The 108389-nt window shown below is 45.9% G+C and overlaps 5 protein-coding genes and 1 long non-coding RNA gene across 19 annotated transcripts; 4 read left to right on the forward strand and 2 right to left on the reverse strand.

Annotated features, from left to right (window-relative positions):
* Nucleotides 1-23871: 23871 nt before the first annotated feature.
* On the forward strand, nucleotides 23872-41264 carry exoc3l4 (exocyst complex component 3-like 4). 5 transcript variants are annotated; one of them, XM_061695823.1, is made up of 16 exons: nucleotides 23873-24249; nucleotides 26152-26259; nucleotides 26745-26971; nucleotides 28782-28880; nucleotides 29079-29285; nucleotides 30335-30722; nucleotides 31517-31753; nucleotides 33031-33148; nucleotides 33287-33415; nucleotides 33516-33616; nucleotides 34140-34244; nucleotides 35001-35127; nucleotides 37383-37505; nucleotides 37569-37721; nucleotides 37873-37994; nucleotides 40068-41264. In XM_061695823.1, the coding sequence occupies exons 3-16, from the start codon at nucleotides 26779-26781 to the stop codon at nucleotides 40342-40344; spliced, it is 2379 nt and encodes a 792-aa protein (XP_061551807.1). In that variant the 5' UTR covers nucleotides 23873-24249; nucleotides 26152-26259; nucleotides 26745-26778; the 3' UTR covers nucleotides 40345-41264. The 5 variants fall into 5 exon arrangements, with proteins under 5 accessions (XP_061551804.1, XP_061551809.1, XP_061551805.1 ...); XM_061695820.1 differs by having other exon boundaries at nucleotides 23872-24249; nucleotides 33287-33616; XM_061695825.1 differs by lacking the exon at nucleotides 35001-35127 and having other exon boundaries at nucleotides 23872-24249; nucleotides 33287-33616.
* Nucleotides 24886-42730, reverse strand: LOC133412522 (uncharacterized). Of its 2 annotated transcripts, none has more exons than XR_009769780.1 (3): nucleotides 42435-42730; nucleotides 37389-40375; nucleotides 24886-26968 (listed from the first exon to the last, which is right to left on the reverse strand). It is a non-coding gene; the product is annotated as an uncharacterized LOC133412522 (long non-coding RNA). The 2 variants fall into 2 exon arrangements; XR_009769779.1 differs by lacking the exon at nucleotides 24886-26968 and adding an exon at nucleotides 33664-35097.
* Nucleotides 42081-51825, forward strand: LOC133412520 (tumor necrosis factor alpha-induced protein 2-like). Of its 3 annotated transcripts, none has more exons than XM_061695828.1 (13): nucleotides 42081-42197; nucleotides 43403-43597; nucleotides 43729-44089; nucleotides 46611-46934; nucleotides 47891-48002; nucleotides 48085-48207; nucleotides 48878-48972; nucleotides 49079-49171; nucleotides 49454-49580; nucleotides 49671-49790; nucleotides 49860-50015; nucleotides 50433-50554; nucleotides 51310-51825. In XM_061695828.1, exons 2-13 carry the CDS (start codon nucleotides 43504-43506, stop codon nucleotides 51449-51451), a joined length of 1869 nt encoding a protein of 622 aa, XP_061551812.1. In that variant the 5' UTR covers nucleotides 42081-42197; nucleotides 43403-43503; the 3' UTR covers nucleotides 51452-51825. The 3 variants fall into 3 exon arrangements, with proteins under 3 accessions (XP_061551812.1, XP_061551811.1, XP_061551810.1); XM_061695827.1 differs by lacking the exon at nucleotides 42081-42197 and adding an exon at nucleotides 42204-42774 and having other exon boundaries at nucleotides 43448-43597; nucleotides 51310-51819; XM_061695826.1 differs by lacking the exon at nucleotides 42081-42197 and adding an exon at nucleotides 42204-42774 and having other exon boundaries at nucleotides 51310-51818.
* A 2084-nt stretch (nucleotides 51826-53909) lies between these two features.
* Nucleotides 53910-73134, forward strand: LOC133412521 (acetylserotonin O-methyltransferase-like). 4 transcript variants are annotated; one of them, XM_061695829.1, is made up of 9 exons: nucleotides 53919-53999; nucleotides 56651-56831; nucleotides 57088-57217; nucleotides 57293-57361; nucleotides 57429-57547; nucleotides 59071-59208; nucleotides 59953-60075; nucleotides 71835-72037; nucleotides 72115-73134. In XM_061695829.1, the coding sequence occupies exons 1-9, from the start codon at nucleotides 53919-53921 to the stop codon at nucleotides 72259-72261; spliced, it is 1191 nt and encodes a 396-aa protein (XP_061551813.1). In that variant the 3' UTR covers nucleotides 72262-73134. The 4 variants fall into 4 exon arrangements, with proteins under 4 accessions (XP_061551816.1, XP_061551813.1, XP_061551815.1 ...); XM_061695832.1 differs by lacking the exon at nucleotides 56651-56831 and having other exon boundaries at nucleotides 53910-53999; XM_061695831.1 differs by lacking the exon at nucleotides 59071-59208.
* An 869-nt stretch (nucleotides 73135-74003) lies between these two features.
* Nucleotides 74004-86197, forward strand: jade1 (jade family PHD finger 1). Of its 2 annotated transcripts, none has more exons than XM_061696367.1 (10): nucleotides 74004-74095; nucleotides 77140-77222; nucleotides 77330-77397; nucleotides 78603-78945; nucleotides 79566-79777; nucleotides 80085-80252; nucleotides 80334-80450; nucleotides 80920-81504; nucleotides 82834-82951; nucleotides 83183-86197. In XM_061696367.1, the coding sequence occupies exons 2-10, from the start codon at nucleotides 77174-77176 to the stop codon at nucleotides 84088-84090; spliced, it is 2568 nt and encodes an 855-aa protein (XP_061552351.1). In that variant the 5' UTR covers nucleotides 74004-74095; nucleotides 77140-77173; the 3' UTR covers nucleotides 84091-86197. The 2 variants fall into 2 exon arrangements, with proteins under 2 accessions (XP_061552351.1, XP_061552350.1); XM_061696366.1 differs by lacking the exon at nucleotides 74004-74095 and adding an exon at nucleotides 74102-75722.
* Nucleotides 86198-88230: 2033 nt separating this feature from the next.
* Nucleotides 88231-107134, reverse strand: nsd2 (nuclear receptor binding SET domain protein 2). 3 transcript variants are annotated; one of them, XM_061696057.1, is made up of 22 exons: nucleotides 107025-107134; nucleotides 104650-105246; nucleotides 101657-101819; nucleotides 101363-101526; nucleotides 100265-100573; nucleotides 99126-99282; nucleotides 98919-98992; nucleotides 98722-98839; nucleotides 98522-98637; nucleotides 97350-97439; nucleotides 97137-97263; nucleotides 96863-97063; nucleotides 95172-95351; nucleotides 94690-94846; nucleotides 94398-94600; nucleotides 94216-94319; nucleotides 92872-93141; nucleotides 92237-92353; nucleotides 91829-91970; nucleotides 90886-90992; nucleotides 89892-90087; nucleotides 88231-88533 (listed from the first exon to the last, which is right to left on the reverse strand). In XM_061696057.1, the coding sequence occupies exons 2-22, from the start codon at nucleotides 105220-105222 to the stop codon at nucleotides 88274-88276; spliced, it is 3828 nt and encodes a 1275-aa protein (XP_061552041.1). In that variant the 5' UTR covers nucleotides 105223-105246; nucleotides 107025-107134; the 3' UTR covers nucleotides 88231-88273. The 3 variants fall into 3 exon arrangements, with proteins under 3 accessions (XP_061552041.1, XP_061552043.1, XP_061552042.1); XM_061696059.1 differs by lacking the exon at nucleotides 107025-107134 and adding an exon at nucleotides 106396-106431; XM_061696058.1 differs by lacking the exon at nucleotides 107025-107134 and adding an exon at nucleotides 106022-106059.
* Nucleotides 107135-108389: the final 1255 nt, after the last annotated feature.

The raw sequence follows: 108389 nt of genomic DNA on the forward strand, positions 1-108389 counted from the left end.
CCCATCTGATTTCGGGCGAAAGGCGGACTACACCCTGAACTGGTCGCCAATCAGTCGCAGGACACATATATACACGGCCAACCGTTCGCACTCACATTCACACCGTCACTGAGTGGGAACTGAACCCACGCTGCCCGCGCCAAAGTCAGGCGAGTGTACCACAACACCATCAGTGACTCACATGTGAAATGTGAATTACAACGGTCCCCGTATTTCCGAGTTTGGGATGTTTTTCTGCCGAGAGGCCTGAAATTCGCCCAATGGAATTTCTCAAGCTTGTTTACGTCACTAGAGAAGATCTCCGCCGACCTCTCCGCTCCCGAGCCAGCGCTGTCAACATAACAACCACGTGTGCGCTAACAAGCAGGTCTTCTACACAGAGGCAACAAATAAGAGGAAAGGGAGCTGTCTTAGCCAAATATGGACAAGGCGGATAGAAAACTGGCTCAAACAGAAGTAGTTATCAGAGGGGCCTTTTATGGACACGCGTATGACAAAACCAACGTGTTTTTGGAAATGAAATTGACACTTTTATACTAAGTCCATATTAGAAAGTCACTCTAAATAGCCAAAATATGGGACCGTTAATGGCAAAGGTTCATCGTCCAAGCCCCTCCTAAAACCGATCTCAAGCCCCCCAAAAACAAATGTTTTTTTCCACAAAATGCCCCCAGCCAACCCCGCCTACCCCACCAGTTTTGACAAAGTATACCTTGCCACAATAGGCTTGTTACTATTTTTAAATATAGAGTAAAACGTACAGTTATATGTTTTCAAATGCAGGGGATAAAAGTAAAATTCCACCAGAAAAATAAATACTCAAGCAGAGATAGTTACCTGACAAATCTACTTAAGTAGCCCCCACTAATGTGCCTTATTCCTGATCAATTAAATAAGGGGTCTCAAAACTTCTGTCACTCCAAGTACAACGCGACGGTTGATACTGAATTTATACCCTAGAGGGAGACACACCTCACCTTAAAGGTTTGATTTTTTTCACATAAGAGCCACAATGGCTCTTATGTGAAACAGACAACAACAAAAAGTGACTTTTGTAAGATTTTGAAAAATATCTAAATATATTCGCGACGGTAGCTAGCTAACCGAGACATTATTTCCCAAGCTAGCTACCGTCGAGGTAACGTTACGGTCGTACAGGTCGACTGAATACAACCAGAACCGCTTATTAACTTCATTGAAAACATGGAGCGTACTTGTATGTTTTGGGGGGAGAGTTATTTTACATTTACCTGACAAACGATTCGGCTAACGGCTATTTAAAAAAACTAAGAAAACGTTAAAACCCTCGAGGGACAGTCTCGCACCTGAACATGTGCTGCTTTCAGGTGCATTTCGTCAACTGATAACTTTTGAAATAGTTCGCCTGGAAAACCGGGTACACACATTCAAATTTGAACATCTTACGTCGATTCTGTCATTTATCCCAAATTAAAATCGTTGCGGTGCAAAGTTTAATGGGTTCAAACTAAGGTCGAATGATAGATGACCCAGTCCATTTTTGTACTGTACACAGTCAGTCCCGCGTTGGTATGGAAGTGGCCATTTTTCCGACAGCAGTGTAAGGGACCTCGACACTCCTAACTGCGCATGCGCGCAGTATTTTGCTGGGCAGCTTGACCGCCTATCGCCCACATCTTCATCAGAATCCGCATCATCATCAGCAGCAGCAGCATCAGTGTGATGAAGAGCTTCCTAATCTAAACCAACAGACAGGTATGGAATCTTTTTATTTATAAAACAAAACAAATAAACATTTTATTCTATAGTCTATCTATAGTATTTATCTTTAATAAAGAAAGTAAATTAAATATGCCAAGGTAAATTGTTGAAACTTTTCCATTGGAGGTGTTGGACATTTGACACATTTGGTGTTGTGGGTGTCTTTTTATATACCGTATAACTCGACAGTATTCTCAATCTATTCATAGTGTCAGTAAGCAACTAGGCGACCTGTTGTGAAGAAGCTCAATTATTCATCATTCAGCACACACAGTGCGAACATTTATGCAGTGCAGTAACAAAAAGGGAACAGGAAATGACATTAAAACACCACAAAGCTGCATAGTGTGTGTGGTGCATCAGTTTCACACAGTTGTTTTTTTCTGTTTTGTTCATTTGAGCTGATTTGCAGCTAACTGAATTTTGGTGGTCGAGTCTGCGGCTCTCATGGCAACACGCAAAGCGACCGCCTCAGGAAAGAATACCTTTGCTCGTTATAACTTTGCATGTTATGTTATTTTTATATTAGCTACTGTTCCGCACAAGTAGGTTCTTACATGGTAACTAGGATGCATTGACATTTTTCTGTGCAGAACAGTGACCATGACTTTATTTGGACGGCGGTCAAATTTGGGACGTTTGTAAATGTAATTGAGATGTCAAAAATCGTATCCGTTAGTTCCATTTTGCTAAAGTTATGACAAAGATGGTACAGTTAGTCACCAAAAGTTCATAGAAGGCACATCATCGTACGCCAGTAATCACGGTGGCAGTTCAGTTCACGTTCGAAAATGACAGCAAAAACTGTAAACTGCTAGCCATAAGTGCGCCAGCAAATAAAAGATTACAAAATCATATTCAATCATAGTTTTTCTTCTTTTTAGGAAACAATGGGCATAGAAAAATGCATCAGTTTGAACAGTCTGATTTTCTTATGCAACACAATCACAAATGGCCTTAAAAACAATATGATGTACCCCACGGCATAAATCTGGTCTGTTTTGGAAAGCAGTGGCTCGTCTTCTTTTTAGGAAATAAATGACACAGGCCCATGCAACAGTGACAGTTTGAACAATCTGATTTATCAAGCTATATACAAGCACCCATGGCCTTAGTAGTAATCAATGTATTTATTTTCTTTTTAGGTAAGTGCAACATCGGTAGCTCCTCTTCTTTTGAGGAAACCAAACCTGTAAACAAGTGGAACAATCTCCACAAGTGATGTTTGTGTAGCAATGTAGCATGGTTTAATTCATTGATAGTGTTTTTTTTTCATGTTTTTGAGATGTCCTGATTTGTTTACTGTCCTTCCTTGATTGTACCTCATGCGCCGTCCAAAGTGAACCTGGAAGTATGGGTAGGGTTCCGCAGGCAGGCGGGTGGACAGTCGAGGAAGCAGGCGCGGAGGCTCTGGGTGACAAGGGCAAGTGCTGACCGGGACCGATATGTTTAGTTCGAACGACTTTGTGAGCTAGATGCGCCTGACAGCGCGGCTGCTCAAGACGACCTAGCGACGAGGTGGAGTTCGGGACCGGCTTAAGTACGCCGCTGATAATGACTCGCTCTCCAACTTGTCTCTCCGCTCCTGCGCATAGACAAACCTAGGAACACACACACACACACACACACACAATGCCTCACTGTTCTGAGGACCGGGGTTCAAATCCCGGCCGCGCCTGTGTGGAGTTGGCACGTTCTCCCTGTGGCTGCGTGGCTTTTCTCCGGGCACTCCGGTTTCCTCCCACATCCCAAAAACATGCATGCGAAGTTAATTGACAACTCTAAATTGCCCGTAGGTGTGAATGTGAGTGCGAACGGTTGTTTGTTTGTATGTGCCCTGCGATTGGCTGGAACTGGCAACCAGTTGAGGGCGTACCCCGCCTCCTGCCCGATGATAGCTGGGATAGGCTCCGGCACGCCCGCGACCCGCGTGAGGAGAAGCTGCTCAGATAACGGATGGATGGATATTCTATATAGACCACATAATTAAATGAATAAAATATGAATACAAATCAAATAAAACACAAATATCCTGTGGCCAAATGGATACCATTCCAAATATATATCTGGTAGTATTTCCACCTTTCAAAGAATGCAGTAAAGTGGAAGGGATGAAGGAGGAAAGTAAATAAGACACAGTGCAACAGTGACAGTTTGGCCAATCGGATTTATTATGCTATAAAAGCACAATGGCCTGAATAGTAATATCTACAACAGTGTATTTGTTTTCGTTCAACTCTATTGTTATATCACACAGCTCTGAGTGCACATACAGGATGAAGACCGAAGCAATGATATTATAATACCGTGTCTGACTGTGACACGTCGCGGCGTGAATGCACTTCTGTGACTCGGGTGTCACGTGCGGACCCCTATCCCAGCTCAGTACCGCCGCAGCCGCCCACTCTCAAGAGCGCACGGTCCCTCTGAAGAAACAATACTGGCCTGCGATGAGGGATAACAGCGGCATTGTGCCACGGAGGGGAATTTAGAAGGAGAAGCATCGGCAGGTTTGGCACAACATCGCGTCCTCTGGTGATTGACGCCGGCCACGCACGAATACCTCCCAAATCAGCTGTGGGCCACGCGCGCTCAAGCAAAGTGCTTCACTCGCTCGACTCATCACAGGACTCTCATCCCTCGGTAGCCATGGCGACAGCAGCTGCCGTCTGATTGTATGAAAAGTGACATAACTCGTTAAGGCAGCTGAACGGGCGTCGGACGGCACGTCCAGGTGACCGGGGGAGCAGGGCCGAGCGCACCCATATTGGGCAGGGTCCCTCGTCGATGACGTAAAACAACAACAAAAAAGTTCAACGCGAATGTAAAATATTGAAAATGGTTCCTTTGAATGATAAAAGAATACTACATTCCCGTTCCTATTTTGCTATGTATAATCCATCCATCCATTTTCTGTACCGCTTCTCCTCGCAAGCGCCGCGGGCGAGCCGGAGCCTATCGCAGCCGTCTTCGGGCGGGAGGCGGGGTACACCCAGAACTGGTCGCCAGCCAATCGCAGGGTTTCATTATGTATCGTGAATTAGCCAATTATTGAATAGAAGAATGCAAATGTAAAATGTTCATTTGACGAATATTGTTGTATTTTTCTGGATGTGAAGTTGTTTCATTTAATAATAAAATAACAATAATCCGTGCACATTTTTATTTTAGGGTCCCGGGGGTTCTGGTAGAAAATGTTCTATTTTATACTTTAAATTGTGTGGCATGTTGTCTTATAAATTAAAGGCAATGTTAAAAACTATTGGTATTTGACTTCTTTGAAAGTTTTTTAAATCATTGATGGAGGGGGGGGCGCCGTATAAAATCTCGCCTCGGGCACCACGTCGGCTCGGGCCGGCCGGCCCTGACGCGACCACAGGTGTAGGCTCAGAAAATGTAATTTACTTGATAAGAACACTGAGTTGTCCATTCGCTGCATGACTTATATTTGAGTGTTTTGAAGCCTTCCTCGGTGGCCTCTTATTCCGACACGCCGGTGCCTGAATGCAGCCTTTATCCTTTTCTTAGTTACACAACACGCCCGTCTTCAAACAACCTTCTGTGGGTCTTAAACCCAGCTGCTCGTATCTTTACGGTTAGCTTTGGCACGATAAAGCGGCGGTGGGGACTTTCCTCGTTGTTCCGGAAAGCTCCGAAACAAACAAACGTCTCTTTTCTTCCCGGCCTCGTCGGCAGCTGTCGGCCATTTAGTGGCGGCTGGCGCGCTCAAAAATAGCTGAGCGCCGATCAGCAGCTCGCTTTGCGGACGTCATCGCCATAGAGATGCCAGTTGGGACGGTCGCCGACCACGCGGTTCCAACCGGGCAGGGCTGGGCAAACTAATGGCCTGGGGGACATACAACCCCAATTCCAATGAAGTTGGGACGTTGTATTAAACATCAATAAAAACGATATTTAGATAGATATTTCATGTTCAAACTGATAAACGTGATTATTTTTCGCAAATAATCATGAACTTAGAATTTGATGGCTGCAACACGTTCCCAAAAAGCTGGGACAGGCTCATGTTTACCGCTGTGTTACGTCACCTTTTCTTTTAACAACATTCAATAAAGGTTTGGGAACTGAGGACACTCATTGTTGACGCTTTGTAGGTGGATTCTTTCCCATTCTTGCTCGATGTACAGCTTCAGCCGTTCAACAGTCCGGGGTCGGCGTTGTCGTATTTTACGCTTCATAACGCGCCACACATTTTCAATGGGAGACAGGTCTGGACTGCAGGCAGGCCAGTGTAGTACCCGCAATCTTTTACTACCAAGCCACGCTGTTGTGGTTTGGCATCGTCTTACTGAAATAAGCAGCGTCCATGAAAAAGACGTCGCTTGGATGGCAGCGTATGTTTCTCCAAAACCTGCATGTACCTTTCAGCATGAATGGTGCCATCACAGATGTGGAAGTTACCCATGCCATTGGCACTAACACAGCCCCATACCATCACAGATGCTGGCTTTTGAACTTTGCGTCCATAACAGTCCGGATGGTTCTTTTCCTCTTTGGCACGGAGGACACGGCGTCCACAATTTCTAAAAACAATTTAAAATGCGGACTCGTCGGACCGCAGAACACTTGGGCCCAGAGAAGCCGGCGGCGTTTCTGGGTGTTGTCGATAAATGGCTTTTGCTTTGCATAGTAGAGTTTCAAGTTGCACTTACGGATATAACGCCAAACTGTATTTACTGACATTGGTTTTCTGAAGTGTTCCTGAGCCAATGTGACGATATCCTTTACACGTCAATGTCGGTTTTTGATGCAGCGCCGCCCGAGGGATCGAAGGTCACGGGCATTCAATGTCGGTTTACGGCCTCGCCGCTTACATGCAATGATTTCTCCAGATTCTCTGAACCTTTCGATGATATTATGGACCGTAGATGAGGAAATCCCTAAATTCCTTAAAATTATATGTTGAGGAACATTGTCCTTAAACTATTGGAGTATTTTCTCACGCAGTTGTTCACAAAGAGGTGAACCTCGCCCCATCTTTGTTGTGAATGACTGAGCAATTCAGGGAAGCAATCCTGGCACCCACCTGTTCCCAATGAGCCTGTTCACCTGTGGGATGTTCCAAACACGTGTTTCATGAGCATTCCTCAACCCTAACCCTAACTCTAACAAATTAAAAAAAAAACTAAACGTGACAGCAAATAAAAAAAAACACAACAACAAATAACTAAACACAACAGAAAATCAAAAATCACGACAGCAAATCAAACACACAACAACAAATAACTTAACACAACAACAAGTACCTCAACACAAGATCAAATGAAAAATCACAGCAAATGAAAAACAAAATGAAATGAAGCTACCGGTCGGGGATAAGACTCATTGCTGATTGGACGAGAGGGACGACTTGATTGGACGACGCTGTCTGTGCAGCCCACACTCTTTGAAATGCGTTGTCAGCGTGCGCGTACTTATTTGAACGTAGTGATTTAGTCCTGTCTACTATCACCTCGTCTGTATGTGGAACGGGAGCAAGCTGGGCTGTGCGGATGTACGTTAAGAAACCCAACTCCCCGATCCTCAAAAGAGGGCGCCGGCCACTGAGTTAGCGTCCCGGGCACTCGACTCCCAATACGTGACACGGTGGAAGCGCGGGTTTGAACCCCCGGTGCGGTCGACCGTGCAGCAAGTGTCGCCGTAAGTACGTGACCCAGACCTCAACGCAGAGGCACAAAATCAGATGGGTTCCATATGTCTTTGATATTGATATTGGCAGGTACGTTTGAATCACCGGTAACTGTCATTTCAAAAACCATGAAGGACTAATGATCCTGAGGTGGTGGCTTTGTGCAGGATGACCGAGGTGATGAACTCTCTGGAGTCTGGCGCAGTGGGAGGTGACCAAGATGCCGTATCCTTCCAGAAGGGGACGTGAGCGGAGATGTTTATGTGCTTTTTCCGCCAGCTTTGGTGGTGAGTAAGTGAGTCACCGGAGCCATGAGTAAAACGTGACGCTCATTGTGAAGCGCTGGTGTCTTTTCCAGCAGACACCATGTCCGATTATTAAGTTAAGGCAGTGGCGATATGGCCTTCCAATCAAATCTCAAGATTTGTTTTCACAAAAATCTGATTTCTTTTAATCGATTTCCCCCCGTTGCTCATATAAAAGGCAAATACCAATGACATTCTTCAATACAAGGTCTTTTCCTCCGGGTTTTTTTTTTTTTCCTCCTGTTACCAAACAAGATATTCGTTTTTTTACTAGCAAGTTCTTCCCCACTAATAACTTGCATCAACTCCGCAATGACTTTTTGAGCTCGAAGTCAACAATTCACTCATCACCGGTTTTTGGGTCAGCGACATAGTGTTGTACCAACTCGCCCGTCTGCTGCCGTCGCTGCCGAAAGATAATCCGCCGGACTCTAATTTGCTGGCCGCGAAATGTCCGGCCAGCAAGGAGACGGTCAGTCTTTATACATCTGCGAGGGTCAGAGGAGAGTACGAAAAAAGCCACGGGCCTCGCTGCCCAGATTGAGGATGAGCATAGCTGCTAGCCTCGCGTCGCTAGCTCCGGCTTGTCCGATCGCCGCTAGTCTTAAAGGATTCATACCAGCGGGACCACGGGACTGGCAAGGACCGAGGCGCTTAGTGAAGGCCCATTTTGGTGCCAACGAGAACTTTACTTTTTTATATCACACGCACCGACATTGTGGCAGCACCTAACGTACAGTACCTGTACAGTTGTGCTCATAAGTTGACATACCCTGGGTACGTACATTTATGAGCACAACTGTATGTAAAATGTGACAGCTGAGTTGCTGCGTGTTGTTGATGCACTTTGTTTTTTGGCGTGGTTACAGCTGACAGTAACAGTTCATCGTCACAATAATGACAACTCGACTTTCATCCCAATAGCGCAATCAATCGCGCAACCCGCAGCTGTTCGTGTAAGCAGTGCACATCAGCGAGGACGCGCTTTGAAGTACAGAAAGCACGCAAACTAATTTTTAAAACTAAATTAAAACTAAATCGTCTTGGCAAATAAACTCAAATCACCCAGCCCTAGTTATGTTCAAACATAGCCGAGCTGAATACAAGTCAGCTTCTTATAAGATGCTACACGCTGTTAGAGGCTTTGCTAATCCAATTTTGACTGCATTGTTGTTCTCTCACGAGCTGTCACATGTTGTCGACCCCCCCTTAGCAATTTACCACCGCACCACCCTGCAGTCAACCTTACATAACCTTGCAGATATTCCCAGATTCCCATGAAAGGCATCCAAAGTTATCCAAGAGGCTTCCCTCCATCGTGGTGGAGCCGACGGATGGGCCGGAAGTGGAGAGCGGCGAGCTGCGGTGGCCACCGGAACCCAGCTCACCGGATGCTCAAACCAAACCAGCCGGTGAGGAAGACTGCATCCTAACCTCATGGCGTTCCTCGGGGAAGGAGCAATGATCAAAATGCAATTGAAAGTCTTTTAAGGATGAGTGAAGACCAATACTTTAAGAAATTGAGACCAAATTGAGACAGAGACTTTAAGGGGTTGAGACTGCGTGAAGACCAAGCTTTTGTAGAGTTGAACCTGACTTAGCGTTTGACTGAAGACTTAATGACTAATGCCCGGGTCAGACTACGCGGCTTCTGAGAAAGCACGGCCTGCCACAGGAGCCGCTGAGGCAGTTCTACACAGCGGTCATCGAATCGGTCCTGTGTTCTTCCATCGCGGTCTGGTTCGGTGCTGCTACAAAAAAGGACAAACTCGGACTGCGACGGACAATCAAAACTGCTGAAAGGATTGTCGGTACCACCCTATCCACCCTTGAGGACTCGCACGCTGCCAGAACTAAGACAAGAGCGTGCAAAATCCTCTCGGACCCTCCGCGTCCCGGTCGCCGGCTCTTCCGGGTCCTTCCCTCAGGTAGGCGCTACCGATCAATGCAAACTAGAACTAGCGGACATTCCAACAGCTTCTTCCCTCTTGCAATCAACTTCTTAAACACCTAACCTACAATTCCATTGCAACATGCTGGCAATTTGTTGTCTTTTTGTCTTGAGTTCGTTGTCACATTTCTGTCGGGCCGATTATACATTACTCGTGCAGTCACTGTCATAGACTCGCCACGCTGCACTATTTGCATATCTGTTGTTGACCAATACTGGCCACTCATGCCAGAGTGGCATCTGCTCCATTTGCACACTGACTGAGGAGTATCTGCAACATTCGCACAATCGACATTGTCCCAGATGATCGCACTACTCGCTTGAAGTCTCGGCGCCCTTTGCACAATGGTCATTGCACCGGACTATTGCAATATTAGTCATTCGAACTGCTCTAAGTGCTAGAGGACTCTGCATCTTTTTGCACAATTGTCAAAAAATAAAAAAATAATAATAATCATGTACCGGCATTACCAGATAACTAGCAACCCTTTATTGCGACCGGATGCACCCGTTACAACAATGGCTCGTGCCAATGTATTGAAAAAGAACAAAAAGAGGAAAAGCGTGGTGTCATCACCGATGCTTGGGAGTGGGCTGGCCATTCAAGAAGAGTTTGAGGTATGTTCACATACTTTTAATAGAATACGGCTAGCAAGCAGGTAACATAATGTTATGTAGCCTAGCGACCTAGTGCTAGCACTAACGTTTATATGTAAACAAGCCGGCGTTCTGTCGAATCATGCTCTAAAGCTTCAGTAAACATTGGTTCGTGCGCGTGTATAAATGTTGACAACGGCGACCAAGTATGTTAACAACGGAAAGCATGGGAGGCGAAGCGCCGGTCACAATACACAGTCCTATTGGTCGACATCGAGGTGCGCTGTCGGAGCGTTGTCGTTGATATGTCATACTACAAGGAAGATGTCGAAACAAATCTAACATGCTAGACTTTCATTTTGGCGTCGTAGGGCTATCGTTAGGCCAATTAGTTGGTCGTGGAAGTTTTGTCGTACCCAACAAAAAATGTCGGGCCCGATCTGGGGAATCGCCCACAATAGCTAATCGGCCCAATATCGGGGCTAAAATCCTGTTGTCTGATCGAGGCAAAAGACTGAGTGGTTTAGACTGAGTCAAGACCAAGACCCAGGCAGATTGAGTCCACGTCAAAACCAAGACTTTGATGAATTCAGACCAAGTCAATACCTAGATTCTGAGGTGTTGAGACCAATTCAAGACTTTTTAAGAGTTCAGACCGAGTCAAGACCACTTGATTGAGTCCGAGCCGAGACCAAGAATTAGAGACTTTGATAGCTTGAGACCAAGTGAAGACCAAGAATTTCATGGGTTGAGACCAAGTCCACCCTAAGATGTGGAGGGTTGAGACCTAGACTTGGACAGATAGAGGCGGAGATGCGACCAAGACTTTAAAGAGTGTTGGGAGACCCAGTCATGACCAAGACTTGGTGGAAACTAACCGGGTTCACAAACCCAACCGCTTTAGGGGACTGAAAAACGCACAATAACCTAGTGTGTTGTGCTTCCAGATGGGGTTCGAGCTAGACCTGGTGAAGGAGCTTCAGGGGCAAAGGCGCTGACCTCCGACTGATGTCCCCCTACAGAAAAACTAAACCTCCACGGTAACAGTGACTTATTAGTCAACGTGGAGACGCGGGAGATGTCCAATAGAAGAGTACTTAGACACGACACACACTCACACACACACAAATAGCTTGTAGTGCCAACTAGAGTCGCTGAGGTGTGGAGATTTTCCGATAAATTTCCAGAATTTTGGAAAGATTCCAAATTGAAAACTTTCCATGGTAATTTGGGGAAATTAACTGTGAATTGGGGGCATAAATGTAAAGATTTAGTTCATGCAATAGATACAGAAGCTCCCGTTGCCCGCTCGCGAGGGAAATGACAGTCCCGTAATCGCTTCATTTTATTTTCGGCATATTGGAAGCTCGCGCTGATATCTGATTTTGGCTCTCATCACAAAGCAAGTGACGGCTCGTAACTGGAAAAGCTTGTAAATAGGGGTACGTACTTGTAAGTAAGGTACCACTTGTATGAACTGTGGTTGTTTTAGTTAGGATTATGCTAAATCCCCTATCAGGAGCCGTTCTTCAATTTTGCAGATTCCTGCTTCGTTCCCATAAATTCCAGTTCATCCGGTAGATGCGCAACCTACTTCAGCCGAACGGATCGGATCCAAACCAGTTCCGGTGAACGGTGAAGGGGGCCGGATCAAAGCAACCGTAGGAACTTTGCACGTCTACAATGTCTTTCTTTCACACAAGATGTCAGTCACCACAGCGCCAGCAAAGATGACAATATTCAATGTTTAGGCTTCCTTCGTGCATAACATCTTTGTCTTTTTTTCGACAAATTTGTATGTATTTCACTTCAGTTTGATGACACCGGCCATAAAGAAAACAACATTTTAGCAAGTTCAGCTCGGCTTAAAAAAAACACGTACTCAAACTGTATAGCGGATTCCCTTGGAAAGTTTCCAACTTTGAAAATTCCTCAAATTTCGCAATTCTTGTGCCAAGGAGGGAAAAGTAGGAGTGACACATTAAGACCACCTTCAGGGCTTGGGGCCACCGTGTTGGTATCGAGAAATTGTCATATTGGTGGAAAACATTTTTATGTGACACTCCTCGCTAAGATACCACAAATAAATGAAAGGCTAGATAACAAATGATGATTGTCATTCTATGGTTCATGACACTCCAAACCAGCAGGTGGCAGCGCATTACCTTTAGCGTGCTTGTGTACCGCTTTTGTGCAACAGAGAAGGAGATGCTAACTTCCTCAGCGCCACTTGAGCATTAGCCCCTCATTTGACATTTGTGTTCCACGTACGTTGGTAAGTTGAGTATATTCGAAGTTGTAAGTACTACAAACTTGTTGTCACTTTGTTTACCTTTGAAAAATAAACAAAAGCAAATGAAGTTGTTATTTTCTTGTGGCTCACACCTGCCACACTACTACTACAAGTGCAAGTACTACATGATGTAACTGATGTGAGGTGCTGATTGTTTTGCTGGTTTTGATATTTAATAGCTGCCATGTTTTAAAGTATTTGGTATATGAAGTATTTTGCTTAGAAAGAAGTGAAGTAAAATGATTGTACAAGAAATGTTGATTTTGTGACCTGAGACTAAGTTAGTACAGCATATATCCTGCAGTGTGTGTTTTTTGTTGTTGTTGTTGTTGTTGTTGTTTTTTTTTTTTGTAAATTAAATTATGAATTAAAATATTGTTGTTTTCCCTACACATGGACTGTACGTACATGGTGTTATTTTAAGATCCGGAGTCATCAAGAGCCAAAATATACACAATCACAGTCTTTCATGATACATAATAACAATCATTTTTGGAGATCTATTCAAGTGAAAGTTGTTTCATGACACAGAATAAAATAATCGCTTTTGTTCAAGTGAAATGTCTTTTATGATATACTCTATATTAATACAACATTCGGTAGGCGTTTTGGAGCATTATACTTTTGCATTTGCTTTGTCATATATACTATAAAACTTATTTGCATAGTTTCCCCACTTTGTTTAAGATCATCAAACAAATCTAAATATAAGACAATATAACCCAAGTGAACTTAAAATGCTGTTTTTGAATGGAGATTTCATTTATCAAGGAAAAAAAAAATGTTAAAAGTAAAAAAGTACTGGCCCGCTAAACCTAATAACTGGCTGGGCCATCCTCAGCAGCAACAACTGAAATATATATATATTTTTTCCTTAATTGATGGAATCACCATTTTAAAACCGCATTCTAAGTTCACCTGGGTTATATTCGTATTTGAGAAAGGCGCCAATACTTTTTCACGGCACTGTGCGTGCGTGTAAACTGTTGCAGCATTTAGCTGCTTTTTTTTTTTTACATTTAAATCCTGAGAAGTTTTCCCCCCGTTGTGTTTGCGCGTGTACTCAAACGCGGTGCCGCGTTGACAACAACAGCAAGCGTCCGCATCCTCATGCCCTCGTGCACTTTGGCCACTTGTCGAGGCTGATGAAAGGTCACAATGCTGTCTTGCAATCCAGAGATGGATACTTCAGATTGGTTTTTCCTCTCCCATTCACGTCTGCTTCTCTCTCTCTCTCTGGACGTGACCTTTCCCAACGACAAGTCGGCGGAGAGCGCTTGGCCGGAGCAAGCGAGGGTCACCCCTGGGAAGATGGCGGGGGGCTGCGGGCACTGTCAATTACCTAGCAAATGTCACGTTGGTTTTTTTGGGTGTGTTGGAGAAAGAAGAAGGACGTGTCAAAAAGTTGGAAGGAAACAGGAAAAATGTGTGCCGTACAAAGGGCTGGCTGAGATTTTCGACTTGAAGCCATTTTTCCTCTTATAGAAATATTTCAAAATGCAGCCCTATGGGGGGCACAAGTCAGTGCAAACCGTAGGCCGGTCCCAAGCCCGGATAAATGCAGAGGGTTGCGTCAGGAAGGGCGTCCGGCTTAAAACCTTGCCAAACTAATATGAGCGTTCATCCGAAGAATTCCATACCGGATCGGTCGTGGCCCGGGTTAACAACGTCCGCCGCCGGCGCCGTCAACCTGCGGGGCGCCGTTGGAAATTCAGCTACTGTGGGTCGAAGTCAAAGAAGAAGAGGAAGAGGTGGAAAGCGGGTTCTTCGGCAGAAAGAGAAGAGGAAAACACAGAGCCTAGAACTGAATGTGGGGACTTTGAATGTTGGGACTATGACAGGAAAATCTCGGGAGTTGGTTGACATGATGATTAGGAGAAAGGTTGATATATTGCGTGTCCAGGAGAGCAGGTGGAAAGCCAGTAAGGTAAGAAGTTTAGGGGCAGGGTTTAAATGATTTGACCATGGTGTAGATGGGAAGAGAAATGGAGTCAGGGTTATTTTAAAAGAAGAGTTGGCCAAGAATGTCTTGGAGGTGAAAAGAGTACCAGATGGAGTGATGAGGCTGAAACTTGAACTTGAGGGTGTTATGTATAATGTGATGAGTGGCTATGCCCCACAGGGAGGATGTGACCTAGAGGTGAAAGAGAAATTCTGGAAGGAGCTCGACGAAGTCGTTCTGAGCATCCCAGACAGAGAGAGAGTCGTGATTGGTGCAGATTGTAATGGACATGTTGGTGAAGGAAAGTGATTGGTAAGTACGGCATCCAGGAAAGGAACTTGGAGGGACAGATGGTGGTAGACTTTGCAACAAGGATGCAAAGGGCTGTAGTGGACACTTTTTTCCAGAAGAGGCAGGAACATAGGGTGAACAACAAGAGCGGAGGTAGAAGCACGCAGGTGGATTACATCTTGGGCAGACGATGTCATCTGAAGGAGGTTACCGACTGTAAGGTTGTGGTAGGGGAGAGTGTGGCTAGACAGCAAAGACGATGACTCTGGTGGTGGTGGGGAGGAAGATTAGGCAGACAAAGGCAGAGGAGAGAACCATGTGGTGGAAGCTGAGACAGGACGAGTGTTGTGCAGCTTTTCGGGAAGAGGTGAGACAGACCCTCGGTGGACGGGAGGAGCTTCCAGAACACTGGACCGCTGCAGCCAAGGTGATCAGAGAGGCAGGCAGGAGAGTACTTGGTGTATCTTCTGGCAGGAAAGGAGAGAAGGAGACTTGGTGGTGGAACCTCACAGTACAGGAAACCATACAAGGAAAAAGGTTAGCTAAGAAGAAGTGGGACACGGAGAGGACCGAGGAGGAGAGGCGAAAGGAATACATTGAGATGCGACACATGGCAAAGGCCAAACAAGAGGCAAATGATGACATGTATGCCAGGTTGGACACTAAAGAAGGAGAAAAGGATCTATACAGGTTGGCCAGACAAAAGGATGGAGATGGGAAGGATGTGCAGCAGGTTAGGGTGATTAAGGATAGAGATGGAAATATGTTGACGGGTGCCAGCAGTGTGCTAGCTAGATGGAAAGAATACTTCAAGGAGTTGATGAATGAGGAAAATGATAGAGAAGGGAGAGTAGAAGAGGCAAGTGTGGCGGACCAGGAAGTGGCAATGATTAGTAAGGGGGAAGTTAGAAAGGCATTAAAGAGGATGAAAAATGGAAAGGCAGTTGGTCCTGATGACATTCCTGTGGAGGTATGGAAGCATCGAGGCATCGAGCATCGCTGTGGAGTTTTTGACCAGCTTGTTCAATAGAATTCTAGCGGATGAGAAGATGCCTGAGGAATGGAGGAAAAGTGTACCGGTGCCCATTTTTAAGAACAAAGGTGATGTGCAGGGATGTGGCAACTATCGAGGAATAAAGTGGATGAGCCACACAATGAAGTTATGGGAAAGAGTCGTGGAGGCTCGACTCAGGAGAGAAGTGAGGATTTGCGAGCAACAGTATGGTTTCATGCCTCGAAAAAGTGCCACAGGTGCATTATTTGCCTTGAGGATGTTGATGGAAAAGTACAGAGAAGGTCAGAAGGAGCTACATTGTGTCTTTGTAGATCTAAAGAAAGCCGATGACAAGAGTACCCAGAGAGGAACTGCGGTACTGCGTGCGGAAGTCTGGAGTGTGTTAGAATAATACAGGACATGTACGAGGGCAGCAGAACAGCGGTGAGGTGTGCTGTAGGTGTGACAGACGAATTGAAGGTGGAGGTGGGACTGCATCAGGGATCGGCCCTGAGCCCCTTCCTGTTTGCAGTGGTGATGGATAGGCTGACAGATGAGGTTAGACTGGAATCCCCGTGGACCGCGATGTTTGCAGATGACATTGTGATCTGCAGTGAAAGCAGGGAGCAGGTGGAGGAACAGTTAGAAAGATGGAGGCATGCACTGAAAAGAAGAGGAATGAAGATTAGCCGAAGTAAGACAGAATATAAGTGCATGAATGAGGCGACAGGGAGAAGAGATAGCGAGGGCGGAGGACTTGAAATACTTGGGGTCAACCGTCCAGAGCAATGGGGAGTGTGGTCAGGAAGTGAAGAAACGGGTCCGAGCAGGTTGGAACGGGTGGAGGAAGGTGTCGGATGTGTTATGGGACAGAAGAGTCTCTGCTAGGATGAAGGGCAAAGTTTATAACGTCCAGAGGAGAAATAGTGAGTATATTGGTAGAAGGATGATGAGGACGGAGCTGCCAGGCAAGAAGCGGCTCAGAAAATGGACGGATGGATGGATGATGTGTGCAAAAGGAGCTCGAGACAGTTTTACAAAAAACCCAGTGAAAGCATTATATTTATATTAGCAAAAGCAGGATCGTGACACAACAGTTGCGTCAATATGCCGCTTTTGCTGGGTTCTGCGTGAAAAGGCACAGGTGGCTAAATTTGGCCTCTCCTGCTCCGACGGTTCTGATATATCCAGAAATGTAGCTGGTCTGTGTGTGAAAGAGGCAAATGATGTCATGTCCCGTTGAAGCATCAAAGACGGGAAACAAATGCAACGTCTGCCCTTTTAGTTTCGTTGCGTCCCATTCGTTGCTGTTCAATCGGGGCCACTTGTCAAGCGGCGTATTTAAAAGTAGCTTTTAAGCTCGCACGGCCGCGGTTTGATTAAGATGTCAAAGAGTGACGATGACGATGATGCCAAAGTGCGCCACGCCGCCACTTTCATCTCCCCTCGCCGCCGGCTTCAAACGACTCGTTCAAGTGTTTTGTGTGCTCCGCTCGCCTCCATTGGCAGCCTTCGCAGGACTGCAAACTGGATGGCACGCTCTTGTTACGCTTCAATTCGTGACAAAGACAGTTTCTGGGTCAGTTTGACCCGGGCCGTGTTTCAGCATCCATAAGTGTCAGAAATGAAGAAAAATACTCACACGCGTTGTTTACATCGCATTCTTAACCCTTCTGTTTTGTTCGGTTCTCACGAACAGCAACAATAATCCTGGCTCAAATGAATGAAACGGCAGCAACATCTCAATAGGAAATTGTTGAAGCTTGACGCTGAAAAACTTTCTGGAACTTTTGAGCGGGTCAATGTGACCCGCTATGTTCGTTTCTCAGAAACAGCAAAGTTCAGGGTCAGATTGACCCGGGGGGCATCTTTGGTTACTCGAAAGTGTCAGAAACTGCGAAGAAAATCCCAATACAGGTTCGACACTGAAAAACTTTTTTTTTTCCCCCCCGTTCAATTTCTTAAACTTTTAAATGGGTCAATTGGACCCGCAGCAAGACATGAGGGTTAATGCCATTACTATTTCAATATATTTACTGTGATATATGAATGGTATAATAACTATATGTAGCCTCTGCGAGAGGTAACACATTGTTTATTTCTCGTTCTTAACTGCACAACGACAAATGTTTTACACAAGAAACGTTTTCAAAAACTTGCACATTTATGAAACCCAAAAGCCACTGAGCGCATCTGACCCACGATGTGGGCCTAAATTGCATTCGGTATCGGTGTCGAAGCGGAATTCCCATTCCAAGGCTCCTTCGAATGCACACTTTTTGTCCTGTTTTCGTGGAGGGCGGACGATAAGTGATGTTTTGCTGCTGATGTCGGCGGCGGTGTGAACGCTGATGTTTGCGCGGGCGCTGGTTGTCGGGATGTCGATGATGCAGAAGAGGCCGAAATGATGAAAATGATGTCGCCGCGATGATGCGAATTGCGTTCTCCATGTTGCTCGTGACGGCGTTGATGAGGAAGAATGTAAATTGCGATACAGATGGTGCCTGGATGAGGATTTTCTGCTGATACTGACGTTGTTATTGATATGAATGAGATGGCGTCGATGTTGCTATTTTACGTAGCTGTTGAAAGTTACGACGATGGTTACGATGCAATTGACGACGTACGAGGTGATACCGATGTTGATGTCAATTCGTGCGAATGCAAATGGTGATACGGTGAGATGGTGTTGATATTTACGTGGTGTTCACGGTGATGCCGATGGCTTCGATGTTGACATTTCTGTCTATGGTTAATATGACGCGAAGACTACGATACGGCTGCTGATGTTGACATTTACGCCGATGCAAACGATGATACAGCGCTACGGTGTCGATGCGTGAATGGCACTGACGGTGATCTCGACATACGCGCTGAGGCAAATAGTGATATGGATGTCGATGTGTGTAATCATACAGATATTGACGTCACCGCAAATGGTGATTAGCGACGTTGGACACGTCGATCTTTCTTCGATGCTGACGCAAGTCGTGATTGTGATTGTGATTTCCCGCTGAGCAAACGGCCTCAAATGACTTTTTTCCCAGAAGATGAAGGGGCGCCGGTGTGCGGCAGGCTTGAGGTGACAAGCAGCTTTGTTGCCGTTGATGTTCATGTTCGTGCCTAGGGTGATATTTATGTTTTTGTCGATATAAGCGTTGCTGTCATGGTGACTTTGTTGTCGATGGTCATGTGCATTATGAAACTTACGTTGATTGGCGGTACGGAAGACACTTACGTTGACGCAAGTGCTGGTTTTGAAGGCGAGGAGCGCGTTGCTCCGCGTGAAGTGCAGACCAGATTCCTCCAAGTGCCGCCGCGTTTTAAAACTGCGAGGAGCCGGTGAGGAGGGTGAGGAGGATGAAGAGCACTTAGCGTATGGACACCGGCCAGCCGGGCGGGAGCTCCGCCTCCTCTCCGCTTTTGAGTCGGACGCCCACGCCGAAGCGAAACCAGCAAGCAGGGAGCCCATCGCAGTATGAATGCATTGTTCATCTTGTCTGTATTGTTGCTCCTGCACGAGGACACAAATGCAGCTAATGGCCCCGCTAATAATTGTACATGAAACCTTCCCTGTTCATTGTTAAAGATACTTCTCTTCTACTTTACTAGTAATTTGTCACAGCAGCAATATTTCCACATACCGTGTATATTCCTCATTCACTGCCATTAACGTCTTCAGAAGTCAAATATCCACGTTAACTGTGACGGCTGGAAGTGAATTGAGTTTTAATAATGTAGCACAACCGGCAAAGTACAAGCAAAAAAGAGCAGCAGTGAGGAGGGATCAAAGGCCCTGTAAAGGGAAAATACTGCAAATGTCTTCTTAATGTGACAGACTGTGCACAGTGAAGAGTGATGTGAGCAAGCCTGCCAAATTTCAACGACAAAGAAAAGGTGTACACGGCACGCGGCAGTGAATATGCAAAAATCGGTCAATAATTGACACCCATTACAATTGCATTTCAAAAAATACAATTATTATTATTTCAGAAGCAGGGATAGAGAGGGGGATATTTTCAGGGTTGGACCCCCTTTTTTTTTTTTTTTTTTTTTTTAAATTGGGGGGGGGAAAAATGCTACATTCAATTCTACACAGGTGCGGCCGGATTTGAACCCACAACCTCAGAACTGTGAGGCGGATGTGCTAACCAGTCGACCTCTGTGCCGCCCTATATAATAATAATAATAATAATAATAATGACGTATATTCTCATTTTTGTGAATTAATTTGCTTTTTTCCTGGCCACAGATGCTAACATTGTATTGAGGTGGCACCGTAAAAATAACATGTTATACCATATCACGATTCATTCATAATATTGAATGAATCCATTTTACAATGTTTGACTTTTCATGAATAAATTTGACCATCGAACTCTGCCACGGTGTTGGTCATTCCGGGCCGACGTAGGAATACTAAATATGTCATATTTAAATACGATAACATAGGTTTTACGATAATTTGCGTTTTCATGATTGAATTTGAGCATTTAACATCGTACTGACTAGTCAGTCTTGGTCTTCGTGAGTTGTGGTCTCGGGGAAGTCTAGTATTGAGCCTTCCGGGCCACCGTCGATGTGTGTAGAAATATAGATGATGCGTGGCATACAAATACATACGTAACAACCACTACAGCATTTGTGTGAATCATTTCTAACACTCAAGGTACATTTTGGCTCTTTTGGGTACTCAGACACTTTACGGAAAATGTTTACAATTGAATAAGGTAAATAAAAGACGATTGCGCTGCGTCCATATTTGCCATCATGAGTATGATGTCAAAAAGTTGAACGATGAAAGCAATGTTTCACAGAGGAGGAGAGAGTGACAATGTTTTGCTGAAGAGGAGGTGTGTGCGTGTGTCTAGAAGTGTGTATACCGGTGTGTGTATGTGTGTGCATCTCTGACAGGCCGTCTCTCATCTGGGATACTCGCTCAGTCATGAGTGGGGCGATCGAGGCGGAGCCTGTGCGTGTGTGTGTGTGTGTGTGCGTGTCTCTGTGTGTGTGTGTTTATGAGGGTTATTTTGGGAAACACAGAGGAGGAAGCACTTCCATCCAGGCCCCAGCTCAACCAATCACAGCCTCCGCTGGCTTGCCCCCGCCTGACAGCCCCCCCACAAAACCCTCAAAATCCTCAAACTGGCCTTTTCATTTATACAACCTCAATTAGCCTCAGTGGGGAGAAGAAAGACCAAATCCTTTGAAAGGACCTATTCACTCCTTTATGTATGTGTGTGTGTGTGTGGGGAGGGGGGGAGGGGGGGCTCTATATATTACACCTTAGACTGTCTTTAATGTCTCATCCACTATCAAGCTTGTGAAAGAAGTCGCCCGTGACTGGTCGCATTTGATCTCTGTTGCTAACCGAAACAGCAGCACCCACCGATTAAACCCACCCAAACAATAGAAGTGCAAGTAATGTGCATGTTCTAAACTTGTCTATCTACACATCGTAAGATGGATGTTATTTATCCTTTTCATCTCAAAATAGATGTATTATAATCCGTCATTTTCATGATTGAATTATTCAAGGTGGCCCTACCGCACTCTATTGAAAATGCAGTTCTTTTTCTGCTAATTTGCACACCTATCGTTAGTTTCACTCACCAAACGTTACATGGAGACCAGGTTCTCAGCTAACTATTTCGGCTAATGTTAGCCCTGTTCAATGAACTAATGGAGCTATAGCGAGTAAAACACAAAACGGAGCCGCTGTGAGTGTAAGTAGCTGAAAGTAAGATAAAGGTAATGTTTTCAGCTAGCGAGTTGACCTAATGTTTTTGAGCTAATTAACCAAATAGAGTCGCTATGCTACCTTTTGCAGCTTTTTAAAGTTTAAGTCGTGAAAAGTAATAAGGAGACCATCTTTTCAGCCATTGTGAGCAGCCTTATGCTATTTCAATAGCCAAAGTAAAACGGCAAGATGATGTGACGTCTTATTGTGCTACAGTTAGTTCAATTAACCAAAGAAAGCCCGTCTTTTCAGCTAATGTTAGCACCTTTATGTTCTTTGTTCTAGCCAATGTTGCTGTAGTTAGCCTCATTTTGGTGTTTCTCGGCTCGGCTATTACCTTACCCTTACCTCGTTGACTTCTGATTACTTTTCATGCTAATTGTTTTTTGTCAATGTCTTGATGTCCCCAAAGTGTTCTGTAAATTGACTGTCTGTTGTCGTACTAGAGCGGCTCCAACTACCGGAGACAAATTCCTTGTGTGTTTTGGACATACTTGGCAAATAAAGATGATTCTGATTCTGATTCTGATTCTGATTATTAGCTTAATTAGCCAAAAGTAAGACCATCTTTTCAGCTAACGTTGGTGACTTTGTGTAACTTTCAGGAAGCTAATGTTGCTATGTTAGCCTAATTAGGCGTTTTTCAGCTAATAGCGTAACAAGCTCATCATGCCGTCGTTAACTTAATTAACAACATATAAACGAAGATTCCATTTTGCGGTCGTTGTACTGAATAAACTGCCGTGTAGAAGAAAACGTCCGCCGCCGTTGTGCCCGCGACGGACTGAATAACGAGCTGCAGCATCTGAGCGAGCGTGACAAATCATAATCAAATAAATAACAAATAATTTGGAGTGACAGCTCGCCTGTACCTGAGGCGAGACCCAATGCGGATATTTTAGTCATAGAACACACCCACACATTAAAATACTCAAGCGTGTATAATATCATCCCGGCGGTCTGTGAGCACGATGTGGATGTGGATGATTATGATTATGATTATGAAGAGGACAATGGCTTGTTATCTTGTCTCTCATCTTCTTTCATTTCCCGTCTGCGGCGTGATTGACACTTGGCGGGCCGAGGGTCACTCGAGCGAGACCTCCTCTTTGTCGCCTCCTCGGCTCATCTTCGCACTTCATGATGATGATGATGATGATGATGTTGATGATGATGATGATGATGATGATGATGATGATGATGATGATGATGATGATGATGATGATGATGATGTCTTCTTCTTCTACAGCGGAACGTCCAAAAATATAATTTCCCCCACTGGGAAGTAATGGAGGCGACAAGTGTTTTTTTTTTTTTTTGTTGTTGAAGTTTACTGTCAAACTAAACAGAAAGATAATTACATGTTGCGTTTTTGAAAAAAAAAAAACACATAGCTCTGCTTTCGATAAGTCTGTTTAGCTTAATGCTAACAAAGAATGTAAAAGGCCATAGATGGGCTAATAAATAGCATCTGTTTCGCAGTGTGGTAACCCTATAAGAGACGGATATTTCAACACAAACTGTGGTGGAACAAATTTAGACAGATAATATAACAATACTCACAGGCATATTAAATTATTATATAAAACATATTTTAAACTTTATCAATATAAATTTCAGCACAAACAAGGTACCAGGGGTTAAAAGATGACAACCAATTAACAGGAATTACATTACAAAGTTAGAGTAATTGAAAATATATCAATATAAGTGAAGAAACAAACAAATGTCAACAATAACAGAGGTGGAAAAGGTCTAGAAAATAAAAAAGTAACTAGAAATAAAACATTTTAAATATGGCAGTCTGTATTATAATTATTAGAATTGCTCAATATTTAGTAAATAATTGTAATATTATAAAATACTGAAGTATCTTGGGCTAGACGAGTTCGTTTTAATTAAATATTGTATTATACTTTGTGGGGGGGAAAAGAACTTTCACATTGTAAAACTTTTTTTGCATGTGAGAATTCTTATTGTTATATAATTGTGAAAATAGTGTATTCTACCGCATTAGTTCGATTTTTTTAAGTGTCTTGCTTTTGGGGTTTTTTTGTTTTTGTTTCGTCTGGGACGTCATCGTAGACCTGTACAGTGCACACAGTTCCCTCTAGTGGACACAATAGATACGACAGCTCGTCAATGACGCTTTGCCCTGACTCAAGTGACGTTCAAAAGCAAGAGTTCCTTTGGAAGTCTGCGTGACCTGAATCACCTCTGCCCTGAAAACAATTATATGTTACTGTATTGTACTATATTATCTCTATTAACGCTTGCTCTAAACAGAGTAAGCGGTTGTATTTGATTATCGAACTCCCTAAAACGCTTCAGTGAGTTATGACCTTGAGATTTCCGAGGGTACGTGATGGCAGCACAGCCGCTCGCTTTTTAACGCTACATTCCAGCTGAGGGGAAAAGGGCAGGAAAAAAAGTCTCGAAACGCCAATTGGATATAAATCAAAGTACTTTAGAGTGACTTTTACACGGCGTGTGTGCGTGCGTGCGTGGGTGCGTGCGAGTGCGCGTGCGCGTGTAATAATTAACAGGAGGCACGAAGGTGTCCGTTGGCAGTTCTTTGGCACTCTTTCCATTGTCATTCCTGGGTTTTTTTCCCCTTCCTTCCTTTCTTTCTTTCTTCCTTTCTTTCTTTCTTTCTTTCTTTTCAACTGTTGGATGCATTGTGATTCGACACGTTGACAAATGAAAGCAAGCAAGAAAGCGAGTTGTTGTCCTACCTGACGAGCAGGTAAGCACTTTCGCCAAGGTCAGAAATGTCGTTCGAATTGTTGAAACCAACATTTGCTTCGTTTTCAGTTATTTAGCGTCACTTTATGACCGTTAAAGCTCTTGTGATCAGGTGGTGGTTACACTGCCTTATTTTAAACCATTACTTTGTGTTTGTAGAGGAAATAAAAGACATTTTGTACAAATCATAAACTTGAATACTGAAATTATGTTTCGGAAAAGGCTCCTATGTTGTGTTTTTTATTATTATTATCATCATTATTGTTTGCAGAGTAAAGTTGTTGGTTTTTTTTTTTGTACCTTAAACTCCCAACAAAATAGTTTACTCATTTAATTGAATTGACGTGAAAAAAAATGTCTTTGTTCCCTGTAATGTCTTTTTGCTTTCTAAAAAAAAAAACAATATACAAGTATTTTTAAAAATGTATGCATAAAATAGTATATAATACTTAACAAATGTCAAATAATGTAGTAATGTCTCTCTCTCTCTCTCTCTCTCTCTATATATATATATATGTGTGTGCTATGTGCTATACCAAATTTAACAAAAATATATAGAAAAGGGTAAATAAATCATAATACTACTCAAAAATTCTGAAAAAATAAAAACATCACTTGTCATAAACATAATAAAATCAATGTATTAATTATTCATCTAAATCGTTTTATATTGAATACAATACATATGTATAAGAATTTAATAAAATCCAACTGTTGTATATAATATCACCGCCATCTATGATTCAATATATTATTATTAACCATGCAAGACTGAGACTTCTGTCGCATTCGTTTTAATGGAAGAAACTTGATGGATGAAAATGACGAAATCTATTTTTCATTCGTTGAATGAAACTTTCACATTGATGACATTGACATTTTTCAATGGACTCGCCCTGATGATGTGCCCTCACCGACGTTTCCGTGGCAACCGTACAAATGCGTCAGCCATGTTGTGTGTAAGCACACACACAAAAAGACGACCTTTACCAGTGTTTGGAAAATGCTAATAGTGAGTTGAGCTTCAGGTAATTCCACACGAAATGAAGCTTGAGTACACTGAAGCTAGCCACCAGCAAAATGTAGCAAGCTAACCTCCAAGAAAATGACGCAATTCATCTTCAAATTTGTTTAGGGCTCACGGCTGCTCGCGGTTTTAAAGTGCGCCGGCACCTGACTGCGCGTTTGCAGACTTCGTTTATTCGGAAGGAAGGTAGCGAGACAAACTCGTTGGCGCGTTATGAGGAAAAGGTGGCAGAGTTTTCCCACTGGAGTGGAGAAGAGAAGACACGGGTGGTTAGTAACACGTTACAATCACTGCGATACATTTATTTAGAGGGCCTACTAATTTCGACCTCCATAGAATGACTCTCTAACGTGGACTTAGTGGAAAAGTGTCAAGTTCATAAAAAACTACACAAAAAAAAACAACAACACATTTGTCACATTTGAGTGTCCAGAAAAGGCCCCTCTGACAGCTACTTGCGTTTGACCCAGTTTAGTGTCCATATTTGGATAAGAGCGCCCCCTTCCCTCTGACCGGTGTTTGGTATGTCGACAGCGCTGGCTCAGGAGCGCAGAGGTAGGCGGAGATCTTGGCTCGTGGCGGGGATAAGCTGGAGAAGTTCCAGCGAGCTGAGTTTGGGCCTCTCGGCACAAAAACGTCTGCAACTCAGGAATGCGTGGACCGTTTGAATTCATATTTCACATGTTTACTGAGGAACCATAAGAGGAAAGAAAGACATAAGGTAGATGTCTAAGAAAGAGGTAGATCTACATAAAGAGGTAGATCTACATAAGGTAGATGTCTAAGAAAGACATCTACCTTAGGCTCTGTCAAAGGACTGGGTTCCACCAATCCAACATAAGCCCGATTGACCTTTGACTCCATTTCACCAATCAGATGGAGCCAGGCAGTCACGTGACCTTAGCGCGAGTCTCGACCGCACAGCCTAAAAGTGTCCACATTTCAGCCTACGAGAACTCCGCTTCAAACTTGAAGAAAGTTCATGTAAGACCATTCTGTGTGGCTGAGTTTGCCGTCATTTCTGGGATTTCATGTCTTTTTTTTTTTTAGCTAAAGCCATATTGTTGGACAATATCTAAATTTGCACATTTCTATGAATATTTTTGTCTATTTTACGTTCATGCTCTGGTTCAAAAAAAGAATCAGAAATGACTTAGGAGTTACCCAATACCTGAGTTGTCTCCTTCCTCTTATTCAAGTAAGAATTGCAGGACGACTTTTTACTTGAACTCGAGTCTTATTTTTCTAACGTATAAGCGCTCTTACATGCGTACAATTTTTGACATCTCCACCCACCCGCCCGCCGCACCTCACCAGTTACTCAGTACTCGAGTAGTTACTTCACTAACTACTTACTCATGGTCACGCAAGTAATTGTTTGGAGGACCCTGTTTTACTTTTAGTTGAGTCATTATATTCTAAGGTAATAATACTCTTCCTTAAATACAATTTTTGGCTCCTCTACTCAGCGTGCTCGCAGCTCACTGTTGACGCGACGCGCACATGCCCCAAGTAATGGATACCAGCTCACAAATCCAGCACGAGGACGAGGACACCACCAAGAAGACTTCGGGGGTGCTGGAGACTTTCCGAAACGGTATCCGGCCGGTGGCCCAGAAAAGTCCGCTCACGCCGGGGTCCAGAGGGTCCAAGAACCAGTCACCGTCGACGCCATCCAAAGCTCCACATTCTCCTGGTGAGTACAAAGATACGAGTCATCGCGGTTGCATTTGCACAAAAACACCATACTCCCGAAGCACCCCCCACAGGACTCCCCGAGGGACACGGTCGAACGCCTACTCCAAGTCCACAAAACACACGTAGACCGGTTGGGCGAACCCCCACGCACTGTCGAGGACCCCGCCGAGGGCGCAGAGCCGGTCCACTGTTCCACGGCCAGGACGAAAACCACACCGCTCCTCCTGAATCTGAGATTCGACTTCCCGACGGACCCTCCTCTCCAGCGCCCCTGAATAGACCTTACCAGGGAGGCTGAGGAGTGGGATCCCCCTGTAGTCGGAACACACCACCCCAGTCTGCCAATCCAGAGGCACTGTGCCCGATGTCCACGCGATGTTGCAGAGGCGTGTCAACCAGGCCAGCCCCGCAACATCCAGGGCCTTGAGGAACTCCGGGCGAATCTCACCCCCCCCCCTGCCACCGAGGAGCTTTTGTCACCACCTCGTGACCTCAGAGAACCCAGATCTGCTCCCTCATGGGAAGGCGAGTCGGTGGAATTGAGGAGGTCTTCGAAGTATTCTCCCCACCGGCTCACAACGTCCCGAGTCGAGGTCAGCAGCGCCCCATCCCCGCTATACACAGTGTTGGTAGTGCACCGCTTTCCTCTCCTGAGACGCCGGATGGTAGACCAGAATTTCTTCGAAGCCGTCCAGAAGTCGTTCTCCGTGGCCTCACCGAACTCCTCCCGTGCCCGAGTTTTTGGTTCAGCGACCACCAAAGCCGAATTTCGCTCGGCCGGCCGGTACCCGTCGGCTGCCTCGGGAGTCCCGCAGGCCAAAAAGGCCCGATAGGACTCCTTCTTCAGCTTGACGGCGTCCCTCACCGTTGGTGTCCGCCAACGGGTTCGGGGATTGCCGCCACGACAGGCACCGACCACCTTACGGCCACAGCTCCGGTCAGCAACGGAGGCGCGGAACACGGTCCACTCTGACTCGATGTCCCCCGCCCTCCCCCGGAACGTGAGCAAAGTTCTGTCGGAGGTGGGAGTTGAAACTCCTTCTGACAGGGGATTCCGCCAGACGTTCCCAGCAGACCCTCACAATACGTTTGGGCCCGCCACGTCGGACCGGCATCTTCCGTCGGAGCCGACTCACCACCAGGTGGTGATCGGTCGACAGCTCCGCCCCTCTCTTCACCCGAGCGTCCGAGACATGCGGCCGCGAGTCCGACGACACGACCGCAAAGTCGATCGTCGAACTGCGACCTAGGGAGTCCTAGTGCCAAGTGCACGTGTGGACACCCTTATGCTTGAACATGATGTTCGTTATGGACAATTCGTGACGAGCACAGAAGTCCAATAACAGAACACCGCTCGGGTTCTGATCGGGGGGGCCGTTCCTCCCAATCGCGCCCTTCCAGGTCTCACTGTCATGGCCCACGTGAGCATTGAAGTCCCCCAGCAGAACGACGGAGTCCCCAGCGGGAGCGCTCTCCGGCACCGCCTCCGAGGACTCCGAAAAGGGTGAACTGCTGTTTGGCGCATAGGCGCGAACAACAGTCAGGACCCGTCCCCCCGCCCGAAGGCGGAGGGAGGCTACCCTCTCGTCCACCGGGACTCCACTGATATCTTTCTTTGCTTTCTTCTTGAGTTGGACTTTTTATTTGTCAGAAAGTGTTCCCATATCGTAAGATTTGCTCCCCTGCCTTTTTGGTTTCCTGCTTTTCTTTGTCACTGAAGGCAATCTGAGCCTTTTTCATCCACGCATTCCCGAGCGGGTCGCCTGACGGACGTGCGCCAACCGGTCGCTTTCTCGTTGTCTCGTCAGGCGTCACGTCGCCGCTGAGGAGCGTGGCGGTGCTCTTCCACACCGAAGACCACGACGACGAGTCGCAGAAAGGCCGACCCGTGATGCGTTCGAGGACAGGTGATGAAAAAAACCAAATGGGGCAATATTATAGAAAATTGACTTTTTAATACGGCAGCACGATGTGCTAGTGGCCTCGCAGTTCTGAGGTTCTGTGTTCGAGGCGCAAGCCTTCCTGTGTGGAGGTTTGAATTAGCTTAACGCAAGACTCCAAAACCAGTCCGTTTTTTTCTCTTTCCGTCTTCCTCCTCCCCTCAGAACCAAACGTGGCTCGACTGGACTCTCTCCTGAAGAAAGGCGCGTCCATTCGTCGCAGCCTGAGGTTCGGCTCCAAGAAGGACAAACCGCAGGACGCCTTCCTCGCCGTCCGGGATGAGGCCGAGGAGGAGGGGGAGGAGGGGGAAGCCTGGGAGGAGATGGAGGAAACGTACACGCTGCCGGAATTGCCGCGCATCCCTCTGTCGGGTAAGATTGCGACACAACGCCGTGTTCGAGGCCAATGGGACATATCGCTATCGCAAGAATCCTCGAAGAATCACAAGGAGGTCAAGAGGCCAAAGTTGTTTTTCACACACAACGCCGTGAACATCTGGCATTGAGTCACACGTGCCTGTCACGTAAAAACCATGAAAAAGGTCGGGCATTTCTTTGCCTGTCTTTCACACGCAACCCAGCAACCGTCGCGCATTTATTTCACACAGAGGTTCCAACATTTATATGTCTGCGTCTTTCTCACGGCACCCAGCTAGGTCACGTCTGTGTGTGTGTGTTTTTTTGTTTTGTTTTTTTTTCTTTCGGAAAGACGTCGAAAGGCACGCGTTCCGTCCTCCGTCCTGCATGTCTGCGTTCTCTGTGTTTTGAAAACATTCGTCCCGATTGCCGTCTCCAAAATGCGCCGACGACGGCGCTTCCGGCGATGTGCTTTAACGTTTGAAGGTTATTGCATCAGCCTGCATTCTGATCCACGGTGATGTCGTAAATTGCTGTAATGTGCAATCCGGATTAATCTGCATCTGATCCGGATGACACATTTGGAATCACTTCAAATCAAATCAAAGCAACACACACACAGTATGTTTCTGTCAAATGTCTTGGGATTGGTTCAGTCGTTCGTTTATGTCAAATCTTATTGCATCCGCAAATCTGGATCAGATCCAGATGAAAGCTTTAGTTGGACATGACAGCATGTGATCCTGCGAAGATACTTCACATTCGTTTACGTAGGATCTTGTTACGTCGGCTAATCTGGATCGGATGCCGATTTGATTTTTGACATCTTGTGGCCCCGCATGCACACTGCACATTTGGTCCGAATCACAATCAGAACGGTTTTTCGCGGGTCATAACCCCCAACGATGCGGATAGGTGAACCTTCAACTCCTTGGTGGAGCTAACAGAGTTTTTGTTTGTAGTGATGCAGCTCAACAAACTGACGGAGCCGATCTTGTAATATACAACCAAAGTCACAGCCTTCAAGTCGTCGGAGGAGGTAACCGGCCTGTGCCCGTTCGCAGTGATGCAGATCAACAAGCTGATCGAGATGGAGGTCCTGGAGGAGGCGCACCTCCACCTTCTGGCTCTGCGGGCGGAGTTCCAGCGGGAGCGTCTGCGCCTCGCCCAGGAGGACTCGCCCGTGGAGCTGGCCAAGAAGGAGAAGGACCTGAGTCTCCTCTACGCCGACCTGCGCCTGAAGATGGCTTCCATCGTGCGCACCTCCGTCTCTTTACCCGCCAGGAACGAGGGCCTCCTGGTGCACGTGGCCCGCATCGTCCAGGAGGAGGACAAGCGGGCCCGGGAACCCGGCGGTCTCCAGGGGAGCTGGATGGACGCGTGGAGGGAGGCCGTGGATCGGGGCGCCCGGGACAAGGTGGAGGGCGTCCACCTGGAGCCCAGCAACGACGGGTAGGAATACATTTGCCCGTTTCAGAGGCGATCCTGATGCGCTCACGCTAATGATCAGAGTTGACGGGAAGCTAAGGTTAGCCCGTACTCCAGCCGGGAATTGTTTTTCGTCTCCCTTCTAACCGGACTCCTTTTTGCCTAAAAACATCCAGATCCTTTGATCTTGAGGCGACAAAATGCCGCGCGTCTCCCGCAGAGTGAGGAGAGAGGCGGAGTTTGACCACACTTGTCCGACGGTTTCACAGATTAATATATACAAAATCATTGGATTTGTGAAAAAATGTCAAATTGAGCATATTTGGACGTACCGAGATACAGTGGGCGGGGGGGAAATGGGGGAGTGGGGAAAATCCGCAAATAATAGACGCCCGCTATAATCCGATTGGGGGGGGGGAAATAATATTCTTTTATTTTTATTTGTTTTAAACTAAAAACATTCTTGAATAAACTGGGTGAAACCACCAATAAGCGTTTTTGGGGTTGGTTACCCCCCAAAAAAAGAAGCAAAAAAAATGAAGAAATAAAAAAAAAAAAAAAAAAAAAACCACTGGCAAAGTCTGACAAAAAATGCAAACTAGCTAACAACCAAAAACCTTTGACCGGTGAGTCCGCGGGTGCTGAAGCGCGAGTATGCGGGGGTCGGCTATACACAGTGTATGTAAGCGCGTCATTATTTCATTGGCTGTTGTCGTTCATTGAACTTTTCCAGGCGTAAATATTCTTTGCGTGCGAGTGACCGAGACCGTACGAATGTTTGTTGATTTTCGTCTGACGGCGATGTGACCTCCCGCCAGTAACGCCTCGTGGCTGGCGGTCCACCTGGGCCTCCTGGGCAAGGCGTTGCTGGAGGATCTGGAGAAGGCGAAGAACGAGCTGCGGCGCTCCTACCCGCCCAGCTTCCGGGTCTTCGCCACTTACGTGCGCGCCTACCACGCCGCCGTCGGTCGGCACCTGCGCACCCTGGAGGGCCGCGCCACGCGGCTCAAGGACCTCTACGCCCTGCTGGACTGGACCGTACGCCGCTACCGCGGGTCAGTGAACGCGCCGTCGTCCCGCCGCACGATCGCGTTTGCCATTGGCCCCCGTGTGGTGAAGTCCGCCGCCGCCCTCCGGTGGAAAATATTAGCTTGTATCTCAGTGCTTTGCTGCCGTCTTGTGGCATCCTGGTGCCAAGAAACTATGTTGAAGTGAATTTGGGAGCCATTTAGACAAAAGTTGTGCTATACTACCATCTTGTGGCCTCTTAGCGCAAAAGAACTATGTTGAAATGAGTTGCTTTGTTCTTTCAGACAAAAGTAGCGCATTTATCGGCCATTCTAACACTTTTAGGATGGGCACTCTCAATTTTGGCTATCGGCGGCACGTTCGCTAGTCTAGTCCTAATAGAATCGGACTCTTCTTCAAACCTTTTTCATCACTTAGAAGAAGGGCCTATTTGGGTAGGTATTATTACAATTGCATCAAAGGGTCAAATGAAGACATATTTAATGGATTACGCTTGATTTGATGTATTTCTACTGTTCAATCTGAGTTTCCTGTCACAGTCTTCATGTGCATCGTTAGGATTGGATGCAGCTACTCTTGGGTGTTTTGTTGGGTTTTCAAATGATGGCAAAGATCAAACCCAAATGACCGGGGATTTCCACAAATAAGTGTGGGATCAGGTCCCCCGAAAGACGAGTACAAAATGGGAATGTGCGGGGGGTCCCCACCGTGTTACGTGAAATGCAGCTTCCAAGCCAGCGTTCTGTTTATGGGAGATTTTCGGAAATCAACTCAAGTGAAAATTGTGCTCTGACATCTTGCGACCTTGCGTACAAGCGGCGCTGTTTTTTATTACGATGAATTTTTCATTTTCGTTACGCTATTTGACGACATGAGAAGCTCAAAATAGCTTGCGTATATGTATATTACACGCACGTGATATTCAGCGTCAAAAGGTGTCAAAAGCGAGCATTATTTGGATCTTTTATCGCGTGTCGTACCTAATGAAGCGGCCTGCGAGTGCGGACAATATTCCGTTGCCTTCGGTAACGTGAAACATTTCTACATTCCTAAAAGAAGCAGACAGACAAATTTATGGAACGGGAGTTGATGTCAGAGAGCAGGAATGTTGGGAAATGTTTCCCGACGAAGAAGAAGAAGAAGAAGAAGAAGAAGAGGAATCCGGAGCGCCGAGTCCGCTCGGAACGCCGTTTGCAAAAAAGGCGGAAAATAAACCGACGCCATCTCAGAACTTGTTCGACATTCCCGACATCTGCTTGTAAAGTCATTGTGCGCGCTCGATTGCCAATTGTGTGCTCGCCAGCGAGAGGATCATGGGCAGCGCCGCCCTCGAGCCCGACATGAGCGCGGCCGACGCCGACCTGCGCGTGGACGACGACTTCCTGCGGAGGCTCAGAACCAAGTTCTGCGACACTGTCAAGGTCAACCGCCGCGCGCTGCGGCCAAGTGATGGAATTCACGGATCGTCGAGCTGATCCGCAAATCTCAAATGAGTTTGACGCCCCTGCTTTTTTTTTTTTTTGTTCTGCTTTTCTTTTCCTTTTTTCCAACCGTCCCAGGAGGACCTGAGAGCGTCTCTGGACCGCCTGCTGGAGCTGGAGAACGAGGAGATGTGGAGCGTCGGGAAGCGTCCCGACACGGACGCCGACCGCTTGTTCACCTCCGTCTTCCACGTGGACATCTGCACGGTCAGACACCGACGAGCGACTCTTGGGCGTCGACGGTTGCGGCGACAGACTCTGGCGCGCGTGTGTGTGTGTGTGTGTTGGCGCGCGTGTGTGCGAACAGAAAGTGAGAGGGAACGCGGTCAACGCCGCGCACGTCGACGGCGAGCTGGAACGAGACGTGATCGCTTCGTGCCTGGGAGAGCTGAAGGGTTTCCCCAAGAGGTTGAGTTCTCGAGTCTTCTTCTTCTTGAATCGAAGCGCGATTCGATTTCTCGGGAGAAAATCTGCCAAAAGCAGAAGACGCCGCGGCAACTGCTGCGGAAAGGGTCGCCGCGGCAACGTCACGCCAACGATACCGAAGAGCGCAAATCTGTGTTTCATCCGTCAGAATATTTCATTTGAAATTGGATTGCTTCGAAACATCTTTGAGTTCATTTCAACGAATGCGTTATTATTTCTTCTTTTCCGCGTGATATTTTCGTCTTTCTTTTCTTCTTATATTTCTTTGGGGATTTGCGCGAGCGATGCATTTTCAATGCATTGTATTGTATTCTATTTTTCATTCATAGATTTTCACTTGTTTTCAATCCTCGATTGTAGTTTTCGTTTTTTTACCGTGATTCCTTTTTGCAGTTCAAGAGCTCCTGAGCTCTCCCTTGAGTGTTGTGCGATCGTTTTTACGCAATGTTTGAATTGTTTCATTGATGTTGTTAATTGTTTTACTTACGGAAACGATGTTGCGCAGGTTCGAAGACGAGTTCCGCCGCCGCCGCCGCTCGTCCGCGCGAGCCGACGATCCGCTGTGGAGCGAGTACCGCGTCGCCTACGTCAACTGCTTCAGCGCCTTACGGTGCGTCATTTTTCCGTCAATGTGTCTTCGAAGTTCATTGTACGGCAAATGTCCTTCGCAGTACCTTTCAGTTTGAGTTGCATTTTCTTTGAGTTGAAGGAGGAGGAGGAGGTGAAGGTGCAATATGCGACGGATTGATTGATTCGTTTGAATGAATTTCCGATCATAGAGTCGGTCGAGATGCGAATTGTTGTCCTTTTTTATATTGGAGTTCCAGCAGGAGGCACGCTGCTGATGTTTTCCTTGATTTGAAAGAGGGGCTCTCGGTGGCCAACGCTCGTTATTTGGATTTTGTTTGAACCCTTTAACCCTCGCATGCACGACCTTCCAATCAAAAATGAGCCCAATTAAAGTCAACGCGTTTTTTGCAAAGTTTTTTGCAATTTGGTTGTTAGTCTTCAAAACGTTTCAAATGGAAAGTTGTAATATTTTCATATTCCTCCGAAAACATGTTTGTGACATGAGGCCATTTTCATTTGTGTGTATTGATTCATGACTTTTAAGGAATTGCAGTTTTGGTCACTCTTCCACAAGCGGGGTCACTTTTGCTTGACCTTTCTGTCATTTTGGTGAAACAAAAGAGTCGATTCATTTTTGACGCGTACATGTTTGACTTTTCCTTGCCATTTGAGCACTTAATCCGTCAGGGTTTTTTTTGCCCACCTTGCCCACCTTGCGCCCCCCTTTCATGTCTTGTTTGAGCGGTGAACAGCACGCACGGCGACGAAAAGTGTTTGTGCGTGTCGCCTCCGCCAGCGTCCACACCGAGGAGTCGTACCGGCGCTCCAGCCCGCTCGCGGTGGCGGCGCTCGGCGAGGAGGTGTCGCGGCTCGTGCTCGCCCTCCGCGACGGCCTGCGAGAGCAATTCGAGGAGGACGTCAAGGTCAAGTAGCATTTGACACTATTTTATTAATTCTATGAAATGATTCTTTTTGTCGTGTATATCATTTTCTTTTTCGTAGGGAGCAGGAGTGAGGGAAATGAAAAACGATTTGCAATATCCATCCCTCCATTTTCTGTAGCGCTTCTCCTCACGCGGGTCGCGGGCATGCTGGCGCCCATCCCAGCCGTCTTCGGGCGGGGTACGCCCTGAACCGGTCGCCAGCCAATCGCAGGGCACATACAAACAAACAAGCCGTCGGCATTCACATTCACACCTACGGGCAATTTAGAGTCTTCCATGAACCTAGGACGCGTGTTTTTGGGGATGTGCGAGGAAAGCGGCGTACCCGGAGAAAAGCCACGCAGGCGCGGGGAGAATGTGCAAACTCCACACGGGCGGGGCCGGGATTTGAACCCGCAACCTCGCAACTGCGAGGCAGACGTGTTAACCGGTCGAGCGACGTGCTGGCTATTTGCAATATCCTTCTATTGAATTGAATCATTTAATTTCTTTTTTTTAGTACAAGGACGTCGAAGTGACCTATGAATTTATTTTATTTGAAATGTTTTTGCTTGTTTTTATCGATGTATATTTTATTTTTGTACTTTTGCAGTGTACAGTATGTTTTGAATTAAATGATAATATTACTTTAGTTTTGATTGAATTTGTCTGTTTTTTTTTTCTTCGCTGTTTTTATTGCATTTTTGGGTTTTACATTCTTTAATTTGGTTGTATTTGACTTTAGTTCAAGTAGGATCTCCGCATTTATTTCAATTCAAATATATTTTAGCTTCGTTTTATTTTCTTGTAATAGCTGTCCAATTTAATTCATAATTAATAATTGGATCTGATTACATTTTAGATGGGTTTTTTTTTTCCCCCTTGAATTTCATTTTTGCTTTTTTAGTTCAAGGAGGAGGTCAAAGTACAACGCATCCATGCATTTTCCGTACCATTAGTTTTCCCCAATGTGCATTATTTGTTTAGTTTATTTCTGTATTTTTAAAAAGATGTATTTTTAGTATATTTGGTCCTTTATTTTTAGGTAGTGACAGAGTGAGTTAGTAGGTCATTTAATCGTATCGTATTGAGTTGTTGAAGGTTCAGGTGAAAGTGTCATCTCCGGTTATTTATTTGGGGGATTTACAGGCCGATATGCCAGCGCCACGTGTCTTTATTTTGGCGGGAAATCCGACTCCCGCTTCCCTTGCGTTAGCGCGCGTGATTTCTGTCCGGCGCAGTCAGACGGATGGAGGGCCTTCGGAAAAAAAAAGCAGAAGCGGGGACGTTTCCCAAGAGTCGATTGTTGTCAGTGGGGAAAAAGTGGAAGTCCAACGAGAAGAAAAAAAGTCCCAAATGTCCCAATTTCTGACTTCTCCGTTGCCTCCCTCGCACCTCGCGTGCTTTTCTACACGTTGCCGACTTTTCCGCGCGGCGTGCGGCAGCGTCGTGAGAAAGCGGCCGTAACGCCGGCAGGCAATTCTTCGGCCGTGTCACGTGCGCGTCTTCGGGAACACCGAATGCGATTCGAAAGTCTTCAGCCGAGCTGGTGTTCTTTTTCAAATGAAACGAATGCGCTCGAATGCGTAAACGTCGGAAAACAATTCCTCGTCTTCAATAATCCGAGACGCGCATGTTATCATGAACGCTAAACGAATGGACGTTTTTCAACCAGATGTACGGCGGAACTTCGATTTCATGGACTAATGGGGGAGGGGTTGTTCCTGAAATCCGATCGGCCGTGCAATTGAAGCGCTTTTTTTCATGGGCTAAAAAAAACGCAGTACAGTGAAAAAATGATTGTAAATCCATTTTCAAAAGCTTGAAAATGTTTGAAAGGTGGCGTCGTGGTCCGCTCGTCTGACTTTGGCGCGGGCAGCGTGGGTTCAGTTCCCGCTCAGTGACGACGTGAATGTGAGTCCGAACGGTCGTCCGTGTCTGTACGTGCCCTGCGACTGACCGGCGACCAGTTCAGGGCGTAGTCCGCCTTTCGCCCGAAGTCGGCTGGGATGGGCTCCGGCGTCCCGCGACCCTAACCGGGATAAGCGGTGCTGAAAATGGATGGATGTTCGAAAGGTTTTTATCCAAATCACTTCACCGGTTACCGACTCGGGATGGGTCATTTTCTGGCCGTTAACTCCAAAGTCCCTTAAATCGAGGTTTCCGCTGCTTCTGTTTTTTTTTTTTGCTAACGAAATGGAGCTGTGTTGATTTGTTTTGTTTTGCTTTGCTTTGTTTGTTTGTTTGTTTTGCAGCCGTACCTGCGGCGGATGATGACGAGGAAGTGGCTGACGAACGACGACGACTTCGATCGCCTCTACGCTCGCGCCGAGCTCCTGGCGCAGCACTGCGCGGCCGCGCGGCCGCCGCACGGCCAGGTGCGAAAGCCACGAGCGGCGTCGCGTCTCTCCGTGTGACGGACGACTTGATGTTTGTGGCAGGAGGTGGCGAGCCGGGCGCACTACCACGTGCTGAAGGAGTACGTGGGCCAGCTGATGAAGAACAAGTACTCGTGCAAGAACCGCAAACACGACGAGGCGGCCGGCAAGATCCGAGCGCAGTGCTCCAAGCTCGCGGACGTCTTCCACCGCATGGTACCGGCTGGGAAAACAGCAACAAAAAAAAACCACACCTGTATATACACGTGTATATGTGTTTCTATACATATTTATAAGTAAATGTGTGTGTGTGTGTGTGTGTGTGTGTGTGTATATATATATGTTTTCAATGTTGGCGCCGGGTCAGGGTTCGCGGGAGGACTGGCTGGACCCCGTCGGAGAGCGCCTGAGCGACATCGTGGGCCAGGAGAACAAAAACCACATCAAGGAGCACCTGCAGCCGCTACTGGAACAATACCCCGACTTCAGGTGCCTTCTGCATCATATAGCGCAAAACATAAACAACAACAATGTCATCAAATACATCCATCCATCCATCCATCCATTTTCTGAACCGCTTATCCTCGCGGGCGTGCCGGAGCCCATCCCAGCCGTCTTCGGGCGGGAGGCGGGGTAGACTCTGAACCGGTCGCCGGCCAATCGCACGGCACATCCAAACAAACGACCGATGTCGCTCACGTTCACACCTACGGACAATTTAGAGTCTCCAATCGACCTAGCACGCGTGTTTTTGGGATGTGGGAGGAAAGCGGAGTACCCGGAGAACGTGCCAACTCCACACGGGCGGGGCCGGGGATTGAACCCCGGTCCCCAGAATATTTGCGAGGCAGACGTGCTCACCGGTCGGACGCCGCGCCGCTGCTCGTCAAATACAATTAAACACCAATTAATTGAATGGAATCCCATTGAATCAAATCAAACACGGAATTGGTCTTAAATGATGCGATCAAAAAATAATCATGAAGCACATTGACATGGTCAAATGAAATGAATGAAGGAAATCGTATTCTATGATAAAGTAAAATAAAATAATATGTTAATGGTTGGTCAAATAGAAAAACTACGAAATTGTATTTAATGTATGCTAAAATAAAGAAATTGGCATATTAAAGTAAATTGAAATACAATAGGGAAATAGTATTTTGTGAAAATCAAATAAGAAAATGATCTTTTATGGTGGAGTAAAATAATAAAATATAAAATAACATGTACCAAAATAAAATAAGAAAAATGTATTTTGCCATAAAAACAAAATGTAACTAAATAAAATGATTACATTACTTTTTATGGTCAAATGAAATAATATAATGACATTTTATGGCAAGAAAGGACATTGCCTTTTACGTTAAAATGAATACAAATAGAATGTATTCTATATTAATATTATTGATACAATAAAATACATAAAATGGAACCGCGAACAAGCAGAAGTAGTTTCAACACCCAAAACAAAACGGCTAAAGTGAAGACACGGACGGGGGTGAGAAAAAAAAAAGAAGCAGTCAACGCATGACAAAAGACGAGGAGGAAGTGCTGGCGAAACGCGTCTCGACGCGCCCGAGTCGACGCGAGGCCGAGGAATGAAAACAAGAAGCAGAAACGACAGTTGAGTCGAGGTCGCGTTGACGCTCGCCGGCTCTGGCCACTTCATTAGGTACACCGTCCACTCTAATCCAAATTTCAAAGGTATAACCCGGCAGCTGCGCCCGGGGATTGGTCGTCTGTTGGAAAGCGGGTCGTCCGAACGACAAACGGCAAACCTTGTTAGAAAGCACAGAAACGATTTCGTTCATGCTGGTGAGCACCCGAAGGAAAACCAAAACTAAAACTCGGTAACAATGAAGGTCTGTCGGCGAGCCAATTAGCAGCGCCTCCGTCAAGTCTTTCCTTAAGTCTTTCAAATTGACAGGCAGCATTTTTTTCTTTCGTTTGTGTTTCCCGTTCCGATGAAATGGAAATAATCGGAATAATTGCCATGAAAATCGAGTGCTCGTTAACTGTACGCAAAACCTTTCGGCTAACATTGTTCGCGGTTGTACGGGTGTAAAAAGACGCTAACCGCTGTTACTATATCCTACGTTGCCCGTCTTGCCGACGGCGCGGGTGACAAACTCCATTTTGCCGCAGGCCACGTCGTCGGTACGTTCTTCCTCAGACGGCCGTTCTGAATGTTACATCACCTCGTCGTCGTATTTACGGGACAAATTGATGGATAGTTTGTTTTGAAGTCAGAATTTGCTCAACAATTGTTCGCCAAAAGTTCCAGTCCAAAGCGGTTTAGTAACAAAAAATATCTGAATGTTATTTATTACATATGACGACGTGAAATGTCGGTCCCGATTTCATGGAGAACCGCGGAAGTTGACGCGAAATGTTTTGCTTTTAGGGGCCACCTAAAATGTGGCCGGGGGGCCGGACGTGGCCCCCGGGCCCTAGATTTTGGCCCCTGCGGTCTACGGCCGACTGCCCCGCGTTGTCCTGCGTTGTCTCTTGTTCGTTGCGTTGCCGACGTCATCCGTGTTGCGTTTGCGGCGCTCGCAGCTGCAGGCACCTGGCCGCCGTGCTGGCGTTCCGCGGCCTGATGTGCGGTCGCGAGCATCGGCGCATCCTGCGCAGGCTCGAGCGGCTGAGGAAGACGACGACGGCGGCGACGAGCGACGACGACGACGGCCGCGAGAGGTCGTTGTTCGGCGGCACGGAGGCCGCCGTCCGAACCGACTGCCTGTCCGACGTCTCCGTCTTCTGCTTCAGCTTCGTCTTCCCCGGCGACGAGTTGAGGTCCCCATCCGCTGCAGGAAGTAGTCCCGCATGGAAGTAGATCTGTTGGCTTGTATTTCTAACGCTGATTTCTTTCAACATACAAAATGTTAACATCTTGAAATCATCTTAAAATTAAAAAAAGAAAAGGTCAATCTTGTATGTTTGCATCGCCTGAGTTTGTGTTTGAATTTTGGACATTGAATTATTTACACTGAAGGTTTCACACGGAATATATTTCCATTGTGTGTGTGTATATGCATATATATTTGTATAATATAACTATATATTTCAAAACACTGAATTTGGTTATCGCCAAAATAATAATGAGTGTAGTGTTCAAAATTCAGTGTAAAAAGGTCAAACGCAATTGGCACAAAAATACCGCGATTTATATCTGTTCCACTTTTTTAACGCAATGTTAATACTAAAAAAAAAGAAATGACTGTTCGAAACTATTATTGTTATATTTGTGCCAGCTGAGTTTGACGTTGAATTTGATAACAATCAGTTTTTGGATGGTAAAAAAAAATGGAGTGTTAGATTTTGTCATATTTTGAATCGAGTTGAATTTAAGATGTTACATGTTTTACACTGATTTATTTGGAATAATCAGTGTAAACATTTGGAATGTTTTAAATTCAAACTCCAATGGCACAAAAACACCACATATGTTGTTTATGTCTCTGTTTTTATTTTTTCTAAATTCTGTAGTTTGAATTGAATGACATTTTAAACATTGTATTTGTTTACCGTCAAGATAATCATTGTAAAAAAAAAAAAAGCAATCTTAAATTCAATTTAAGATATATGTAGGACACCGGAATTGAAATGTATTGCACTGAATGTTTTGATGGTTAAAAAAAAAAAAAATCTGTTGGAACTTGTGGTATTTTTTTTTATATGGAAGTTTAAACTTCAATTTAAGATGAGTATTTTTTTTACACAGATTTTTTTGGGGGGAAAATAAAAATGGAAAAATCGGTGTCAAATAAAATGTCTTAAATTGAAATTCAAACTCAGATGGTGCAGAAATCTCTGGCACAGATGAAAATGAAAAGCGGGTGTTGGAAATTCAAGTTGAGAGAAAGCGAAAACCTTCCAACACCTGAGAGGCGTTCAAGTGCGGCTCAAAAAGTGGGTCAACATCTGCTCTTCATTTGACACGAAACGTTTTGGGGCTTCCGGGATCCTCTTGGCCTCCTTCGGCCCGCCGCACGCGCGTGCTCATCCGAATCAAGACGGTTTCCGGCGTGAGACATCGTCGGACTTTCGCTTCTTCGGGTCTTCGGTCCGCTTTGCGCGATTTCCCGCAAAGGCGAATTGGGGTTAATCCCGCGAGCTGACGTTTGCGGCGGCGCGTTTGGAATAAATACTTTCACTTTTCCTTCTGGGGCGCCGCGGAAACGCTTGCGCCGCTGCTGCCTTTTGCGGATGTTGAGGAGCAACAACAACAACAACATTTATTGCGACGTCTTTAACAAGGAGGGTAAACTCACTTTTTGGGGAAGCAAAACTCTATTGCGACACTTTGCAATGGCACCGCAGAGATTGGCACATTTTGCAAAGGCCTTCCTCCAAATGGAGGAATTTCCCTTCTGCGGCGAAAGCTTCGCTGTCATCAATTGGGGGGGCGGGGGGGGGGGGGGGGGGGGGGGGCGTCTCCAGGCCAAAGCTTTTCCATGAAATCGAACGTCGCAGGGTGTCAGAAGTCGAAACACAAGATGGGAATGCATATTTCCTTTTTTTCCAAATCGCTTTGAACTCTCTCGAAGTGTCGTAGAACGTAGAATCGGAAGTGCGGATGTTTTTGGGAAGACAATAACGAGGGGAAAATAGTTCGATCGGAGACATCGGACGAAGGCCGTTTCGTTCAAAATGCTTCGGCGCAGAAGGAACCGGTCAGCCGCAAAGGTCAATTTGCCAGCGGATTCAAATGCGCCTGTTCGATCGGTCAGCTAGTTGTTTATTTTTATCGCGTCAATCGCGACTCTTAGACCTTTGAAGTACTTTTAAAGCCAGAGGCGTTTCTGTTCGCGACGAATGTCATAAATTGGCAATATTTCGGCGAATGGAATTATTTGCCCGTGATTAAGGGGAGTTGTTGCACAACAGCATACGACAGCGGGTACAACTGCAAATTTAACTGACCCAGGATTTGGGAGATTTGAGGACGGCGTCTGACAGCAACGAAGAGCCTCCCCAGCAGAATGGAACTTGGAGCATTTGGTCTTGTATCAAACGCGTGACTTCTAATGCCCAATTTCACCTTGCCGACTGTCGACTATTCTCAATAAACTCCCGTCTCGCCTCTCACGTCACTTTCGAGGGTTGTTGAAATGCTCGCTATCCCAGGTGCGGCCTGCTGGTGGCGCGCGTTGGGCAAATGGGGCCTCTCCCCCTCGAATGAAGGGAGAGGCGTGGCTTGAGGCTGCTGTTTAAATAGCGCGTGCGTGTTTGTTTCGTGGGAGAGACGCGGCAATGATATCAGGTGAGACGCACACGCGCGCGCGCACGCTTTCGAATGCACTTTGCGTCTTAAAAAGCAAGTTGTGGCGAAGAAAAGTCAAGTTTGACGGGGTGAAGTCCCACGATTTGAATCTTGTCATCTTAGAGTCACGCCATAAAAGTTATTATCATTATTTTTTTTCTTGTTCGATGTGCTTGAGTTTGGTGTTACGATGCTTTATTCACTCATTTTCAAAAACGAACACGGATAAAACAACTTTCCCCCCCGCCCCACACACACTTTTTGTGAGAAGACAGCGATTTTATTTTGAAAAACGACAGGAACCTGGCCGGTGATTATTTGAGCACGACTAACTTTCGATTTGGCGTCTTTATTAAAAACATTTTCCAAGTGGAAGAACAGAATGTACGCCGACACTAATGCGATTCACACAAAACGACTCCGTGGTTTTGTTTTGTTTTCATCAAAAGCGTTCGTTTTGTCCAAAATTGTAGCGCTGTTCCTCATCTTTGGTCTCCCCGCGGAGAGGTTCGCGTGAACGTTTGCGACGTGCAAAGATGTTGGCTTCGTGTGAAGCTTCTCGAAGCTTGGCCCGAGAGCCACCTGGCCAACCCCGCGTTGAAATGTGTCCTGTCGTGTGATTGGTCAGACTCCACGCAGAAACGCGGTGGCTTCAAGTGGTCCCCTTTCACAGGGAAGGCGGCCGGGAAGGAGGCGGGGGGCCACAAGCTGAAGCTCAAGTTGCCCAAGATGTGGGGCGTCAACGCGGCTCACGTCACGCGAAACAGCGCCCCCTCGACGGCCGGACACGCGGAGCCCCGAGAGGCCGAGCCCGCCGCGGAGCGTGAGTTGCGGTCGAGACCCAAAGTTCGAGCTCGGGCTTGAAACCCTTGAAATCCAAATGGTTGTTGAAAGCCGAACCCCGGCTTGCTAACCCCCGGCTCCGATCGATGACCCGAGCGTATTGTGCTTCAGCCGCCTCGGCGCCGCCGGTGCCGCTGACCTTCGAGCAACACCTTTCGTCGCTGCGCCTGAGCGAGGCGGGCCGACTGCTGCTGGCCAGAGAGGAGCGCCTTTTCGGGGGCGACGGCGACGGCGATGGCGGGGGCGGGGGCGGAGGCGGGCGACGGCGCCGGGAGGACGCGGACGCGCTGGCGGCCGACCGGCGGGCCTTGGAGGAGGCGGTGCTGCGGACGCTCAGGAGCTCGTTGGACGCGGCGGACGTCGAGGCCCTGAGGTCGGCAGTGACGTTCGTGCAGCTGGAGGAGGAGCAGGACCGGATTTGGGAGCGACGCGGGGGCATGCCGCCGCTGCCGCCGCCGCCCTGGAGGCTCAGGTAGGGAAATACGTTTGGCGAATGTCTGGGCCAGATGGCTTTCTAGTGGAATGCGTTGCATATTGCATTGTGTCAGTGTATTCAATTCCAATTCCAATGAATACAAGCCAAAACCTTCTTACTCCTATTTTTTTGTCAGCTTTATGATCACTTTATGGTCACACAGAATTTTCTAAAAAGGAACTTCAACTCAAATATATCTTGTGGTATGTTTGTGCCGTTTGAGTTGCAATGTTAAGGTGAAGAAGCATTTGGTTTGACAGTGATTTTTTTTGATTGATGGACTGATTATTGATTTTATTTGAATTCAAGGTCTTGATTTTTTTTTTTGTACACTGAATTCCTTGATGTTTTTTATTCTGAATATCTTTAGACAATGTATTTTTGAGTCGTGTCGGTAATTCTCACCCAGATACATCTTCTTATCTGTATTTTTGTGCCGTCTGACTTTTAATTTTAATTTGAGACGATTTTTTTTTTGTTCAGAATTTTATATTCAGATTTTGTTTCCCCCAATTTTTTTAAAATTCATTGACCGTTTATTGATTTGATTGTAATTTAAGATATTTATTTTACACCCGCATTTTGGATTGTGAAAAAAATAGTTTAGAAATTCAAATAAAGATAGCACAGATATACCTTGTCGTATTTTGATTTTGACTCTTAATACAAGAGGAATTTTTTGGCACAGATTTTTGCGGGTTTAGACAATGTGTTGAAAATTTGGTGGTTAAAAACAAATTGCGTTACAAATTCAAACTCAGATGGCACAGAGATATATCTTTTTTTTGTGCCGTCAAAGTTTTAATTTGAATTAAAGAGGTAAAAAAATGTTCACACTGATTGTTTTCTCTCTCTCTCTAGCTATCTATCTTGATCTCTCTTTATCGCTCTAACATATATATATATATATATATATATATATATATACATATATCAATAAGTATTTAACACGTCACCATTTTTCTCACTAAATATATTTCCAAAGGTGCTATTGACATGAAGATTTCACCAGTTGTTGGGAACAACCCGAGTAATCCATACATACAAAGAAAGTAGAACAAATAAGATCAGAAATTATGTTCTGTGTAATAATGTGAAATGTGAAAGAAAGCGAGGTGCAAACAGACATGGAAAGTCCGGACAACACCTAAAATCGATCAATAATCAAACAGCGATCCAGCCCCTTGTCAGTGCAAATGAATATCAGCTGGTTCAGTCCTAATTGAGGGCCTACAAAAAGGTCTCATTGGCAAGATGTGAGTTAGGACGCATCTCACGATGGGGAAGAGCGAGGAGCTGTCTCAAGACCATCGCAAACTAATTGTTGCAAAACATAACGGCGGCGTTGGTTACAGGCGCACATCTCAGCTGCTGAACATTCCAGTGAGCGCGGTTGCGGCCATAATGCCTAAGTGGAACGCCAATCAGGCCACCATGAATATGCCTCGATCGGGTGCTCCTAGCAAGATTTCTGACAGAGGAGTGCAAAGAATAATCAGAAGAGTTGTCCAAGAGCCAAGGACCGCCTGTGGAGAGCTTCAAAAAGTCCCCGAATTAGCGAGTAGTGTTGTCACAAGGAAAACGGCGAGTAACCTACTCCGCCGCCATGGCCCGTTTGCACGCTCACCACGCAAGACCCCATTGCTGGGCGGAAAAAAAGCATGCCAAAGCTCGTTTAAAATTTGCTGAACAACATTTGGACAAGACCGTTAAATACCGGGAGAATATAGTCCGGTCGGATGAGAGCAAAACCGAGCTGTTTGGATGCCATAATGCACACCACGTGTCGAGGACAAATGGCACTACACGTCACCCTAAAAACACCAAACCGATCGTGAAGAGCATGATGCTGTGGGGCTGCTTTTCGGCAAATGGTACTGGTAAACGTCACATTATTGAAGGAAGGATGAATGGGAAAACGCACCGAGACATTCTTGACAAAACTCTGCTGCCATCTACGAGGATGACGAAAATGAAACGAGGGTGGACCTTTCAGCAGGGTACTGATCCAAAACTCTCAATTGGTTTCAAAGAACAAAAATAAAGCCGCTCGAATGGCCCAGCCAATCACCTGACTCGAATCCAATGGAAAATCTATGGAATGAGCTGAAACTCGAGGTCCATAAAAGAAGCCTACGGAACCTTCAAGATTTGAAGAGTTCTTGTGTGGGGGAATGGGCCAAAATCGCACCAGAGCAATGCAAGCGACGAGTTTCCCCATACAGGAGGCGCCTTGACGCTGTCATCGCAAACAAAGGCTTTTGTGCAAAGTATTCAATCAATACCAGTGGGTGTGTCCAATACTTTTTCCCTCTGTCATTTCTGAGCTAATTTGTTCTACTTTCTTTGTATGTATGGATTACTCGGGTTGCTCCCAACATCGGGTGAAATGTTCCTGCCGCTAGCACCTTTTGGAAATATAGGTCGTGAGAAAAATGGTGACGTGTGAGATACTGACTTCAGCCGCTGTATAGATCTAGAAATGGAATGTAAACTCGGGATGCCTTGCGTGCGTCAGGTGCTGGAGGGAAGCGCACGACACGACGCTGCGAAGCCTGGTGGAGGAGCGCATGGACGCCCCCCCGACGCCCTCCGCCCTGCGCCCGGGGCAGTCGTCCATCCAGGCCGACGTGCACAGCATGGGCCGGCGGCTGAGGCGCGACCTCCTGCTGGTGCTGGAGCGCGTGGAGCCGTGCTACCCCGGCCACCTCCGCATCTGCCAGCAGTACGCCGCCTGGTACCACCGCTGCATCGGCGCCAGGCTCGGGAAGCTGGCGGACTTCGGACTGGACGACCAGGACTGCACCTTCCTGCTGCGCTGGGTCAACGACTTTTACCCGCGGTCGGTTTTTTGCTCGGCTCGTCCGGGCCATCTACGGAACTATTTATGACCTTTCGAAATTCCGCACTTCCAAATTTAGGAGATGTTCAACATCTCCTCCTTGCAAAGCCCTGCAACGTCAAGTCTCATGAATTTCACAGCAACTTCCCATAGTTGATGTTAGAGGCTGCACTTCTTTAGACAGCAAACTCCACTGCACTATTTGTGAGAGTGAAGCCTCTTCATTTTGACGGCGATCGTTCCCGTCCGTCTTTGGTAACCCGACTTCAAATTGGGCACCTCGAAGCGTCCGATTGAGTCCGTAGGTGACACTCGATCAGCACGTCATCGAATAAAGGTAGAATTCGAGAAGAGACGGCTCAATCAGAACGGCGGGAATTTACAACACAATATGGAAAAAATACAATGAAATATAAATACAAATATTTTAGTTTGGAAAATGATACAATTTAAGGAAAACATTTTTTTGGCATAGCAATTAGAAGGTAAAAAAGGGACAAAATCGTATGGGGGACGTGCCATTAAATATGAATACAGCGTTTTGTTATCTACCTAATGATACAAATCAAAAGTAAGACATTTGTAAATAATATGGGCTAAGTACAGGCAAATATGTTTTTTTCAATAATGCAATCAAATCAAATAAACGATTAAAAAATCCTAAATACTACAATAGATTTGGAGGCCCAAACATGTAAATGAGAACGGACTGAATACAAGACAATGGACGATTGTTTCTTTGAAATGAACTAAAAAACCAAAAAAGACCAATCATATTCAACGAGTATCAAATATATGTAACTCCCATTATTTACGTGTCGCGGGCGTGCCGGAGCCTATCCCGGCTATCTTCGGGCGCCGGCCAATCGCAGGGCACACGGAATGCTTCACCAAACGCAATTGAGTATTTTCTCCACTTCCACGTGATGTTTAACAAACGTTCCTTACTGCATCAGATTGCTTCAAGAAGTCGAGCTGGCGGGTGAGATCGGCAGCCCAGCGCTTGAAGGGCTCCTGCCCGAAGATCTGCTCTCCCCTCTGGAGGAGCAATACCTCAGCAGACAGCAGGTAGTCAGTCAGTCCGTCCGTCCGTCCGTCCGTCCGTCCCTCGCGCACCGAGAGCCCTTTGTAACGGCGGCGGCGCGTTCAGAGGGAGCTGAGCACGTACGTGGGACGCATCCTGGACGAGGCCCGGGAGACGTGGACCGAAGGGGGGCCGCCGCCCAGGGAGGACGGATGCTTCGCCAGTCCCCTGGCCTACGACATCATTCAGGTGCGACCGACCTGACTCGAATAATAAAGACGTGGCTCGCCGAGTTCCCTTTTCAAAATCGATTTCATTTGACGGACTGTTTGAGTGATTGCCAGTGATTTTTCCATCCTGTTACAAGATTTTGCAAACTTTTAAGAGCAAAATGTCTTCATTGTTAGCTGTCCCAAATGTAGTTTTGTGATTTGTGAACTATTGCAAGTCTTTATTGTTGTTCCGATTGTACACAGGCAAGAGTGCGAGGGCTTGAATGAGTAGCTGGGATCATTTAGGGGTGCGATTTATGATCATTTAGGATCCCAGCTACAACACGCGGCTGGGATGGTAAATGCACAATTGACACGTGTTAGGCAACACGTGTCAATTGTGCGACTCGCGGCATTTTCACAAAGCCGTTTATACCTTCGCCGTTCCGCAAGAAGTATTTTTAAATGAGTGGGCCACCACCATTCGTTCTGTCAATAAGGATTGTCTTTGCTATAAATGCCTACAATCTGAAAGGATCTGACTGACTTTTGGAAAATCGGACTTAATTAAGCGTGGCTGTTTCAGCATGGGAGACTTTTAAGACATGAAAAACCAAGGCAGCGTCAAAACAAAAAGTGTCTTAACTGTCGTTGATGAAATCAGATGAAAACCACTCGCATGATATAAGATGGCACTTTGTTTGCAGATGGTAAACGGCATGGTGAGCGCGGCAGAGAAAGTGGTGGGCGACCTGCAGAAGGCTCAGAATCTGACGTGTCAGCTGCAGGACTTGCTGCACAGGTACGGCGCGAGTTGTTGTCGCGAACGGCGACAACCGGCATCGCGCCTCTGACCCCGCCCCCGCTCGCCCCCCCCCCCCCCCCCCCCCCCCCCCCCCCCCCCGCAGGTTCAGGACTTTCCAGGCTGACGTCATCAAGCGCAACAAAGCGAACAGCGCGGCCTTCGTCAAAGCCAACCTCGGCTGTGTGGCGCAGTTCAGGTCAGCTTGAAAAATTCATTCGGTCCTCCGTTGTTCACGCAGCTTTTCAGCCGTTCAGCCGTCTATTCATTCATGAATTCACCTCTCCGTTCATTTGTCCATCCGTGTATTCATCCGTAATTCACTCATCCCTTCATCCAGCCATTCATTCATGCAGCCGTCCGTTTAGTCATCCATCCGTTCAATCGTCAATTCCTCCACCCATCCCTGATTTCATTCACGCGTCCATCCATCCATCCATCCATCCATTCATTCATTCGTCCCGTGCGTGCGCATGCGCAGGGACTTCCTGGCGAGCAGGAGCCGCCTGTTCCCGGAGGAAGTTCGCCAAAGCTGCCTGAGCGTGCTGACCGACATGAAACAAAGCGCACACGAGTACCTGCTCGGCCCCGTGCACAAGAACCTCAAGGTGACATCGGCTCGTGCGCACGCAATACTCGACACGTACGCACAATTTACGACCTATATTGAACTCTGACCCGCGCCGCACCGACCGCAGCCGCACTACCGAAAACTTTGCAGCCAAGAGTGGTTGAAGAAGTCGAGGCTTGACCAGCTGCAGTGCGGCCTGGAGGACGAAATGCTTCGGCTTCAAGGACCGTCGCGGTCCTGTCACCAGGTGCGCCGCCCGAGGCCGCCCGATGCCGCCCGGCCAGATGTCTGATCGGCGGAGCGTTCTGTCTTCCAGGAGCTGATCGGTCAGCTGCACCGAGACGTGTCGGTGGAGTACGTCCGCAGGCTTCTGAAGGGAGAGCTCCGGCTGAAGGACAAACAGCAGCAGCAGCAGGCCGCCGACAACGTGGACCGCGACGCCAGCGCTTTGCACGACTTCTTCATCACACATGTGAGGCGCGCACGCACGCACAGTGCGCATTTAGGAGTCCCGTCATATTTGTTCCATTAGTGGAGCTGTTTTTTTCCCTTACATTTGGAAAAAATGTCTTCATTTCTTTGCCTTTTCTTAATTGAATTGAAAAATGCTTGAATACCTATACTAAATGAGTTATTGTAAATACTGAATTAACCAATTAAATTTAGCTAGTTAATGCATTGCAATGGCATTGACCATGGAATAGACTCACTTTTACAAACAACTTTTTAAAATGTTTAATTTTTTTTTTTTTTTTTTTTACGAATCACCTCATCTGATTGCTCAACAGCAGAAAGTCCAACACTGACTGGGATCTGCAGGAATTTGATTCAAAAATATTGACAAATCAAATCCTCCCTAAGGTTTGTTTTGTGGTCATTGGACTGGCAGGGCTCCAAGGAGGCGTGGCTTCAGGAACTTTTGCTCATGATCGCCGAAGTCCTGAAGCTCCAGGATCTCCCTGCCATCCAGTTCCAAGTGGCCTCGCTGGCAACGGCTTTCCCCGATCTCAGGTAACCGGGAAGCGATGTCATCTCTAACCGGAACTCACCGTAACATACGAGGAGGTTTCAAACATCTCGTCCATAATTTCACATACTGTACTCTAATATACTTGAGTACCACACCTCATTAGCACTTTGTTAGCATGATTTTACCCCCTTAACATCTCAATTATAGATTAAGATGCACAATATATCAGGAAAAAACATCTTGTTTGCAGTTAAATGTTCACGTGTTAGCACAACTTTACCCTCGGTAAGAATCTCGTGAGACTTCAGCTCAATGCGCCTCTGAGAATTTAAATGTTTTTTTAAATAATAAAACAGTCATTATTAACCCATTTTAGACTAACCCTTTATTGTGGGCAGCCTGAGGCACACCTGTGCAATGATCGTGCTGTCTAATCAGCAACTTGTTATGCCACACTTGTGAGGTGCATGGATTATCTCAGCAAAGGAGAAGTGCTCACCAACAGATTTATACAGATTTGAGAGCAATACACCTTTTTGTGTACATATAAAAGTCTTGTATCTCATGAAATATGGGGGATTTTTGATGAGCGTATTTTATATGGGAAAAATTGGAACCGCCTTGGTGGAGGTCATAATCAGAAGTAGCCTTCTTGTTTATCCCCGCAAACTAAAGACATTTTCCCAAAGCTGCTCACCACGTGTACTAAATAAAATGGGATCAATGCCCGGCCCACTAACTTTTTTTTTTTTTTTTTTTTTTTTTTTCTCCTTCCTTCCTTCCTTCCTTCCTTCAGTGAGAAGCATGTGGTGTCTTTGCTGAAGCTGAAGAGCAACCTCACCAGAGAGGACAAGAACAACGTGAAGGCCGTCCTGTCGGAGATTCCCCCAAATTCCGCCCAATCGCAGCCCTTTTTCTCATTTGTGGTAGTCAAGTAGCCACAGTGCCAAATAGTGATCTGCCACGCACTCAATGTGGTTCTCAATCCTCTGCGTGTGTGTGGTTTTTTTTTTATTATATGTTATGAACATTCAGGAGTTTATTTTTGTATCGGTTGAACATGAACATTTTGTTTAATAAAGGGAATAATAACAAGTACCGCATGGTCAAATTTTAACAAGCTCAACGTTTAGGGCAGAAGTCTTTTTTTAAGGCGCTTTTACCTGCGCAACTGTTAGGGGATTTATGGCAGTTTTATTTGAACATGCACAACTTTTACAGTTTACCTCATTTTTACATGCAGGGTTTTTACAGTAGTTGTATTTGTTTAACCTGTGCAAGTTTTGCAGGTTTTCCAAGTTTGTGTCAACATGCGCAGATGATTTAGTGTTTTTTTTTTTTTTTTTTTTTTACAATTGTTTTATTTTAATTTTAGGGTGGTTTTATTTTTACCTGTGCCACTTTAGGGGGATTTATCTTTTATTTTAATTTGCTTTTCTTTTATTCTAACATGGGCAACTTTTTTACAATATTTTTATCTGCAAAACATTGGGAGGTTTTACACTAGTTTGCTATTAATTTTATCATTGCAACATTTGGGTAAATATGGTAAAGTGGTCTTAATTGGGGATTTTCATGTCGATGAAATTCTCCTAAATGTCAAGATTTAGGAGAGCCGGTTGGGACAATTGCCACGGAACGCTCTCGAGCTCGGGAGTCTGACTCACCGGCATGCAAAAGTGTCAGAAAGAATTCCCGGAAATCATTTAGCCCGCGAGTGGGAATCGAAGCCCGGCCCAAGTGTTTTCAAGTTTGTTTTACCTTGTCCGTAAGTGACTGCAAGCTTTCCGGAAAGTCCGTCTGTGTTTGTGTGCATCCCGGCAGGAAAAGGGGCGCGCTCAGGATTAGCGAGGTTAGAGGTGCACATTGTTTCGACGGACGAGGAGGAAAGGATCGTTCAAGCGGCCGCGGGTTAAGGGGGACGGGAAGCGGGATGCGGGAAATCAATGAGTCTATAAAATCAGGATTCAAAACTTGAATTAGAAGGCGGGCGTGTCGACTGGGAGCCCCCCCCCCCCCCAAAAAAAAAGAAACATCCCGAGGGGGTGAGAGCTTATACCGTGTCAAATCGCGTTAGGAGGCTCAGCTTCAAAATGGAATGCTTATTGTGGACTATAATCCTAAAAATAAGCACACGAGTCAACTCAGCCTCGTTGTCGGTGACATGACGTCACAGCCCAACAGCAAGAGACCACATCCACGGGAAGCGTGCGGCGTACACACCAAAGCGACGCCACACGTCACGTCAGCCTGAGGCCCTTTTGTGGGCAAAGAGGTGAGCGCAAGGCATGCTGGGAAGTCCTCGCTGCCCTACATTTCCGAGCGATAACGAGCCAAGCGAGACGCTCGTAATGCCGGACACGCTTGTCTTCTCTGTGTATTACCCCGGTGACACGATGTCCTGGTGTGAAATAAAAAGGCACCGTCCACTTTTACTTGTCTTTATCAGAAGTATTATTATTATTATTATTATTATCAGAATCAGAATCCTCTTTATTTGCCAAGTATGTCCAAAACACACAAGGAATTTGTCTCCGGTAGTTGGAGCCGCTCTAATACAACAGACAGTCAATTTACAGAACACTTTGGAGACATAATATTTTAACTTTTTAGGTTGCTCAACAGTATGCATATTCTGACAATTTTATTAAAACAGGAAATGAAGACAACAATCGTGTTCGTGGACATTTACTAAGTAAACTCACACAAGAATAGAACTTCGATAATTGAAATTGAAATAAATCAAAAGTAAATGAATAGAATCTAATGGCAAAAAAATAAAATAAAAAATGTTTTAACCGCTTTTATTTGGGAAATGTACGCAGTAAACGAGCCTGCTTTCTTCTTCTTGATCAAGTTGTGGTAGTTTAAATCGCAGGTACGGCAGACAGCGCTCCCCTTTGCTACGGCCATTCATGGAACTGCGCCCAGACTCGTCGGTACCGTCCAGCGGTGACGACGGCGTAAACGCAAGCAACACTCTGAAGTCTACCTAAGGAGGGTGTAAAGGAGAAAACGTGAATTCGAATGTGATAACAAAAAAAAACCCAAAAAAAAAAAACCTTTTCAAACCATTTGTGGAGGGCTGTTTGGGGAAATTGTAAGCAGTAAACGAATTTGTGCGCTTCTTCTTCATCAAAGTGGAGTCATTTAAATGTCTAGCACAAGCGATATAGGGTTACCCTATTTGTGGAAACTGCCGCCCAAGACGAGCTGGATTTGTGTGCGCCCACAGGCAGGGACAGAGAAGCCCCCTCCGCCCCCTCCGCCCCTCCACCCTACCTTTCCGAGTCCGACCCACTACCAGTGACTCCCAGCAATCAGCTGCCAATCTCTTCCGAGCACAAGTGGGAGCATTTCATGTGCCTTTCGCCGTCTTGTTATCCTTCATTTTCAGGCGCAAAGATGGCCGAACATCTGTCGCAGAGCGAGCTGGACTACCCGTTTAAACTGCTCGAGTACTTTAACGGTTTCAGGGTGTCAAAGGTAACCCTCTCACCTTTATTTTATTCAGCATTCAGAGCAAACCGTTAAGAGCCGTCGTAGCATAGTTGACCATAATCTGGGACAAATGTGAGAAGGTCGAGTTCAGTTTCTTTAAATGCAACGTCGAGGCTCTAATGGTGTATTTGACTTGTTGTTGTTAGTTTGTAGAAGTCCATTTTTGGGTGTTAGTCTCTCATCCCAGTTTAAAACAGCGGGATCTGGCTTTAAAGTGAATATTCGGCAGCAAACTTGATTTCAAAGAACAATGTGGCAAATTCATAAGAATTCAGGCACCATTTCAAATGAGAATGACTCAAATGCTAATATGCTCGCTAATCAACATCATTGCAGTCTGTGGACAAATAGCGCTAAATGACAATTGCTCAAATGCTAACATGCTGGCATTTGGAATGCTAACTTATAGGAAGTAGCCTGAGTTCAATAAGGACTAAGGCAAAGCGATAAGGATTGTACGTGGTTAGGCACTAATTCACGACAATTGCTAAAATGCTAACAGTTGATATGCTACCATATTACAAGATAGAAACCTGAGTATAAGAGCGCTGAGGCAGGGTGATAAGGATTTTACCTTGTCGGGCACTATTTGGAATGATAATTGCTCAAATGCTAACATGCTAGCTAATTGATCTCCTCGCAACCTGTGTACAAATAGTGCTAAGGCGGGTTGATTGAGATTGTACATTCCCAGGAGTTCAGATGTTGTTTCAAATGACAGTTGCTACAATGCTAACATGCGAGCATTTGATATGGAACATATATAGCAAGCAACCTGAGCACACAAAGTTGTAAAGGCAAGTTGATACGGCTTTCACATGGTTTGGCACTATTTAAAATGACAATTTCTAAAATGCTAACATGGTTAATATGCTAATATATCACAAGAACCAGAGCACTGATGCAGCGCGATAAGGATTTCACCTTGTCGGGCACGATTTTGAATTAGAATTGCTAAAATGCTAACATGTTAGAATTTGCTTTGCTAACTTTTAGCAAGCGACAGGCGTACAAAAAGTGCAAAGGCAAGTCAATAAGGATTTTACGTGGCCAGGCGCTCGTTCACATCAACTGCTAAAATGCGAACACGTGAAGAGTCTAAGGCCTCGACTGCAACTGTCTTCACTTCCTGCTTGTTGTTGCTTGGGGCATTTTCCCTTCAGTTTTGTCTTCGGCAAGTGAACTGCATGCTCAATCGGATTCAGGTCAGGTGATTGACTTGGCATGACATCGCGGAACATTCCGCTTCTGTGTCTCTCTTTGGTTGCTTTCGCAATGCGCTTTTGGTCGCACCGTGAAGCGCCGTCCGAAGAGTTCCGAAGGATTAGGCTGAACCTGAGCAGATAATATTGCCCGAAACACTTCTGAGATCATCAAACAAATGTAAATATCAGACAAATATAACTGAAGTCAACTTCAAATGGTGTTTTTTTTAATGCTGATTTTATTTATTCAGCCGGCCCTGTGTGCGAAAGAAATGGCCCCCTAAACCTAAGAACTGGCTGGGCCTGTGGAGATATTTTGGCCCACTCTTCCTTGCAGGATTGTTTGAATTCAGCAAAAATGGAGGGTTTTCGAGGATGGCCGGCCTTTTGAAGGTCACGCCGCTGCATTTCAATCGGAGTCAAGTCCGGACTTTGACTCGGCCACTCCAAAACCTTCATTTTGTTTTTTTTAAGTCATTCAGAAGTTGACTTGCTCGTGTGTTTTGGATCGTTATCCTGCTGCAGAACCCGAGTGCGCTTCAGCTTGAGCTCACAAACTGATGGCTGAACATTCTCCTTCAGGATTTTCTGTTAAAGAGCCGAATTCATGATTCCATCAATCACAGCAAGTTGTCCAGGTGCTGAAGAGAAAACTACCACCACCATGTTTGACGTGACAAGCTTTATTGTTCTTTTTGGTCAGCAGTGGTTTTGGCCTTGGAACTCTGCCATGGATGTCATTTTTGCCCTGAAGTCGCTTCCTTATTGTTGTGTCATGAACTCTTGACCGTAACTGAGGCAAGGGAGGCCTGCAGTTCTTTACAAGTTGCCCTGATTTCCTTTGTGGCCTCCTGTCATTTGGCCTCCATGTGAGGGTAATGGCTCTCCCTTTAGAAATGGCTTTCGTAACTCTTTCCAGACTGATGCCAATGACTTTATTTCTCTACTGTTCTTGCATTTCTTTGGATTGTGTCATTTTGTTGCAACTTCTTGTCCGACTTGATTGTGTCAGGACAGATTCTGTCGAAGTGATTTCTTGATTGAACAGGTTTTCAGGTAATCAGGCTTGGGTGTGATCAGTGAAAAGGAACCAAAAGTTGTGATTAGCCACAATTAATTCATGATTGAACAAGGGTGTAATTACCTTTTCACACAGGGCTGGGTAACTGAATAGTTTTGTTTTCTCTTAATAAATGAAATCACCATTTCAAAACAGCATTTTAAGTTCACGTGGGTTATATTTGCCCGATATTGACATTCGTTTGATGATCTTAAACATCAAAGTGGGGAAGCGATGCAAAAATCTTAAGAATTTGAGAAGGCGGCCAATACCTTTTTACGACACTGTATATCATTCCGACACCGCTGACCTGATTTGGACGTAAATAACCTCAAATGAAAGCTGAAAGTCTGTAAGTCTGTCCCGTTCAGGTGATCTTCTCCGCCTGTGAGCTGGGCGTCTTCGACCTCTTGACGACGTCGCCCTGCGCCCTGAGCGCCCAGCAGGTGGCGCAGGCGCTGCACGCCAGCGTGGACGGAACAGAGCGACTGCTGGACGCTCTGGTGGGCATCGAGATACTCCACGTGGAGACGCAGGCGGAGGACGGGACAGGTGACCGCCAACGCGACCACCAGTACTACTACTACTACCACTACTGATAGTAAAACCACGTCTAGTACTATTACTACTTCCTCCACCAACACCATTATTCTTATAACTCCAACAACCATCGCTACTACTACTAATACTACTATGACCACTAGCAGTTCATCTGCCACCATTTCCATGATCTGGAATTTACTCTTGGAAAATGTTCGGCTTCTCTCTTAATACCTGACATTTCCCGGCATCTTTTGTCCCGCTTCAGCTCTTTACAGCAGCACTGAAGTGGCCAGCATGTACTTGGCCAAAGGTGGCGCCAAGTCGCTGCACGACATGGCGATCTACCAGTCGCAGATCATCTACCCGCTGTGGAACAACATGGTGGATGCCGTCAGGTCGGTGTGAAGATTGAGGCGTAAAAATGACGTGGTGTTTTTTTTTCTGTCACTGCATCCTGCACCTGCTCACAGGGAGGGCAAAAATCAGAACCAGAAGCTCTTCGGCATCCCGCCGGAGGAGGTCTTCCGAGCCGTCTACAGGTGGGTCTCCACGGGAGGGCCTTCGGATTTCTTCTGTTTTTACACCACGTACCCGTTTGTTTGGCAGGTCCGACGAAGAGATGCTGAAGTTCATGGGCCTGATGAACTCCTCCTGGGTGCTGGACGGATACGACGTGGTGATGGCGTTCAGCCTGGCCGGCTTCCGGAACATCGTCGACCTCGGAGGTAGGAAGACGTACGACCAGTACGTTGGCATACTAAAAGCGAACAGCCATGAGGGACACGGATAAAGTACTCTAGACAATGTCTTAGGGTAGCGTTTCAAATATTGTTATGATATACGAACAACCAAGCCCAGTTTTGTGTGCAGTATACAGTCGTGCTCACCATTATTGGCACCAATGAAATTGAATTAAGTACTAACTGCGGAATATCTCCTGGAAAAATTGAATCAAGCAAAACAAAACAACTTGTCTTTGATACAAAAGCGCAAATGATAAACAATATTTGACAGACAGATGACACAAAAATGTTTTTACAGGCGGCGTAATGAGGGAAAAGAACACTGTGGCAACAGTCAAAAATGGTGGAGGATCCATTATACTGTGGGGCTGCTTTCTACAAATGGTACTGGAGGCCTTGGCTGTATCACGGACGGGCGAGGATTATGAAATCAGAAAATGATCAAGGGATTTTAGAGCGAAATGTCTTAGCTAGTGTAAGAAAAGTTGGTTTGAGGCAAAGATCATGGCTCGTCCAGCAAGACAAAGACCCGAAGCACGTATCCAAAAGCACACAGGAATGGTTGAAAAGGAACAAAATGGCCAGCAAAGAGTTCTGATCTCAATCTAATTGAAAATCTTTGGTGGGAGCTGAAATTTGCCTTGCAAATGTTCAAGAGCTTGAACAAATTGCAAATGAAGAGCGGGAGAAGTGCAAAACGCTTCTCGATGACTCCAAGAAACGTTTGCTAACAGCCGAGCCTAGTTTTGTGTGTGCTCAGACATAAATAAATCATACACTATATTTATACGTTGATATTAGACACGTAGCACGATAACAGCCAATGGCCATGCCCCGTTTTGCGTGGGCGCAGAAACGTACATTACACTATATTGGTCTTGTGATATATCGTATCATTTTCACTTCCAACACTGTAACAATACACAAGCCTCAAATGTTAACGTGATATACTTAGCATGCGAACAGCTTACAGCTAAACTGTTTTCCCTGACGTATACTATATCAGTAGCATGATGTATAATGTTCCCTCCCGCTAGTATGAAATTATCCCAATCGTAAAGGTTTACTTAGCATGATAACAGCTAGCCGCCGATCCCGGTTTTGCGCGAGTGTGCAGAGAGGCACTTGTACACTACACTCTAGGACTGGGATAAAATATCGATACTGTGACGCATTATTTTGCTTTGTCTTATGATGCAGTATTGTTACATGGGCATCAACATCATGGGAATAAACTATCAATATGGTGATGCATCGTTTCATTTTATTGTACACGATACAGTAGACGTACGTCAAATATCAATACATTGCTGCCTTCCTTCGATTGTATTGATGGATTACGGTTGTCGATCACTGTATTGTGATATCATTGGTAAAATGTAAAATATATTTTGTTCGTGTGCGTTGAGGTTTTATTTTTAGGGGCTCCGTTAACAATCAGTGTTGCTTTAGGATGTGCGATATTGCGGCTAACTCGTATAGCCTTGCTGGTCCCGACCCGCCAGGATGCACCGGCGCGCTGGCCCGCGAGATAGCGAAGGCGTACCCCTCTTCGTCCGTCACCGTTTTCGACATGCCGGCGGTGGTGGAAATGGCCACGAAGCGCTTCCTGCGGGCGGACGACACCTTCACATTCCAGAGCGGTAGGCGATCGCTTTTCTACCACCTGGAAGTACCTGGCACCTATTAATTACAAATACAGCGGACCTCTGGATACTCACAATTCGCCGTATTTTTTTTTTTTTTCCTTTTTGTTTTTTTCTTTTGTTGGGGGAAACCAACCCCGAAAACGCTTACTGGCCGTTTATCCCCACTTATTCAAGACTTCTGGGATTAATTTTTTATTATTTTTTTTAATTATATGAATACAAAATTCCAGCCCGGTCCCCATCCCATCCCGATAGCGAGGGTGCAGTGTATTAGGAAAATCAAAACGGCACCCTCTGCTGGCGCTGCTGAGACTCTGCTGTGTTCGCCTGACCTTAATCGACGACATCATCAGAATCAGAATCATCTTTATTTTCCAAGTATGTCCAAAACACACAAGGAATTTGTCTCCGGTAGTTGGAGCCGCTCTAGTACAACAGACGGTCAATTGACAGAACACTTTGGGGACATAAAGACATTGACAAAAAACAATTGTGCAAAAAGATGCAGAGTCCTCTAGCACTTAGAGCAGTTCGAACGACTCATATTGCAATAGTCCGGTGCAATGACCATTGTGCAAAGGGCGCTGAGACTTCAAGGAGTGGATGCGGTTTAAAGTGACGAGCGACCAACAATGACCAACAACTCATGCTACTGACCGTGTGATGCATGTATTGACACCTCACATTGCCACTCTGTATTAATAATAAAATACATATTTCTACTTCTTGCCCTTTCAGGAGATTTTTTCCACGGTGAACTTCCTGTCGCCGACTTGTACGTCCTGGCTCGCATCCTCCATGACTGGTCTGAAGACAAATGTGTGACGCTCCTCAAGAGGATCTGCGACGTCTGCGAACCAGGTAAGGCCTTGTCGTATCGTTCCGTACCGTTTCGTATTGCATCGTATTGGTTGGACTGCATCGTATCGTATGAGAATGCATCTCTTTATATTGTTCCATCTTGTGTCCTATTTATCATTGGTGCATCGTATTGTCCCATACAGGTCCATCTCAAGAAATAAGAATATATTTATTCTAATTTATTCAGATGACATACCTAAATTAATGGTGCCTGTAAAAGCCTGCAGATGACAGTAGATGTGATTTATTGTTCTCCAATTTCTAATAGAACTGTGTGAGGCTTCAGGCTGTGTGCCGATTGCATTTTCCAGCTCATAAATCACATCGACAGCCCCCTCCATAAGTATTGGAAAGGCAAGGTCAATTGCTTTGTTTTTGTTGTATACTGAAGACATTTGGGCTTCAGATCAAAAGGTGAATATAGGACAAAAGTTCAGAATTAATAAAAGCTTTTATTTCATGGTGTTTACATCCAGATGTGTAAAACAACTCAGGACAAGGCACCTTTTGTTTGAAGCCACCCGCTTTTCATGTGAGCAAAAGTAGTGGAACAGACATGATTAAATGAATGTAACGTGAGTAACATTTAATATTTGGTGGCATAACGCTTACTTCAATAACTGCATCAAGCCTGCGACCCATTGACTCCACCACACTGCTGCATTCTTCATTTCAAATGCTTTTCCAGGCCTTTACTGCAGCCACTTTCAGTTCTCGTTTCTCCCTTCAGTCTCCTCTTTAAGACCTAAAATGCATGCTCTATTGGGTTAAGGTCCGGTGATTGACTTGGCCAATTGAATCTGCCTGATAATCAGATTCAAATTACTCATTCAAGTCACTGTGTGTTACTATTGAGGCGAGAATGAGTTATCGAAGGCAAACAAAGGCGGTTTTGGCTAGCAAAGAAGCTTCAATAAAGTTATAAAATAAAGCATGTTTATATTGTTTATCGTACGATCCACAGTCAGGGTTTCATGAACTAAAATCCATTCAGTTGTGCTCATTTGCCGCGCTGCTTGGTGTACGGCAGTTTCTCTACTTTATTTCGGCTCCGTCGCCAAGGACGATTTGACGGTTCCTGTTGTTCGTTTCGTACGTGCCTGAAGCCCAACTATAACGTCTGCAGAGAAGTGTACTTGAGAATGGTGATCTTATTTACACATTTAAGACTGCACACAGTAGCTCACTTCGTGTAGTTTCAAGATATGCACTAATATTTAAGTTATGGGTTCATGTTGATGTCATTGTGGAGCTTGTGTGGAGTACAATTAAGCTATTGCACTTTGGCACTGTGGAAAAGTGAAATTACTGCCACTCAGCAGCTGCCGAATGCAATTAATAAAGTACCTTGTAATCTGACGTAGTTACTGTTACAATCAAGTCATCCATCAAGTAACTAAGTTACTTTTTCTAGGTCACTGTGGCAACACTGCCTATAACCAAGTCAAAGGATGGATGGATGGAGGATGGAAACCCTCCATCCATCCATTTCTTCTCCTCACGCGGGTCACGGGTGCGCCGGAGCCTATCCCAGCTGTCATCGGGCAGGAGGCGGGGTTACCCCCTCAACTGGTTGCCGGCCAATCGCAGGGCACATGTAAACAAACAACCATTCGCACTCACAGTCACACCTACGGGCAATTTTAGAGTCTTCAATTAACCTAGCACGCATGTTTTTTTGGGGATGTGAGAGGAAAGCGGAGCGCCCGGAGAAAAGCCACGCAGGCACGGGGAGAACGTGCAAACTCCACACGGGCGGGGCCGGGGATCGAACCCCGGTCCTCAGAGCTGTGAGGCGGACGCTCTAACCAGTCTCCACCGTGCCGCACGATGGAAACCTCTTTCTGAAATAAAGACGAGACGAACTCTTGTCAAGCTTCTGCAGACCTTCATCTTGCATTTAATCCACAGCAACACATGCAGCACAATCAACACACCCAAATTTAACATGTTTTTTGCTCCCCCGACTCCAGCAGCACAACAGAGAGTAATTCAGCACAGACGAGATTTCAGGTGCAGTCCAACAAATAAGCGGATATTCAGCTCATCGCGGCTCATCGTGATTATCGAGGGGATCTCGTACCAGAAACTGAATAATCACGTCCGCGCCTCGACTCTTAATGGCAGCATGTTTTCCAAGGTGAAGCTTAACAATAAGTGCGTTGCCTTTATCCAAACAAACCTAGTGGTCGTAGTGATCAAAGTAGTCGTGGGTCTAGGTGGTGTCAGGGTAGGTGGTGTAGGTGGTGTCAGAGTGGGTGGCGTGAGTGGGAGTGTAGGTGGTGTCAGGGTAGGTGGTGTAGGTGGTGTCAGAGTGGGTGGCGTGAGTGGGAGTGTAGGTGGTGTCAGGGTAGGTGGTGTAGGTGGTGTCAGAGTGGGTGGCGTGAGTGGGAGTGTAGGTGGTGTCAGGGTAGGTGGTGTAGGTGGTGTCAGAGTGGGTGGCGTGAGTGGGAGTGTAGGTGGTGTCAGGGTAGGTGGTGTAGGTGGTGTCAGAGTGGGTGGCGTGACTGGGAGTGTAGGTGGTGTCAGGGTAGGTGGTGGGAGTGTCGGTGGTGTCAGAGTAGGTGGTGGGAGCGTCGGTGGTGTCAGAGTGGATGGTGTGAGTGGGAGTGTAGGTGGTGTGAATGTGGTCGCCAGTACTTCTGTACGGGGTTACCACATCATTATTGGTGCCCGATGCTGGAAGTGGTCCAGTCGGCTCTGGCGCAGGCAGAGTTTGCTGCGCCCGACCAGAAGGCGGGCTGACGGCTCCTGTGTCGATGCAGTTTAGTTAGACGTCAGTGTCGCTTTCTTTGCGTTGAGACTTTGATGACTTACCAAGCAGTAAAAGGACAAGGGCGGCCGCCTTGAAAGTCGCCATTGTGTCAGACGACGTCCTGTAAGACATCGAGAGGGAACATCGGATGTTCGTCAGGAGAAAATGAAAGGAGGGCTGGGCTGGCTGCCAGCTCGCGGTGGGCGGAATCAACAGTGACTTCGAAGAGCGTGTCGAGTAATCGGCGCAGCCGCAAAGCCGAGTGTGGTTGGCCGACGTCAGCCATGACGCTCGAACCGTCCTGAAGCGCCGCGCCGCGTGACTGTTCAGGACGCGCTTCGCTGCTTTGGGGCAGACCGCGGGTCATTTGAACCGTAAAAGGAGCCCCCGCACATCTCACATCTGGTGTCGTCGGTTCGGCTGGCTGTACTTGCGAGCATTTGGCGCTCGACGATGCAACCCGCAAAAAAGAGAGATTAGAACGAGTTTTCTTGACCTCATCACTCCCAATAAGGTTTGTCTTGGAAGAATCAATCGTCTCAATAAGATTTGATTCATTTCACAATGGAGAAATTCACTGTTGCATAGCTCGTACAGACACACAAAGGGTCGTCCGCTCACGTAGAATCAACAGTTGTGCGAGGGTGTGTTGCCACAGGCGGAGTAGAGCGATTCTACATTTTGACCCCGAGATGTCGTCACAGAGTAAACGAATCATTCGGAAGCGTCGGCATATGTACTCAAGTGTTGATGCTTAATCTGAACATCGCTACTGCCAGCTAGAGAACCAACTCACAAACTGCTTTTCAGGAAGACGTTTTCTCTTCAATGCAGTTACAATGTCAAAAGTTCAATGATCAAAAGCCCTCAAGATGAAGAAGGTACTCACCGTGCTGAGTCGAGTCCGCTGTCGGGTGAGCGATGTCCGTCCCGCTGCGGCGCTTTATACGTTGCCTCCCGGCTGCGAGTAACAGACACTCACTTAGTACAGCCCTCGTTAAGGTGGAGCATTGCTTTCATTTTCCTTTGGCGGTTGTTTCCCTCAGGCGGGTCTTGTCAAGTGACATTTTTGTCTTCATATTATTCAATTAATCTATTACCTGGCTCACTTTGTGCGGAACAGACCGCACGGAAAACGCCGTGTGAAAAGTCCACGTTCACTCTGCATCCGAGACAAAGCCATTTGCGCGCCGCTCTTGAGTTGATTGACCCTTCAAAAAGCCCTTTGTGATGGTTGCTCTTGTTTGGTGTTGCTGTTGGGAAAACTCGAGGCCTTTTGACGGCGCACTGAGCGGGATGCAGCATGCCGCCCACGAACCCGTTCATTGCGTATGTGCTGCGAGAACGCGCAAAACAAAGGGCGCAGCTCGCTTTGTGCGGCCCTCGTCGGGCACTTCATTTTCATTTGCTTCTCCCGCAGGCCGTTGGTTTTTCTATGAGGTTACCTACCTTATTGCTTAGCTTGAAAAAAATAACTTAGTCGCACAATATTACTTGATTGTAAAAACATAACTATGCTACATTACGTGGTACTTTATTCGTTATATTTGGCAGCTGCCAAGGGATATTCGTGTGAGTGTTATATGACTTATCCGCAATGCGCTCTGCACAAGTTGCAGAATGACATCAACATGAACCAATAACATAAATCTTTACAATTTCAGAAAATGAGCTACTTTGTGCAAATTTGATGTGCCAAATAACGACTTAAACATGTCAATCAGCGCACCATTCTCGAGTGCACTTCTCTCCAGACTCTTAACTGACAGCAACATGACCACATTATAGTTGCGCTTAAGCCACGTACGAAACAAAGAGGAACCGTCTAATCGCCTTGGCGACGGAGGCAAAATAAAGTAGAGAAAGTGCCGTACACAAAGCAGCGCGGCAAATTAGCGCAATTGCGAAGGAACGCTAGTGTCCTCGAGGTCATTGGGAGAGGAACACCAAGACTGCTGAGCTGGACTGACCCAAAGTGGCCGCGTAGCGATCCAGACTTGATTTCGTAGAAGCTCACGAAAAATCGACCCACGATGCATTCCGCGCTTAACGTGACTGCTAACTAGTACAGCGTAACTCCGTTCCTTATGTGGAAATAAACAAGCAACTCACGATAGCCTCAGTAGTAACGCAAAGCGTCTCGAATAACAAACGGGAATCTGACGACTGAGTAACGCGTTACGATTACTTGTTACTCAAAAAGTGGCCATATTGGATGAACACGCGGCATCGCTGATTGGCATGACGTCATGTATCGTGTTGTATCGTATCACGACCGTCGTCGTGCGTATTTTGTTCAACGCTTGTTGCGTCAGGCGGCGGCGTTCTGCTCGTGGAGGCCACGCTGCTGGAGAGCCGGCGCGGGCCCGTCCAGGCGCAGCTCTTCTCGCTCAGCATGCTGGTGCAGACGGAGGGCCGCGAGCGTCCGCCCTCCCAGTACGCCCGCGTGCTCCGGCAGAGCGGCTTCCGCGACGTGCAAGCGTGCCGCACGGGCAAGACCTACGACGCCATCTTGGCTCTCAAATAGGAAGAACGCAGGAGATGCTATGTGGGCTGTGCAGTGCCGTGAGGAGAAAATACAGATTATACACCAACCCCAACGTTACGAACGGCACGCAATAGTCTCCAAATGTTACTACAGGGTTTGGCTAATAGCAATTACAGGAGAAACTTATATTTATTGTAATGTATTGAGAGGACATTGCTGAAGCCCGCAGGTGACTCGGGATGCGATTCATCAGCTGGAGAACGCAAACGGGACATCGCCTGAACAAAGTCAATGGCATCTGCAGGCTTCTGCGGCCCAATCGATTCAGCAACGTCCTCTCAATCAATACATGACCGCACATTTATGCTCATTTTAAAGTAGCCTACCCTTTGCACGAGTGCCCCGATGACGACTTGTACGTCAATAATAGTCGTCATGTTCAATGTTTCATCTGCAGAAAAAGAACATGAAGAAATCTTTTTTTCTATGCTGATGTTACAGTTAGCATTTATTTATAGTGACTGAGACCGAGCCCCTTGTAGTACTATGTAATAATGACCTTTTGTTTGTGATATCATGTGTTTGATGGTTATTATATTTTATGATAAATGGGACTGAGCTATTTTCACCTTACTTTTGGGTCATATATGTGCCATCTTACACCACTTCATACAATTATTATTACGAGTGATATTTGAGGGTGTGTGGGACAAAGCTCCATGTAGTACTGTGTAAATGTTAAATGTACCTTTACATGATCATTTTTTAATTGAGTGATTTGAGTTTATGATGAGTGGGACTCAGCTCTTTGTAGTACTGTGTAATAAGTCATTTATTTCCATTCTTTGGTAATAAAGGCTTTTTCTACACCACTTTTCTGCCCCCATCTTGTGTCCTATCATTTTATTTGAAAAATGTTCACACTGAGTGGATATTGTGATGAAATGCGTGGGTCTTAGTGGGCGCATCTGCAAATAGACAAAGGTGAGACTCGATTGATTCATTGGACCCCGATGTGAACCGGCGCCTCTGAATTTCTTAATCGTCGTCCCCGAACAACTGCAGCAGATGGTCCGTGACGACGATGGCGCCGGACGGCGCCTTCCCTCCGCGCACCTCGTCGAGGATTTCGGCAAAACTGCCTTCCTCTCTTCGGCAACAAGCGCCAGCGGGACGGGCTCTCGGTCCAGGTAGTGTTTGAACATGAACACAATGAGGTCTCGATCGTTCCTTTTCTCTCCACCCCATAAGGGCCCACCGCAACGTGCTCGAAGAGCAGAACCGGGCGGAGGCCGTCAAGCGGACTGAATGTGCCACTTTTGGCATCTTCGACCGAGCAGGTTTCCCACACTTGTTTGACTTGGCGACATGTTCTGCTTTGCCAGTTCACAGTTTAAAGTGAAAGTTACTTCCAAAGTCAGACTGGTTTTGCGGATTGTCCTCATCCAGCCATTTCTCTTTTTAGTTTTGGTTTTAGGAGCCCTCACACAGCTTTGTTGTTGTTTACATTAGACGAAGGGATATAAAAACCACCTGCGCTGGAAATGAAATGCTCTTTTGTATAGCGATGGTGTTTATGCCAGGGTGAGCCACAAAGTTCGCAACATCAAACTACATTTTGAAGAACACTAAACCTCTGATTACTGAGCAAATCGAGGACCAAAGGTTAAAACAAAGTATGAATAAATAAAGCAGTCCAAAGGGAAACCTGTACAATGTGCAGCGAATACTTGAATTTACATAGCAAAGCGAACAAAGTGTCCCACTAATCACTCATCAACATGCCAGATTGTGCATCTTTTGGCAAGAAAAAATTGTTTGGAATATCGTCACAGCGCATTCGGACGCAAAAACAGAAAAAGCATCAATCAGCCAACGATGCAGTCGGCATGTACTGTGAGAACGGCCACCCAAATACTCATCGCGCTCCAGCAGTAAACAAACCGAGCCGTCGCCAAATATGTTACGGCCTCCTTGGCTCGTTAGGAGACTGAAACATATTAAAAGACGCTAGAGACAAAAGGCGTGGGGTCAAATGCTTTAAGCCAGAAACCCTTTGTCATGCTACTTTTACAAAACAAAATCGGAATCGGCATCACCGCAAACTTGGCACCATGTGCCGTGCCATGGCACTTCCTTAACTTCTCCACCTGGGTGATAATTGCTCACTCGCAGGTGCTGCAACAAGAACAAGCAGCGCCCCTAATGGTGGCCAGAGGAAGTGCAGGTGAACGCTCACGGCCACACGTAACAACCACTACTATACGGGTGCTACTATTCCTACTTGAAGTAGTAGTCTTGTAACACTCGAGACCGGTGTTCTGTCGAATCACGCGGCTTTGTCAAACCGCACTTCCGACGTTTCGGAGCATGCGCTTTGTCCACCGGAACCGTCCAAAATAAGCCTCGACTGCTGTATTTGGATCAAAACAATACAGTTTCAACAAATATTAACATTCGATTTGGATAACGAAAACAACATCGAGAATGCCACGCGTAAATGTACAACAGTGACATAAGCGTCGTGAGGCGCGCATCTCGAATAAATCACTGGACTTGACAACAGTGGCGTCAACGCCGAGAGCAACTTTTGTTTGTTCTGAATTAACCGCAGCATTCCACGGTTAGCTCGTCTCGACAAGCAAGGTCACTGGCAGGAACCGACGGGACCTCAGCCTGCACGTGCGCCCGGTGCGGTTCGACGAGAAGCTCGTTTTGACACACCACCGGTCTTTCGAAGGTCTCGGTCTCCCCTCGGACTGGACTCCCAAAGGTCTGGGTCTCGGACCGGCCGGACTCTGGATTTTCCGTCGAGACCACCTCCGATCTGCCATTCTTCAGCTTCGTGAACGCGATCATGAGGAGAAGCGCTTGGTAAACCCACAACTAGCTTCAACTCATGTGTCGCTATGACCGCAACCTTGGCGGCGGCGTGACGTAGGCACTCCGCCTGAGATGTTTGCTGTTGTATTTCCAAAGCATTTTGGATTGTCAAATGTATTCCAAAGAAAATTCTAATTCTCTTTTACTGTTCAACCTTGTCGTGGTTTTTAAAATCAGAATCAGAATCATCTTTATTTGCCAAGTATGTCCAAAACACACAAGGAATTTGTCTCCGGTAGTTGGAGCCGCTCTAGTACGACAACAGACAGTCAATTGACACAGAACACTTCGGAGACATAAAGACATTGACAAAAAACAATTGTGCAAAAAGATGCAGAGTCCTCTCGGACTAAGAGCAGTTCGAACGACTCATATCGCGATAGTCCGGTGCAATGACCATTGTGCAAAGGGCGCCGAGACTTCGAGGAGTGTATGCGGTATAAAGTGACGAGTAGTGCGATCATCTGGGACAATGTCGGTTGTGCAAATGTTACAGATACTCCTCAATCGGTGTGCAAATGGAGCAGATGCTACTATGGCACGAGTGGCCAGTATATGCAAATAGTGCAGCGTGGCGAGACAACGACAGCGAGTGCACGGGTCATACATCGTTGGCCCCACACAAATGTGACAACCAACTCAAGTCAAAAACTTTCCAGCTTGTTGTCATGGAATTATAGGTTAGGTGTTTAAGAAGTTGATCGCAAGAGGGAAGAAGCTGTCGGAATGTCTACTAGTTCTAGTTTGCGTTGATCGGTAGCGCCGACCTGAGGGAAGGAGCCGGAAGAGCCGGTGACCGGGGTGCAGACGGTCCGAGAGGATTTTGCACGCCCTTGTCTTAGTTCTGGCAGCGTGCAAGTCCTCAATGGTGGGTAGGGGGGTACCGACAATCCTTTCAGCAGTTTTGATTGTCCGCCGCAGTCGGAGTTTGTCCTTTTTTGTAGCGGCACCGAACCAGACTGTGATGGAAGAACACAGGACCGATTCGATGACCGCTGTGTAGAACCGTCTCAGCAGCTCCGATGGCAGGCCGTGCTTTCTCAGATGCCGCAGGAAGTACATCCTCTGCTGGGCCTTTTTGAGGACGGAGTTGATGTCGGTCGCCCACTTCAGGTCCTGAGAGATTGTAATTCCCAGGAACTCGAAGGTCTCGACGGTTGACACAAGGCAGCTGGACAACGTGAGGGGCAGCCGCGGCGAAGGATGCCTCCTGAAGTCCACGATCATCTCTACAGTCTCGAGCGTGTTCAGCTCCAGGTCGCGTCGGCCGCACCGCAGCTCCGGCCGCTCCGCTTCCTGTCGATATGCAGACTCGTCGCCGTCCTTGATGAGGCCGATGACAGCGGTGTCATCTGCAAACTTCAGGAGCTTGACAGTGGGGTTCGCTGAGGTGCGGTCGTTCGTGTAGAGAGAGAAGAGCAGCGGAGAGAGGACACAACCTTGGGGCGCCCCAGTGCTGATGCTGCGTGTGGATGAGGTGGCCTCCCCCAGCCTGACCTGCTGTGTCCTGCCCGTCAGAAAGCTGTAAATCCACTGGCAGATGGCAGGCGAGACGCTGAGCTGGAGAAGCTTGGTTGAAAGGAGTTCAGGGATGATGGTGTTGAACGCTGAGCTGAAGTCCACGAACAGGATCCTCGCGTAGGTCCCTGCACTGTCGAGGTGTTCTAGGATGAAGTGCAGTCCCATGTTGACTACATCATCCGCAGACCTGTTCGCTCGGTAGGCAAACTGCAGGGGGTCCAGCGGGGGACCTGTGACACTCTTGAGGTGGTCCAGCACGAGACGTTCAAAGGACTTCATGACCACAGATGTCAAAGCGACAGGCCTGTAGTCATTCAGAACCCGAGATTGCAGGTTTCTTGGGGACTGGAATGACGGTGGAGCGTTTGAAACAGGATGGAACTTCGCACAGGTCCAGAGATCTATTGAAGATCTGAGTGAAGACTGGAGCGAGCTGGTCCGCGCAGACTTTGAGGCGGGATGGGGACACATGGTCCGGTCCTGTCGCTTTGTTAATCTTCTGTTGTTTGAAGATGCGTCTCACATCCTGTTCATGGATGGTTAACGCAGAAGTCAGAGGTGTGGTTGTGGTCGCGGGTGCGGCCGGGTGGGTGTGTGGAGTGAAACTGTCCTTTTCAAATCTGCAATAGAAGGTATTCAAGTCGTTGGCTAGTGTGCTATTGTTCTCAGCTTGGGGGGATCGTCGCTTGTAATTAGTCAGCGATTGGAATGCATGCCAGACTGTTTTTGAGTCGTTCGCGCTAAACTGTTTTTCCAACTTTGCTGCATAGATCCTCTTTGCAATGTTCATTTCTTTAGTCAGCTGGTTTCTAGCTCGATTATACAGGGCCCTGTCCCCGCTCTGATATGCGTCTTCCTTAGCTTGGCGAAGCTGCTTAAGTTTAGCAGTGAACCACGGCTTGTTGTTGTTGAATGTCCGAAATGATTTTGTTGGTACACAAACCTCTTCACAGAAACCGATATAGGATGTGACAGTGTCCGTATATTCATCCAGGCTGCCGGCTGAATTTTCAAAGACACTCCAGTCTGTGCAGTCTAAACAGCTTTGAAGTTCCATCTTTGCTTCATTGGTCCACTTTTTGACTGTTTTCACTGTAGGCTTCGCACAGTTAAGTTCTCACCTGTACGTCGGTATTAAGTGAATTAAGCAGTGATCAGACGAGCCCAGGGCTGCACGAGGTATAGCACGGTATGCGTTTTTTACCGTCGTGTAGCAGTGGTCTAAAGTATTATTTTCCCTGGTAGGACCGTCGATGTGCCGCTTGTATTTAGGGAGTTCGTGGTTGAGTTTAGCTTTGTTAAAGTCCCCGAGAATAATGAGGGGTGAGTCCGGGTGTTTTTTTTCAATTTCATTAACTTGTTCGGCGAGCGTTTCCAATGCGGCGTTCGTGTGAGCTTGAGGCGGAATGTAGACTCCAGCCAGTATGAATGATGCGAACTCACGTGGCGAGTAGAATGGTTTACAGTTTAAAAATAGCGACTCCAAATGCGGGCCGCAGTGTGTGCTGAGCACCGTGACGTCCGTACACCATTTTTCATTGATATGGAGGCATATCCCGCCGCCATGTGTTTTCCCCGATGATTCCGGGTCGCGGTCCGCTCGATGAATGTGGAAGCAGGGAAGCGTGACGGCGCCATCGGGTACGGCGTCGCAAAGCCTGGTCTCCGTGAAGCACATGGCCGCGGAACGTCCGAAGTCTTTACTGGTCTTTAACAGAAGATGAAGCTCGTCCGTTTTGTTGGGTAGGGAGCGTACATTCGCGAGGTGGATCGACGGGAACGCCGATCTGTGTCCTCTCTCGCGGAGTTTCACCTGAATGCCGGCTCGCTTCCCTCTGTGGCGCCGCTTCCGTCTCCGTGCGCCGAAAACCGCGGACGCCGCTCCGGTGAGTAACTCGGGGAAAAAACTGAGCGGATTTGCGAAAGTTGGTGACAGAAAGTCCGGAGTAGCCTCCTTGGATTTCTGTCTCCTGCTTGCCTAGTATAGCACCACGACCACTTCGTCCACCACCATGTCCATGATCTGAAATTTGCTCTTGGAAAAAGTCCCAACAATTTGGCCTCGAGTTTTATAGACCTGAAATTGTTCTGGCATCTTTTCTCCCCCCTCAGCTCTTTACAGCAGAACCGACGTGGCCGGCGCGTACGTGGCTTCGCTGCACGACATGGCGCTCTACCAGTCGCGGATCGTCGACCCGCTGCGAGACAACATGGTGGACGCCGTCAGGTCATCTGAACATGACGTGCGTCCTGCACCTTCTCACAGGGAGGGCAGGAATCAGAACCAGAAGACCTTCGGCATCCCACCTGAGGAGGTCTTCCAATGAAGCCGTCTACCGGAGAACATTCAGACTTCTTCTGTTTTTCCACGACGTCCGCGTTTGTTTGGCAGGTCCGACGAGGAGATGCTGATGTTGGTCTGACGAACTCCTCCGTAGTGAGGGCTGGCCTTCAGCCTCGCCGGCTTCCGGAACATCGTGGGAAGACATACGGCCACCGGGGGGAGATGTCGAAGCAAGTGACGCATGCTAAAAGCTAACAGCCAAGCCAGAGCTACATAAATCACTTGATCTTATGATACAGTATCAATACATGAGTGCTAAATATCGATAAAAGATGATTGTAACATCGCTCAGTATATGCGTAGCTGTTACATTTGGGGGGGATTCGTTAGCAATTCGGTGTTTTAGGATATGTGATCTTAATCTCCCAGGATGCACCGGTGCACTGGCCCGCGAGATGCCACCGGTGGCAGAAATTGCTTGAGTCGCTCTCGCCAAGCACTTACTGCAGAAGAGCGCCAACTTCGCATTCCAGAGCGCCAGCACCTGGACGTAACCGGCACCGATTGATTCCCAACATGATGACAAAGTCTATTAAACGCAAACCAGCCCCCTCTGGTGCACGTGCTGAGGCCCTGCAGTGTTCGTCCGAGCGTAAACGACGACATTGTCACCGAGGATTACGCCACTGGCCATGTGATGCACCTATTTACACCTCCGATTGCCACTCTGTATGAATTACAAAATACATATTTCTACTTCTTGCCCCTTTTTCAATGTTCCGTCTACATCTTCATGGTGAGCGGGACTGAGCCTCTTCTAGCACTCTGTAATTAAGTCATTTTAATTGTTGTAAATGCTTTTTTCAACTGCCATATGAAACTATTTTTTAATTAGGTGGTTATGTTTATTATATTTTATGCTGAGTCAGACTAAGCACCTTGCAGTAACCTATGTTTCTCTTTCTTTTTCCTTAATGTCATTTTCCACCACTTTATACAATTATTATTCATATTCTTATTCATATTCATATAATTATGACTATATTTTACAGTGACCGGGACTAAGATCAATGTAGGGCAAAAATGTTTTCTTCCTACTTTTTGGTCATTAAATGCTGTATACCCTTAGACACCACTTTATGCATTTATTGTAAATCTTTTTTCATTTCTGGTGATTATAGTTTATTTATGGTGTGTGGGCTTGAGCTCTTTCTAGTATTGTGTAAAGTAAAATGCTACTTTACACCAACTTTTTGTAATCAACATGCCTTTTTCCACCACCACTGTGTAATTACTATTATTTGTAATTTATGAGGATTATATTTTAAGGAGAGCGGAACTGAGTTAGATAAGGTGATGGAAGATTATTTAAAAAAGAGAGAGAGAGAGAGAGAGAGAGAGAGACGAAGCTCAAAACAATCTGATTCTGATTGGACAATGCATCATATAATTTTGTCAGTAGTCTAAATTCAACTTTTTTTCCATGTATTGAAATAATATGCTTGAGATATTTAAGACGTCTTCGTTTTGCCAACTTGATTGAAGCAGCAATTCAACTCTTTTTTTTTTTTTTATGTAATGAAGGAGTATACGCTTATCCGCCGTATATTAATGTATGTTAGGTGGTAAAAGATTCAAAACACATCAAAAGAACGAGACAAAAACTAAAAAATATATCATTAATTGTTCACTGTGTCTTTAAGAGATGATATGACGTAAACTTGCCCCAACGACAGAATTGATTGACAGGTTAGGCGTCATGCGCAGTAATATAGCAAATAATAGCAATAACTAATGAATTATTTTGCGGACAAGTACAAGGCAGATGTTATATTTCTAACAAAAATGGCGGATATTGAATCTGATTCTAATGTTTTTGTTTTTGATCTCTACGACGGCGGCAGGGCGTTGCTGCCCTCCAGCGGTCCAGTGTGGCAACTGCAGCCGAAGCGGGCTTGCCTCCTCGCGGCCCGGCCCCGCCCCCTGCCGCCCCCTCCCCTTCTGGGTGTTTGTGTATGTGGAATGCGGGTCAAGTGGAACACCGAGCCTGAACTGCGCCTCACCTCCAAGGCAAACGGCGGCTTGCACCGTATGTACCGTCCACACTGCTCCGCTGCACCGGGCTCCGTGGGCTTGTCGAAAGCGGCCGACCGGCGCTCGGAGAACACGGCGTCGTCATTTTAAAATGGCGCCAAAGCTTAACCTCGACCAGTGGCTCGCTGGCGTCGTCTGCTGCTGCCAGCCACTTAGCATTAGCGGCCGCTCTTAGCCACACATTCGCAACAACTCCCAGTAAAGACGAGCCACGCGTCCGAACCAAACTATCAAGTCGAACAGTTCGACGCATACCGAGCTGGAACTTCGATACAAACAAAATCAGCCGTTGAAGTTGAATTGAATGCGAGCAACCAATGAACATGTTAGCACGAGTTGCTAACCCGTTCGGAACGTCGCCAACCGGCGGACTTTTTGAAAAGTACTCGAAACCATCGCTCCTCAACTATTGTCATTTTCTTGTTCTTGGCAAGTCGCGACCCACTTTTCCAGACCTTAAGAACTATAAAGAACATTTTGAATTGTTCAGGAGCCTTTGAGAACATAAGGTATATCAATATTCAACGTTCACTTGAAAAGTGCTTCTCATTAAGAAACTGAAGATCTTGGCATTTCTCTCTTCTTTTTGGGAAAGTAGTTAAGTCTTGTTTTTTTAGGAGATCGGGGATGCAGACCAAAGCTAACAGTTTGAGTTGTGATGCGATTAAAAACAACAACAACAACAACAACAACAAAAACAACTATCACCACCTGTCTGCGTTATGTAACGTAGCAACCTGCTAACAGGTTACTTCATCGCTCTTATTTATCCAGGAATTGTCCCATTGCGATACAAGCGCTCGTCTTCCGGGGAGTCCCATAGGTTTTTGTCCTTAAATGGTGTGGGTGATTTCACAGGGCTCATGTCTAGTAAACGCCATAATTTAATTCAATGTAATCGCGGAAAAGGGAGTACAAACAATAAGACGACAACATGATGGAATATTCCACTGGAGGCGCCGGCTGGTGGCCGGGCCCTCATGTTTTGCAACGACATTGACAGGTTAGCATCAAGGCTAATGCTAACCTCTCAACGCGGCGTCAAAGCGACCTCGTTTTTCTCAAAAATATAAAACAAAAAATAAAAGCGTTTTTCGTGTCCGTAGCATTCAAGCTAACTGCTACTTTGTGCTTGTGTATGCGCTCAAAGTTACGGCGTCGCTAGCCGCTGTTAGCTTAGTAGAAGCTCCAGTTCTATGCTGCTGCTGCTACGTTTTCCCTACGTTTCAACCGTCACGCCTTAAACTATTATAGGATATTCCCTTAGTTTTCCACTTGCAAGTCCCCCTTTATGCTGCTGTTCACGCTTCAAGTGTTGTGTACATTTAACCTTAGTGGTTGCTACCTGTTGTGAGCTAACGCCTTTTGAACAGTTGGCGTCATTTCCCGAAAAGTTTGTCGGCTTAGCGTGGCGGCCCAACACTCAAAATCATCATTTGAAATCGTTTTTTTTTTTTTTTTTTGTCGTGTGCGTGATGTGAGCCGACATGTCGTCTTATACACAGAAAGCAACTCTTTCTCTCACAGCCTCAGAGGACGCGTTCGTTCACCGGCTAACCGCCTAGCTACAGCAGTTCTAGTGTTGTGCCACACAAACAACACCGGTGAACTCGTATTACTTGGTAAATATATGCCTTGTTGTCTTCTAGCGATACATGTTTTTCAATTTCAATATCAATGTAATGTTATGGCACGACAAGCTGGAAAATGTTAATTGTCACGTGTGATTTTCAACGCTGTAAAAGTGCCAACATGTTAGATTTGCTTCACGTTTTTGCTTCAAATCCAGTTTGGATGCTAAATAGAGGAAAAATAACAATAAAGCCGCTCGTGACAAATGTTAGGTAGCAAAAAAAACGTGTATTGGTGTGATATTGTGAAAGTGTTGAAAATATTGCACTTAGGAAGTTTAAAGTAGGATACAAATGTCACATTATCAAATTGAGACGAAAGAATGAATAAACCTGCTTGTGAAACATACTCGGTAGACTAAATACTCAGCAGATGGATTTTATTGTGATCCTTGGTACAAATATGTTGTTTGCCACGGCCAAAAGGCGGCAGAATTGGTGTTTAATCTTGACAAATTTGGACTAGCCTTTAAATATGTATCATGCGTTTGAGGGGGAAATAAAAGTCAGTTAATAAAGTCGGAATATTTCAATTATAAGGCTGTTATACTACAAGAAATGGCCTAATTTTTATTGAAAAAGAATGACATTTTGACATGAATATATGAAATGTTCTCTTGCGTTACGTAACGTTTACGTACCTAATGAAGCGTTGATGTCGTTGGCCCATTTCTGTGTGGCCAATGATACGTTACTCGTGCACTCACTGTCGTCGTCTCGCCACGCTGCGCTATTTGCATATCTGTTGTTGACCAATACTGGCCACTCATGTGCCTGAATAGCATCTGCTCCATTTGCACACTGACTGAGGAGTATCTGCAACATTTGCACAATCGACATTGTCCTCGATTATCGCACTACTAGTCACTTTAAACTGCATACACTCCTTGAAGTCTCGGCGCTATAGTCGAAGACTCTGCATCTTTTTGCAAAATTAAAAAAAAACAAAAAACATTAATAATAATTTTGTACCGACCGGCATGACCAGATAACTAGCAACCCTTTACTGCTCAGTGACTGTTTTTTTTTGTCAATGTCTTTCTGTTTTCAAAGTGTTCTGTGTCAATCGACCGTCTGTCGTCGTACTCGAGCGGCTCCAACTACCGGAGACAAATTCCTTGTGTGTTTTTTGGACATACTTGGCAAATAAAGATGATTCTGTTTACGTGGCGTGTGGCATGACTGCGCTCACTTCAGGTTGTTTATGACTCAGCACTTGAGAGCAGTTACATAAAATAAATGTGACATGACTATCAATGTACGTTCTATGTGCACTTGTTCATAGCATATCAACGTCTCCCTTTTGGACTAAAATGTGTTGTATTTTTTTTTTTTTTTAACTATATATTCCAGGAATGATGTGATCTTGTGGTGCTCCTAACATCATATTCCTCTGTTTTGTCCTTAGCGTGGTGAAGCTGGAGCTCCTCAGACGCGCCACCATGAAGAGAAGTCGACACCCCAGCAGCAGCGACGAGTCCGACAATGCCAGTAAGGTTTTTTTCATTGGCGCTGCCACCAAATATAGAACAAGAGGAGAAGATAGAGGGCGTCACATATGAACTTTGATTTCTTCAACTGAATTGTTCACTGCTCAGGCAATTCCACCTGCTGGTCCCAGAATTCTTCTCAGGCCAGGAGAGGACGCAGACAGAAACCTTCTGAGGTGCGCCACTATTTACACAATCATCACAATGCTCGTAAATGAGAATATACTTGCCGATGGCACATATGCCGCTATTTCACTCCATAGTGCTTCGATAAGCGCACGACAGCCGCTCTTATCTGCTCTTCCCACGCCCTCCAGCACGTGGGCCAATCAAATTAAAGCAAAACAGGAGCCAGCTTGATTCTGATTGGCAGTTTGCTCCTCAGCTGACTGCAGCGTTTGGAAAAAGTGTACACAAAGGAAAAGAAAAAACGTTTTCATTGATAGCGCTCATTGTTTTATATTATTATATTATTCTATCTTTTACTCATTTGACACTATTTAAGAACCAAAAGAAAATTAAAGAAGCAAAATTAAATGTCAAAGTTCCACAAATTAGATTATTTCTCATTTATTTTAAATACATTTTTTAGACTAAATAAAAAAAGAATGACAATGATTTTGCTGCCTGTCATTGTCTAATTCCCAATAATAATAAAAAAAAAAAATAAATGAGAAAAAGAACTAATTGAAATTATTTGGCCGTTTGTATTTTTTAGTTTTTTTTCAAATGTAAAATTAAATAAGGCGAAAAAGTTACTGAATTAAAATGTATTTGCCGGTCAATTTTTCCCCAACATATGTCTAACTGAAAAAGACATCAAATTTCATCTGCCTGTCAATCTTTTCAAAATCATTAATGATTAATCATTCAAAAATGTAAATGACATTATTTAAATACAAGAAATAAAAAGATGAAATAAATGAATAAGATGTCATTTTTATTTGAAAATGTAAAATTGGAATGAGCAAAAGAACACATAATAAATGATTTACCTCATCATTTTGCTTTCAAAATAAAAATATGAAATTACATCAGAAAAAAATGACAAACGTTAAATTCAAATTTGTCGTATCAAATTTCCCCCCGATTTAATATTTAAAAGAAAGAAATATCAAATTAAAATTCTGTTTTCATCATAAGAATGTCAAACGAAAATTGTGTCTTGACAATTGTCTTTCTTTTCTTGCGTGCCATTTTTTCTCCAAAGTAATAGAAAAGTGCCCATCAAAATGTTTTCATGTAAATGGTGACTAGCTCACCCAGATTGGGTCCCCCACCCAATTTCGGGTCCCGATCCACCTCTTGAAACCCCCGAGTTTAAAGAACGAGACCGTGACAAACGAGGATGTTGGCGCCGAACTTTGCATGTCCGCTTCAGGTCTTCAGGACGGACCTGATCACCGCCATGAAGGTGCACGACTCGTACCAGCTCAACCCGGAGGATTACTACGTCCTGGCCGACCCGTGGCGGCAGGAGTGGGAAAAGGGCGTCCAGGTGCCCGTCAGCCCGCAGTCCATCCCGGAGCCCGTGGCTCGGGCGCTAACAGAGAAAAGCAAGGAGGTCACGTTCGTCAGACCCAAGAAGCTGATCCGCACCTCGGCCGCCCAGGCCCTCGGCTACGTGGACATCCGGACCCTGGCGGAGGGCACGTGTCGCTACGACCTCAACGAGGAAGACGTCGCCTGGCTGCGGGTCGTCAACGAGGAGTTCGCAAAGTTGGGTGAGTCCGCCGACGGCCGGGGCCGGCCGATTCATCCGATAACTTGAACGTGTTTGTCGGGACTTTGTCTTTATTGATCTTTGTTCGGCTCGTGTAGTTCAATGTACGGAGCGTCGCTTGATAGGTTTAGCGACTCTTCCGGCGACATGCGACTTTAATTCCGGAGTGGAATCATTTGCACATTGCGTCAAACAAGAAACAAGCCCAGTTTTACGATTAAACAGTTAAATAAGGTCATGTGCTTTTTCTATGTGAAGGGCGAGATCGATTCGAATTGGAAATTGTATTTTTGTGAAAATAAATTGGTAGCTTTCATTTTTCTGTGAGGGAAGGGGGGATACATTTGAAATGAGACATCGTACTTTTGTGAAAATTTTAAAATTGTATTTTTGTGTACGCGAAGGTGGGGGAAATCTATTCGAAGTATAGATTGTTTTGGGGAAAATAAATTGGAATATATTATTTTTCTATAAATCAAGGTAGGGAAAAATCGATTCAAATTGTGCTTTAGTGGGGCGGGGAAATCCTGGGAATTTATGTAAGGCGATATTGCCCATCTTAACCGACGGCGCGAAAGAATTGTATGTTGCGTTAAGTTTCCCTAAACGTCTCCCCCTCAGCCCTCCCGCCACTGGACGAATTCGCCACGGAGCGAGCCTTGGAGGAGTTTGAGCGGCGTTGTCATGACAACATGACGCACGCTACCGAGACACAGGAGGGCCTGGGCATCGAGTACGACGAGGACGTGGTGTGCGACGTGTGCCAGTCGCCCGACGGAGAGGACAACAACGAGATGGTGTTCTGCGACAAGTGCAACATCTGCGTCCACCAGGTGGGGAATCAAACTCGCAGTCAAGGAACCACTGTGTCGCTAAAAGACGGAAACAAAAGTCACACAAACACGTTTTGTTTTCAAATAAAAACCACCTGCGCGAAATGCTTATTTTCAACAAGTTTATTCAATTGGAATATTAACCAATAGCATCGTCATCGTGATTGTGAGTTTCTAATGTTTGTGATGCAAAGGTAAATGCGAGGTGAGAGATTGACGTGAACTTCATGAAGTACCTCCACATTGCTGACAACGGTGATGCCGTTTATCTGTAAAGTGTCAACCATTTTGTCACCCGCCTTTTCAGGCATGTTACGGCATACAGAAAGTCCCAAAGGGCAGCTGGTTGTGTCGGATCTGCGCCCTGGGTATCCTGCCGAAGTGCCAGTTGTGCCCGAAGAAGGGCGGTGCCATGAAGCCCACCCGCAGTGGAACCAAGTGGGTCCACGTCAGCTGTGCCTTGTGGATCCCAGAGGTGACCCTCGCGCTCGAGCTCGCGAATCTTTTCCGACCCTTTCGTCGCCTTCTTATTTTTCGATCTCGTCTCCCCCCGCAGGTGAGCATCGGGAACCCGGAGAAGATGGAGCCGATCACCAACGTGTCGCACATTCCCAGCAACAGGTGGGCGCTCAACTGCTGCCTGTGTAAAGAGAAGATGGGAGCCTGCATCCAGGTAGCTTCACCTTTTGGGGGGGGGGGTGGGGGGGAATGGAATTCATACCAGGCGAAAGATTTCTTTGCCTGTCGTGTTTTTTCACCACCCGAAATAAAAATAGAAAATGAAAAGATAGAAATAATTACATTAGAATATATTGTGTGCGTTTATATGTATGTATATATATATATGTGTGTGTATGTATATAGAAATTAAAAAATGTTTGAGTCATTAAACTTTGGATTTAAAAAAAAAAGCCAGCTTTATTCAACATTTTAGATTGCCTTGTTTGTGTGTGTGTGTGTGTGTGTGTGTGAATTGATCAAATTTGGACATGGGTTTCCATGGCTGCAGTTTATATCTCCAGCAGGTGTTTTGTGTTGTTTGAGCAGACGTGCGGATGTATACGTAGCCAATCTGTGTATTTGGGTGACGTCTGTGTGTTGCCTAATATTTGCGTGGACTAACCCTCGGTCTCCCACCACAGTGCTCCGCCAAAAACTGCCGCATCGCCTTCCACGTGACGTGCGGCCTCCACTCCGGCCTGGAGATGACCACCGTCCTCACCCAGGACGACGAAGTCAAGTTCAAGTCCTACTGCCCCAAGCACTCGGGCCTCGAGGGCGGCGATTCTGGGGAACAAGACTCCAGCGGCGAGGTAGAAAACGAGGAAGGCGTCGGGAGCAAGAAGGGCAAACGGCGAGGAAGGGTTAGAGGGGACGAGGAAGAGGACACCGCCGCCGCCCCAGCCCCCGGCCTCGTCTCGTTGTGCCTCGTTCGTCAACGCGACCCGCAGGAAAAGCGCGTCAACATCCGCAAGATGAAGCTGCAAGAGATGGAGGAGGTCTTCTACCAGTTTGTGGACACCGAGGAAGTGGGCCGCCACCTCAAGATGGCGCCCGAGACAGTGGACTTCTTGTACCAGTACTGGAAGCTGAAGCGCAAAGCCAACTTCAACCAGCCGCTGCTCACGCCCAAGAAGGACGAGGAGGACAGCCTGGCCAGACGTGAGCACGAGGTGCTGCTGAGACGCCTGCAGCTCTTCACGCACCTCCGCCAAGACCTGGAGAGGGTAGGTGACCACAGGACAGGGTGCGGGGCCCCGAGAGAGGGCGAAAGACCAACTGGGAGGGTTGGAGACCCATGGAGAGGATGGGACCCCTCTGGAGAGGCTTGTGAGCCCTCTGGAAAGGGGTGATCGCCCTTCGAGAGGTTGAAAGACACCTGATGGGGGTCATGTGGGGAGGAGGGTAAGGAGCTCAAGAGAGGGGCGGTGACCAGAAAAGGTTAGGGCGTCTACTGGAGAGAGCTTGTGCCTGCTGGGGAGGGTGAAAAGCAATAGATAGGAGGGTGGTTGATCCTTGCAGATGATGAACCGCAATTGGTGGGGGTCCTCGATGGAAGCTAAGAGACGACGACAGAGTAGGTGAGCCCTGGGAAGGGAATATGGATCCTTTGGGCAGAGTCGGTGACCACTGGAGAGGGCAAGTGACGACTGGGAAGGGGAGGGGTCGCCTGGAACATGTGAAATGCAAATATCGGGTTCTCTAGGAAGGTTAAAGGACCACAACACAGGGTAGGTGATCACCTGAAACGGTGGGGGCCCCCGGAGAGGGTGAAAGACCATCGGGGAGGATTAGTGACCACTGTAGAAGATGAGGCTCTTCTGGAGAGCATTGGTAACCTATAGAGAGGCTGAAATACAATTGATTGGGGTCCTCTGGGGAGCGTAATGGACCACAACAGAATGGGTGGCCACTAGAAAGGGAAGGAATCCTCCAGTGAGGGTGGTGGTGGGTGACCCTTGGAAAAGGTGAAATACTATCACTATACGTCCTCTGGGGATGAGGAGGGGCTAAAGCGGGCGGTAGGTGACCAGAGGAGAGGGTAGGACCTCTCCAGAGTTAGTCACCCCTGGAAAGGCTTAAAGACCGCGAGAAAAGTTCCTTTGGAGAAGGTCTGGGTCCTCCAGAGAGTCAGTAACCACTGGGGAGGGCAAGTTACTACTGGGGAGGTTAGAGACCTCAGAGGAGGGAAAGAGACAACTGGAATTCAGGTCCCGTGCACAGCGTTAAAGTCCATTGGAGAGGTCATGTGAAAACCGGGAAGGCTAAAAGACCTGAGCTCCTCTGGAGAGTGACTTACTTGAGGACTACTGGAGTGGGTAGGTGCCCATTGGAGATGGTAGGGCTTCACCTGAAGTAGGATGATGACCCCTAGAACATGAAAGACCAGTGGTAGTGGTCCTACTACAACTCGAGAGTGCAGAGGTCATTGTCTACAGATGTAGTTGATCTTGAGGGCGCGAAGAGTAACGTCAGGTCCTCGTATGTGTTGAAAAAGGACAGGGCGAGAAGCACACCACAACGTTTAACTTTGTGACCCGCTGCCGCCCCCTCAGGTCCGCAACCTGACCTACATGGTGACCCGGCGGGAGAAGATGAAACGTTCCATGTGGCGAGTTCAGGAGCAGATCTTCCAGCACCAAGTCCAGCTCATAGACCAAGAGCTGCTCAGCAGTGAGTTTCTAGTCTATAGACCACCACCACCACCACTGGCGCTGTGTGTGTGTGTGTGTACATTTATTTTTGTTTATATTTCATTTATTCTTTAAACAGACAGATGGGCCATGACATTTGTAAATTGCAACAAATATTATTGGAGTACTCTTGATGAAATGAAAATGCCTGCTGTACTAAACCATCCCACAAATGCCAAATTTAATGCTATGTCCACAATTTTGTCACCAGGGAATCCATCGGAGCTGGATCTGCAGAGTCTCTTCTCTACAGACCGCCTGAACTCTCCAAGGTCCCACACTCGGAGCCCATGGAACCACTCTGAACACAAGACCAAACGACGATCCAAGCAGGACAAAGGGAAATCGCGTGAAAGGAAAGGACTCTCTGACTCACCGCCGGTATCTAAGGAGGACACCAGAACCCTTGAGGCCAAACCCTCGCAGCTCAATGAGTCGGATCAGGACCCCCGGGCCCCAAACCACACTAACGACAACCTCGCGCTTCGGCACACAAAGTCCCCGAAGCAGGAGGTGACCGCTCAGGAAAGTGTTGGTGTCAAACTGCACAGGAAAACCGCCCGGATGGAGGCCCCGGTGCCTGAACGGCGGAGAGAAAAACAACAGGAGCACGACGACCGGAAGCGAAAGCGTTGGACTGAAGTTTCAGAGACCTCCGCCGGAGCCCTGAAGGGCCGGTTCGGCTCTAAGGCTCTGGACAAAACCATTTCCATCCGCCTGGTAGACATTAGATCATCGGACGCTGGAGAAACTAGAAGGAGGTCCGGAAATTCTGACGTCATCAACCACAGTAAGCTAAAGGACGCCCCTTTGGATGTTCCCCGGGTGTCCAATGGGTCCCTGAAAGGCTGGGGGAAGTTCCGGATCCCAAAGCGCAGCGAGAAGAACGAGCCGGAACAAAGCAAACAATTGCTGCGGCCGCTCACCTACACGCTTCCGCCGGGGCCCCAGCACCCTCGGACCAGGCTTCGTACGGGGGCCGAGAACGAGGGCGGCGGCCCTGAGGTGCTGGACCAGCCCTGCTTGAAACGATGCCACACGCACCAGCTGAGGGGCGACGCTTCCCTTAGCCGACGCTACGGCTCCGACATCATCCGGCGTGGCGTCCTAGCGTCCTGACCAGGCGGGGTTGGGGGTGGAATGACCTCTTAATCTTTTTAGTTTTCTGGACAAATCTGAAAAAACGTCTGACTAGAGCTGATATTTATTTTTTACATGTAACATAAACTGGGAAATATTAGACTTAATTTGAGACACTTTTCATGTTGTGCCGCCGCCCCCCGAGGGACCACAAGCTGTCATGAATTATTATTATTTTTTTTTTAAGTTGTAAAGGGATGGAACATTTCCAGGAAACTTCTGAAAGGTTTCTGAATAATGGGAAGTTAAAATCGGGAAATTTGGAAATATGTCCAACTGGAAACTTTCCCTGAAAAGATGATCATATTCAAACATCCACTAGTACCTTAATTATTACTTCAAAACGTTTTCACTTGAGCACTGGTGTATCGGAAGCTCGCTCGCAACTTAAAATTTGCAGCAAAAAATGAATCCGGAGTAGAGTCGTAACGTTGTTCAATTCCTGGTTTATTCCCATGGAAAGTTTCCAACTTTTGAAATTCCTGTTGAAAGTTTCCAACCCTAGTCGAAAGTATTGTGTTTTGCACGACGCAGGAAGTAACAGCGGCCTTTTTACGATTGGCATTTAGGAGAAGTTGGATTTTCGCCGTTAGCACTTAAGTGTCATTGAATTAGCACCTGTGCCACGTGCCTCATTTAGTTCAATCGTTTGCACTACGACGGGCCGGCCAGTTATTTTTACACTGAAGACAACAAAAATATTTTCTATCCTTGGCCGCTGCTGTACTATCGTTATGCAAAAATCGTTCTTGTTTTGGTTGTCTTTTGTCTGAAAGACAAATAAAAAAAATCTCTGGAGGAACGACATCTGCGGCTTTGTTGGTTCTTATTTCAGTGGTGCAAACAAACGGACAGAAGCCACGTTTTCAAGGGTCGTCCAAGCAGATTCCTTCTCGCTAATGGATGGCGTGAAGACAAATCTTTAGTTTTACGGCAATTCAACACTTCATTGGGAACCTGCACTAAAGCGAAACTTGACAAGATCAGCTAGTCATCTTAACACACGGGTATGTTATTTTAGGACTTGTAATATTAAACTTGGTGTAAAAGTATGTTTTTGTGGAATCATTTCCTTGTACAGTGGGAGGAAAAAGTGTTTTACATTTCTACCTAATTTGGTCTTAAAATGTGGTTTGATCATCTAAATCCCAAGAGAAAAGAGGCTGCTTAAAGTGATTCCACGCAATTATCTTTTCATAATGTAAACATTCACAGGATTTAATAACTGGTTGACATTTTGGCAGCAATAATCTTATGCAAACAGTTCCTGCAGTTGCAGATCTGACGAGCAGGATGAATTTTGGACCATTCCATTCCAAACCACACCCACAGTCTTTCTCATTGATTGGAGTCCAGGTTGGTTCCCACCTGACCTATTCGCTCTTGGAGAATCTAGCCGAGAGGTTCACTTGTGAATGTTCCTAGAATTTATTCGTTTAAGCAGACGGTTTATTCTTGTGATTTAGATGATCATACCTACATTTTATGGAATGCAGACATTTGAGAAATTGCAAAGAGTTCACTTACATTTTCCTCCCACTGTAGAGTCAACTATTTTTGTAAAATGATGCACACATTGTTCACGTAATAATTTTATTGTAAATTAGTGACTTGTACCCATCAAATTTTCTCATCTGGAGGAACAAAGTTTGTCACATTGGCTTTTATTTGATGGAAGGTATCTGAAGTGGAACTTGTCTGAGGAAAAAAAAAGTGGACGCAAATATTTCATTGAAAGCATCCTTCCATCAGACAAAAGGTTGCCACGTTTTCATGACTCAACCTGCAGTCAAGCACCAAGTCCTTACAGACGAAAGCTGGCTTTGAAGAACTCGTGTATTCGAGCAGTGATTTTAGTAATAATGCATGTTATGTGACAAGTCATATTACCCTTTTTTCTTTTTTTTTTTACATGAATGTCAGAATTCCCCACAGGAACCTGAAGGCAGCAGTTGGAAACATACCAAAATGCAATTTGACAAGATCGTCTTCAGTCCTCCAGCACGTTATATTCGGACTTCTTGTAATACACAAACATTGTCATTTTCATGCCGTAAGATTAAAACAAATCCCTTTTCAATTCACAGATTGCTTTATTCAAAGTATTGAAAAATTGTGCTTTTGTGCAGCCTACAGTCATTTTTCTTGCCTTTTTATCACATAATTCATTTTACCATTTTTGTTTGAAGTTGGGCGGCAAGGTTGACGACTGGTTAGAGCATCTGCCTCACAGTTCTGAGGTCCGGGGTTCAATCCCCGGCCCCGCCTGTGTGGCGTTTGCATGTTCTCCCCGTGCCTGCGTGGCTTTCCTCCCACATCCCAAAAGCATGCATGAATTGGAGACTCTAAATTGCCCGTAGGTGTGAACGGTTGTTTGTTTGTATGTGCCCTGCGATTGGCTGGCAACCAGTTCAGGGTGTACCCCGCCTCCTGCCCGATGACAGCTGGGATAGGCGACTCAGAAAATGGATGGATGTTTGAAATTGTAATGGTTTAGATTTTTTTTCCCCCCTTTGATTTACTGTAATATTGCAAATGAATTTCATTTAAACTCATTCAGTGCCAGCGCTCAGTTAAAATGGATATTTGACTTTAATAAAGCCATTGACGGCTACGTGGCAGTGAATGAGTTCAATGACATTTTTAAAATATTGACAGTAAATTTTCTCATACAACTTAATACCATTTGAGCTAATCATGTACAAAAACTTTACATTTGTATATAATTCTGAAACTATTGGAAAAATGTTTTTTTCCTCAACTTTATTATTCTTGTAAACCATCTTTATTTTCACCATTTTTTTTCTTTTATATTATAAAAAAAAAAAAAAAAAAAAAAAGGCGCAAACACAAGACTGAAAAAAACAAAACCCTAACACGGTGTGGTAGGAGGGGGAAAAAAAACGTATATTTACAATAGAAGGCAACACTATGGGCACTTATACAGTATGTACATATTAGTCTGTGGTTTAGAGGGGACAGTAGTTACAAGCCAGTTAAACAGTGCTCACAACAATCCACTACATACATTCAACACAAAGCGACAAGGTTAGCGCAACAACGATCGTTAGGTAGGAAAACAAAAAACTTCCCGCACATGACCAGGATGCCTTCAGACACCCTGGGAAATTAGGAATACAGTTCCGATGTCCCAATCCAGACTGGACAAAAACGAAGACATTTAAAATAAAAACCGCAGTTCGGCGGCGGCCTTTGTGACGACATAATGCAAAACGCGAAGTAAACACTAACTGCCAGGGACGTGGTGAAGAAAAATTAAATAAAAAAACCTCCCTTAAAGCCGATTTAAGGACTCGGGGGGGTATATTCGAGCACCGATTTCTTTTTACTATCAGACTGAAGCTGATTCATTCTGACTTAACACACTCAAGGCGCCTTTTCATGACTCAAAGTGCATTCAAGCACGGATTCCTTCTTCCTAACAGACGAAAGCGCCTTTTTTAACGACTCAACTGCATTTAAGCACTGAGGAGTCTTCGCCACACACCAAAGGTGTCGTTCACGGACGCAACGTGCATTCAAGCTCTTCTTCTTCAATAAGACAAAAGCTGCCTTTTCATGATTCAAGCACCGTTTCCTTTTTCAACAACAATAAAAAAAAGACATTACGCTCCAAATATTTCACACACAAAAAAAAAAAAAATGTGCTTTGAGCCTTTAAACATCTCAGTAGTGTTTGTCAGAGGGCAGCGGAGCCCCTTCCCCAACATGATCTATTATTACGTCCTACAGGATATGATCACTAAAATAAAATAAAAAAAGACGCTACTGGACAAAGCATAGTACAAGGTTTCCTGGCATATACATATAAATTGTTACTATTTATACTCTATATATTAGAATAGAAAATACATTTGGCAACATGTCGGATGCGTCCCACTACGTCATGACTGCTACTTTTTGGTCTTGATGGAAACTACGAGAAGGAGAAGGGGACCAGAGTATGACCTTTAACTTAACTCTATGATGTAACGCCCCCCCCCCCCCCCCCCCCCCAAAAAAAAAGGCAGTTTGGTGGAAACGTTCAAGAACAGGAAGTGGATAGCTCCGTGCAGGAAGACAAAAAAAAAAACACCTGAAAAAGTGTAACTGGCAAGCTCGTTCCCTGACGACCGAGATTTAACGCTTTACTTTTGTTCTTTTAGGCTTCCGTCGCTTTCCTCTTGGGGTTTTTGACTCGGGCCTCCCCGGGCCCCTCGGGACGGGCGGCGGGCATCGCGGCGAGGGCGACATCCTGGTGGTGCTCGTCGTGCTCCTGGCAGCACAGCTGCCCCGTGGGCGCCCAGGCGCGCAGCGCCCCCTCCTGGTGGGCCTTGCAGAAGGAGTTGGGGCACAGCTGGCAGAAGGCGTCCGAGTTCTTGCCGCAGACGTCGCAGTGGTGCCACGGGCAGTCCCAGCGACCTGCCGGCAAAGGGTAACGTTAAAAAAGTTGCGCCCAGCACCGGTTTTACGGATCGACTCAAAATCGGGAGGACGTGTTGATCGTATCAAGATGGACCAATTTGTCCCAAGGAAATATGTATACAGTTGAAACCAGGTGGTTTACAAACAGTATATCAAAAGAAAGCCATGCTTTTTCCCCCCTCACTGTCTGACATGAAATCAAACTAAATGTTCCTGTTTGAGGTCTATTAGGATGACCAAAGTTATTTGTATTTGCTAAATAAATACCAGTATAATGAGTCCATTTTACATGACGTTATTCAAAGTTAGGAGTTTACATACATTTCATGAGTATTTGGTACCATTGCCTTTAAATTGTACGACTCGGGTCAAATGTTTTGATATGCTTCCACAATGAATTTTTCCGAACTGGTGGAACTGATGGCGGTTTGTAGGCCGCCTCGCTCGCACATGCCTCTTCAGGTCTGCCCATCAATTTTCAATAGCACAGAGATGGCGGCTCCAAAACATCGACTTCGTAAGCTTCGGGTCATTGTCCGTTCGGAAGACCCGTTTGCGCCCGAGCTCTAACTTCCTGGCTGATGTCTTGAGATTGTCGCTTCGCTATTTCCACATCATGTTCGTTCCTCATGACGCCATCTAGTTTGTCAAGTGGATCAGAAAATGTAACAACGCTCCTTGCGGCCAAACGGCAATCTGTCATTTTTGTGTGTTTCTTTTGAAGTAATGGCTTCTTCCTGGCAGAGTGGTCGGTCCAGTACTTGTTGTTAATGACACACACTTCACCAGCTTCAGCAAGCATCTTCACGAGGTCCCTTTGCTTTTGTTCTTGGGCTGATTTGCACATCTGGGACCAAAGCACATTCATCTCTGGGACACTTCCTGAGCAGTTTGATGACCGGACATTCTCATGGTGTTTATACTTGCACGTAATTGTCTGAACAGATGAACGCAGCACCTTCAGGCATCTGGAAATTGCACCCGAGGATGAAGCTATCTTGGCTGATTTCTCTTGCCTTTCCCATGACGTTACACAAAGAAGCAATGTGTTTCAGGTGTGCCTAGTTCAAATACATCCACAGATGTGTCTCTAATTACATCAAATGTTGTCAATAAAGCTATCAGAAGCTTCCAAAGAAATGACATCGTCTGGGTTTAAAAGGTATAGTAAACCTCTCACGTTGAAGAAAGTCATGAAAAATTGCTTCTTTCCTTATTCTAGCATTTAGCAAATTGACTTAAAACAGGAACGGTTTAGGCAGATTTCATGTCAGACAGGGAGTTTGTTTTGATATAGTGTACGTAAACATCTGGGTTAGGGTGCGTGAATATCTGATGCGTGGGCGTGTGCTGACCAAAGGGCCTCTTGGAGAGGTTGAGGCAGGACAGGTGGAACGCTTTGGTGCACGTCTTCTTCCCACAGATGACCAGCTGTCCGCCATCGCCGCAGCGGAAGCACTCGTCGTCCGACTTCTTGCCCTCCGCCCGCCGTTTCCTGTACTTGCGCTTCAGTCTCTTCCCCTTGGGCTCGGCCGCCAGAGCGCTGGAGTTCTGTTGACGCCAGGTAACGTCGTCAGGGACGGCGATCGTATAGTCGTACCCCGACTTACGACTAATTCGTTCCACGGCCGTGCTTGAAACTCAAATCGCTTTGTTTGGCGGTATAGCCTTTACTTACTCGTTCTGCTTCAGTATCATATGTATATATATATATATATATACATACACTAATAGTGTATATATATATATATATATATACTACTAGTATATAGTATATATATATATGTTGTCAATAAACCTATCAGAAGCTTCCAAAGAAATGACATCGTATATATATATATATACTAGTATATATATAGTATAATAGTATATATATATATATATTTTTTTTTATATATATATATATATATATATATATATATACACACACTAATAGTAGTGTATATATTACATTATTCTATTATTCTATACTATTCCGCCAAGTCCACTAAACACACACACCTCGCTCATCTTTTTCTATGATTTCATGCTTTACTTTAAATGACATTTGCTTCTTCTCAGCAATTAGGACCCGCGGTTAAAATAAAGAAATTTAGCCAAACACAACCTCTAACTTTTACTGCGAGTTATGCAACGTGAACGGACAGTGGCGAGATGTGGTGAAGTTCATTGCATCCATCTCGCCAAGTCAACACACATGAATGAATACGAATTCTCACAACACACAACAAAATAATTCATTGACCGGGTGACGGCGCGTAACACGAACAAATCATAAGTTGAGGTGCTCTTAAGTCAAGGTACGACTTATGTGACATCCGTGCATGTTTCGGTTGTTTTTTTTTAAACCTTGGGGCGATCTCCCAGGAAGCCGCTGCAGTTTGGGGCGCCGCAGCGACACACCGTCTTTTCATTTCCCAGGCAGTCCAAGTTGTAGTTGAACGTCAGCTCGGTGCCTACCAAGCAAAAATGAACACCAAAGTGTCAGAAACGTTTTTAAATTTACATTTATTTTCATTTACGGTTAAATGAGCCAGCGGTGAAATATTTGCTGAGTCAAGAGTCTCTCCTAGTCTCCAATAATGCCAAACGTGCCATGAAAAAGCGGCTACATTTGTTGCTCGTCACTGTTTTGAAAAAAATAGCTCCGAAAAGTCACGAAATATAAGTAATGCTAAGCTGGCAACACCACGTATCGCTGGCTTTAGTGTGTACATCTCAATAAATTAGAATAGTGTCAAAAACTTCATTTAGTTAGGAAACTCATTTTACAATGATTTACAATACAATACACACACATCCATCCATCCATCTATTTTCTGAGCCGCTTCTCCTCACGCGGGTGGCGGGCGCGCTGGAGCCAATCCCAGCTATCATCGGGCAGGAGGCGGGACATACCCTGAACTGGTTGCCAGCCCATCGCAGGGCACATACAAACAGACAACCAATCGCACTCACATTCACACTTACAGGCAATTCAGACACACAGTGAAATATTTCATGATTTTTTTTTTTTTTAATATTAATGTATAATTTTGAAACCAAAACATCAAATTCCCCATCTCTAGAAACTAATTATGATGTAACAATCAATCAAGAAACAACGTAAATGATACTTTTTAATGCAGCAATTCGGTAGTAATTTTCCCTCTGAAAAGTGTTTAATGAATCCATATCATGTATGAGCACCGACGTGGACTTTTGTACCATATTTGAACTGATTGGGCGGGATCTGGATTCATGTGTGGTGTTGTTGTTGTCGTCGTGCCGGCTTTCGAGCGCCGGAAAATACCTGCTGGGACGTCGCAGACGGCGAACAGCCCGACGCGCGTGTCTCCGTTGACGGTCCACTTCTGCGTCTCGCAGTTGGGTTGACAGCTGTGGTTCATGAAGCGGGAGAAGTTCCCCTTGGGACCGGCGTCGATGATTCGGTCCTTGGCAGGCAAATGAAACGGCAAAGGTATTCTATTGTTATGCATTTGTTTTGCAATGTTTAAACAATAAGCGCACGCTCGTGCGTTTGTTGTATTGGCAACTGTGACGCTACAGCGGACTGGCATGTAGCGTTCCCAATGCAATACCGTGCCATTCGTGTCGCTCCCCGCGGAAGAGGAACTGCTGAGCGCACAGCACCCGTGTCCACTGGGGAGCATCGCGTTGATGTAACACACGCATACGTAGCGTACGTACACACGTATACCTTGTCAATGGTGAGCATGTAGAAGTCGGTGATGTTGTTCTCGTGAGCGTACTTGATCCTGGCCCGGCATTCGTCCTCGTCTATCAGCTCGCCAATGTACTCGTTTACAAACTCGCCCTGGTGGATTAACAGGTGCGAGTTATATGCGCTACCATTTGGAATTTCGTACTTGAAGAGATAGTAGTGTAAACTGACTGAACGGGAAATTTGCGCACATGGAGGTGCGACAATTCATCGACCGTCAAATTAATTGACTATGTTGACAATCAATCATTTCGAGCCAGTTTAACTTCAAATTGTCTGGTGTCGGCCTCTCAACAGTAAATATTCTCCGATTTCTGTAGTCCTCCATGAAAGCAGACTGATTATCTTTATGTTCAATGGGAGGTGGAGAGAACAAAAAAAAAAGACATTTCCAAACATCAGCGTTGACTTTGGAAACCAATGATCAACATTCCTCCCCCCCATTTTCTGACGTTACAGACCAAATCAAACAATCACAATTTTTGGAAAAAATAATATTTCAGTTGAAATAATGGTTATTTGCAGCCGTATTGCGAGAGGCTGCGTGAAGGGGCAACGTTGGCATGTCAGTATTGCGCGATTGTTTTGTTTTTTGGACTCTCCTGCTTCACCTTCTTGATGTCGCGCAGAGCGATCAGGCCCCAGCCTTTGCCGGGCGTCTTGATGATCTTGGTGTCCGGGTAGAGACGCTTGGTGAAGTCCTGGTTGCAGCAGCGCACGCCACTGGGGCACACCTGCGGGTGGCACTCGTACTGCAGCATGCGGTTCAAGCACTCCGACTCGAAGCCGCACGGACGCTCCACCGACGGCTTGCAGTTGCACTTGGGGATCTCGGACACGTCGGCGGCGTACACCTGGACTTTGCCCACCGGTTTGTTGACCTGAAAGTGACGAGAGGCATCCGCGGAGAAGAGTTTGTACATGGCGGCATCATGGAATGCAGTCGACAAGGTATCGCTGGCGATATGGCTTTAGAATAAAACGGGCAATTCGTCCCCACTAAAATCCACTGTTAAACATTTTTCTCCTTGTACGAAAAGCAAAAGACTGACATTTTGTTTTTCCCCCCTCTCGAACAAGATTTGTTTTATTTCTCCTGCTATCAAACAAGCTTTGAAACTGTTTTTGCCCCCAGCATTAAATTGAATCGACCGCCGCAGAAATATTTTCGTCACGGGCCACATCGTAGTTATGTCTTCCCTCGGAGGGCCGTTCCGATACCAAGTATCGCCATTGGGCCGATACCGCCCTTATTTCAAGAGATAGGGTACTCGTGAAGGCTGCCGATACCGGCCACCGATACTCTGACATGAAGTAAGTAAGCCCTCCTCAACAGTAGTCGGCGCTGCTACACTGCCGCGCTTTGACACATCGGTAAATCCTCATGTGCGTCAGAAAGAAAGACAGGTCTTTGTTCGCAATCGTCTGTCAGTGTGTTAACTGAAATTAAAAAGTACGAGTGTATGATCGGCTAATATTCTTACATAGACAACAAATTAATGGATAACTAGTTTTGAAATCAGAAGCCAGTTAAAAAAAAAAAAAAAAAAAAGTTCAACTATTATTCAATTTTATTTGAAAAGTGCAATTGGTAACAATGAAATGCTTCCAATATCTCAATGTCAAATTAAAAGTGAAGACAATCTGTAGTTTTGGCACGAGACGTACAAATGTCCGAAATCGTTCACATTATCCACTAAAAGTACGAGTCCTGTCTTGGTGCTCGGCAATCAGAAGAAGAGCAGGCCAGGTAATCGTTTCATAAATGCAATGGACACGAGACTTTTCGCAAATGAGTGATGTCCAACCCAAAAAGTGTCTTTCGCTTCTGAACCTTTCCCACATAATGTAAAGGCAGAAGCACTCCGAAGTTTGCCACGATCTCACCTGAAAAGATGACACCGTAACAGCCGGTTGTGGCAATATTAATTTGTTCTGGAGGTATGATATCACACCTTGATAAACTTGTACGGGGGCGGTTTTCGGTTTTTCTCCTGCGCTTCCTTGGCTTCCCGCTTTATCTTCATCTCCTTGAATCGAGCTTCAGCCTCCGACAGAGCTGAGGAAACAAAGCAGGTAAGGAAACACTTCATATGTACGATTCGGATTAAGATTTGTTTGCTGTCTGGATCTTTACCCGTCTTGAAGACCTTCCCGATGCCGGTCCTCTGGTACTTGCTTCCCCGGTCGCCCTCCATGTAAGGGAATACTCGGCCCTGGTGGGTCCAGAAGTAGTCCTTGGAGCCGAAGAAGAAGACTGGGAACTCTCCGATCTCGTGGCGAAGGTGCTGGATGTTGGTGGGGATGTTCCGGGGGTGGTGAATTTCCGCGGGCCACCACCTGAAGGGGGGGGGGGTGACAAAACAAAAAAACACCCAATTGGAAAGGTTTGGATGAAAAACGTTGCGGCATCCATGGCCCCACCTCACCGGTAAGTTCCCAGTTTGACCCAGATGATGTCTCGGTATTTGGGCTTCTTGCCGGCGCGACAGTCGTTGCAAAACCAGCTGCCGTCGGGCATGGCGATGTTCAGGCAGTCCGGGTGGAAGGCGGCCGGACAAGACTCGCAACACAAAAGTTGACCTCCTACAAGGCGCACATACATTTTTGGTAATGACTACAAAAATGACTTAGTTATAAGTGGAAGCTGCAGTGCAATTTGAGATTTCTATTTATTGTTTTTTGAAGGGGGGTTCAGAAAAGAGGAGTTGCGCCATCCATTTGGGGATCTTTTGGAGTTGCGCCATCCATTTGGGGATCTTTTGGACTTTTTTAGGGTGTGGGTAGGGTAGAGGAGCTACGCCATCTCTATCAGGGTGTTAAAAGGGGTGCGTGGCTTCAAAAGTGGACTTAAAGGTCCTTTTTTCTTTATTTCTAACATCATCTGGACTTTCATGTTTTTGTACGGCACCTTTGGAGCACACGAAGCACCAGCTGACGTTGACGTGACTGTGGTGGCTGTATCCTTTCTTGGCGTTGAAGTGGTTGGTGCAGACGATGGCCGTGTTGGCGATCGTCTCGCTGCCCGCCGCCACACACTGGTCGCCGACATGGTAGGCCACGGGGCAGCGCAGGCACCGCATTAGCCGCCCTGGAAACACGTAAGCAAAAATAACTGGCTAATGAGCAGAGGTAGGAGTAGGTCACATCCACTGGTGCTTTGAGATACAAGTTGCATTCGTTCCCTAACCACGCTCGCAACTCAAAAGGTGCAAAACTCAAATCATTTTCCCTTGTTGAAATAAATGGAAATGTCACTGATACGTTCCAGCACCCTCCACACAAAATAAATAGTTTTTTATTGTGTTAAGTAAACTAACTGCGTGGCAATACACAGCTTGAAGCCTCTTTTTTTAATAGAAAAAATAATAATTGTTCTAAAATTACATTCATGGCAATTTTCTTTTCACCATTTATTCATAAAATACACTGTATATACACCTTACAATTAAATGAGGAAAAAAATAATACAAATAAAATAAATCTAATATCCTGTGGCCAAGTAAATACCATTCAAAACATATGGTGGAAGTGCAAAGAATTAAAACAACAAAGTGCTTGAAGTAGCATTCAAGTATAGCTGCCAATTATCCAGTCAAACAATTACAAAGCGGAGGAAAATAGGTTATACGATTCCCTCAGGAGAAGCAAGGTAAATCTAATTATCAAAAGATAGAAGATAAGGTACGATAGATGATATCGTTATATCTAGACTTTACACTAATTTTAATCGGCCTTATCGGTATCCGCCGATAATTAGCATTGTATGCTGATCGGCGACATTTACTCCGCGTCGCCATCGTGCAGTATGTTTGAATCCAGAAGCTACTTTATTTTGAGCCTTGTCGCGTGTCTTTTGGCGTAGTCCTGTAAATATCTGACAGCCAATATAATTTTTTTTTTTTTTTTTTAAAGATAGACAGACAACACGTAGTGCCCGCCAGCTCAGACTAGAAGACAAATTTGCTCTATGTCAGACTACTGCAATAAAATCTTGTATTCCGATACCACCACATCCTGTTTTTTGGGCTTCATCGCAAACGGATACACTCGTTACCATGGCGACGACAACAATAATAGATCGCGCCATGTGTTTGTAAGAACAAAATGGGGGAAAATGTGTGTTGATCACCGGTGGTCAGGAGAGGAGAGGACGTTCGTTTAAGCCAACAAACAAATATGTCACAAAAAGTGGATACATGAATGACTGTATTGACTTCCATCTAATAGAAGACCATTCATTTCTTCTGTCTGTCACTAGGCCTCACTGGCATAAATAGAGGAACAAAGATACATTATTTATTTTAAATATAATTTTTTGAGCAATTAAGTACACAAGCATATGCAGTAAATGAACAGGTCATTTAAATAGACACATTCCTCCATCATGTAATCGGATCGGTGATCGGTTATGGGTTTTTTTAAACTCGCTGATCAGTCCCAAAAATCCTGATCGTGTAAAGCCTAGTTATATCGCACAGCTCTAAGTCGAGTCCCCACTAAATTTCAAGGAAGTCAAGTCATGTGACTCAAGTCCCCCAGCTCCGGTAAAAAGCACGGCGAGTGAGGCGACGTGAGCGCGGTGGCCGCAGAGCTCCTCACCCTTGCTGGACTTGTGCTGGGTGCGGCATCCGTAGTGGCAGCTGATGCAGGTGTGCAGCGGGCAGCGGAAACCTTTGTTGTCAAACACAGTGAGCGGGCTGAGGCGGGCGCACACTTCGTGGTAGAACTTGCCGCAGTGGGCAACGTGGCAGCGGCGCACCTCGCCGTCGGACCGCTTACACGTGAAGCACGGGTGAACTCCTGGTAGAAGAAACGAGGAACCTCAAAGATCAAACGGTCCATGAAAACACCGCCAAATTGATGGAGTGCTCACCCGTGCTGCACGGCTGACACAGCAGCTTGTCGTCGCGCTTGAAGCTTTCGCCCAGACAGTGGCGATGGAACATTCCGCAGCACTGACCTTCGCAGGGAACCAGATCCTCACCGGCCTGCTCGCACACCTGCACCACAACACAAACGCAAACATGTCTTCCGCGTCTGTGGCCGTAAAATAATTCAACTGAGTGAATGGCGTGTGAAGAGCAACCTGGCAGACAAACTCTTTCTTGCGTTCGCCCTTCTTCATCCCATCCAGGCTGTCGCTCGGAGAATCGGGACATCCTTCACTTCCAGAACCCTGCACACAAAATGTAGTCAGTCCGCTTAAAGGTCCCATATTGCGTCTATTTCGACCTCCGTAGAGTGACTCTCTAACATGAACTTAGTATAAAAGTGTCAGTTACATTTCCAAAAACAGCTTGCTTTCATCATACAGGTGGTCCAGAAACGACTTCTGTTTGAGCCACTTTTGTATCCACTGTGTCCATATTAAGCTAAGACCACTCCCTTTCCTCTGATTGGTTGCTTCCGTCTTGTGAGAGCACACGTGTTTGTAATGTTGACAGCGCTGGCTCGGGAGCAGAGAGGTAGGCGGAGATGTTCGCTAGTGAATATAAGCTCGAGAAAGTCCAACGAGCTGATTTCAGGCCTCTCTATGCAGAAAAACACCTGGAACTCAGGATTGCGGGGACCGTTTGAATTCATATTTGAAATGTTTACTGAGGCACCACAGAGACAATATTTCATCCCAAATACTAGAAAAACTTGGTTTGGTCAAATATATCCCCTTTAAGAGCGTCCTCACACTCAGGACATTTTAAACCCTGCCCCCAATTGCCAGAGTTCATGATCCAAGGCTGTATTACGGCAACCTTAATGACTTTGGGGATTTAGTTTCAAGTTCTGGTGATTGCTATTGTGTAAGGTGGTATACCACTGACGATAGGAGGGATCACATTAATTATGACCCATATTGCTTGCAAGTGACCGAGTGTGCCGTGGATTTTATTTTATTTTTTAAATTATGTCCATTTCTATTGAACTATGAAAATGTTCACAAATAACTGTCCAGAAGAGCGATCACTTTAATTGTATGACTAGTACAATGCTTGCTGGTGACCTTGCAGGCCCAGGAATCTGTTGACTGTGCAGTTTATTTCCATTGTGCAAGGCGGCGGTTATCATGAATAACTGGGAAGGAACAGTCCATTACCGTTGAAGCCCCTTAATTCTTGCCACCAGGCAGTGCTGTCCAATACAATTTAGTAATAAAATGTTTGTCGTTAGGATAGCAAAATAACCCAACTTTGGGTTACGCTAAAGTTTAACAGTGTGGTATGCTAATTGTTGGACCCAAAAAGAAAATATCCGCTGTCCCACCTCAGATTCGGCACAAAGTGACGAGCGCCTCTTTTTGGCCTTGGAGGGCTCACCGAGGACCTCTCCATCCTGCTTCCGCTTCCTTTTGCGCTTTGGTTTCTCTGCTTCTTGGTCATCTGATGTAAGGGGACCATTTTACAGACTGGTCATTCGGGGGGTGGCGGGGAGATATCAGTGCTGTGGATTGATGATAGTTGTACCTGTAAGAGGCACTTGAGTCTTTTTTAGTTGTTTCTTGGTTTCTTTCACATCTTTGCCAGGCTTCCGCCTCCTCTTCTTAGGCTCCTTGTCGGCTCCCACAAGAGTCCAGTCCTGGGACTGATTATGAATAACGCTGTAAGTATGTGTTGCCTGTCTCATTATATGACACATACAGGCTCTTCTCAGCAAAACTCACGTTTTTTCGCCTCTTTTTGGGCTGCTGGTCCACCACGGTTGTCTTTTTGGAGATTTGCTTCAGCCCTCTCTTACCTAAAAGCACAGAGTAGCAAAAAGAATGTACTTTTTAAGCAGCATGAATTACTGATGATGTTTGGGAGACTTGAAGGCAGACAGCATAAACCTGACCACATAAAAAGTGTCCAGTTTCAATTTTTCCACTGACCTGGAGCCGAACCTTCTCCTAACCTCCTCTTCTTCTTCTTCTTCTTAGCCGGCCCCGTTGATGCGTTCCTCCCACCGTCCGTCTTTAAAGGGGAGCCAGGTTGGTTGGGCCTTTGCTTCTTCTTGAGCGGTACCACCGCTTCCACAGTGAGGTGATCCTGTAAAGTGAGATTTCTATTTAACTTTAATGTGCAATACATTTTAAAAGCACCACGATTGAGATTGTTTTCCCTTCCTATATTTTAGCAGCATTATGTTCTAAATTTGCACAATGTTAAAGCGGTAAAACAAAATGACTACGCTGTATTTTTTATTTATTTTCCATTTTACACTACATTTTCAAGTATAGTTCAGTTGTACAAGGTTATTGAAAAGTAACTCGCTATTTTTAAGTACTTGAAATTTATTTTTGAACTATAATTCTTACAAGAAATGAACATGAGAAGAAAGTGTATTGCATGGAGTTTGATTTTGGATATGGGCGCCACCAGTTTCTCAAGCCGCATGAACTCCTGTGGAATGGAAGACATTCTCGTATTCGCCCTTCAAGTTCTTCCAACTGCTCAATAATCCGTTGCTCGAGTTGGTCTTCCAACTCGGGCCACCTCGCCTTGTTTCCGCGGCAAGTCAGCTTCGTCGTCTTGACTTGGCGAAGCTCGTTTTCCTGCATCCTCCACTTTCGAACCACGGATTCGTGATCTTGAATTCTCTCAGTTTAAACTGTACTTCGTAAGCGCGTCTCTTCGTAGGTGCCATTTTCGGGGGTCCTTAGCCAAACCGCGCACCCCCCTGCGCTATATACCTACTGGGGGCGTGCCGTTAGCGTCCCCCTTCACGCTCGCCCCTCACGTCCCCATGCTGTACTCAGTCACGTCCGCCTTTCCTCTATATAAGCAGCGTGTCGGCAGGAAATGCTCCGTCAGTCACACATAAGGCGCGTCGCATTATAAGGCGCCCCGTCTATTTTGGAGAAAATTTAAGACTTTTAAGTGCGCCTTATGGTCGTGAAAATACGGTACCTTTTTTGATGAATGCTTGCTGCTACTGTGTTTTGTTGGTCATTTTGGCAGTACTTGTAAAGCCAAGTATTTTTTGAGGTGATAAAATGTGAGAAGTACCAATGTAGACTTTTAGACAAACCTGCAGTAGACCCCCATCGTCAGACCCCTTTTTCTTTCTCTGCAGGTTCTTCTTCAGATGGCCTCCATTCAGCCGTTCTCTGTGTTTCGCCGCCGCCGCCTCGCCCATCAACAGTCGGGCCTCGGCTTCCATGCCGGGCTCCGGCTTCAGCTTGTCCAGGATGCAGGGGTTGAGGTGGGGCCCCCTGTCGTCGTACACGAAGATGAAGTTGGCCAAGCGGTCATCCAGCGACATGGCCAGCGCCTCCGTGGCCTGGATGACGCCCATCTTCCACTGGGGCCGCAGTTTACAGGGCACAGATTGAAGTGTCTGGAGGGAAAGACAACTCTTCACTTGGGCGGCAACTGATGATTCTTTTAATAACCAATTAATGTGTCAATCATTTTTTTAATCAATTGATGAATTGAATTAATTTTTTTTATTTACATCCCTTTATTAAAAAACAGGACATTATATCAAACTGACGGAGCAGAAAACGCATAAACACAAACTGATGATGATCCAGTTACTGGTCTGGTCCGTAACAGCCGTCAGAAAATCATAAAAATTGTTGATCATTGTTTTCCAAAGTATAATCAGATGTTTGCAAATGTCTTATTTCGATTCATCACAAAGAATATCAGTCTGCTTTCATGGAGGACTACAGAAATCGGAAAATATTTACTGTTGAGAGGCTGAAATTGCGTAACAAGGAGAAGAGGCTAACACTTAACTAACCGTGTGGTAAACGGCCAACCCGACTGACACTGCAGCTGCTGATGTCACTCCCTAGGCCACGCCCTTTAAAGGCACACGTCAACACACTGCAAAGTGCGCCAGACATAATATCACTTATTTTCTTGACATTCTTTTATGGTTTGATTATGTTTTTATATTTTACACAATATTGCTATGTTTCTTTAATAAAAACTTAACCAAAAAGTTTGAGTGATTTTTGGGGGGCTAAAACCGATTAATAGCATTTAAATTTATATTAATTGATAATTGATTTAAAAACAATATAAGAAAAATAGTGATAAGAATGGAGATTGGACGATATGAAAAAATAAGTCATGTTCATTTTTTTCCCTCCATATGTCCCATGCTAGGTTTAAGTACCTTTTTGTGGAGGACTCGCGAGGCCGGCTGCTTGTTGCGCAGGCTGAGCTCCTGGTACTGGCTCTCGCAGGCGAACGACACCATGTTCTTCTCAAAAACGTAGCCCCTCTCGGGAGCGTCTCCAAAATACTGGACATGGTAAAGGAGGCCCAGCCTGCTTTTAGCTTTTTTAAAAAACAAAAACAAAACAAAAAAAACCAAAAAAAAAAAACAAAAAAAAAAACAAAAAAAAAAAAACATAATATAGGATTTTTCTAACTCAATGTATTGTTGGACAGTTGAGAGGGGCCTCACCGTTGGGTTTGATGTGATGGTTGAGTTCAGGGTCGGTGGTCACGATGCAGGGCCACCAGGGGTACCCCGCCACCTTGGTCCAGACCACGTCGCCAACAGAGAAGCTGCCGGGCAAAGGCGCCACTTCTATCGTGTCTGCTGATGCCTCAGAGACGACTGCAGGCTACAACAACAACAACGAAATAAAAATAATCTTTTAGGCTGAACTAAATTGGACAGTTTAAATAGCAGATTTAAGGATTAAGTGTCATTTTAAGGATCATTAAAGCCTTTTTAAGGATTCAAAGACACCCCCCCAATTACCAGCAGTACTTTGTTATATCGTGACATTTTAAGCCAATATTTTTGGTATTCTACAGTGGACATAAAAAGTGTATCCACCCCTATTAAAATGCCAGGTTTTTGTGATATTAAAAAAATAGATCAAGCTCAATAATGTAAAAACTTTTTCCACCATTTAACGGGTACGACTGAATGAAAAAAAAAAAACATTTCCAGAGGGTAAGTAAAAATAACTGAGATAATGTGGTTGCACAAGTGCGCACACCCTTTTATAACAGGGGATGTGGCTGTGTTCACATTGAAACTCATGTTAAGTAGGAGTCGATACACACCTGCCACCATTTAAAGTAGACTTTACACCGATCTGATCGGCTTCAGCTGATAATTAGCATTTTATGCTGATCGGCGTTAATGTCATAATTCCCCGAGCCGATGAATGACGCCATTGATTGGCTCCACAAAAGACATTTACTCTGCGTCGCCATCGTGTACAGTATGTTTGAATCCAAAAGCTAGTTTATTTTTAGCCTTGTCGCGTGTCTTTTGACGTAGTACTGTAAATATCTGACCCCCAAAGTTATTTTAAAAAAGAAAACACATCGGCGGTGTGGGACAGACAACATGTAACGCCCGGATCAGACTACAAGACAAATTTGCTCTATGTCAGACTACTGCAATAAAATCTTATTCCGATACCACCACATCCCGTCTTTTACGATCACTGGGCTTTATCTTGTCAACATTCAAACGCTATCAGATACACTCGTTACCATGTCGACGACAACAACAATGGCTCACGGCGTGTGTATTATAAGAACAAAAGGGGGGAAAAAACGTGTGATGGTGGTCACCGGTGCTCGGTGCGTTCATTCAAGGCTTGCTTGAGGTTTGTTGCCCGGGAAGCCCAAGAGAAGACGTTGTGTGACTTTCTTGTTTCGTTTAATTGGTGAACTCAACTTAAACGTCACTAGCGCTTAAACTGGATTGGAGCAAACAGCATCAATGCGGAAGTCTAAGTCGTAATCTCGCTCACAAAATAGTTGATAAATAAGCAATAATTGATAAATAACAGTAGCGACCGACATTTAGATCATTGTGATGGAGTAAAAGTACCGTTACTTCTTAACAGCAGAAGCGGCGCAAGTGTTTTTTTCTGGTCTCTTCAACTCCTGTGATTTATCCAAAGCCAGTCCCGAGCGCACAGACGGAACCTCAGGCCGATGAGCAAGCAAATTAGTCCGCCACGGAGTAATATTCACAATTACATCTGTGTGTGGATGGTGGAATGGATCTTTTTGCCAGTGTTCAAGGACTACGAAAGAGTCTATGACGATGACGACAGCGACCCCCCCCCGAAAAGCTCATCTTATTTTGAGTTCAAAACGGTTCAAATTTCACCGAAAGGCGACTGATTTGCATGTATGTCAAATGGTTCCCGCATTTCTGAGTTGCAGACTTTTTTGTGCCGAGGCCTGAAATCAGCTCATTAGAATTTTGAGCTTGTCGATGATGTCACTAGGGAGGATCTCCGCGTTACCTCTCCGCTCCCGAGCCAGCGCTGTCGACATTACAAACACGTATGCTCTCACAAGACGGAGGCAACCAATCAGAGGAAGGGGGCGGTCTTTGCCCAATATGGCCAAAGCGGATCGAAAACTGGGTATAACAGAAGTAGCTCTCAGAGGGACCTTTTCTGGACACGCCTATGACAAAATTGACACTTTTATACTAAGTCCATGTTAGAGAGTGACTCTATGGGGGTCAAATCGCCAAAATACGGAACCATTAAAGTGCCTCTGATCAATGCAAAAGACATTTCACTTGTTCTAGTCGGATTTTCCTGACATTTTTGGGCTTTGTAGCAGAAGCCTGACGCTTTTGCGTGAACACTATTTGACTGGCATTTGGAAGGGTTCCTACTTCCCTCCATCTTGACCAAGGCCCCAGTTCCAGCTGAAGCAAACCAGCAAGGATGTTGCCACCAGCAGGCTGCACTGTAGGTACGGTGTTCTTCGGTGAAGAGCAGAGTTGTTTGCAGCAAACATACCTTTTGGAATTATGGCCAAAACGTTCAACCTCGGTTTCATCAGACCATAACACATTTGTGCCACATGCGTTTGGGAGATTTCAAGTGTTTTTCTTCTCTGTACGATAAGGCTTTTGCTTGCCACCCTACCCCAGAACCCGCACATATGACGAAGACGGGAGATTGCCGTCACGTATTAAACAACCAGTACTTGCCAGGATTTCCTGCAGCTCCTTCAATGTTGCTGTTGGCCTAATGGCAGCCTCCCTGAGCAGTTTTCTTCTCGTCTTTTCCTCAATTTTCGAGGGACGTCCAGTTCGTGGCAGTGTCACCGTCGTGCCGTATTTTCTCCACTTGACGATGACTGTCTTCACTGTGTTCCACGGCATATTCAATGCCTTGGAAATTCTTTTGTACCCTTCTCCTGACTGATACCTTTGGACTATGAGATCCTTCTGATGCTGTGGAAGCTCTCTGCGGACCACGGCTTGCGACTACAAAAATGTCAGGAAAAACCTATTAGAGCAGCTGAGGTTTATTGGGGGTTCATCAGAGGCACTTTAAATGGCGGCACGTTTGTGCTGACTCCCATTTAACATGACTTTGAAGAGCGGGGGATCACCAAATTTCTTTAAGCTTCGAACAAATCGAAGGTCGAACGAGGCGACGATAAGCAAAAACTAACCTCATCCGCCGCCTCCAAAGCAGGATCCGAGCCGTCGAGAGCATCTTCGCGTACGGAGGAAGGGCAGAGGTCGGGTTGAGGTTTAGGTTTGTGAGGTCTACCCCGCCGCTTCTTCACCTCCTGCCTTTCTTCGGGCGCAGACGCCACACCTTCAACAACGGCGGACAAGCCGGTCCCGGCGGCTGAGCACGGCTCAAAGAGGGGCGCCTGGACCACCTGGGGGACGGTCGCTTGCAGCACCGGCTCGCCGCGCGAGTGCTGACGGCCGCCGTTGGAATTCGGGGCTTCGGCGCACTTGAGGACGGGCATCTCGGCGGCGCACAGCTTGGGCACGGCGTCCTGGTCGCTGTTGAGCACCAGAGACGTAAGGTCCTTGAGCCTCTCGTGGCCGTGGTTGCCGTGAGCGTGGCCGGACATCTTCTGGAGCACGCTGTCTTGCAAGGTGGTGGCCAGTTGGGCGGCGGCCTGGTCCATGAGCAGGGAAGGGTCGCCGCGGGAATCCGGCGGTCGCTTCACACTGACGGGATTGGCCGGCTCGGGCATCGAGGGCAGGGAGCTCCCTTTGCTGTCCATTCCATCCAAGTCCTTTCACCCTCTCTGACAAAACGGCAGAGATGGCATCAAGTCATACATGTGCAAGCTCAAAGTCTTAACTTTCAAGTACCAACTCATTTTGACGGATCGGGAAGCATCGTTGCAACATATTCGCTAGGGTTTCTTCTTCTTGGTTTTTGTTAGCTCACACGTGTGGTGTTCTCTGATGAGATTTTCGGCGCACACTGCACAAAGTACTACCAAAACTGTCAAATACCAGATTTTTGGATTTTTATCTTCATGTGTGGGGACTAGCGGCACAGTGGACAACTGGTTAGCACATAACTGGTTAGCACAGCTGCCTCACAGTTCTGGGGACCGGGGTTCAAATCCCGGCCTCACCTGTGTGGAGTTTGCATGTCCCCCCCCCGTGCCTGGATGAGTTTTCTCCAGGTACTCCCTTTTCTTCCCACATTCCAAAAAGATGCACGGTAGTTTAATTGAGAACTCTAAATTGCCCGCAGGTGTGAACGTGAGTGCCAATGGTTGTTTGTTTCGATGTGCCCTGCGATTGGCTGAGGACCAGTTCAGGGTGTACCCCGCCGCTTGCCCGAAGATAGCTGTAGTGAGGGTTATCTGTAGTCCCTCGCAGGTTGATGAAACAAAGTATAAAGTAGTAGTTGTAATAGTTGAAAATTGTTAAAAAGTTCCCCAAAAAGTTAAATGTTCTTGCTTCAAGCTGCTTATTAGTCACGCCTGTAAATATGAACAGTATTTGGTGCCTGATGACAGCTCTCAAAACAGCAATACAACAACAAAATAAAAAATAAATGTTTACATCATTTTTTCCCAGCCAGCTCGCAGGAGCATATGCGTAAAGGAAGCTTGGGGCTCCAGAAAAAGCTGCACCTGTCACACACGTTCCAGCTGCGTTGTTTGGTCGCTTGCGTGAAGGTTCCGAAGCAAACGGATTGGAACTTGCGTTGAGAGCGACAATGCAGCAGAAAGGGCGACACTACCGCCGAGCAGGTAGCCTCTTTCTCCGGCTGGTGGAGAAAGGGCGAGCTAGCAGCTAGCTGCGAGCTGCAGTGGTGGTTGGGTGGGGGGCACGGAGGAGGGCCGGAACCGCGTGGAGCGATGCCCAATGAGCGCATCGCGGTCTGGAAAAAGCCGCGGAAACGAGAGCAGCTGACACGGCCATGAATAAAGTACCTGTACAAGCGAAGTCACGCCGCAACTCCCACACAATCCGTGACATTTATTGGCAATGGGGGAGTCTCATCGGGGATCGACTTATCTTGTCTGGCGAGCGCCTCGCTTGCGATGGTTCCAACTTCGTACCACTGTTCCGACGTACTTTGAAATGACAAACTTCAGTCGGCCTCATGCACTATTTTAAAACAATGATATATTGAGTAGATATAATTGACAGTATGCATTATATTATTCCATCTCGATCTACTCACGAGCGTCAGCCATTAACTAACAACTAGACAAAGCCGCCACACAAAGGCCAAAAACGCCAAGAACTGCACTCCTAAGCCAACGCGAGGAAAAACAAAAACAAAACATATGAGCGACTTGTAGTTGAATTGGGTAAACGACTGCGGCTGTCTGAATCGAGTGTTCGGCCGCGACTCGTTCACAGGAGGCGCCATGACAGCTCGTTTGGAAAATAAAAAATGCTAAGAAGCGAAGCCATTGAAGCCCATTGAAAACTAGCAGCCAGCGTTAGCATCGGCTAACTAGCCGCCTCTCCGGTAAAATGGATGCCGGGCCCCCGGACAAGTGTACAAAAAAGTCCCCGAGTTGGCTCCCGTTGGCGAACGGCGGCGTTTTACCTGCTGGTTGGACTTCCCGGCGGCCGCTTACACGGACACGGGGAGTTTCTCCATGGCGTCAATGGAGATTTTCATTCAAGTGGAGTGAAAAAGCTTTTGCGGGCAACTCAAACGGGGAGGCCAACCAGCGCGAAAAATGCTAACTCGGGATTGGTCGACGGCGCACACGAGCAAAAAAAAAAAAAAAAAAAAAAAAAACATGAGGAAGTGAATGACCACACTATCGCATACATTTGCAATTCCTTATTTGAGTCTTTCTTTTTCTTCCTTTATTTAATTCTTGCTTTCTAGTCATTAGGTTTTTTTTGTAATACGTTTGTTCAATTGTTTAAAAAAAAAGTTTATAGAAACCCTGTCCAACAACATTTGGATGGACGCACCCATATTGTCATTAGTTCTTATAATTATATAGTATTATGATATTATATTACAATATTCATCAGACATTTGACGGCCTAAGGAAGAGTGCTCCAAACTATGGCCTGGGGGACATTTGTGGCGAGCCCTCCATTTTTTTTGTGGCCCACGGCATATAAAACAGATTTTTGACACGGCCCACAACGCTAATGGGTGTGAGTGTTGTTAAAGCGGAGGTCCCCCATTGGTGCGATGGTACTATTACCAATGCGACTATTACAACTACTAATGAATTGGTTTTATGAAGAGCGAATTTTAAATATGCACCAAAAATATATATTTACAACTGATTTAGGAACAAAATATAATCCCTTGTGAATAATTAAGGTTCAGAAGCCAAAAATATTTCCTCCACTTATTTTATTGAACCTAGGCAGCGTTCTTGGTGACTATATATCACAAGTACGCACTTTCCTAATTGCATGCCGTTATGCCAATCATCTCTATTGCAACCTCCTCAGCTGATACTGACGGCAGTGCTATCGCAACCGCTAGCCGGTTACACACGTTCAGTGTCACCGTGAAAAAGGTTGAAACCTCTTGTAGGTTTGAAAAGAAAAAAGGAAACTACCGGTATAACTGCGACCCTGGTGAGGATGAGCGGTCCAGAGCATGGCTAGAGGGATGTTTACCTTTTGCCTTCCCCTCTTCTCTGCTCCACTGTTGTAACGCTCCTTCATTTCCCTCACAACGTGCCAAAAGATTGTTTTCTGGAGTGAAGTCTGCACATTTGCAGTAAGATGCAATAGTCCATTGCATGAGAAAGAAGGGAGGAGTGATCGAAGCCATCATGGTGGATGAAGCCTTTTGATGTGATTTTAAGCATATGCATTAAGACAGAACAATTCTCAGTGCCTAGTATCGTATGTGTAATTGTAGAGTAGAGCTTATTCTGTTTGTGTCAATGTTGACTTTTGGCCAGCATCTGTTTTGATCGGCCCATGGCTG

Source organism: Phycodurus eques, chromosome 14 (genome assembly GCF_024500275.1).
Source record: "Phycodurus eques isolate BA_2022a chromosome 14, UOR_Pequ_1.1, whole genome shotgun sequence".
Lineage (NCBI taxonomy): Eukaryota > Metazoa > Chordata > Actinopteri > Syngnathiformes > Syngnathidae > Phycodurus > Phycodurus eques.

Excerpts from the sequence above, each read along its gene's own strand:
- LOC133412521 (XM_061695829.1), top strand. The coding sequence starts at position 53,919 with ATGGCCGAACATCTGTCGCAGAGCGAGCTGGACTACCCGTTTAAACTG. Across the intron at positions 57,218-57,292 it reads AACATGGTGGATGCCGTCAG|GGAGGGCAAAAATCAGAACC; the intron begins GTCGGTGTGAAG and ends ACCTGCTCACAG. Across the intron at positions 57,362-57,428 it reads GTCTTCCGAGCCGTCTACAG|GTCCGACGAAGAGATGCTGA; the intron begins GTGGGTCTCCAC and ends TTTGTTTGGCAG.
- nsd2 (XM_061696057.1), bottom strand. The coding sequence starts at position 105,222 with ATGGACAGCAAAGGGAGCTCCCTGCCCTCGATGCCCGAGCCGGCCAAT. Across the intron at positions 97,064-97,136 it reads GTGTCAGCCGTGCAGCACGG|GAGTTCACCCGTGCTTCACG; the intron begins GTGAGCACTCCA and ends TTCTTCTACCAG. Across the intron at positions 94,601-94,689 it reads GTCAAACTGGGAACTTACCG|GTGGTGGCCCGCGGAAATTC; the intron begins GTGAGGTGGGGC and ends CCCCCCCTTCAG.
- LOC133412520 (XM_061695826.1), top strand. Across the intron at positions 48,208-48,877 it reads TGGCCTACGACATCATTCAG|ATGGTAAACGGCATGGTGAG; the intron begins GTGCGACCGACC and ends CTTTGTTTGCAG. Across the intron at positions 49,581-49,670 it reads CCGTGCACAAGAACCTCAAG|CCGCACTACCGAAAACTTTG; the intron begins GTGACATCGGCT and ends CACCGACCGCAG.
- exoc3l4 (XM_061695820.1), top strand. The coding sequence starts at position 26,779 with ATGCCCCAAGTAATGGATACCAGCTCACAAATCCAGCACGAGGACGAG. Across the intron at positions 28,881-29,078 it reads CGTGATGCGTTCGAGGACAG|AACCAAACGTGGCTCGACTG; the intron begins GTGATGAAAAAA and ends TCCTCCCCTCAG. Across the intron at positions 34,245-35,000 it reads AACTGCTTCAGCGCCTTACG|CGTCCACACCGAGGAGTCGT; the intron begins GTGCGTCATTTT and ends CGCCTCCGCCAG.
- jade1 (XM_061696367.1), top strand. The coding sequence starts at position 77,174 with ATGAAGAGAAGTCGACACCCCAGCAGCAGCGACGAGTCCGACAATGCC. Across the intron at positions 77,223-77,329 it reads CGACGAGTCCGACAATGCCA|GCAATTCCACCTGCTGGTCC; the intron begins GTAAGGTTTTTT and ends TTCACTGCTCAG. Across the intron at positions 80,253-80,333 it reads GTGCCTTGTGGATCCCAGAG|GTGAGCATCGGGAACCCGGA; the intron begins GTGACCCTCGCG and ends CTCCCCCCGCAG.